General features: G+C 59.7%; 3 protein-coding genes across 14 annotated transcripts; 2 read left to right on the forward strand and 1 right to left on the reverse strand.

The window, feature by feature from the left end:
- Positions 1–1,497: 1,497 nt before the first annotated feature.
- TPRG1L (tumor protein p63 regulated 1 like) lies at positions 1,498–5,924 on the forward strand. 2 transcript variants are annotated; one of them, XM_082613979.1, is made up of 5 exons: positions 1,498–1,858; positions 1,960–2,054; positions 2,131–2,307; positions 3,138–3,291; positions 4,621–5,924. In XM_082613979.1, the coding sequence occupies exons 1-5, from the start codon at positions 1,646–1,648 to the stop codon at positions 4,813–4,815; spliced, it is 834 nt and encodes a 277-aa protein (XP_082470105.1). In that variant the 5' UTR covers positions 1,498–1,645; the 3' UTR covers positions 4,816–5,924. The 2 variants fall into 2 exon arrangements, with proteins under 2 accessions (XP_082470105.1, XP_082470106.1); XM_082613980.1 differs by having other exon boundaries at positions 1,508–1,858; positions 1,963–2,054.
- A 607-nt stretch (positions 5,925–6,531) lies between these two features.
- WRAP73 (WD repeat containing, antisense to TP73) lies at positions 6,532–22,943 on the reverse strand. Of its 5 annotated transcripts, XM_082613003.1 has the most exons (12): positions 22,791–22,918; positions 19,338–19,490; positions 18,726–18,842; positions 12,353–12,425; positions 10,980–11,083; positions 10,163–10,249; positions 9,735–9,869; positions 9,576–9,653; positions 8,422–8,527; positions 7,689–7,814; positions 7,119–7,310; positions 6,532–6,884 (listed from the first exon to the last, which is right to left on the reverse strand). In XM_082613003.1, the coding sequence occupies exons 1-12, from the start codon at positions 22,857–22,859 to the stop codon at positions 6,742–6,744; spliced, it is 1,383 nt and encodes a 460-aa protein (XP_082469129.1). In that variant the 5' UTR covers positions 22,860–22,918; the 3' UTR covers positions 6,532–6,741. The 5 variants fall into 5 exon arrangements, with proteins under 5 accessions (XP_082469129.1, XP_082469133.1, XP_082469132.1 ...); XM_082613007.1 differs by having other exon boundaries at positions 9,576–9,869; positions 22,791–22,943; XM_082613006.1 differs by lacking the exon at positions 19,338–19,490.
- Positions 22,944–25,541: 2,598 nt separating this feature from the next.
- Positions 25,542–93,989, forward strand: TP73 (tumor protein p73). 7 transcript variants are annotated; one of them, XM_082615603.1, is made up of 14 exons: positions 25,542–25,596; positions 47,655–47,752; positions 48,155–48,275; positions 74,376–74,624; positions 86,155–86,341; positions 86,696–86,811; positions 88,323–88,432; positions 88,752–88,894; positions 89,245–89,333; positions 90,121–90,242; positions 90,662–90,810; positions 91,075–91,213; positions 91,581–91,674; positions 92,975–93,989. In XM_082615603.1, exons 2-14 carry the CDS (start codon positions 47,685–47,687, stop codon positions 93,311–93,313), a joined length of 1,926 nt encoding a protein of 641 aa, XP_082471729.1. In that variant the 5' UTR covers positions 25,542–25,596; positions 47,655–47,684; the 3' UTR covers positions 93,314–93,989. The 7 variants fall into 7 exon arrangements, with proteins under 7 accessions (XP_082471729.1, XP_082471728.1, XP_082471733.1 ...); XM_082615602.1 differs by lacking the exon at positions 25,542–25,596 and adding an exon at positions 36,277–36,486; XM_082615604.1 differs by lacking the exon at positions 25,542–25,596 and adding an exon at positions 41,346–41,377.
- Positions 93,990–102,332: the final 8,343 nt, after the last annotated feature.

Genomic DNA, 102,332 nt, shown 5'->3' on the forward strand with positions numbered 1-102,332 from the left:
GGGCGAGGGGGCGGCTGAGGACCTGCTGTGTGCAGAGCTCAGCGCTCTCCCTCGAGGGGCGTCCTGGGAAGGAAGGCCAGCCACCCTGCAATTGTTCACAGACCGGGATGGCATCCAAGTCTGCATAAGCCAGGAGGGCTTTGGCTAATCGGCATGGCCGCGCCAGCTGGCGGCCTCGGGCACCTGGACAGAACTCTCCAGACCTGTTTCTGCAACTGCAGCATGTATACAAGAGAGGATTTACAGCCCTGGCCTCTTGTGAAATTCAAAGAATTAAGAAAGGGGTTATAAACTCCAAAGCGCGGTCATACGCCAGGACCTGGCTTCTCGAAATTGCCTAGCTAAAGGGCACAGAAACACACACACACACACACACAGAGCAGGTTGACCGGCACGCGTGGAGCCGACGATTATTTGAAACAGCAAAGAACTAGCAGTGAGGGTAGTTAACGGCAGTGTCTCCTGGGGAGGGGGCCCTAAACTGATTATTGGAGGATGGACACAGTAGGGGTGAGTCGAGACGCCTTTCTGGTGTGTGTGTGGGGTAATCTGGGGTGTGACTAGAGGCAGTGGAAGGCCAAAGTGACCAACCGGGTGAGGATCACAGGTGCTGACATTTGTAAATTGTCATGGATACAGACCTTGGGTCTCCAAGACAACGGGTCAAGGTGGATGGAGATGAGGTTGCCCTGGAGTCTGTGGGTGCCAAGACCAGGGAGCTGAGGTCCCTGGCAGGGCCTGCAGCTGCCCAGGGTGCTGCTAGCTGCAGGCAAGGTCACTCAGAGCAAGAAAAGATCCAATTCTAGCGCCGGGAGGACAAGAGCAGAGGCAGCAACAAGGAATCCTGGTTCGGCCCTTGATGGAGTGACGAGGCCCCGTGCCTCGGTGTCCCCTTCCGTGGAGCAGGGTCGGGAGCTCTGCTCCCTAGGCGCGGGGAGCACGTCTGCATTTAGCACAGCCCTGGGCCCATGTCCCCGTCGCTCCATCCATGAACCCGCGGTCAGAAAGGCGGAGGCGCTCAGGAAAGAGCTCTGCTCCGCGGGCCGCCGCTCCTCCAGTCCCCGAAGCCCGCGCTGCCCCTGCTGTGCAATGCTGACACTCTGGGGGGAGAGCTAGTCCGGGGGGTGGTCACACCGGGCAGGAGCCGGGGTCCCATCCCGGAGGTCCGCTGCACTTCAGCCGAAGCTGAATACAGCGGCGTGGATGTCGTGCCGGAGGTCGGGGATCCAGGACGTCCCCGGCCGCCCGCCGCACCCTAGGGGGTGTAGGGGGTCGAGCACCCGATTTACCGGGGGAGGAGCGCTCGGCACCTGACTCCCCTCTCCCCGCGGGCCTTCCGCGTAGCCCTGGTAAGCTGCCTGGGCCCCGCCCTTCCCCGGGCGCGTAAACAGGAAGCGGGCGTGCGCGCGGCGTGCTCTTCCGGCGTAGCGAAGGGTGGGAGCGATTGTGAACGGTGGCGGGCAGGACCAATCGCGGAAGACAGCTGGGGACGATCCAATAGCGAGGGCCGGAGGGGGAGGGAGGGGGCGGAGCCTGAGGCGGGGCTGTCGAGGCGGAGCCAATCGCGGCGGATCCGGCGTAGGCGGCGGCGGCGGCGGCGGCCGAGTCGAGTCCGGTCCGGGGTTACGAGGTGGCGGGCGCGGCGATGCTGCAGCTGCGGGACTCGGTGGACTCGGCGGGCACGAGCCCCACGGCGCTGCTGGCGGCTGGCGAGGAAGTCGGGCCGGGCGGCAGCGTCGGTGGCGGCGGCGGCGGGGGGAGGCTGGGGACGGGCACTCCGCTGCGACAGACGCTGTGGCCGCTCAGTGTCCACGACCCCACGCGGCGCGCCCGCGTAAAGGAGTATTTCGTGTTCCGGGTGAGGCTGGGAGCGGGGGCGGGAGAGGGCGTGGGTGGGCGGGGCGGGCGAACGGGCGTGACCTGTGACTTCCGCCCCCGGCCCTCCCCGCACGCTCCCAGCAGCCCGGCACCATCGAGCAGGCGGTGGAGGAGATCCGCGTGGTGGTCCGGCCTGTGGAGGACGGCGACATCCAGGGGGTGTGGCTGCTGACCGAGTAAGGGGGCGCGCGCTGGGGAGGGGCCCGGGCACCTGTGCGCCCCGGGCGCCGAAGTAACCGCTGCCGCCCGCAGGGTCGATCACTGGAACAACGAAAAGGAGCGACTGGTGCTCATCACCGACCAGGCGCTGCTCATCTGCAAATACGACTTCATCAGCCTGCAGTGCCAGCAGGTGGTCAGGGTAGCCTTAAACGCGGTGGACACCATCTCCTACGGAGAATTCCAGTTTCCCCCGAAATCGCTCAACAAGTAAGTGTGTTGAACAGAGAGCCCGCCACCAGGGCCTCCCAGTCAGCCCTTCCGAAACCAGCCTCCAGTGAATGTCTTGCTTTAACAGCAACAGAGTGTAGAGACAGGTGACTTCTGCCCAGCAGGGTGCGTTAGAAGGAATTCTGGCACAAGAGATAGTTATTAGGCTTGTAGTAAAATGAACTCAGGGTACGTTAAAATAGGCCCGACGTGGGTATTTTTCAGATAAGAGCCAAACTCAGCATTTTATTCCCGCCAAGAAAGGATTACACTTATCACGTCAAGCTCTGTTGTGGTTAATTTTTAAAAGAAAAAGGTAGTGTGTCGCTTTGATTTGCAGATACTACTGAAGATTAAATTTGGAAACGTTTAATGGCCAGTTTTCAAGAGCTGATCTTCATCTGTGAGGGAGGTTTCTGAAATATGAGAAACCTGGACATCAGTATACTCAGTTGAATTAAACGGTATATTTTAGAGTTTTGATGTAGAGATTTGGGTAGGGAATTCAGGAAGCTAAGATAAGCTCAGAATTTTGGCCAACAATAAGGTGCTCAGGGAAAAGGATTTAAACTTGCAAAAATGTTACTCGTTTAGTTATAGCACAACTAAGACAGTGCTTTCAGTTTGTCATATTTTATTTGAAGTGCTGAAAGCTGTCGTTATTAGACACGCCATTCCTGTCCAATCCCACGGGTCCTTCACTGTCATGAAATGTCATCAGTCTCATCTTTACCGGTGGAACAGCTTTTTAATCTCACACCCACGACTGAGCAGGTGCTCGGGGGCGCCATGACCTGCTGTGTGAGGTCTGGTCCCTTCCCACTCGGTAGGCGAGAAGGTTTCGGGATTCGCATCCAGTGGGACAAGCAGAGCCGGCCACCCTTCATAAGCAGATGGAACCCCTGGTCCACCAATGTGCCGTACACCACGTTCATAGAGCACCCGATGGCCGGCGTGGACGAGAAGACAGCCTCCCTGTGCCAGGTAAGAACTCAAGACAGCAACGGCAGCGCTGCCCAGTGGGACGGGAATGTTCCAGGCCTGTGCTGCCCGGTACGGTGGCCACATGGGGCTGCTGAGCTCTTGAACAGTGGCTAAACAGAGAAAATAAACTTTTTCCCCCCCATAAATCTATCTCTCTATCTATTTATCTATATTATTTATTTATTTATTTTTGGCTGTATCGCTGTGCGTGGGCTTTCTCTAGTTGCTGCGAGCCGGGGCTACTGTTTTTTTTTTTTTTAGAAGATGTTGGGGGTAGGAGTTTATTAATTAATTAATGTTTGCTGTGTTGGGTCTTAGTTTCTTTTTTTTTTTTTTTTTTTCCTTTTTGCGGTATGCGGGCCTCTCACTGTTGTGGCCTCTCCCGTTGTGGAGCACAGGCCCCGGATGCGCAGGCCCAGCGGCCATGGCTCACGGGCCCAGCCGCTCCGCGGCATATGGGATCCTCCCAGACCGGGGCACGAACCCGTATCCCCTGCATCGGCAGGCGGACTCTCAACCACTGCGCCACCAGGGAGGCCCGGGTCTTAGTTTCTGTGCAAGGGCTTTCTCTAGTTGTGGCAAGCGGGGGCCGCTCTTCATCGCGGTGCGCGGGCCTCTCACTGTCGTGGCCTCTCGTTGCGGAGCACAGGCTGCAGACGCGCAGGCTCAGTAGTTGTGGCTCACGGGCCTAGTTGCTCCGCGGCATGTGGGATCTTCCCGGACCAGGGCTCGAACCCGTGTCCTCTGCAGTGGCAGGTGGATTCTTAACCACTATGCCATTGGGGAAGCCCCAGATAAACTTTTGGTTTTTAAAAGTTTGTTAAATTACGTCTAAATAATCCTGTGCAGTTAGCAGCTGCTGGTCAGTGTAGCTCTATGATGGGGTCTTCTGTGGCTGCGATCATCTTGGAGAAGGGCCCAGAGGGCTTCGGGGTGTGGCAGGTGACCCCAGCCCACGGTAGAGCTGGGCAGTCTGCGTGCTCAGCAGGAGAGGAGGCCTTGGGGTGGTGAGAGCCGGGTCCAGGACCGGCGACAGGCCCCCACTTGCCAGCTGTGCACCTTGGCCTGCTCACCGCCTGGTGGGTGGTGGGGAGTAGGTGGGTCACTACGGCAAAGCCACGTCGACCGGCAGAGTGAGGCCCGTGAGGACTGGCTGTGGTCAGTCACAGGTGAGCGCAGAGGTGAGGCGTGACGCCTGTAGAGTGAGGTGAGGAGATGAGCCCAGGGGCTGCTGGGTGCGTCTGGGCGGCATCTCTCCAGGGTGGGGACGGGCTGACACAGACGCATGGGCGATCATCTGATCAAGCTCCCGGTCTTCTCTCTTTACAGCTGGATGGCTTCAGAGCTCTGTTGATCCAAGCTGTCAAAAAAGCCCAGAAGGAGAGTCCTCTGCTGGGCCAGGCTGGCGGCGTGCTGGTCTTGGAGTGCCCCCTCCTCATCGAGACCTATGTGGGGCTGATGTCCTTCATCAACAACGAGGCTAAGCTGGGCTATTCCATGACCAGAGGCAAAATCGGCTTCTAGGCACCGCACGCGCACACGGGTCTCTTCCCTGGGAGAGCCAGGCCTATGGGACCCTGGGGGTGGCAGGCCTCTGGCCAGCTCCACTACCGCTGGCAGGGTCCGAGCCCCTTACCTGTAGGTGTCTGGGCACGATTAGCATAGTCAGCTGGACCGTATACTTTAGCTGGATACTGGGCATCTGGTCACGTGAGCTCCAGACAAAGCAGAATGCATATCGCTGTCACCGTCCTGGCCGGTATCTGCTTCCTAGAACCTGAGTTTCCATGCCCCGCCGCTGGGGTCTCCATCTGGCTTCCGTGGTCCCTCCCACCCCAGCCCTGGAGCATGTTAATAAACGTTGCGTGATTCCAGTGCAGTATCCCTGTCAGCACCACAGCTACATAGATTGCTACATCCAGGGAGGTACCTGAGACTCAGTGCCTGTGGTTGTTTACAGTTGGTGTCCAAATTTGTATTTGGAGATTTAATCCACTTTCTTAAAGCTGATTTGAAAGAAGCCAGCAGGCACGAGCTCATCAAGAGATGGTCTGCCTTGTCAGCTCCTGAACGGACGGACACTGGCTTTTGTGGAAATATGTGTTCGGCCTAAAGTCACACTTTTTCTAAAATTAATCTATATTGTGTTAATACTGCTTATGGCGTCTTTCCCAGGCCCAAAAAGGTTTACAGAAAATCATTTTAAGACAAGTCATTAGTCTGAGAGTCACAGGGATAAATTCTTTGCACACAATTTTGTCAACTCTGTTAAGTTTGTATTGTCATGTTCATATTTAAAAAGGGAATTGCTTAGTTTGCTTGTGAAGAATGCACTTCTGAAGAGGAACCACGACAGAGTCTCCTGACGCAGCTCCACCCCTAGACACCAGCCCGGGGGATGTCGTCGTTCCCGTCCACAGCTGAGCAGTCTGCCGGGGAGCGTCTGTTGATGATTTAACTGCTAGCCCGCCGGTTCCTCCCCTTATTTCTGACTCTGGCGTAGCTGTGGTCAGCATGGCCGTGATTCGGATGCGGGGGCCTGTCCACATCGAAAGGCTGCCTCACAACTCCGCCTGGGTCCTGAGCCTTTGCTTTCGGTCTTGTAGTAAAGACATTTAAAATCTGAGTTAAAACAGTGGGTGTCATTCCTTTCTTAAAGTTATTAAAATAGGTGTAACAACCAAGAAAGCGCCCTGTTAAATGAGAGAATCTTAGAGCACGAGCTGTTCTCTGTGCTGGTTTTGAGCCCCTTGCTGTGTGCACAGTGAAGGTTTGGTACCACTCGCTCCCCTCATGGCCACCAGGGGGCGGTGTGCACTGTCCAGCCTCTACCTAGGGTGACGAGCCCTCAGTTCCCCCACCAGCCTTCTCAGCCCTGGCCGCCTTCCCGAAGCACCCGCATTTTTCCAGGTGGACAGCCAGAGCAGACGGTCCCTGCGGGGAGCCGACCTTGACCCAGCCGCCTCAGGACCTGCAGCTTCAGCCTCCCTTGGAGGTACAACCCCACCCCGTGGTGCTCAGGGCTCCCTTCCTCTCCGGAACAGGCCCCACGGGACCCACAGGCCGCTCTCCAAAGCGTTCAGTGACAGACTGGAGGCTCTTAGCAGAGCGGGTCTTGTGTGAGGGGGACTGGCCGCTTGGGGCACAGTTACTTTCCCTAAGACAGTGAACCCCAAACTTAAAACTGACCTAGAAAACTTTCCCGTGACCTAAACCTTTGAAGAAAGTAAGCATGAGACATTTTATGAATTAGCAAATATCTATTTTAAGTAACAAAAATTAGTTTTATACCGTACATATTAACAAAAATGCCTTGCCATAGAAAAACAAGCAAAGCGTTTCCTCCGGGCCACCCCAGTGGGAGACCCTGCACCAAGCTCTGCTTTCCCGCGGCCAACACAAGCCGAGGTCTCCCACCTTGAGCCACGTGGGCCTGATCATGCACGGGTCCTATGTGCGGTCACCCCTCTGCCCGAAGGCTGTGCCGACCCCCTGCTCCGTCTCCAGGAAGCACAGGCAGAAGTGGTCCTTGCTGAGGAGGGCCAGGGAGTCCCCGCTCAGGTGCCAGCACAGGGAGAGCACCTGGAAGTCACCTGGAGGAAGCCATGAGGTTAGAGCAGGATAGACCAGCGTTCCAGTGTGACCCAGCTGGAGCCCCAGAGTTCAGTGGGTGGGAAGGCACCCCCTGGCCTGGGATGCTAAAAGCCACGGGCCCAAGTCAAGTGCGCACAGCTGGCGGCCCTGAGATTTATGGGAAGGTGCCTCCCGAGAAGAGCTTTCACCTTCTGCTCGAGGCCGTGTTTGCTCGCGTCCCCACTCGCGCTCACCTTCCCCTGGTACCTGCACTGACACGCAGCCCGCCGGCGACCACAGGTACACCTTGCTGCCCCCCGTGCAGATGGCCAGCCGGGCCTGCCGCGGGTCCCACTGGAAGCAGCGCACGGCGGACAGCTGCTCCAGCACCGCGAACAGCCTCAGCTTCTGGATGTCCCAGATCCAGACGGCGGTGGGGACACTGTCTGAGGAAGGAAGACGTGAACAGGCCCACGGTCACCCCTTGCCCCCCACTGCGTGAGCCCCCGTGCCGCTCACTGCCTGGGGTCTCAGTGGGGGAGGGGAGGGCCCTCCCCGAGGCTGCCTGGCACACACGGGGGTCCTGTCGGCCTGAGCCCTGCTCCTTCCCAAGAGGGACGCAGAGGGAGCGGAGGCCAGGGCCCGAGGTGCAGCGGCTGGGCGGCTGCTGCCCCGATGGGCCCAGTGGCCCGAGACGCCTCTGCAGCAGGACAGGAGGAAGCACATGCGGCAGACCCGCACCCCGATTCTCCTTTCAAGCCATTTGACTGCCCGGCCCTGAGGGAGCGGTGAGGGGACAGCACACACGTGCACGGGCCACTGACCACTCCTCGTTGCCAAGAAGCAGCCGTCGGGACTGAAGGCCAGCGCCCCGACGCCGATCCTGGGGTTGGCTCTGTCGGCAGCAGGCTTCAGAGTCTGTAAGGAGACCGGCACCGAGGCAACCTCGTCTGGGCGTCAAAAGAGAGAGCACCCTGAGCCTCCTCGCGGGGCGAGGGCCTGCGGTCCTGCCCACAACACCCCGCGGGGTGAGGATCAAGGATCTTAGGGAAAACAGGGCTCGGTGGGAACCCGGCCACGGTGCACAAGGCCCGTCCTCGCGCCCTCCCCTGCGAGGCCGTTTCCGGAGCTGCGACGGGCCAGGCGCCACTGCAGGGCCTGGTGGCCGTCCCAGTGGCTCCTCTGACGCCCTAATTACGCCATTTTACAGACGAGTAACGTCCCAGGTCCTCGACACAGCTGCGGCGTCTCCCTGAGCCCTTTGAGGGCCCTGTTCACCCAAGGAAGTCACTGTTCATTAAGAAGTCGCCCTCAGAGGACCAGCCGTCAAATTAGGATTCCCAGGGCTTGTATTCAGTCAACAGAGCCAGTGGCCAGGCGGCCTGCTGGCCCACAGCTAAGAGACGATGGCTACCAGGCGTCGCAGGGAAGGAGAGGATTTAAAAAAAAACAAGGACCGTCTAGAATCGACCTGGACCCAGAGGACTTTTTTTTCATAATAAAAGGAAAGGAAAGGGGAGGAAGAGAAAGGCCCCCACCCCGGGCCCAGCTGCTCACATTTGCTCTCCGCGGAGGACAGGGGCCCAGCCGCTGCTCTGGGCGGAGGGAAGGCCAGGCGGCCCAGCACCAGTGGCGGGCTCTTCTCGGCCTCCTTGTACACCACCTGGAAGACAGACGGCTCGGGCAGGATGTGCAGCCGCGGCCCCGCTTACCGCGCCCTCCTGGGCACTCTCCACGAGGTCTCACCCCCGGGCCAGCACTTCAGTGGGGACAGATGACAGACGGGCCAGGAGCGAGGCGGCATGCATCACCGGAGGCCTGACGGGAAGGGCGAGCGGCCCGACACCTTCAGACCACACCGGCCGCGGGATGGAAGGACCCCCAGCGAACCCTGCGAGGCCTGGGGCAGCCCCACCCGACCCGGCCGCCTTCCAGTCCTGTTCCTGCAGCTCCAGCAGGTCCTCCAGTCCCTGCCGGTGTCAGGACCGCCACCGGCTCACGGGCTGTACAGCAGCCCCACGGCTGCTTCTCTCCCCACCACTCACCCATCTTAGGTCCCTCACCAGCAGACAACTCACTAGGGTGTCTGTCCCCATCCCTGCTGTCCCCCCCGAGGCGGGGTGTCTCTCCGGGTCCCTAAGGTCTCCCAGCACCCAGACTGGCGCCTGCTGAATAAATGGATGCTTGTTTCCACCTCAGGGCCTTTGCACTCCTGTGCCTGTTCCTACTGCCCGAATTGCTCCCCGCCAAACCCTGCGTCACCTCCTCCCTGTCTCTGCCCCAGGACCCCTTGGCAGGCAGCCTTCCTACCCACCCGGGGAAGACACCAGCCCTCCCAGCCCCGGCCCAGACTCCATGGGGCAAGGGTCTGCCTGCTCTTCTCCGACTGGCCCAGAGCACAGTGGGTGGCCCAGCAGATGCTTGGCGCCTGCAGGCAGGGGACCCTGTTCACAGCGCAGAGCAGGAGCTGGTCCCAGAGCGAGCCGCGGGGCTGGGGGCTGGGGAGGGGAAGGACACCACCCTGGACCCCCTGGGAATGTGGCAGGAGAAACAAAGGCCACCGGGCAAGTCTGACGTTTGAAATGTTACAGTATCAGAAGGTTATGGGGATGTAAGTACCTGTAGCACCGTAAATAACAGAAAGTGAAAAAGCAGTTCTCGACCCCCCTTCCTCAAATACTGCTCAAACAGAAACGTGCTTCCAGACTTACTATTTTGGGATTATTAATGGTCGCGGGATGGCTGAATTCCGTGATCATTTTCCAAGTCACGTGGTTAAGAATCCGCACCTGTGGCAGGGGGATGGAAACCACGTGGTCAGAGCCGCTGGGGCACTGGCCGTGGGCTTCACCCCGAGGACGCCCTCCCACCTTTCCGTCGTAGCTCCCGACTGCCAGGAACTGACTGCTGGGGCTCCAGGCCACGGACTTGATGCCCAGGGACCACTCGTAAGCACAGAACGTAGACAGCAGCCGGCCGTCCAGGGAGTGGAGCAGGATCTTGTACTGCCGAGACATTGAAATTGTCACTGAGCCCGGAGCAGGTAAGGCAGCCACTCAGGAGGCAGTGAGACTCGGGGCGGGGACACTGCCCTCCCCGACGGCGGCGGGAAACGGGGACGTGGGACCACGACTAGAGGAGCCAAGCGGTAACGCCGTGGGAAAGGGGAACCGGGCGCTAACAAGCTCCTCGGCTTGACGTCTGAAAGAGGCAGTTAATGCTCTCGGCGTTCGGAGACTGTGAGAGAAATACTGGCATCGGCGCTTAGAGCAGAAAGGGTCCCGAGGGGCCTGTCTACCTCCAGGCAGGAGTCCCAGGCGGCCAGCACGCAGCCGTTGGGGGCCCACTCGATCCCGGCCAGGTCCTGCGTGTCCGTGTCAAAGTGCTTGCCGAGGCGGGCGGGGGCGAGAGATGAAATTGAAAATGTTTTCTTCAACAGATACACGAACGTTTATTTTATAACTGATGTGTTAACACATTCAGTATTTAATTTCCTCATCTAGCCACAGACAGAAACGTGTACAACCGTGTCCTCCTGCTGTGACGTCCGGCCTGAGCGCTGGGGAGGTTCCAGGCCGGGTACACGCGGCCGCGATGTGGCTCAGGCCTCCGTCCACCCCGCGCCTGTACCCCCTTCTTGCCTGGCTGAGTCTTGTGCCTTTAAGACCAGCCCAGGCAAGACCCTCCCAGGACATCCCTGCCCCGTCAAGGAGGCCTCCGTCTGACGGCATCCGGGGGTCCTGCCCGGCCCTGTGCGTCTGTGTCCATGGCCTCCCGCCCCGCGCAGGCACATGCTCAGTGTTAAACTCCGGCTCCCTCTTCCGCCTGATGCAGCCACACGTATGCAAATACCACGGAACCAACAGGAAGGGAGGTGGCACCAACCTGGTGGCCTGTTAACTGTGAACACACCGCAAGCATGCGCCGTCTCACCACGTCCTACGAACGCCTGCCGGTGTGCGCGCCACGTGGTTACAGGCAGCACCGGCCTTTGGGAATGTGGAATCCCATTGCTCCACACCACGCGGAAGATGCCCTGGAACCTCAGACAACGCACTTCTCCCCTCCCCCCACGCCCCAGGGTCACTCCGCTCCCAGGTGGGGACAAGTCTCACCCGCAGAAGCTGCCAGTCGCTGCAGACCAAGATGCTCACGTAGTCTTTGCAGTCCCGTCTCTCGGCCAGCGCCAGGTAGCGGCCGTCCCTGGTAAAGGTTATTCCTGCCGAGAAGAGTGAAAGGTCCCGGGATCGAGCAGCAGATTGCAGCAGTGGTTTTCAAGTTAGAATGAGAAAGAGAAAGCAGAGGTCTGAAGAGGGGGACGTGACACACAGAGCCCGGCGTCTGCGGCAGGGAGCGTGTGTCTACACAGGGCGGGGTCTCCACACCCTTGCTCAGACTTCTGACCTGCAGAGAACCTGCGAGAAATATACAGCGACCTGAGCCCCGATGAGCCCCAAAACATTACTGGGAAGTGCAGTGCCCTACGGAGTGTTGTGTTCTTAGGAAATTAACTGCAGGAAACTCAGCTGGTTCAGAGCAGGCTTGTCATGACATTTCCTATTTTTACTTTTGAATTTAAATTTGGAAGAAGTCAATTCAAGGTTAAGAATCTGGCTGCAACCAGACAGTACTTTCTGGGTCCGTATTAGCGAACTGAGCCCGTGGCCACATTCCATACCTCATGGGTCAAAAGAACACCTAGATGACAGAGCTGTCATTTCCACCAAGAAGGGTGTGTGTCATCTGGAGATACACTGATATTCAAACTATAAAAATAAAAAATAAGTGTACAATTGCACACCATTCAGATGTGAGGTTCAAACTGCTGACGGCAAGAGAAAAAATGGAAAAATCATTCAAACTATGCACCGCTTCCTTCTGTTTCTTAACTGAGAGACCGTCACGTAACTTCAGGTCTCAAGAGAGTGGGGCGCCCGCCTGGCTCTCGGCCCAGCTCAACCCGCGGGGCGGGCTCCCCGCCGGCACAGAGGACACATGCCTCTGGCCCTCCTCAGTGATGTCCAGGTGGGACAGGTCGCCATTTCCCCGCTCCAGGCCTCACACAGTTGAGTCAATGGAGGATTCGGTTCAGAATCCGGTGTGGGAGGTGGGGGTGCGAGGCTGACATGAACTGGAGGGGCCTGAGCACCCGGGCCGGCAGCAGATGTACAGGGTTTACGTGTAAGTCCTTCGTCTCTGACGTCCTAGAGGACAGTACCCTCCTTAGTCACTGACGTCGCGTAAAGGAGAAGCCCTAGAGACACAGGTGGGAATGGTCGCAGACGAAGTACTCACTAGGAGGTCTGGGATGTATGGTTAAAATAATCTGGGGGTTGGGGGGGGCGGGTATAGAGAAAAAACACTGGCTGTGAGCTGACACACGGCTGAGGCAGCTCTTGCCTGTGTTTGAAATTTTCCAGGGTAAAAAGGTCCCCAAGCCCCAAACTACGACAGAGGAATGGCTTCTGAGTACCTCTGACCGACTCACCCTGCTGACAAGCCTTAGGGTATTTGATGTAGGACACGGACTTTGTGCACAAGGACCAGACAGTTATCCGCAGCTGCCAGGGGCAAAGGGAGGGGAAAGAGAAAGGAAACAGCATACATTTAGCATCTTTGGAGAGACCATTCCAAGTCTTAAACCAGATCGTCAGCACCCAAGCAAGAGATTCCCCGCAGAAGTACCCGCATCAGCAGTCCTGTGCTGTTTTCTGTCTGAAGAAGTGTGTCAAACTCACATTTTACGATTGTTAAATTTAAATTTTTTTTTGGCTGCGCCATGCGGCTTGTGGGATCTTAGTTCCCTGACCAGAGATGGAACCCGGGCCACGGCAGTGAGCGCGCCGAGTCCCAACCACCACTGGACTGCCAGGGAATTCCCACGTTCGTTGAATTTAATGCTTCTGGTCCTTGGTTTTCATTTTGTCACAGTATTATCTGAGTGACACAAAGTTAAATGTAAGTGCGTTTTAGTTCAAAGTACAGTCATCCCTCCTTTTCGGCCTAATTTATGTTTTATCACAGGCACGTCTGTATAGGAAACAGCGACATATAGAGGGCTCAGCGCTGTAGGGGTTTCACGCATCCATGGGGTCCTGGAAGGCATCCCCTGCGGATAAGGGTGGGGGATGCTGTAGTCACAGTTTTCACATAGTAATAACCCTAAACAGGCTGCTTAGAGAAACGCGTCTAGGAGGGAGGCCACGCAGGACGCCCCTCCGTCCTCTGAAGCAGATGAAGGGCGAGCGGCTCGGCCTCACCGGGCAGCCCCAGGCCGGCAGGGACGGGAAGTGGCCCGACTCCCCGCACGGAGGCCTCTGCGCAAGATTTCTGGGGGACCCACCGTGGGCACATCGTGCAGGTAGCGACAGCTGTCCAGGCTGTTGCAAAACGGCCGGAAGCAGACGTGTCAGTGAGGGACCGGCGAGTGAGCCAGGGATGGACGCCTGGGCTCGGGGAGCTGCGCTCGGGGTCGGGGGGGGGGCACCCAGAGCCTCCGCACTGTCATCCCGGCCCTGTGAGCAGGCGAGGCCCCCGCACCCAGGCACGGGGAGGGCTGCCGGAGCCGCCCCAGACCCCCTCGGAGCCTCAACATGAACGATCACCCTTGACCGGAGTTTCCAAATGTTTGTTTCGGAAAAGCACGTCCACACCATTCCCATCGGCCATCAGGGAGGGTAAATGGGCACCCTGCCACCTCCAGCTCCCGCAGCCCCCAGGCCAGTGGACACGGACGAAGCTGTGTTTACCAGGCGTGGTTGTGAGGTAAGGAACACGGGCTGGAAAACTGCTTTCATCAAATAAGCATAGCTTTAAAAACTGTGGGACTTCACACAAAGTAAAACGCAGGGCCCCGCATTTCTGTACCAGTGTGATTCCTGCAAGCTAGGCCTTTTTCTTTTTTAGCTTAGGAGGTTTAAAAAATGAATTAACTGCATTTTCTCCACATTGTCTCTTAGGAAAGAAAAGAACCTGATGTCCTGAACTGCCTCTGTGAAAAGCTCACGCGGCATTTAGGGGAGACAAGGGGTGCAGACACAGCTGCAGGGTTGGCGCACTTCTGGGCTGTACTCGAGGTAAAGTGCTTGACCGTCTAAGACAAAGGTGCCAGGGCGTGCAGACGAGGCACGGCCCAGGAGCGAGGCTCACCCTGAGGACAGGCTTGTTCCCTGTAAAACCTCCTGCTCTCGGAGGCTGAGGAGGGTGGAAAGGCACACCCTTCCCAGCCCAGCAGGTCTGGGTGTTAAATCCACCTGGACACGCACAGCCGGCGCCATGTGGCCGGGAGCACCTGTCCTCCAGGTGAGCGAGGGAGAGGAGGGAAGGCCCAGGCGCTCCTGACTGGGGCCCCCCATCCCCTGCCCCGTCCACACTTCTCTGTTAAAGGCAGAAAAGACACTAAGCACCTAAGCCTGATTTTTACCTGCCATCCCCCATCAAAACCATTAAAAGAAACCCAACTGTGTGTAACCTTAACAAATCCAGTGAGAAAGAAAGAGACAGATAAACACCCGCCTCCCCTCCGTAAGCTCGAGGAAGGTGGCAGCACTGCAGGAGGGGAGAGCGCAGGGGGACAGGTCAGAGGTGGCCAAAGGGCAGGCTCCCGGAGGGCCGCCGGCCAGGCCCGCTTCTGTGCCCACCCACACACCCTGCAGCGGGAAAGCGGAGGCCAGGGGGCCTTGACCTGGGATTTCAGGTCAGGTCCCACGGCATCACCGTCACCACCAAGGGTCCTTCCAAGGTGTCGGCCCTTCAGCAGGACCCCCCTCTGGGCTGGGCTGTGCTTTCAGGCGTTGCCACATTTCAGGGTGAACTGGAATGCTAATCTCGCCAGAGAACAGTCACTTTTGAGAAAGAGCTCCTTAGCTCATCTCCTTTTCCACAACACTTTCTAGTTGTCTCGACGTAAAAAATAAGTACATTTTTATTACTTGATCACTGCTGCCGGTGACCTGGAAAATTCCAGTACTTAAGCAAAAATACTTAAAATGACCTTTTCCAACTCAGAGATTGTTTGGAAAATTAACTCAAGAAACACAGCAAGGGGCTTCCCTGGTGGCGCAGTGGTTGAGAGTCCGCTTGCCGATGCAGGGGACACGGGTTCGTGCCCCGGTCCGGGAAGATCCCACATGCCGCGGAGCGGCTGGGCCCGTGAGCCATGGCCGCTGAGCCTGCGCGTCCGGAGCCTGTGCTCCGCAGCGGGAGAGGCCACAACAGTGAGAGGCCCACGTACCACAAAAAAAAAAAAAAAGAAAAAAAAAAAAAACACAGCAAACTGACAGCAGCCCACCAAGTTCTTTATCAGTATGGATGTGCGTGGCTTCCCTCTCTCGTTAGAAGTGGGAATGCATTCAGAGGTCAAATTCCTCCAGGTTTACACATGCACACCTGCGTGAACACGCTTGGCTCTTCCCCTGGACTGAAACAGAGTCAAGAGCTGATACAACAAAATTTAAAACTTTGGAATAAATTTTATAAAGTATGTACAAGATCTATACAATGAAAATATTGCTTAGAAAAAAATTAAAAAGACTTAAAAAAACGAGAAGTATCCTATGTGCATGGATCCAAAGACTCAGTATTGTTAAGATGGCAATTATCCCCAAACTGGTCTACAGATTCAGTGCAATCTCAATTTTAAAATCCTGGCACAATTTTTTTTTTTTTTTTTTAGAAATTGACTAATTTATTCCAAAATCGATACGGAAATACTAAAGACCCAGAATGGCCAAAACGACTTTGAAAAAGGACAAAACTGGAAAACACACTGATGTGAGTTTCCAGACCTACTATTAAGCTTGAGTGACCCGGAGCATGTGGTATTGGCACAAAGACAGACTAAGAGATCAATGGATCAAGACAGAGTCCAGAAACAGACCCACATACCCACAGGCAACTGATCTCTGACAAAGGTGCAAAGTGGGGAAAGGACAGAAATTCACGACAAGGCGCACATCTAAACTCAGGAGCTAACATTACAAAACTTCTAAAAGAAAACAGAAGAAACTCTGTGATCTCGGGTTGGGCAGGGATTTCTTTAGACACAAAGTGCACAAATGATAAAAGAAAAAATTGACCCATTAGACCCCGTCAAAATGAAAGACTGCTCTTTAAAAGAAACTGTTATCAAAATGAAAAAGCAAGCCAGAGACCAGGAGAGAATATTTACTAAACATGTATCTGACAAAGAACTTGTGACCAGAACCTTACAGCTCAACAAAAGGACAAACGGCCTAATAAAGAAACGGACAGACGATATGAACAGACAAGAGTTATAGGATGACGGGCACACAAAAGACGCTTAATATCATTAGTCAAATGGAAATCACCAAGAAAACCTACAATGGGACACCGGTACACATCAGATTGCCTAACGGAAGAGGCTGTGATGAGCAGCACTGGTGAGACCGTGGAACAAACTCCCACACTGCTGGGGGGAGGGCTCAACGGCAGGGCTACTGCGGTAAAGAGTCCGCGGTTTCTTCAGCCGTCAACATACACCTCCCGGCACCCCCCACTCCAGGTTTTTACCCGAGAGAGAGAAAAAAACCCGTGTCCGCAGACAGCCTGTGTGAGGATATTCACGACAGCTCCATCGGCCAGTGGGTGAGACACACACAGGGTGGGGAATCCACACGGGGACACCACTCAGCTCCGAGAAACCGGAGCGGATGCCCACAGACGCGGACGAATTTCAAGAAGAGCATGAGGCCAAGTGATGGGAGCCAAACACACAACTCTGTGAGCCACGTGGCCCCTCTCGCGTGGAATCTGAACCGTAAACCAAGAGCGACAGGAAGCAGAGAGGTGGGCAGCAGGACGACTGGAGGGTGGGAGGTGCCCACTGGGTGGTGTGAGCATGCGCCATCCCCACCGGGGCGGCAGCTACGTGTCCCAGCTCACGGTCCACACGCTTAAAGTGGGTGAATGTTGCTGTTCATAAGTAGTCCCAGTTGGCTTTATTGAGATAGAAGAAAAAGTCTTCCGGTCGGGGTTTATTTGTTTAAGCCAACTACAGGCTATTTACAACATACATACTAAACTTTAAGGATACGGAAAGGCTGAAAGTAAAAGGATGAAAAAGATATACCCTGAAACCCTTAACCACGGAAGGATGGCATTTGATGCCAACATCTGACAAAACACACTGCAGAACAGAAAAAACTATGAGACGTGAAGAACAGTTTATTATGATAAAAGGCTCAATTCACCATGAAACTTGTAACAGTTCTAGTAACAGAGCCTCAAAAACACATGAGAAAACCTGGCAGAGCAGAGGCAGCGAGGAGGGCACAGCCCTGTTACATGTTAACATCCTGTAACACAGGAGTGAAACGGGCCGACGATGGCACAGAATGGAAAATCGGAACCCATCGTGTCGGTGTAAAGAAATTCAGTTCTCGAGACAGGTGGTAAAGACGGACGTCTTAACAAATCCTGTTGGGAACAGATAAAAACGGATTCACTCCTGACACCACCACTATAAACTCCACGTGAACCTGAAACACATATTTAAATTAAGTGTGTGCATGGGTATGTATAAAATAAGATATGGAAACTTGACGTCACCAATACTTAGAGAAATGAAAATGCAAACCACAGCGCAGTACCGCTGCAGGTCTACTGGACTGGCATCCATTTATCATCCTGATCAAACCGCATCTCCTACAACCAGGCGACCTCCCCTCCCCAAACGTCCGAGAGAGAACGCCTGGATACGGGCCAGAGCAGACGCCCACAATCCATTCCCTGCAGCATGGACCGCAACAGCTCCAATGCCCAGCACCAGCAGGGTGGCTGCATAAACCGTGGCACGACTTTCCCTACAAGGACTGAAAGAAGCAGTCAAACCCTCGACATGGATGAATCTCAAAAACGATATCTAGGGGGAAGAAAGAACCACAACAGAACACAGACTATGAATTCATTTAAGCAAACTTTAGACCAATGCACACCATAGTGTATGGTGTCTGCACACACACGCGCACACACAGATGAGACCTTAAGGTAAGTAAGGACATGCTTAAAGCAAAATGCAGCGCAAGGGGCCCCGCGGGCTGAGGTGGGGCCCACAGACACCCTGCAGTCCTGAGCGCTCTGTTCTCAGGCCTCACGGCAGCGCACAGGCTGCCTGTCAGTGAACCTTGTCCAAAGAGCACGGTTTCTCTTTCACACTGGCAGGTGCCCGTCTGGGGGCTGGATTTGGGCCCGAAGAATTATAAGCATGAAGCCTTTTAGATGAGGCTATATGAACAGCTCAAGTTCTCTCCAACAGCCCTGTAAAATGTCAACGTGTGTAACGTGGAGAAACCAGGCCCCCTTCACTTGCTGTCTCCCTCCCCAACGGCCTAAACTGGCAGACATCAAATTCAATATAATGACGAGATGTGTTCACACCACCCCAGCCTTCCCTGATCCCCTAATGGGACACATTGACGAGATGAGTTCACACCACCCGAGCTATCTCTGATTTACTGTCAGATTTCAAATGTTCTTCGCACTCAGAGCTCCTGCCCAGGGCCCCATGTCCCAAGTAAGCCCAAGGCTTGAAGAGGAAATGAATGAAGAGGTTAGAAACACACAGATCAGATGTCCTGAGGGAAAGATGTAAATTTGTTCATATTGAAGTTCATTTTCAATTGTTGAATCGAAGAACCTGTTTAAATCCTTAAAAATATAATTTATCTGTTCTTTTAAAAAAATCTTTTCTTTTCATTAAAACTGGGCAAAAAGATTATATAACAACACTCATGGGCTTATAATGCTCTGACCGCTTACGACGTATACCCTTCCCCCCAAACCACCCACTCTAATGCTCCCAAGCAATTCAGGAGGGGGGGCATTCAGGGCATCCCACTCACGTGGAATTCCGTCGTGTTGAGGATGTGGCGCCCATCGGGGCTCCAGCAGGAGGCCACCAGCCCTGCCGAACCCTCATCTATTTTGCAGTGCCACTCTGGCTGCTCCAAAGACCACACCTACAGTCACAAGAGAGAGACGAGTCAGTGCGCTACGTAGGCTTGAAGACCACCAGCCAGGAGCTGTGTGGAGGCAAACACGGGCGAGCCCTCGGAATCTTCCAGCACGAAGGGCTCGGCCTGGGGTGCGCCACAGAGGTAAGGCACGCTTCTCGGTGATGGCATGTTGTCGCGCTTGGAAGGGTGCACCCCCCTGCTGTCCCTGAGACCTCACTTAGTTAGGTTTGGGGTCTACAAGACACATCTCAGCGCCCCCACACAGGACAAGCGAGTTGCTGGGCTGCCCTCTGAACATTGCCTGTTACTGAATAAACTTGGTTACAGATCAAGGACACTTAAGTGTCTTCTTATCTTAAAAGTACTTAAACTATGAGCGAACTATGCACGGCCTTTGAGCTGTGCTGCCTCTTCTTCCAGACCGGCAGGGCACAGGACGCGGCCCTTCGCGGGGGCTACGCTCCTGTACGGGGGGCGTCCGAGCCTCGGGCCGCAAACCTGCACCAGCCCCCGCTTGTAGAGGGCACACAGGATGAAGAGCGAGTCGGCCGACCACTCGATGTGCTGGATCTGGTCCAGGCACGTGTACAGCCGGTGGATCTGGAGGGTGTTGGCATCCCGGACCACTAACCGGTACTGGACGCAGGAAGCCTGGAAAGGGAGGAGAGAGGCGGGCGGTGTGGGCTCTGGAGGAGGGTGCTCTCGGCGTGGCGTGGCGGCACGGCCCTCCAGCCAGGGGCTGCCTCCTTCTCTCCCTCCACACACGCTTTCTGCCTAGACGGCCTCGTGCTCATCACGTGGACAGCCCTTTCTCAACAAAGATGAGTTAATGGAAGATAAAACTGAAATGTACAAACCAGGTGCCCAAACTGTTAAATCCCCAGAGAAAGTATTATTTTAAAACGCTCCACTGGAGTCATTTTCTACTTTCTTCACTGTATGACTATCACTGAAGCAGGAAACAGCACTAGGGAAAGGCTCGTCTGTAAACAACCAAATCCTCTCTGCTTTTATCACCTGCAGACAGTCTGTAAGGAGTGAGCAGGGAGGCTCAGGGCTGCTGGCGAGAACGACCCCAGAAACGCGGCTCCCTTCTGTTCAATGTCTGACCTGGAGTCTAAGCAACAGAAAGTCAATATACAGGTTTGAAATTCTGCAAGCGTAAGGACGCTTCATAAATGCTCATTTACCTGTGATGAGAGAACAGAAAAGACCTATTGGTCTCTGCCCTCAGGTCCTGACACAGGGCTCCTGAATGAAACCCTTGCAACTTCCTGGGTGACAGGAGCATCTTTTGTTCTAGAGCGGCACCTCTGGGTGGGCTCCCGGACGGGGCTGTCACCCGGAAGACCAAGCCAAGATTAGAAGCTTGGAATTTCAGCCCCACTTCCCTTCCTCTTCGGCGAAAAGGTCTAAAAATGGAGTTAATGATGGCTCAGCCCATGTGATGAAGGCCCCGTAAAATCCCAATAATACGGGGTTCAGAGCTTCCAGGGGGGTGAGCACAACCAGACACAGAGGGTGACGCATCCCAAATTCACAGGGACAGAAGCTCCTGCACTCAGGACCCCCCGGACCTCACCCTGTGTATCTCTTCATCTGGCTGCTCATCTGTGTCCTTTACCATATATCCTTTAATAAACTGGTAAACGTGTTTCTCTGAGTGCTGTGAGCCACTCTAGCAAATCAATGGAACCCAAAGAGGACATCATGGAACCTCTGACCTACAGCCAGTTGGTGAGAAGCACAGGTGACAACCTGAACTTGCAACTGGCGTCTGAAGGGGGAGGAAGCAGTCTTGCGGGACTGAGCCCCTAACCTGTGGGACCTGGCGCTCTCTCTAGGTAGACAGCGTCAGAATTGAGTCAAACTGTAGGACACCCAGCTGGCGTGGTGGACAACTGCTTGGTGTGGGGAAAAAACCCCACACAGGTGGTGACCAGATGTGTCAGAAGTGTTGAGTGTGGCAGTCGTGTGGGACTCATAGGAGGAAGGGCTGGGGGGGTTTCTTACACACACACATTAACTTATTCCTAATCCTGACTCTGAAAAGTTTAAGTGTTAATACAGTTTTCTTAAAGATACAGTTACTTTATGTCCATATTTGTTAATAATACCCAAATCAAAGCAAATAATTTCTATGATTGAGTAAACGTATCTGCTAATAGGAGAGTACCTCACAGTTCAAAAATCAAGAACTGACTTTTAAATGTTAATTGCTTCATTTTTGTATTTATCAAGGTCAAACTGGATTATTGGATTTTTGTTTTATAAACTCCCATTAAAAAAAAGCCACAAGAGGGACTTCCCTGGTGGCGCAGTGGTTAAGAATCCGCCTGCCAATGCAGGGGACATGGGTTCGAGCCCTGGTCTGGGAAGATCCCACATGCCACAGAGCAACTAAGCCCGTGCGCCACAAATACCGAGCTGGCGCTCTAGAGACTGCGAGCCACAACTACTGAAGCCCGTGTGCCACAACTACTGAAGCCCGCACGCCTAGAGCCCGTGCACCGCAACGAAGAGTAGCCCCCGCTTGCTGCAACTAGAGAAAAGCCTGCACGCGGCAACGAAGACCGAACACCGCCAAAAAAAAAAAAAAAAAAAAAAAAAAAAGCCACATGAGTTCTGCATGGGAAAAGGAGAGTGGGGGAGGGCCTGCAGATTAGAAATACTATGTGTCCCGTGTCTATTTTTTCATATTTGTAGCTTTGAAAGCTGTGATCAGTTACAATAAACTCCTTACAAAATGGAATGTTTGTAGCAACACTTGGAAAAGCCATATCAAATCTGTTGCAAGATATTAAAAATGGCAACATGGCCCTACTTTTTCCAGCACCTAGGATAGAGCTTTGAAGAACATGGTTCCAGTAACATTACTGCCTAGTGCTCACGATATTTAAATCAGAAATATCTGATTATTTTGGTGTAAAAACCAAAAAAGTACCAAAATTTAATGAGGAAATATAATCTCTCTCTTTATAATTCACTAGAATTTTCATAAATGACCAAAGGGGGGGAACCCCTAACATATGCGGGAGTATTTTGAATATACCAAGGTTTTTGGGGTGCCATTTAAGCTAAAGACATTTTGTATTTTGGAGCTGAATGCCATATTATGTGATTTAGAAAAAAACCTCCACAAAGAAGGCAAACATGTACATCCATCCTCAAAGAACCAGATGAGGATGAAAGGAATGTTAACAAAGCTCGAACTGAAAAAAGAATCAGGAAGCATCAGTTAATTAGTGAAGCTAAGTACACTTTTTATAAAGCATAATTTTTCTTCTTAATGTCTTTCCAATGCCAATTACCCCTCACCCACCACATGCCCTCACCCTAAGATTCTGAGGGTATACACGGGTCATGCTGGTATATTTCAAAACTTAACTTTCATGTACAAGACAGCTCAGTGATGTCAGAAGCATTCTGCCACCCATGGAATCAGCAGCTCAAATCTCAGGAGTGCGGACAACTCTCTCTATCTGCGCATAGAATGCTAGTTATTTAAATCATTCATCTGGCATGTGGTAGAGACGGGTGAAGAGGGCTGGGAAAGGCGACAACAAGCAGCTGCACCACTGCACCAGTTTACAGCCAACAGGACTATATACCTGCCTTTTGTGACAAACTAATAACAATGATCCGATATCTCCTGTGTCCTCAAATCCGTGAAGGCAGCATTGCTTTTACCGGCCTTTAACAGGTGGAAACCCAGGTGCAGGCAGCAGGCGGCTTCCTGGGTTCCCAGGCTGCAGCATCTTCCCAGGTCCCCTTCCCAGGGTCACCTGTCTGCAGCACCTGCCCGGGGCCCACACCTGCAGACCCTCGAGCTCCCTCCATCCGGGCCCAGCGGCCGCCCCGCTCTCCGCTCCCTGGGTCCCCGCCTCCCGGTGAGGACAGGCGCCTCCCCGCGGAGGGCCCACCCTCGGCCCAGGCCCCGCGGCCGCTCACCAGGTACTTGCCGTCCGGAGAGAACTTGCAGAGCAGGCTGGAGAGCTTGAACACCTCGGAGAAATTCATGGCGGCCGCTGGACCCCACGACCGCGAAACCCAGCCCGCCAAGCCCGCCGCAACCGCCCCTCCGCGGCCGGAAGTGACGGAGGGCGAGCGCCGCAGCCACTCAGGGCTCCGGGCGGACGCGCGGCATTGTGGGGCTTGTAGTTCGCCACCCGGCGCCCCGCGCGCCGCCGCGCCTTAAAGGAGACGCGGCGTTTCGTCCCACCCGGGATTTCCGCCGATGCTCGGGTGTGGGGAGGTCCCCTTAGCTAGGGTTGCCAGATAAAATGCAGAAAGTGCACTTAAACTGAATTTCATATAAACAACGAATCATTTTCTAGGATAAATATGTTCCCAAATACTACATGGCACGTATTTATGCTAAAAAATTACCCCCTTATCTGAAATTCAAATTTAACTGGCGTCCTGTGTGTCTGTGTATTTATATTCATGTATTTATATTTAACGTAAAGACATATTTACATGTAAATGTATTCAAACATAAACATGCGCTTGTGTATAGAATATATAATATAGCGCATAATACGTGTATTATATTTTATACATGGAGTATGAATAAATATTCGTCTTTCTTTGTTTGTCTTTTGGCTAAGTCCGGCAACTATGGCTGCAGCAAGGCCCTCACTTCACGTTCAGGAGCTGCTCTGATCCAGGAGAGAACGAATTTGACGCTTGCTCCGCACGGAGAGCGCGTGGATCCCGCGCACCCGCTTGTCCATCTCACGCGCGCACCTGCGCTCGGACCCGCGAGGAGGAGAAGGACACCCGGGCCCGGACCCGGGGCACCGCCGCACCCGCCCTCCGCACGGACGGGAGCGAGCAGCTGCGTCGGCGCTGGCTCTGGCAACCCTGTTGGCTGCCCCGCGAGGGCCTTGTCCCCTCGCCCTCTAGGGACTCCGGGTCCTCTTCACCCAACAGCAGCCTCCCCCCACACCCCCGCCAGGCCCTGCCGGCGCCTCTGCCGCCCCAAGATGGCACGGACCCTGACACCCAACCCCGCCCCTGCGTTCTGAGAACCGAGACCCGGCCCGGGTCCTCCTCGTACCTCCGCGAGCCGGGCCCGCGTCTTCGCCCTGCGGAAGCCCACCGACTTCCCAGAACGAACGGGTAGGGGATGCGTGCAGGCGTCCTGCTCGGCGGTGCCGGCCTTTTTTTTTTCCCTGGCCAGATCAAACCCTGTGTGTGATTCGTCTTTGGGCCCACCCCCCTTACCCCGCACCTTGCAAACAGTAGGTGAGCCATAAAGGTGTGTGGCAGTCAGCCAGACGGGCCAGGTGAGGTGCGGACGCCGTGCACCAGTCCGGGGCTGCGCACAGTTCCACGGCAACATTGCCGCGTGGGTTCCCCTGGCCTGGGAGCATCGGTCGGAGGGAGATAACGGGTCCCTTGAGCACCAGAAGGCAGCGTACACCACGTGCCCGCCGCCTAGAGCCTTCGAAATTCGCCAGCGTGTCGGGTTCTCCAGCCGAGGCCCTAGGACTAGGTGAGAGCCCCGAAGAGCCCGTCTGCCCTGCGGGGGACGCGGACCATTGAGCCACAGGTGTCGGGGCCTGAGAGAAGTCTTCGCCTGAGGCTGTCTCTGCGCGTAGAAAGCAATCCCCAGTGCACGACCCACGTGTCGCCGTGGACACCCGTGCGTACCTGAGCAACGCGAAACGGAATCCGGCCCCGGGGGCCGGGGGCCGGGCGCGGGGTCGGGGGGCGGCGGCGACCCGGGAGTGTTTGCGTACAGAATTATTATTCCCTGGGGGCCGTGGTCACATCCTCCGCCCAGGAAGAAAGCGGGCTGGGGCCGAGAGAGTCGCGTCCAGAGGGTCCCCGCGGATCCGTAATGCGGGCCGGGGCCGAAGCGAGGCCGTGACCTCCGCTGGGTGAGCGGTGTAGGTGGCGCGCCCTCCGGGGGCGAAGGAGCCCGGCTAGTACCACCCGGAAGCAAGCGGTTCCATTTAACCCCGGATCCTGGGGTCGCGACCTTCACCCCTGTCCCTAGCAGGTCACAGCCAGTGCGGACACTCCGCAGACCTAGGTGGCGGCGTCCCTGCAATGCGCGGCCCTTCCCCTTCCCCTTGGATTCCCATCGCCCGGCGCGCAGAGGTCCCGCGCCAGTGGGGGAGGAGGAGGGAGACCCGGAAGATGCGATGTCTCGGGGAAAGGAAGGCGTCGGGACGCGGAGTATGCATCTCTGCCCCCCACCCCGGCTCCCGCGCGCCCTTGCCCTCGCTCCCCAGCCGGTCGAGGGTCGCCGTCCCATCTCCGCAGCAGCAGGGCCCCGGCGCCCAGCCCGCGATCAGCCCGAGGCAGGCCCCGCCGGGGCCGACAGGGACGACGCGCGCCAAAAGGCGGCGGGAAGGAGGCGGGGCGGAGCGTGCCCCGGGACCCCGACTCGGACGCGGCCAGCTGGGGGGGCGGAGCGCCGGGCGGCAACCTTGACCCCAGCCTGGCCCCGCCGCCCAGCGCTCCTCCTGCCAACGGCTGAGCGGCCCGCGCTGCCTTCCCGCCGGCCGGCTACGGAAGGCGCTAACGCCCGCGGCCACCCCTCCCCGCGGCGCCTCCCCTCCCCGCGCCCATATAACCCGCCTCGGCGGCCCGCGCCCGCCCTGCCTCCCCGCCCGCGCCCGCGCCCGCGCCCGCCCAGCTGCACCCGCCTCTCGGCCCGCGCCTGCCTTGCGCCCCCGAAGGGGTTACGCGGCGAAGCCGGGGCGGGCTAGGGCATAGATTCCTGGGGCTCCGACGGCACCAGGTAGGCAGCGCGGGGACCGGGCGCGAGGGGCTTGGGCGCGGTTGGGCTCCGCCGGCGGGGCCTGAGCTCAGGGCAGCCGGCGCACGGGCTCGCGGCTCCGAAGCTGGGAGGCGGTGAGAGGAGACCGTGTGCACGAACTCGAGAGAGGGTGACATGAGGGCTACCCCGAGTCCGACCAGCTCCTGGGACGGGGCACGTGGGGTGGCGGGGAGCCCGGGTCGGAGTCCAGCCGGCCAGGACATGCGGCGTCCTGCCAGCAGTGCGGCGGCCTTTGGGGCCTGGAGCAGCCTCCCTGGGATTCCCGGAGGGCCTGCCTGGGGTTAACCCCTCTCCACCTCCGCTTCAAGGGGACGTGGAGAATGCGACCTCGGGGAGAGGCTCGTTCGGGGGTGCAGGCACCTGTTGCTGACGAGCCCCTCCCTGCCGGCCCCCACTCCCTCTGTACCTGCGAGGGCTGTTACCGATCCGGAGGCGTTAGCCGCCCCACTCCTCACAAGGCTGAGTGAAACCCAGGTCTTCCCCTGGACCCGGAGAACTGGGCATGACCCCTAAGCTGGTCCCAGGAGCCAGGTTCCAGAGCGGCATCTCTTGGTGGCCCTGAGTTGGCCCGGGTGCCCCACCTGTCTGTCTCCTGAGTCTGTTCCAGCTGGGGAGAGGATGGGTCAGAATGTGGTCCCTGGGCCGCCGGCCTGGCCAGAGATGACACCTCTTTCCTGGATCCCTTCTCTCTGTTCCTCCTTGCCTGGCTCTCACTCTCCTTTTAGGCCTTGGGCTGCGGGGTGCGGGGGTAGTTATTATTACCTTCTTACTCAGCTTGTATTTTTGTCTGGTCCCTAAGTGGATTTGCACAAAGTATGCACGTGTCTGCATGAATACCTGGGTGACAGGTAGACCATTGTCAATCAGCAAGGGGCTGGGGTGGGGGTGGGCGGGGGAAGTGTGCTGTTCATCTCTGACCAGAGGTCATTTGGTCCAAGTATACTGTGGCCTGTTTATTAAATACTGGACATTTGGGAGCCATTAGCTGAGTGGTTTTCTTTTGTTTTGTTTGCTGATGTTGTTGCTGTTTACTTGTTTTAACCTTAGTAATTAGCTTTGGGGGGAAATGCATTGTATACCAAAAATCCAGCACCCATCTTTCGATTTACTCAATAAAAGTGAAAGAAGAATTGTATTGAGAACGTAAAGACAGTATTTAAAAACTTGCAACGAATGAATGTATGGATTATGCATGTGATTTTAAAAATAAGATAAAAAGTTGGGCGGGTAGCAGAAGCTGCCAGGGTGTCAGCAGGAGGCTACCAGAGGAATGGCCACAGAAAGCTCAGCCCTGTCTCGAAGTCCTGGTGAAGGTTCTGGAGAACAGGGTAACTGTCTCCAAATTCCACAGGGCAGCCCCATGGAAGGGCCAGTATGGTGCCGTGGTTAATTGTGTAGGTGTGGAGGTCAGAATGTTAGGGTTCAAATCCCTTCTTTGCCACTTACAAGTCAGGGACCTTGAGCAAGTTACCTAACCACTCCAAGCCTCAGTTTACCCATTTGTAAAAAAGGGCAGTAATAGCCCCTGCCTCAGAAGATTGGGAGAACAGTAACCAAGATGCCATATCTAAAGTGCTTAGAATGATGCCTGGCACCCACAGGTGGGCCCCATAGTGCCGGCTGTTGATGCTGCACCAGAGACTGGAGAACCAGAAGTCCTTGGCGAGGTGGAGGGCATAGTTCCCTAGTAGCCAACAGGTCTCCCCTGGGAGCGGGTGGGGGGGAACGGAACGGCTGGCAGTGAGGCAGGAATCTGCCTGTGGTTTGGGTGGACGCTGATGGCCTCTGTCAGGGGTACTGCAGCAAGGATGCCTCCTTTAGTAGTTATTTATAGGGTATGCCCTACCCACATCCACAAGTGAGATGCAAACGACACAGCCAAGATGGCGAGGAAAAGGAGAGACTGAGAATTTGGGGACAGGACCTGGCGGAGGTCCTGCCTGTAGCCGAGGACGGCATTCACCCCAGGATTCTGACCCCAAAAGGGAAATCATTTCTTTGGTGGCTGAAAGGAAGCTGCATGTTCATCTAACTGGGAGACAGCTTCCGGTCACCAAATTCAAGGGGAATTTATCCTCCAGAGACTTGTATAAAAGATACCACACACACGTTGAACTTTGGGTTTGTGAAAAAAACTCCAAAAAACAAAACCCAGAAACATTCTTCAATTGTGTGTTTCTTCTATCCAGCCCCCATAAAAGGGAAGGGCACATCTTTATTTTCCAATTTGGGCGTTTCTGTGGGAGTGCTGAGTCAACGTTTTAAAACTAGTCATTTTCTGATGATTTAGTTTCACACAGCAAAAAGGAAAAAAGAAACTGAGAGGTGTGGTCCCTTGTCACCCTGACCATGTTTCTGTCTGGATAGTAAAGGCCTAACTACGATGGGGATTTTTGTCCCCAGGGCACTGTGTGACAATTTACCCCTGCAAATTGCTGTCAGGTGATCCCATGTCCTGCCCAGATTTCTAGAACATGGAAAACACATCTGGAACTAGCAGCATCCATTTGTGTGTAACCAGAACATACAATGTCTTTTCTTTTTTTAATTTGCCTTAAGTAGGTTACATAGGACGCCTGGACAATCGTTTCTCTGTGTGGAACGCAGAGGAAAATTGATTCTGTACCAGAAAATCTCCCTCTGCTCGTCGGGGTTCAAGTTAAAGACAGTTTTCACTGAAGCCGGCTCTGAGAGTCTGCACCAGTGGGCATAAACTTTCCATCTGTCCCCACCCTTCGTGTCCGCTCTCTGGCTGGGGTATTCCTTTGCAGACCAGACATTTGCTCCTCAAAAGTGCTTTCTTTTCCTGGAGATGCTCCCCCGAATCAGAGACCCAAAGAGAACAAAACTTCTTCCCAACGGAATCACTGATATTTTCAGTGTGCGTGGTAGCTGCTACTGACATCTCAAAATTTCGTTTGTGCTTGTCACTGAGTTGAAGCGAGTCGCCAGATGTGCCACCTGAAGCCCCATCATCACCATTTCACAAATGTGCTTTTACTTTATTTTTATTTTTATTTTGGCTGAGCCACACGGCTTGTGGAATCTTAGTTCCCCGACCAGGGAACTGCGCCCTCGGCAGTGAAAGTACCGAGTCCTAACCACTGCACCGCCAGGGAATTCCCCCAAATTCGCTTTTAAATATCATCATAACTGTGTTAGTTTCCTGGGGCTGCCATAGCAGATGACCACGAACTAGGGGGATTAAAACAATTTAAAAAAAAACATTCTCTCAGGGTCTGGAGTCCAGAAGCCCCAAATCCAGGTGCGGGCAGGGCTAGTTCCCTCTGGAGGCTCTGAGGTGGAATCCGTCTTCGTCTCACTCCCAGCTTCCTGGGCTTGTAGATGCATCACCCCAATCCCTGCCTCCATGTTCACATGGCCTTCTCTCTATGTCTGTGTCTCCCCTTTTCTGCCTCTGATAAGGACACTTGTCATTGGATTTAGGGCCCACGCTAATCCAGGGTGATCCCATCTTGAGATCTTTATCTTATACATCTGCAAAGGCCCTAATTTCTAAGGCTCTGGGTAGACATATCTTTTGGGGGGGGTTGCCATTCAACCCACAAGCATAACCATAATTCAGTGTAATTGGTTTCCTTTGTAATTTTTTTTTTTGACCTGTGCCGCGTGGCTCGTGGGATCTCAGTTCCCTGGCCAGGGATCGAACCCGGGCCACCCACTAGGCCACCAGGGAACTCCCTGAAATATTCTTCTGAGAAGCAGTCCTAAGCCTTCGGGCTGCCCAGGGGCCAGGACACAAAAGGTGAGGAAGCGTTCTAAGCCACGTCCCTCTTTGCTCAAAGAGGCACAAGGGACACCCCAGTCTGTTCCAAGCACAGCCAAGGGTGCAGGGGCCGCTCCCCGAGCTTACGGGCTCTTCCCATGCCGCCCCTCCCCACACATCTACAGCCCCTGTGCCCTGGAAAGCAGGCTTCAAACCCCAGCACCCCCTCTCCTCGGGGACTGCGTGGGTCACCGCAGCCCCCGGGGTAGGGAGGGAGAACAGACACACACACAGCGGCTTTGGGCCATCGGTGCCAGAGAGGTGCTTAGAGGTGGGCAGGAGGACGGGGGTGGGGGGGGTGGGGATTGGGGAGGCGCCTCGGAGGGAACCGGACCCAGGAGAGAGGTCAAGCGGCCGGGAGGTCTCTGCTAGGCTCGGAGAGAGGAGATGGGGGCCCCGAGGGCAGGTCTCAGGGCCGTGGACGTTTCGGGCGGCACCAGAGGGTCGGTGGCTGGGACACTCTGTGGACCTTGGACTTGGAATCAGGTCTCCCAAAGAGTGAGCCCCGGAACGGACCTGGGAGCTGGAGAGGCGGGGCCCCCGGAAGGAGAACCCTGCTTCAGCCCCGCCCGCCTCTTCTGTTCTCCCGTCCGTGTTTTGGGTCCGAGGATGAGTTATAACCATGACAGTAGACATTCATATGTGCCCCCTCTGATATACATGCATCTGGGTGTTCACCCCACTTGCAGATGTGAAGCTGAAAAGCTCGGATCAAGTGACTAAATCGGATGCAGGGGTTGGTCTGGCCGCCCATCCCCGGCACGCCTGGGACAGAGGGCGCAGCGGGCAGGGCCCTGTGCTGGTAGTCCAGATAGCAGTCCAGAGCAGGCCTGGCTGCTCCACGCCTCCGTCAAGTCCCCAGGCTCTTCACACAGTGGGGTGGGGCACACACCTGCCTGCTCGCTGTAGGAGCCCGAGCCGGGGCTCCCCTGAGCCGCCCGTGGGAACACACCTGATAGCCCAGGAGGGCAGACACAAGGTGCCCAGGGAAGGCTGGTCCAGCCCCTCCGTCCCCAACAGGCAGGCACAGAGCACCTGGGCATCACCCATCCTGCCTCTCACCAGCCTGGGTGCAGGGCCCTGGGCGGCAGGGCTGGGCTGGGTGCCCAGGGGTCCCTCCTTTGTGGTCCTGCTCGGGGTGGCTGCACGTGGGACGGACCTGTCCGTGGTGTGTCCCCGCCCAGCGCCAGCCAGCAGGTCACTCCCTGAGGCCCTGGGTGCCTGTGGGGAGGGGGCGGGGGCTCTAATTGCTCACCTGCTGCTCCGAGGTGCCAGGCCCTGTGGGGCGGGCATCTGGGGAAGCCTCTGGCTAATTGGGCAGGTGGTTTCTCCTGGGGGCAGGGATGCCTAGGTTGGGAGAGGTCCTTCGGAGTGGACAGAGAAGGTCCCTCTCACCCCTCCTGCCTGATTTCCTGTGATTTTAGACGTGGCTTCCTGGGCTGTTTTCTCCGTCAGGGCTGAGACGCGTGAGAAAGACCCTAGGGTTTCTATTTGGCAGCCTCCCGGCCTCCGGGCTCACCTGGGCAGTGCCCATTTGCCAGACGGAGGCCGCTTCCGCATGTGTGGGGGACAGGCCAGCATGGGGACCAGGAGGGCGGCCCGGGGCCCAGTGTGTTGATGTAGGGGCGGGTGGCTTGAAGAGTGTCTGTCGGCCACGGAGAGGGGTCTCTGCAGAGCCTTTGGGCCTACAGGAGGGAAAGCTGTGCTCGCCGTTTTAGAAGCCTGTGTTTCCCAAGCAGGACACAAATAAACAAATCAAATCACCCTCTCTGCAGGAGGCTGCCCCGCACTTAGGGTCCTCGGTCATTCGCATTATGCGCAATGCAAATTTAGCACAATTCCCCACAAGACCGAAGGAGGGCCGCAGGTCATTAGTATGCAGATCAGAGGAGCCCCTAGGTATTTGCTGCGCTGTGATTTGCAAGGCCCTGTAATTAAAGGCCTCTCTCCTTTTACTCTCACCTCCTCTGCTTTCCCGCTCGGTGACAACCAACAAAACCCCCGTAATTAGGAGAGACTCCATCTTTTTTTTTCTTTCGGAGTCAGGCAAGCTGCGACTTGCTCCTGGCTTCTTAGTTTCTGATCAGGGATGCTCCTTGCCTAATTACTTGGCAGTAATGAAGGAGGAGAACACGGGCTGTGAAAGTCTCCCAGAGCCTTTAGAAAGAAGCTGCAAATTAAAAACGAGGTATTGGTAAACAGGACGCTAACTGGATTAATGTGAAAATAATGAATTCTGATAAAAATAGCCAAAGAGACAATTGGAAGTTTGAGGTCAGTGTAATTCCAAGAACACCGCCTAATCGTCATCTGGTCCATGTGATGTTTGAAAGGATGAGAATAATAGGAAGAGTCTACTCTTGACCCTGGAACATGCAGGTTGAAGAAAGTGTAAGCAAGACCCCATGTGAGTAGAGTGTGGGTAGCGCCTGCGATCCTGGCAGGCTGTCTCTTCAGAGTTTGGGGGACTCTCTGGCCAGGGTCCTTCTGAGTGGCCAGCAGAACCTCAGGTTGCCCACTTCCTCTTTCTCTCCTCTGCTGTCATTAAACCTCTTTCCATTCCGTTTCTCTCCTCCTGACGAATCCACTCTCCCTAGAAGGGATGGCAGCTGTGCCTCCAGGGACGGGAGCCGGGTCTGGGACGGACGGAGTGGGAGAGACCGGATTGGCCCTGCCTGGACCTTTTGAAATGTGTGCTACTCAACAGCATTTCATTGACCAAAAAAATCCACAGAGGTAAAAAGTGACAGAAGTCACAGCGAGCGTGGCCGACTTTGGAATCAGCCAGCCCAGATCCGCCACGTGACCCGTCAAAAGTCGGCTTTGGTCGATGAGTGGAAAATACCTTCCCCATAAGGAGAGGATGTGGCCAGCTCAGCACTCAGTGGTCCCAGGGAGGGACCCTTCTCTGGGCGTCTCGGGGTGTAGCTGGGCCCTGGGGCTTATAAAGAATTGATGTGGCCGCCCTACCTTATGGTCCAAATTAACCCTGAGCCCCTGATATTTCAGAATTCAGATTAATTTTTTTCCATTTTAGAAAAGTAACATAGTATCTGAATTGTTTGTTTTATAACACTACAAAGGGATCTGATAGAAGCGCTCCACATCGAGCTCACCCATGTTTCTGCAACGACACACACGGATGTTTACCCTAAATGGCAGCAGAGACCATGAAGAGCCTTGTGTCCGTCCGCCCAGTGGTGTCGGCCCCAGACCTAAGGAAGGGCTTTGGGTTTTCTGAGCTTTTTGGATTTCAAAGTTCAGAAAAAGGATGTGGGGCTTCCCTGGTGGCGCAGTGGTTGAGAGTCCGCCTGCCGATGCAGGGGACACGGGTTCGTGCCCCGGTCCGGGAAGATCCCACATGCCGCGGAGCGGCTGGGCCCGTGAGCCATGGCCGCTGAGCCTGCGCGTCCGGAGCCTGTGCTCCGCAACGGGAGGGGCCGCAACAGTGAGAGGTCCGCGTACCGCAAAAAAAAAAAAAAAAAAAGAAAAGGGATGTGGAGCAGGTGGAAGCAGTATTCTACAGGGGCGTTAACTCTTCATCCATCCATCCATCCATCCATCTATCACTTGTCATTCATTCCTGAGCGCCCACGGCTTACCAGGCTCTGTTCTGGGGTCTAAGAGGCCACAGCCTTGACCCTCAGTGATATCAGCTTAAAACCAAGATGCCTGCTCCTCAGAGGCCAGGCAGCGAAACGGGGAAGCAGGGCGCTGACTGTGCAAATACGCAGGGAGCTTGCTGGAGCCCAAGCCTCCCCCTGCCGAGGCCCCCTGGGAGCAAGCGGTGGCCCAGAGCGTCCTTTGCTCACGGCCACAGGTGGGGACGGGTCTTGACCACTAGGACCAGGATGGGCTGTGCCCGGAGCTGAGATGGCAGGGCCTCTGGGCAGCTTTGGGGCACCAGCTTCTCCAAGCCCGTCCTGCCAGCATTTGGAAACTAACATGGGCGGCGGGGAGAAGGTTGCAGGACACACAGCAGGTGGGTCAGAAGTTTGGTCAGACTGCTCCTGGAGTCTCCTGAGTCTGCGATGGTGGTTCAGTCCTGAAAAACAAGCGCATCCCAGGAAACACAGGAAGTGCGTTGTGCGGGACGCATCTGAAATGGGTAGTTTAGTCAGATGTTTATTTCCTAATGGTTTTTAGGCCCAGCTGTGCTGTGTGACGTTGGATAGGTTCCTCAGCCTCTCTGTGCATCAGTGTCCTCATCTGTAAAACGGAGATGGCAGTTTTTCTCCTGGGTTGACGTGATGGCTAAATGGTTCGTGTTTGTAAAATGCCGTTTCCAGTGCTCCGTGCGCGGGGAGTCACATGTCAGGTGGGGCGGCGAGGATTCACGGAGATCCGGCTACTGTCAACTTTCAGACACGTTTTGGGGAACTTATCCTTGTACGGGGAGGGGCTGCTGGGAAAGGTTGGAGCTGGAGGGAGGTGGGAGGGGTGTGGGGCGGCCTCGAACGCCCCTACCACACAGCCGCCACCCTGCAGGGAGCAGGGATTTCTGCTTAAAGGCGCAGAGCGGTTTTAGGTAACCCCGCACAGCGGGCCCCCAGGATGTGTCTTGGAATGAAAGACATTTACGGAAGGCAGAAGAATGGCCCCCCAAAGGCAGCCACATCCTGATCCCCAGAACCTGTGACTTACTTCACAGGAAAAGGGACAGGATTAAATCCAGGACTGGAGATGGGGGATGACGACCCTGGGGAATCTGGGTGGCCCAGTGTCATCACAAAGCCCCTCTAAGAGGGAGGCCCGGAGGGCTGGAGCCAGAGAGAAGATGCGATGGAGGCCGAGGGTGGAGAGATGCAGTTCAAGATGGGGGGAGGGGCCCGGAGCCGAGGAATGCAGGCGGCTTCTAGAAGCTGAAGAAGCAAAGGACATAGATGTTGTCCTGGAGTCTCCAGAAGGGACAACCCCGCCAGCACCTTGATTTCAGTCTCGTAAGACTCTCTCTTTTTGGACTCCGACTCCTGAGCCACAGAACTGTGCGAGAATAAACAGATGCCGTGTGGTCATCTGTTCTGGCTGCAATAGGGAAGTGAAACAAGCTGGTAGCGGCAAGGCTCCCGCCCTCTCCTCCTCTCCATGGTGATGAGCAGAGGCCTTGCCCTGATGCTCACACCTGGGCTGACAGTGGGTTCCAGCCTCGGCAAGGAGGAGCCTTCTAGTCGTGCCTCATGTTGGGAGAAGGGGTACGAAATACTGGTTGAACTCCTTGTTGAATGCCCCACACAGAACTGATGGCCAGAGGTCCAGCTGGGACCATCACGCGAGGGTCACCCACCCATCTTTGGTCTCTGACATCCTTGTTTCTGCTGAGGAACAGCAGGGTCTGTCACCCGTCCCAGTCCTGAGGGTGGGGCCCCAGCCTCCCGGAACTCAGGACTTTCCTGTCTCCATGGGGGAGGGGGAGGGGGAGGGGGAGGGGGAAGGGTGGGCCAGGAGGTCACCCCCCAGGAGCTCAGGATGGTGAGATGCATCCTTCTCAGCTTGAGAATGGGCAGTGGGGGCTTGGCTTCAACGAAGACCTGCCCACTGTGGCCATCAGCTGGCTGAGGGTGGCCTGACAGAGCCCGGGGTGGGGGCAGGGGGAACCTTGGCACTCCTCTGGCTTCTCTGCCTCTTTTGCCAGGACCAGGAAACACTTGCCTCCCCCCAGTATTCACTCGCTGTGTGGTCATAACGCCTCACGGCTGCATGTGTGTGTGTGACGTCCCGGAAGGGCGAGGGCCTTGGCTCCCGTGCTGGCCGTGTCTTCAGTCACTGCCTTTCTGTCCAGCCCAGGGCTGCTATTCTGCAAAGCGTCTTACACCCCAGGGGCTTCTCCTCAGACTTAATGCGGCACTAATGCCCATTCCAGGGGCCCCGGGAAATGGGGAGATCACTGCAAATGATGCTTCCCAAATTTGTGTTATATGAGACTGTATCCGTTTCCTACGGCTGCTGTAACAAATTGCCACAAACTCAGTGGCTTACAACACCACGGACTTGTTTTCCTACTGTTCTGGAGGCCAGATGGTTGAGATCAGTCTCACTGGACTGAAGTCCGGGTGCGGGCAGGGCTGGTTCCTTCCGGAGGCTCCAGGGGAGAATCTGTTTCTTGCCTTTTCTGGCTTCTAGAGGCGTCCGCGTTCCTTGGCTCGCGGCCCCGTTCTCCCTCTGCAAAGCCACAGCCCAGCACCTTCTCTCCTCCCTACCGTCCTGCCTGCCTCTGTGAGGACCCTTGCTGGTGGCCCTGGGCCCACCCAGATAACCTAGGGGCTGCCATCTCCAGGTCCTCAATCCCACCTGCAGTGTCCCCCTTACCGTGTCCACCCTGGGCTGGACTGAGCTTTCTGTGCTGCTACCCACCGTGGGGGAGGGAAGGGACGGTGTGTATGACATGGATTAGTCTCCCAAACCTGTGTCCTCCAAGTCCTTCTGGCCAGCAGTTAAAAATTGGTCCTGGAAATTCAGAATGTGGCATTGTGGCTGTGTTTTACATTGAGTTATCCGAATTTACTGTGTAGCAATTTCATGGTTGGACCTGATATCGACATAGATGGATCCTTGTCTGTTTGAAGCATCTACTGACGTACCACAGGTGAAATGATGTCATTTGTAGAGTTGGCTGTGGCTGGAGGGCAGAGTGATGTTGGGGCCAGGGGACAGGTCAGTGGATGCACTGCACCAGTCTCTCGACTGAGTGTGTTTCTGAATTGCGACAAAGAGGAGGAGGAGAAAAGCACAGACACGAGTGGAGTCGGCGGCTCCCCTCCCGGCTCCCGGGCCTCCAGCTCTGCCCCCGCCGGGCCGGGTGGGGCTGCTTCTGGGTCACTGTGCAGAGGGCGTGGCATCCCTCCAGAGCAGGGGACACAGGCCGGCCGCTGGCCCCAGGGCTCCTGGCCACGCTCCGCCCCGTCTGCCCCGAGGCTCCAGGCCGGCCACGCTGCTTCCAGGGCTCCAAAGTCATCGCCTAGGCGACAGGGACGCTGCCGCCACCGCCTGCCTAGCCAGCCACTGAGCCGAGGGCCTCCCGGCTGTCCCCCTCCTCACAGACCCTCCAGGGCCCAGGCTCCGCCAAGGTAGGCTTGGCTCGGGCTGGCCCTCCTCTTTCAGGCGCCAGTTGGGGCTCCCTGGGGCCACCCAGGGGTGCAGAGGCCCTTCCCTACTGGCTCCCACCCGGCGCTTGGAAACAGGGTGTCCTGGGGGCAGCGGTGGCAGATGGGCCAGTGCGGGGAAGCCATGCCTGTGGGTCCCCTGCTGGGACTCGGGCAAGCTGGAGAAGCCACTGCTGTGTGGCACTGCGATCTGCCCCCAGGGGGGTGCGGGGCAATTTGCATGGCCCAGGGGTGGGGGTGGGGGGTGGAACAGAAGTCAGTCCGGTGCCGCCGCCCCTTGGACCCACCGGAACTCTCTCCACTTCCTGCCAAAGAGGCCCTGCCCTGGCCGCATGGCCAGGCTTGTCCCGGCTGGAGGCCACCATTCCTCAGCCCAGTGGGGCCAGTCCAGAACGGCTTTCCCCAGCTCGCTCACCCACCGGGGGCCCCGGAGCCCGCCCTGGCCACCCTGGCCCTCACCCGGCTGCCTCCCAGGCATCACCGAGACCTGGGCAACAGGAGACGGCTCCCCGTGCTGCCTGCCGGCCACTGCAGTTCCACCTACGCGGCTGGATGCCCGGGGAGCCTCCAGGGCCACATAGTTGAGCGGAGGGGCTGGAGTGGGGGATTCACCGTGATGAAGGCAGAGTGTGTGCGTGTGCAGGTGTGTATACGTGCGTGTGCCTGCACATGTGCGTGTGCGTTGATGGTGCTGGCAGGGGGTGGGCACCAGTGGCTGGCTCAGGAAGCAGCCTCTGGAGCTTGAATGGAAAGGGGGATGAGGGTTTGACTGACAGACAACCGATAGCAGATTTCCAAACGGCCCCAGAGGTCAGACAGGAGCCGCGTTTGCACCCCAAGACACCCCGGGAATCCTGCTAGATGCTTCTGTGTAGGTCAGCCCTGCATGGTGGGTGTGACTTCCCTATTCTACGGATGAGAAGACAGAGGCCTGAACGTGCACACAGCTGGTGGGTGGCTGAAGGCGCCTGAGTCTGCAGCTGGTTGAGGGCTGAGCTCAAAAGTGCATTAACCCGATGTGGATCGGCTTGGAAGGGGGGTCCTCATCCCTTCCTGCCCCCTCTTGCATCCCTGCGGCCCATGCCCCCCACCGCCTCACCTGGACCCAGCCGAGGCGTGCCTCGCTGACCACCAGCCTCTGGGTTCGCCACGCCCACGATGTGCCCCCCGGGTGACCTTCCTCACCCAAATCCCACCGCATCCCTCTGGGAGCCGGACCCCTCTCTTCGCTCCCCGAGGCCCACAGCTGCAGGTCCAGCGCCCTTCCTGTGGCCAAGGCCTCTGGGCATCCTGTCCCCTCTCCAGCCCACCTGGCTATTCCTGCCTCCCCCTGACCCGAAGGGCCGTCAGGGCCTATCCTTGGCTGAGCTCTGCCGCATTGGTGCCCCTTTTCCGTCAGCTTGTGAAACCGAAAATGACAACTCATGTGGACCTTCATTTACCCTTGGGCTGACCCTGGGCCTCTCCACACCCCTCAGGGTGCCCTTCACACTGTGGGGGGAAAGGCTGGTTCTCTCTTCTGCCTCCCAAGAGCGGCCCCCGGAGGGCGGGGCTGCCTGGTGGGGAGGGGTTAAGTGGATCCTAACCAGAGCTGGGCTCAAATCCAGCCTTGGCCCTTCTGAGCTGAGTGGCTCTGGGCAAGCGGTCCCCTCTCTCTGTGCTTCTGTAAGAACATCTGGAACGCGGGACGCAGCAGTGCCTTTGTCTTGGGGTTACTTTGAAGACTGAAATCAAGGAACACAGAGGACTCCAGGCTGGGGCTGGCACTGCGTGAGCACACGGTAGATGCTGGGTGTTGTTATCGGAAAGAGCCCCAGGCCCAGGGGATGGGATGGGGGCACGTGGGAGATAGGGAGGCAGGGAGGCAGGCGGCACAGAGGTGGCTCTCTGGGACAGATGCTCCTGGAGTGAGTGAGGGATGGATGGACCAATGCCGTGGCAACTTGGATGAAGTCACGTCAGAGGTCAGCTGACTTCAGAACCAGAGAGGAATGGAATTCATGAGTCAAATGGAGCTCTCGGAAAAAAAAACCACGGCCCCGATGGCTGGGGCCGGGGCAGGGAGCTGAGTGGGGATGGGTAGAGAGTTCAGGAAATTAGTGCGTCCTGGGCCCATAGTGAGGACCCCAGGGTAGGAGGCAAGGAGGCTACACAGGGTGGGGACACAGCTGAGTGGGTTCCCTTCAAGGAATGTGGCAGAGTCCGGAGGAGGGTGGCCAGGTGGGGCCGATGGTTTGGGAATGACCGTGCAGGGCATGGTTGAAGGAGCACAGATGCTTGACCGGGGAAGAGAAGGTTCTGGAGGACAGAGCATGGCGCACTGGCATGTAGAGGTGGGACCCTCAAGAGGGGAGGAGGGGAGCCTTGGAGGAGACAGACGGAAACAGCAGGGGTGCCTGGCAGCCGGGTAGGTGAGAGTGTTACCAAAAGTGGGGTCCGGCTGCTCACCGCTCAAAAGCCAAAAAGAGGCCAGGCTGATGGAAAGGAAAGGTTGCTTTATTTTGGAGCAAGGGCTCCACGTCCTCCGAATGCCCCAAGGGCTGACTCCCACCCACCGCCCCCAACTGACAGCCAGGGGGTGAGAGCTTTCGTAGATGGAGGGAGGGGCTCCACGCAGAAGCAGCACAGTCAGCTCTGACGGTCACCTTGAAATTGGTCATGCGGTGGTCTGACCAGCGTCATCCCGATTGTTTTAAGTACAGTTAGTCTTTGGTTCCAGGGTCAGTTCACTCCCATTTCTATGAGGCCAGTTCTGTTTGTTTGTGTTTTTGTCTTGGCCGCACTGCACGGCATGCGGGATCTTAGCTCCCCAAATAGGGATCAAACCTGTGCCCCCTGTAGTGGAATCGCGGAGTCTTAACAACTGGACCGCCATGGAGTTCCCTGAGGCTGGTTCTCAGAATTATGACACCTTATGTCATAGCTACAGTATGTCATTGTGTAGTTGACTTCTTTCACCTGGTAGGGGGCTACAGGGGTGGGGCGTATGACCTCACCTACATCTGGCCACTGTTGGGCCATCCGCTGAGACAGAAGCGGGGAGCCTAGCTGAGAAGCTGCTGCACTTACGGGGGCGAGGGTGGGGGGCTGAGGGGATCTGGGACTAGGGTGGCCTTGTGGGTGGGAGTGCCGGATTCTAGATCCCTGTGGAGGTGGGGTTGGAGGTGGGCAGTGAGACAGAGAAGTCCAGGATGTGCCCAGCCACTCCTCTGTCCAATCCTGGCCACCCTTGGCTCTCACTTGGAACGCGCCATGGCTGAAAGCTCAGACACCTGCTCTACCGTCAAGCGTCTCTTCCTCTGCAGCCTCATGAGGCTCCCAGCCCTGCAGCTACCCGCCTCCTGGGTCCCCTTCCTGCGCCCCACGCTGGTCTGAGCCTCCCTCACCGACACCCTCACTTCTGCTGTCACTCCTCCAGGCAGGCCCCCCCCGCCACAGGTGGCTGGGTGCTGCCGTGGAAGCCTCCCCACATTGTGGCACAGGTGGGATCGCGGCATCTCTAAGCTCAGGGGCACTGTGCCAGCTACCGGCCCCAGTAGGAATCCATTATTTTGCATCTAGCGGGTGGGTTGTCTCTTACCCCTGGGTTTCTGCTGCCATGGAGTGCTGGGTCCCACTCATTCTTCTGCAGGTGCCTCGGTCTCAGAGAGACCACTGATGGGGAGGTCCCTGCAGCTGAACCAGGGACAGACCTGGCCTCTGCCCTCTGCTGCCCCTGGGACCAGGGCAGGTTTATTCTTCTTCCTCCGCTGCTACCCTGATCCTCAGTAACCACTGGTCAATTGCAACTCACTCCGTATCTCAAGCTCCTAGTCTGTGCCTGTATCAGCGCCCTGCTGAGTGCTTTGGCTTTTCCACACATCACAGGAAACAGGCTCAGAATGGGCAAGACACCAGTCCAGGGGTCACACAGCTACAGAGCAGAGTGGCAGAGGTGCAGAGCTGGGCTATGTGGATGGAGGGGGAGAGGGGGGTTGGCCGGGAGTGTGGCAGGCAGGGTGGAGCTGCAGAGCAGAAACCAAGGGACAGTAACCCTGTGTCCAAGTCTGACCTGCACATGTTGTGGGTGGAGACCGGGATGGGAGGAAAGCCATGGGCAGGTCAGCAGAGGACCGGGGGCGGGGGGGCAGGCGGTGGTGGCGGGGGGGCCGGATGTGGGTAGGGCCTCAATGTGTGGGTGAAGAAGGAGGGGTGGACCAGGGACTTCCCAGCAGCGTGTGGGTGAGAACGCAGGCTGGAGAGGGGTTGGGCCTCCTTTGCTCACCTCCTAGAGAGACCAGGTAGAGGGCAAGGTCAAGAACAAGGACGTTAGAACTAGCTGGCGGGTTGGACTCCCTGCTCTGACCAGCTGTGTGCCCTTGGGTGGGTGACCTAACCTCTCTGTGCACGTTTCCACGTCGGTCAGTGAAATGAGCTGCGCGGTGCACTGCCCTGCTGGGACACGGTGAGGCTCAGCCATGCTCCAACGTTTCTTTGTTTGGTTTGGCCGCGTGAGTTCCTCCACCAGGAAGCTGGCCGTGGCAGTGGTGGGGCGTGGGGGGGTGGGGGCATGTGCCACTGGGTCCCCAACCCTTAGCTCGGCCGGGAGCCTCTCCCAGCAAAGGTCTGGGTGACCCTGGAGCCTGGCAGCCCTGGGGGATTTGGTCAGCCATTTCCTTCCAGAAGTACGTGAGGCCCACGTGGTCAGAGGGCCGCCACCCAGCTCCCTGCCTCACGTGGGTGCTAGACCAACCGTCAGATTCAAACAGAAACTGCCGGGCAACCCCACGGTGCTCCAGGCCGGGCCCAGGCGCCGGAGGGAGGCCATCCCCGCCCCTGGCCTGGCTGCGGGACCGGGACCGAGGCTGGCGGCCGGGTAAGAGGCAGCGGGACTGGGGGATTCCCGGGGCCGCTCCCAGGCGCTGCGTCCCCCGCCTCCCCACGGGCCCCGGCCCAGGAGGGAGAGAGGGCGGCTTAATCGGGCACCTCCAGCTGTTTTCATATTTCACAAGCGCACCCTGCCCCAGGGTGGGGAGGCTAAATTTGTCTCTCACCATCAGTGCTGGGCTTCCCCCGAGGGGGCAGCGGGGGAGCAGGGAGCCCCCCCAGGGTGACGTTGGCCTCAGCCATGCCCTCCTCCCAGGCCCCACAGGCCCAGTCTCTCCGCAGGAGGCCCAGGTGCCGCCCTGGCCGAGGGTCCTGTTCTAACCCCACCCCACGCCCTGCAGGGCCAGCGAGGACAGAGGCTGCGCAGGCTTCCGTGGCCACGTGGCTGGACGCGGGCGGGAGGGGCAGGTGAAGATGGCCACTGCCCTTTGCTCCCTGAGGGTGACACGCTCCTGGCCACCATTCCAGGTGGGACTCCTGCCCCGGCCCCACCGGGCGAGGGCTTCCCGTTCCCGGGGTTGGCTGGGGTCACAGAGGCCCCTCAGCTCCAAGGGCCCAGGCGGCTGGGCGCCGGGTGTCCTGCTGGAATTCAGCTGGGCCGCCGCCCGGGGACGGCGCCATGTCACAGCAGGGCCTCCTGCCTCCTGTGACCCTGTGTGATGGCCGCCTGACCCCTCTGCCCAGGTAGGGGGACTTCTGGACGCTGGGACATTCTGCTGTCCCCTCAAGACAAGGCCGCAGGGTATGGGAAGGGGCCCAGGAAGCCCCCTGGGGTCCCTCCTGAGATGGTGTAGGTTTATCTGCCCCTTAGATTTCAATCCGCCTTCGTTTACTGAAATAACCGGGGATGGACCCACCAGAATAGCCAGCATGTGACTGAGGACAATCAAGATGGCTTGTTTTGGGGTGGGTGGCAGGGTGGAGTTCTTTGGGTCTTTCCCCACTCAACTGAATGGGGCCGCACGCCCTCCCCCAAAGCTGGCATCCAGATGGCCGTGGAGGAGGGGCGTGTGCCCCAAGGTGTCCTTCTCTGCACGCAGGCCAAGCGTCCACACTCTGGACCAGGGCTCTTGCAGGTGGGTGGGGGCCCCCCTCTATGGATGGGGTGTCCCTTCTGGGAGGGTCACAAGGACCCCAGTTTACGGGAGCTGGTTTTGGGGCCCTGGGCAGGGGTGGGCCCAGGGGACGGGGAAACCAGAGGCCTCAAAATCCTGCCCAACCACTGAGGCTGCCCGTGGGGGCCACGTCGCGGAAGGGCTGTCTGTACTCTGCCACCTGCCGGGTGATTGGGGGGCAGGATAGGGGGCATCCTGGCCTGGAGTCGGGGAGGACAGTGTCTTCCCGGAGGAAGCCTGGCCTGGCAGGACAAGGCTGGGGTGGGGAGTGGACGGTGGACCAAGGCTGAGCGTGGAGGCCACCCTGGCTGGGGTGCGTGCGGACAGGGCTGGGGGCAGAAGGGGACCTGTGGGAACAGGGCCAGGAGCCCACGGCAGGCTGTAGCTCTCGCCGGGATTCGTGCAGGACGAGGTCAGAGGGTCGAGCAGAGCCGGCCAAGGAACAGCTGCTGCACCCCGGAGCCTCCAGCTCCCACCAGCCTGGGGCAGAGGGGCTGTGCTCGCTTGTGGGGCAAGGCCTCCAGCTGTCTGGGCTGCGGCTCGAGTCCCAGCCGGGACCCTTGGCAGCTTGGGCCTCTGAGCGCCTGCCCCGGGGTGGCGGTTCCTGCCCGACAGGGCGGTGTGAGGGCCTGGGGCCCTGACAGCAGCTGGCCCGCTTCTCCCCTGCGGCACTGGACCTCTGGGCTGGAACCTTCTCTGCCGTGGTGCACGGCAGGATGTGGGACTGCATCTCCTCCCTGGGGGGCTCTCAGAGACCTCGGGGCATCCCCGAGCCACCCAAAGTCAGCGGGGTGTGGGGCTGTGTCTCCCCTCCAGCTTGAGTTGAGGGCTCTGGGCCACACAGCCTCTGCCCCGCCTCTCCAGGGTCACAAATTTTTGCTGGAAATTCCTTGAGGTGAACTGGTTTTGGTGGCCCCAGCCCACGGCGAGCTGGGACAGGTAGGAGGTGCCTGAGCCCCGGCCTAGCTGCTGTGAGGAGGGGCCCCACGTTGCCCTTCTTGGGCTGCCTCTGACTCGGCAGTTCCCTGTGGGCCGGCGTTCAGGGATTCCTTGAGTCCAGCTCCCACCTGCACCGTACCCCACCTTCTCACACCCACGTCTCCCTTGGAGACTGGCCCTGACCAGGACTGGACCCCTCTCGGTGCAACAGAATGCATTTTTTTTTTCCCAGAGCAACTTCATCTTCATGGAAAAGCAAAACTGTCCACGGTGCATGTGCACTTCGTGGCATCATTAACGCCACCTGAAGAGGTATCATTGAAATTCAGTCTCTCCCCCCATACACGCGATTTTTTCAATGATTCGCGTCGTTTGCAAAAGCAGTTTCCATTGTGAGCACATTTCCAAATTTGAAGTGCGTGTCGGGGAAACTGGATTTAATTTGCAGGAAGTGATTTTAGAATTGCTTTCTTTTTCTCACCTCTGCAAACCTTGGCCACCTTGGCCGAAATGCTGCTAGTGAGTAAAGGGAATATACTATCCCTGCCCTAGGGGAGAGAGGGCTGGGCCCATGGAACTCTGGGGGGCTCCAGTTGGGGGGTTAGGCAGCCTGAGGCCGGACTTCAGCTGTGCCTCTTCCTCACGCCCAGCTCCGGCCCAGGTGGCAGGCGCTCCCTGGCGCCTGCAGGGACCAGGTCTGCGGCTCTGTCACTCGTAGCCCAGTGCAGCCTGCTCTTCAGTTTTCCAGGGAAGCTGGAGGTATGGGCGCTGCTTGGCTTCCTGGGTCAAGTCCCCCGGCTCCTCTGAGTAAGGCAGGGCAGGTTTCTGGACCCGTTTTGCCGATGGAGAACCTGCGTGGAAGTCACCGTCAGAGGCTGGTGCCATCCTCGGGTGGACAGCCAAAGGGGCCCCATCAGTGGGTGGGGTGAACCTGTGTGGTGCTCTCCCCGCCCCGCGGCGGGGGTGGGGGAGGGTCTGTCCTAGAGTCACTGTGAGTCCCCGGGGTGTTGGCTAAAAGCAGACACAGAGTCCTCGGTCTGAGGGTGTACTGGGGCAGAAGCAGCAGGATCTGCTGAAGGCAGTGGAGTCTGGTGACCCTGGACCACCCCTTGCATCAGTAAGGCTGAGCAGTCTCCGTCTTCAGTCCTGGTGGTGAGGGCTGGTGGGGTGGGTGTAGGACCCCCCCACCCCCGCCACCGCTTCCGCAGAGGGCCAGGCACCTGCAGGTCTGTCCTTGAGCCAGAGCCAGCCTGTGTGGTGCAGGCGCCTCTGACCCCCGCAGCTTGGGGTGAAGCAGGGGGTGGGGTGAAAATGCTGGGTGTGTCCCCCGGAGTGGGGGCCCTCTGTTCCCCCTCCCGGCTGTTCTGTGGGGAGGGAGGTGTGGGAGCCAGGGAAGGGAGGGGGCCTTGGGGAGATTCCCAGTGCTGACTTGCCTCCCCAGATGTGGGGCAGCAGGGGCTGCTGAGAACTGGGGCTGGGCTTTTGGAGAAACTGTCTTTAACTTCCATGCAGCTTTATTGAGGTGAAATCCACGCAACATAAAGCTAACCCCTTTACAGCAAACCCTCCGGGGCGTTCAGCTCATGCACGGTGTTGTACAACCATCGCCCCATCTTACTCCAGCAGCCTCCCCCCACGCCCCGCCCCCAGCCCCTGCAACCGCCAGCCTGCCTTCCGCCTCTGTGGACTCACCTGTTGCGGACATCTCATAAACGGACTCGTAGAGCACGTGGCCTCTCACTCAGCATGATGTTCTGAGGTTCATAGTGACGTAGCCGGTGTGAGTGATCATTCCTTTTCATGACGGAGCAATATTCCAGCGTGTGGGCCGACCAGCATGTGTTTATTTGTTCACCCGTTGATGCACCTTTGGGCCGTTTCCACCTTTCCACTGTTGTGAGCGGTGCTGCCGTGACCAGGGACAGGATCTTGCCATCCACTTGCTGTGTGATGTTAGTCAAGGCGTTGTCTGTCTCTGGGCTTAGATGGTCCACTAGCAAAATGAAGGGGGTGGGGCCAAATGGCCTTGGGCCAGTTGAGCCTCGTGTTGGTACACCCTGCCCACACCAAGAGGCCACTCTGACTCATCTCTACTCATCCAAAAGGACCAGCCATGGAGAGCGGGTGAGGGTGGGTTTCCGCCCAGCTTCGGGGCGGTGGCCTGCTCCACGCCTGCTCCGGCCGCCGTGTTCTGCTTCCTACCAAGTCCACCCCGTTCTGTGTTACCACATGGCCAGCTCCACGCCTTACTCAGCTCTGCTGGCTTTTGGATAGCTCAGCCCAGGATGGGAGTGATCTCCCCAGCACAGGAGGCATGCAAGTGAGTGCTGACCAGCCCCTTGTTAAAACCCTGTGGATTGTGTGCTGAGGGTTTGAGGTGAAGGGGGGAGGAGACATGACTACGTTAATTTCCAATTCTGAGAAAACCACTTGATTGTCCCTGCACTTACAGCTATGCTGTGTGACCTCGGCATGTCACATAACCTCTCTGAGCCCTGGTCTCCTGAGAGTGGGTGGAGTGGTCTCCGAGCCTGCTGGAGAGTTGGTTTGTGGCCAGCACTTTCCAAGCTCCTAGTCCCGGCCATCCTCACTCGGCCCCGCCCGGGCCCTCCCAGCTCGTGCCACTGCTCCAGGGATGGTGGCCTGGCACGTGGCAGCCCCGGGAGCAGGCCACCGACCTCTCTCAGGGCCCACCGCCTGGAGACAGACAGAGTGACAGATTGCAGGCCGCGCCCTCCCTCCCCCGATGGCCGTGGGCAGGTCCGGGCCTGCCCGCTTGGGCCCTGCCAGGCGGTGGCCAAGCTGATTCCTGTGGCCCCTTGCCAAGAGCCTGGAGGCTGGCCCAGGGGAGACATCACCTTGGCCTGGGTGGGGGCAGTGGGCAGGGTGGGCTCTGGTTTCCCTGCCCCTCCCCCCTACCGTAGGACAAGGGTTCAAGATGTGCCCGGTGTGGTCACCGCCACCTCCTCCTGGGTGGCTGCTTCGGGTGGGCATGGAGGCCCTCAGGAGGGGTGACAGTGGGGACAAAGGCCAGCAAGCACTGAGTTGGGGCGCCCCAAGCCCTGGGCATCTCGTTGAAGGGGGGCCACTCGTGCAGTGACCCCCTCCAGTGACAGAGAAGCTTCTTGGCCTCGGCTGTGGCGGCTGCCTCGTGGGGTTGACACTGCTTTTGTGTCCAGGCCACACTCAAGGATCCCGCATCAGAGATGAAAGGCCGCCCAGCCTGCAGCAATCGGGCACAGCCAGGCTCGTACCAGGGCCTCGGCTCCAGCCTCCGGTGGGCCCTGCACATCCCCTTCCCAGCGGGCACCCGGGATCTAAGCTGTCGCCAGCTGCTGGGGCCTCGGGAGCCCCCAGACCTGGCCTGAGCTACCCCCAGGCCAGACCTAGAGATGCAGGTCATGATAATAATGGCCACGCGCGTTCCAGTGTAATTATGACCCAGGCACAGCAGAGACTTCATTTTTTTGTTTTGTTTTTATTTTTTTAATTTATTTGTTATCGAAGTATAGTTGATCTACAAAGTAGTGTTAATTTCTGCTGTACAGCAAAGTGACTCAGTTTTACACATATATGCATTCTTTTTCATATTCTTTTCCATTACAGTTTATCACAGGATATTGAGTATAATTCCCTGTGCTGTACAGTAGGACCCTGTTGTTCACCTGTTCTATATATAATAGTTTGTATCTGCTAACTCTAAACTCCCAGCCCATCTCTCCCCCACCCCCCTCCCCCTTGGCAACCACAAATCTCTTCTCTATGTGAGTCTGTTTCGGTTTCATACATACGTTCATTTGTGTCGTTTTTTTAGAGTCCACATATGAGTGATTTCACATGGTATTTGTCGTTCTCCTTCCGACTTCTCTCGTAGAGACTTGAAATGCGTGCTCCCAAGGGGCCCTGCAGCAGCCCCACGAGGGGACGCTGCTGGCACCCCCATTTCACGGGTGGCAGCTTTGAGAAGCTCCTGCTGCCCAGGCCCCCAGCCAGGTCTGAAGCCAGGCTGCCCACCCCCAGGCCTCGGTTCCCGCCCCCAGAAAGGGCAGGATGAAGTGAGGGGCTGGGTGAAGGGTGTGCGCCTGGTTAGCACTCCAGGGCGTCCTCGAGTGGTCATCGTCGGCCCCGCCTACCACCTGCGCCCAAGGATGCTGGCTGAGGAGTGCAGAGGATGCCCTCCCAACCCGCACTCTTGTCCTTTCTTCCTGGCAGAGCGAGCTGCCCTCGGCCGGGAGTGGGAAGATGTCGCAGTCCACCCAGTCCACCGCCACCGACGAGGGGGCTACGTTCCAGCACCTCTGGAGCTCTCTGTGAGTACCTCGTCTGAGCCCACTGGACTCGGGGGCTGGGATGGACTCGGGGGCTGGACAGGGAGCTGCCGCCTTGGGCTTTCTCCTGGGGACGCAGGGTCCAATGTCTGGGCTTCTTCCTCTGACCAGCCCTCCAGAGGGCTTGGGTCCAGGGGACAAAGCCTGTGTGTGGCCATGCCAGCCTGGCACTCACACCAGCCCTGGAGAGGCTGGTAGGGTAAGGGGGCCGGAGGCCGCACGGGCTGAGGGTCAGGGAAGGAGCGGAGGAGACAAGGGGCTGAAGGAATCCGTGGCGGTGGGAGAGGGAGGCCCCCCAGGAGCTGCGGGCTGGCCTTGAGCTCCAGGCCTGGGCCATCTGGGCTGATGGCTGTGCTCCCTGTTCTGTTTCCCTCCTCTGTCTAGGGAGCCGGACAGCACCTACTTTGACCTTCCCCATTCTGGCCAGGGGAATGATGAGGTGGTGGGTGGTGCGGAGGCCAGCATGGATGTCTTCCACCTGCAGGGCATGACCACTTCTGTCATGGTGAGTGGGCTGCCCTCTGCGGAGGACTCGGGATAGGGGCAGTAAATGTGGACTGTCCTGTCCTGGGAGCCTGCAGAACCAGGAAACAGGCTCTCAGGTGTACGGCTTCCTCTCTGGGGTTGTCAGCACATTTCAGATGGCAACGTGGAAAATGTATCAGCTCATGTAACTGTCAGTCCAGGTGTAGGAAGGTCTTCAGGCATGGCTGGATCCAGGTGTAGGAAGCCTTTCAGGCATGGCTGGATCTAGGCGTATGAATGAATTCCGGAATGGCTGGATCCAGGTGTTCAAACAGCTGCCTCTCTGTCTCTTGCTCTGCTTCCCCTGTGGTGGCTTTGTTTGGAGAACGACCCCTCTTTGCCCAGAGTCCAGCATGCCTATCTCTGAATGCCTATCGCTGAGCCATCCCTGTGCCTCTGATGGCCTGGGTCCCCTGAAACAGGATCAGGATGGAGTGGAGTGGTGTGGGCTCTGCCCACCACAGGCACTGACTTATGGGGAAGAGCGCCCCGAAGGAAGCTGGAGCTGCTGTTTCCAGAGGAGGGAGGCTGGATGGGGAATGCAGGGGCACCTGAGGCCCTGACAGCCGCCAGCCCTGTGGTGTCTCAGGCCTTGCCACGCTGGAGGAGGGTTGTGATAACCGGGTGGTGGCCATACTCCTGTCTCTCTCCCTGGCCACCCACTGCCAGGCGATGGTGGGCCAGGAGGTGGGGGGCAGGAGAGACACAAGAAGGGTGTATAAGGACCCCTGGCCCTGGGGAGGCCCAACGACGCCTGCCGTCCCCAGCGCCCCCTGTGGTCACCTCCTTGGGACAGCCTCTGCCGGACCCAGGGCTGCTCTGTCCTGCCCACAGGCTTGCTGTACAGCTCCCTCAGACGGGGACTTGTCGTGGGACCTTGGCTAAGTGCGTGAGGGAAGCACCTGGGTCTGCCTCTTGCAGCTCCCCGGATGGCGGCTCCCTGGATGGCGGCTCCCTGGATGGCCGCTGGCCCCCACAGCCCAGCACAGTGGCCTCGGGGCACCACACCAGGCCAGGGCCAGTGTGCAGGAGGGAGACGGAGCTGGGAACTCTGGAGGTGGGGGGGGCTCAGAGTCTGGCCCCCTCTCCCTAAAGCCCCCTTCCAGATCAGAGCCCTCACCCCAACACACACCCGGCCAAGGCATCTGGTGAACAGTGGGGACCATGGGGGCTCCAGTCGTGGGAATGAGCCAGGGTCAAGGGGGTGGGGGATGAGGAAGGGTCCCCACGTCCTACGTCAGTGTCCGTTTCGGATGCTGGGCTGGCCCAGGGCCCGCTGGACCACATGGGGCGAGGAGAAGGCACCTGCTCGGGCAGTCGCAACTGGGGCAGGTGGAGGTCTGGGGGGCGGCGAGCTCCCTGTGACGTCCTTGCTTCTGAGGAGCCCCTCAGAGTGGACCTGAGGAATCTGCCTGCCCAGCCCAGGCCTCCTGCCTCTGCTCAGGACACCATTAGAGCAGAAACATCTGCCTGTTATAGTCCCATTTTACAGGTGAGGAAACCGAGGCAGACGCTGGGCCTGGGCAGGGCCAGGTAGTGCTGCCCTGTCCCTTCGGACCATTTCCTGTCTGCCAACATCTCCCCAGGAGCCAAGGGTCCTGACCTCTCACGGTCCCGGTTGTCCCTTCTGGACATCAGTGTCCTGGCGCCACTGTCTTGGGTGGGTCTCAGCCGGTCAATAGAGGGCTAGGATGCCTGGGGTGTTCACCGGAGCCCTACTATCTGCACTGCGGGGTGGGGTGGGGGGGAGAGAAAGAGAGAGAGAGAAGACCCAGGGCTCTGCCTTTATTGGGGCTGAGGATGGGGTGCCTAGGGTTTGGGGGGTTGATTCGTTATTGGTGAATTTAAAACATAACAGTGGAATTAAACTGTGAAAGGGAGACGTGGGGTCACTCACTCCAGGGTCCATTATCTGGTCAACCAGGGCTTTCTGAAAGGGAGCCTTCAGGGATGAGGCAGCTAGGCTCTTGACCTAGTTGTGTAGCTGTCGAGGTGCATGTCTTTGAAGTGGGTGTCCCACCCATCCAAAGCCTAATGTCAGGCACTTACATTACAATCAAAAAGCAAATTGTCAGGGCTTCCCTGGTGGCGCAGTGGTTGAGAGTCCGCCTGCCGATGCAGGGGACATGGGTTCGTGCCCCGGTCCGGGAAGATCCCACATGCTGCGGAGCGGCTGGGCCCGTGAGCCATGGCCGCTGAGCCTGCGCGTCCGGAGCCTGTGCTCCGCAGTGGGAGAGGCCACAGCAGTGAGAGGCCTGCGTACCGCAAAAAAAAAAAAGCAAATTGTCAGACACTCACCCTACATCCACTCTGGGGAGGGACAGGAGCTGCCCCCAGGCTCCAGGGAGGGAGGGCCCCTGAATGCAGTCTCCTAAGAGGCCTGTCTCTGTAGTTCCAGAAGCCCCCACCTCCCCTCCTCCCAGCTGCCCGGCTCACCCCCTGGAGGGCAGTAGGCCCAGGAGACCCCGACAACCCAGTGTCAGGAGCGGACCAGCTCTGGGTTCCTGTGGGGCGGGACGCCCCCCTCCAGGGAGGATACCTGATGCTGAGCAGGTCCGGGCCAGGGAGGGCAGGACACCCCTCTCACCAGCCGTGGGGTAACCAGAATGGGGCCTCTCACCTCTGCCAACAAGAGGGCCAAGTCAATCAGCTAGCGACACGCCTCTTAGTAAAAGTCCTGCAGGTTCGCAGAGGTGGGGATGCCCAGAACCACGCTGGCCCTGGCTGGGGGCAGGGGTAGGTGGGGGTAGCCGGGCCCCCTCCGAATGCCTCATCCTGACCCCTGCCTGACATCGTGAGAGCAGAGACTGGTCTGGGGCCTGGCGTGTAGCCCAGCCCTCACCCTCATGTATCCCAGCGCAGCCCAGAGGGAAAGGTGAGGCTCAGAGACACAGCTGGACAGCTGGGCAGCTGGCTGCAGAGCCCACTGCCTAGATGCCTTGCAGAAGAGCCTCTGCCTGATGCGTCCAGAGGCCTGGAGCAGGGGCCCACGGAGTCCAGGGTGCAGGCAGGAAGCCCCGCAGAGCTGAACTGCGTGGTGTTGTCTTAAAGTCCAGACTGGCGGCCAAGAAGGCCTGACCTTCTTGCCAGAACACAGCCCCGGCAGACACTGTGCTGCTGAGGACGACCTGGTGATGCTGGGGTGTGGGTGGGGACTCCTGAGTGCCTCACCCCCACCCCCGTGGCTCCATCCCCACCCACCATCAGGTCCCTCGTCAGGGGAAGCCTGGGGCTCAGCGGGGAGGGGGGTAGACCCTCCTCCAGGCTGGTAACAGGTCAAGTGCTCCCCAGGCCAGGCTCCAGGTCAAGAAAGCAGCAGCTGCAGAGTCAAAAGTTTTCTCGCCACCTGTCCTGTAGTCATGATTCAGGCCCTTGTAAAATGCGTGCCCGCACTCGTGCACACACACATACACACACAGGCCCCCATGCCGCTCCCTCTGGCCGCTGTCCTCTGAGGTGATGTGTGCCCGTACCCCAGCCCCAGGCTCTGGGGCCACCACCCCCTCCGGGTCGTGGGGCTCATCCAGCAAAAGGCTGAGGCCAAGGCAGGCACAGTCCTCGTATCGGGGTCACTGGTCCTTGGGGGTGGCACACACTGTGGTCTGGGGGCCTTGGGTCTCCACCCTGCTCGGTTGCCTTGGTGACCAAGCAGATTACTTCCTGCCTGACCTGCAGGTTCCTGAGCAGCACCCCCGACCCTGTCAGGAAACAGACCACTGGAGACCCCCGGGACGCCCTTAACCGCTGCTTCAGTGGCCGGTAGGAACAGGCAGAGTGGGAGGGGCCTCGCCCGAGGAGCCAGTCTGTCCCGGGTTCGAGTCCCCATGTCTCTGAGCCTCGGTGCCCTCACTTGGGGACCTGGGGTGACAGGCCATATGGGGTCCCAGCAGAGGTTCTGCCAGCCCTGTGGGGCCTTGGACCACCCTCCTCCCAAGCCGGGTAGCTGAGGAAGCCGAGTCGGGCAGTTAAAGGAGAAGGAGAAGGGCCCCTATGGGAGCACTTGGCCCCTCGGCCTTGGAGTCCCAGAGCACAGATTCTTGGGGGGGACACTGAGCTCCCTGAGGTCTCTGCAACCAGGGTCCACCACACCACAGGGCTGAGATGGTGCAAAGGGCGTCGGGGGCTCGGAGGTCAGATCCCACCCCCGCCTCTTCTTTGCTTGGAGAGTTATTTGACCCTCTGAGCCTCAGTTTTCTTGTCTGTAGAATGGGCCAGTGAGGATCTAAGCCAGGATTGTGAGGAAGACTGATGGTGCCTGACCTGTAGGAACGCATGACAAACACTAGACGTGATGCTGAGACCAGGGACAAGGACTGAGTTTAAGAGAGCTGTTCCCCCTGGAACCCAGAACAGTGGAACCAAGGAGGGCTCCGGGAGCAGCTGCTTCCAGCCCAGAGCCCGCTGTGCCAGGGAAGGGCCCAGCGCCCCAGGCCCACCTTGGGGCCCTTCGGTGGAGTTCCTGCCCTGTGTGGTGGCCTCCAGTTCTAGCTGTCCCTGTAGACCCCTGGCGGCTCACCCACGACAAGCACCTATAAAATAGGCCCCCACCTCCTACAAGAGGAGAGAGGGGAACACCCGGCCTCCTGTGGGCTCGAAATGAGGGCTGCCCAGAGGACACGAGGTGGGAAGTGACTCCTAGGCCGCTGGCGGGTGCCGTGACAAGGGGAAGCTTGTAGGGTCTCCCCTGGCCCTGGAGGCCCTCACAATCTGAGAGGAGCATGGACAGGATGAAGCCCCCATGGTGAGCGCTCATGGGGTCCCGAGCAGGCAGCGGCCGTATGCATCCCGTGCTGGGTCTGGGCCTGGGCTTTGGGCCATGCAGGCTTTCTGATTCTCAGTGTCCCTCAGGACAAAACGGGGGCAGGGGGACTTCCTTGCCGGTCCAGTGGTTAGGACTTGGCACTTTCACCGCCGAGGAGCCTGGGTTCAATCCCTGATGGGGGCACTGGGATCCCAAAAACCTCCAAGAAAACGGAAGGGGGCAGGGCTCTGGCCAGCTGTGACGATGCACGGAGGAAAGGGGAGCTCGGTTGAGAATGCGGCTGGTTGAGGTTGAGGCTGGCGGGCTCTCCTCCCTGACCATCCCTTCCGGGTCTCCCCCGCCCATCCTCCCGGAGTCTGAGCGCCTCCTGCCACCCTGGCTGCCCATGCCTGCCCCCTCCCTGCATCCCTTCCTGCCTCTTCTGGTGCCTTTCTCCGGTGACAGCTGTTGTGGGCGCCTGGGCCCTAGAGGGGGCTGTGTCTGGGGGCTGATCCACCCTGGAGCCCCGCCGGCCCCTTCCCAGGTGCCCAGTAAGCTACGCAGGGGACAGACACCAGGGTTAGAACCTGCAGCCACTCGGGGCCTTGAGACCCTAGCAGTCACCCAGGACAGGCCTTCCTGGCCTGGGGAGGGGGCGTTTCTCCCCAGGCCTGGCAGCCAGGAGGGCACAGTCCGGTAGTACACTCCCTGGAGCAGGCCTTGTCAGGGAACAGAGCCAGCCCCCAGAGGGGTCCGGTGGGCCGAGGGAGGGCCTGCCGCCCGGAGGACGTAGGGCCGGAGCTCAGGTTCAGTGAGCCCCACCAGCCACCGGGTCACAGAGCCACCTGCCTGTGGGTGTCCGCAGGTGGTGTAAGGAGTTTGACCTGAAGTTGACACATCACTGGTGCCCTTCTGGTGACTCACCCCTTCCTGCGCAGGTGGGCCGTGCAAGAAAATACCCCCCCGCCCCGCTGCCGCGAGCCCTGCGGAAGTAGTCAGTGAGGTGGAGTCCCGGTGAGTTAAACTCAGAAGAGCAGGCGCCGCAGGCCCGGCGGGGTGACTTGGGAGCGCAGCGCTGGCAGCTGAGGACTAAGCCAGGAAGAGTTCCTGGGGGCAGGGGCCCCGGCTCCCCCGTCCCTGTCCCCGGATGGCCAGGATTTTGGATAAATGCACAGGAAGTGGGTGATGCTCTGGGACAGATGCCGGAGCTCCGGCACTTTGAGAGCTGGAAACGGGCTCTCGTTCATGCTGGGAATCCCAGTCTGGCCCAGGCTCACGTTGTGCGGACCATGCTGGTTCTCAGGCCTCAGGTGCCCCCGCAGTGTGGGTGGGGCGTGGCGCCTGTGCCTTCAGAGCTTCCAACAGGGCTCAAGAGAGGAGGTCTTCCCGACCTGACCCTGCCTCCCTGTGGGCAGCCTCCTGTCTGGGCACATGTGTGGCCAGCCCCTCCTGGGCCCTGCCTTGTGCCCTGCAGGCCTGAGCCCTTCGGCCGTGCCAGCCGTCCAAGGTCCCTCGGAGCCCTGGCCTTCTCCTGCCCAAGGTCTTTTCCTGCCTGCTCACTCCCCTGCTGTATGACTCAGCCGTGCTGCGTGACAAATCACCACCAACAGAGGGGCTTAGAGCAGCACCGTTTATTATCTCACGGCTTCTGTGGGTCGGGAGTCCTGCATGTCCCCACTGGGCCCCCTGCTCAGGGTCTCACCAGGCTGTACTCAAAGTATCAGTGAGGACTGCCATCTTGTCTGAGGCCTGGGACCTCTTCCAGGCTCTGGTTGTTGGCAGAGTTCAGTTTCAGGTTCTTGCTGGCTGTTGACCCAGGGCCACTGTTCTCAGCTCCTAGAGGCCGCCCGCCACACCCTGCCACGTGGGCCCTCCACAGCCTGGCAGTTCGCTCCTGAGGCCGTCAGGTGGAAGTCACCCTGATTAGGTCAGGCCCACCCAGATAGCGTCCCTTTTGATCAACTCAAATTTTGCCCAATGTTGCGCAAGGCTCTGCGCTTGACCCCAGGTCCTCCCCCTCCTCTCCTACCTACCTGTGTGTCCCTCCATCCAGTCACCTGCTAAGCCCCCCGGCCCTCTTGGGAGAAGCCCAGGCAACACCCACAGGAATCTCACTGACCGACAGTCTCCCCCCCCCCTCACCCCCACCCCCCCACCCCGCCCTGGCCTTCCCGCCTGCGGGCATCCTGGGCAGGAAGGCTCTCGGCCGCTGCCTCTGGCCAGAACTTGCAGCCTGGGCCCCGCTGCAGACCCCCTTCCTGAGCACCGGTCTGCCCCACAAACCTTGATGTCTCATTGTGAGTGAGGGACACCTGTGCATTGGGAGTAACAGCCATGGCCACACGCAGTCACGGGGCTTCAGGCCGCGTGTGCTGAGTTGTGCTTTTGGCTGCAGCTGCCAAGGCACCCAGAGCCTGAGCCGGGGACTCCCGGCCCAGCCCCTTGGGGAAAGCGCCTGGCTGCGCGTCCCCTGCCTGGGATCCCCCTGTCCCTCAGCCAGAGGAGCTGGGGGGCTGGACACGTCACGGGCTCCTCGGGCTGGCCTCCCTCTGCGTAACCCCACTGCTCCCAGCTCCCCGGGATGTGCCGAGAACAGGCCGGGAGAGAGATGGGGTCTACATGCCGCCTTCTCAGCACCTTGCGGGTTTTTAAGCTCTCCTTGGGGAATGGAAGTAGCTGGGCTCTGGGGGCTTGGAAACTTCACATCCACTTTCACGTGATCTGGGCCCGTTGATCTTCCAGGGATGATCCCGGCCCCTATGCCAACTTTGTGTCAAAGACGGTTAAGTTACAGTGGATGGTCCTCCAGAAAGGGAGTGGCGGTGAGCACTGTGAAGCCGCCGGGGAGGCGGGCCCCCATCTCTGAGCCCCTGGCAGTGCTGAGGGCAGTGCCGTCCATGCACTGCGATGGGCGGGGCTCCAGCGGTCCTCCTTCTGGACCACCTCCCTCTCATTCCGGGGCTTGGCAGCAGTGGGGACATGGCCAGCGGCAGGCCGGGCAGCATCTGGGGCACGGGCTCTGGGCTGCGTTGGGCCACATCCAGATGCTCATTCCGTTACCAGGCTCCCTATGGGGTCCCGCAGGCAGCAAGTCTCCCCGAGTGCGTCTCGTCTCTGCTCAGCCCTTTGGGGCAGCCCCAGAGCACCACCACAGTCCCTAGGCAGGAGTGGGATTCGCTCCACCCTGGGCACAGGGCTGGAGGCACCATCTGTTCCCTGCGGGGTGGCCTGGCTTTGCCTCCCGAGCTCTTGAGGGCCTGGGCTGGCCCCCTGATGCTCTGGGGTGGAGGCCTGTGGCCCCCAGGGCCTCCCGTGGGCAGCATCTCAGAAAGAGCCAGGCGCAGCCTCATTGTGGAGGCGGCCCGCGGCCCCGCAGCCACCCCCTCCCTGCGCAGCCGCCTTGGTGCGGTCCGACCCAGCAGTGGGCAAGCTGAGGCCTGCCCTGGACTTTGATGGATAGTCATGAGGAATAAAGGGGTGGGCCGCCCGTTTTGTTGTTAGATGCAGCTAGTTGACAGGACCAAGGCAGATGGAGAGGGCCAAAGTGCCCATGGCCAGCCCACATGTTCTGGAGCGTCCTGTGCTTCTGCCCGCCTAGCCACGGAGCCTCTCTGCCTGGGTCCACCCTGCCGGGCGGCTGCACCCCTGCCCCCGGCTCCCCGGCCACCCATCCCCATGCCTCGCCCCGCAGCACGCCAGCTCCCCGGCGTGTGCAGACCCCCGTGCGCCCACCATGCTGTACGTCAGTGACCCCGTGCAGCACTTCGCCTCGGTAGGTGCGCTTCGTGCATCCTTCTCAGGGGAACTTGGTGGGGCTTTCGCCGTGGTGGAGGATGCACAGGGCATTCTCTTGTCTGTCGCCCTGCTCGGCACCTGGGACCGGATGGGATGCCACCATGCAGGGTGAGCAGAGGCAGGCAGGAGGCGCCGAGGGGCTGGGGCCGGCCCCGGGCGCGGAGGCAGGTGCCTGCCCATCCTGGAGAAGCTCTAGGGACCAGTGCCCACTGGCTGGGCAGGACCAACAGCCAGGGGGAGGAGGGTGGGTGGGAGTCTGGTCAGCTGGTGGCCCTCCCTAGAGACGTGCGGGTTTCCCTCACTCCCTGGCTTTGGGCTGTCCGAGGCTCAGGGTGGGCCGCCCCACCTGCCCGGCCCTGCCCCCGGCTGCAGGAGCTCAGTGTACCCTGGAGGCTCTCTTTGCTCCCTGGGCTCTGGCTGGCTGTTGGGCTGCCACCACCTGCTCCCAGGACAAGAGCATCCTCACCTGGGAAGCTGCTCGTTTGGCTGCGGGGGCAGGAGTGTTCCCTGCCGGCCAAACTGCAGGTCAGGGGCTCACAGAAAGCTGGCTTCGAGGTGTGCTGTCACCCCTCACGATGGCAGTGGGCCGGGCAGAGGGAGGGAAGGGACCGCAGCTTGTGCCTGGCCCCTGTGGCCTGAGCCCCGGGAACCTGGGCTCATTTCCAGGCGTGCCCAGTCCCGGGGGCCAGCGGGCACCAGGCTGCTGGTTGAGCAGGGGCTCAGCTGTTCCCCACCGGGCCTCTTTCCTGCCCGGGAGGTGGATGGCGTGGGGGCCATGGGTACCACCTGCCCTGCGGGAGACCCAGCAGTGGGCAGAGTGTTGGGATGGACAGTTGGACAGAGTCCAGGTGTCCCCAAGCTCTGCGGGCGGAGGACAGGAGCCATGAGCGCAGAGCCACAAAGAGCTGCGGTCCCTTGGCCCTGTGCACGCCCAAAGGTGTGTTTGTGTGCGTGTGTCTGAGCGTGTGAGTGACAGTGGGTGTGTGTGCTGTTGTTCGCGTTGTGTGTTGGAACAGGTACGTGTGTTTGTGCCTGCAGGGGGGCGTCCCCAGGCAAGGCCATGGGAAGAGTGATGCCGTGTGTGGGGGACCCAGGAGGGGTGAGGGGTGTACGGCCCGTCTACATGGGCTGACCCAGGCACTGGCTCCGTTCACTCACATCTGGAAGCTCCGTGGCCTCTCCCACCCACGGCATGAGCTTTTTATCTGAAACCCAGCCCTGGAAAAGGGTGCAGCCCTGTGCGGGCCACAGCTAGAGTCCTCATGGCTCCCTTCTTTCACTTATTCCATTACTGATCCATTTACCCACTAGCCCCTGTCGCTGGGCTCATACAGTGGCCAGGGGCTCCCCGGGGAGCAGCCTTGTACCCCCAGCCTCTCCATGAAGATGGTGCGTGAGCCGGGAGGGACTGTCTCCCTGCCGCCTGGGGGTCTGTAGTCACACACGGAACCCAAGGCAGAGCCAGAGGCCCGGGGACCTGGAGACCAGTGTCCCTGCCCGGCCAGCTGAGAAGCCCCGCGGACATGGAGGACTCTGGTATAATCTTTCCTCTCGAACGAAACGGGTGTCTCAGTGTAAGTCCGCCGAGGCTGCAGCTCATCGCCTTTCAGGCAGGGGGAGGGGTCAGTGATGGGAGGCACGGCCCCCCGGCTCTGGGCCTTGGAGCGTCGCCTTCCTGCAGGAGCTGTGGGCAGCAGGGGGCTGCTGGCGTCCACCCTGCTGCTGCCGCCGCCCCGCCCTGGGGACCAGCAATGGCCAACCCCACCATCACCCGGCTTCCTGTAGACCCAGGATGACTGTGGCCTGTTCATTGTTTGGTCAACAAGTGCCTAGAGCAGCTCTGATGGTAGGTAGAGGCTGCCGGAGCCCCTTCCGGGCCAGGTGGGCTGGGCTGGGTCGTACGGATTTGTGAAAGTGTCTCCGTTTCCGTTCCAGAGGGAGAGTATTTGTGATCTTACCACTGCATGCAGAGGGGAAGTGGTGTGAACAAAAAGGGTTGAACTTGAGGTCATGTGGTCGCCTTTGTGGTTATTGGGAACCCACTGGGCAGGGAAGGAGGCATGGAGATGCAGGATGCTGTTGGGGCCCCCGCCTGGGTCGCCTGGGGGACCCACCTCTCTTTTTTTTCTTTACTTTTTTTTTTTTTTTTGCGGTACGCGGGCCTCTCACTGTTGTGGCCTCTCCCGTTGCGGAGCACAGGCTCTGGACGCGCAGGCTCAGCGGCCATGGCTCACGGGTCCAGCCGCCTTGCGGCATGTGGGATCCTCCCGGACCGGGGCACGAACCCGTGTCCCCTGCATTGGCAGGTGGGCTCTCAACCACTGTGACACCAGGGAAGCCCTACCTCTTTTTAAAAAAAAATATTTATTTATTTATTTAGCTGCACCGGGACCTTTAGTTGTGGCATGTGGGATCTAGTCACCTGACCAGGGATCGAACCCGGGCCCCCTGCATGGGGAGCACAGAGTCTTAACCGCTGGACCACTAGGGAAGCTCCCAGGGACCCACCATTCTGAGCCCCGGTTCTGACGCTGCTGCCCGTAGCCCACGCTGTGCCAACGGCCCACAGCTTCCCGGTCAGGGCTGCACAACCCCCTGCCGTGGCCCACTTACTGGGGTCCTTCAGCTGGTGCCGGGGTGGGCTTGCTGCTGGTCCAAGCATCTTCTCCCAACTACACAGACCAGCAGCTCACGGGACAGGAGGGAGCCAAGGGGACGCCCCATGGGCCCCTTCTCAGATGGGATGAGCGTGGAGAACACCCAGACTCTCCAACTTTCTCTGCCCACTCCTCTTTCGGGTGGGCGTCCAGGGACCCCACGCAGCCGCCTCCCAGGCTCCTGTTTCACTGTGTATCAGTTTAGGCTTGCACGAGATGAGAAGGGCAGTGCTGGACAGCACTGGCTCACCCATGCCTGCCTCTGTTGACGGGCCCAGGTCCGTCTGGGCTGCAGGGTCATCGAAGGTTTAGTCTCGGGTGACTGGGCCGGGCCCCATGCCACCATCCCATGAGCCAGGCCCACAGTGGGTGTCGTAGGTGTGTGCCCTGAGCTGGGGTAGCACGGGAGGGCATAGCGCTTGGATCTCCCGTGCAACCTGGAGCAGGGTCCCACCTGTCGCTACGGACGGGACAGCTCCTATAGGAGGGGCAGCCTCGGACAGGAGGACCCCAGGAGGGAAAAGTCAATCAGTGCTTTAAGAAATATTTGCTGAGTGCTTGCTACTGCATATGAGGGCACACAGGAGGAGGGCGTGATCCCTCGTGAGTTCTAGAAGCTGCCTGGGCTGCAGTGCTGAGAGCAGACCACAGGAGGGCAGGGCAAGGCTGGGAGCCGGCTGGAGGCCCGGGATGGAGAGGGATGTAGGCACCTTGGACCTGGTGGGAGCAGGGGAGGGGCTGAGAGCCCTGGGCTTCCAGACGGACGGGATCTGCTGATGGGCTGGGGGTTTGGACCCAAGTGACTGGGTGAAGGGAGTGATCACTTATTCAGCTGGGAAACTGAAGAAGTGGGATTTGGGGTGAAAAGTAAGCGTTCTGCTTTGACTGTGCTGTGTGTGAGACGAAAGCAGCAGATGGAGGACGGTGGGAGGTGGGACGGAATAGAGCGTGGAGTTCCTGAAGCCACGGGAGGGAGGGAGGGAGGGGATGTCCAGTGCGGCTCGGGGCAAAGCAGGTCGAGCCCAACAAGGGCCGCCCAGCGGACTGGAGGCGTCAGGGGAGGCGGTGGGAAGTGATCCGGTGAGGAGGCTGTTTGATCTCTGGAATAAGGGCAGGAGAGGACCCAGGAAAATGCCCGGGTTCTGGAGCCTCGCGGATGGGAGGGCGGCGCGGATCCTGGGCCGCACTGGCTGGAGCAGCGGCTTGGACACTTCGGGGCAGGAGTCCTGCGTGCTGGAGGGTGTGGGTGGAGGTGACCACGGGGGAGTCTGGCACAGGTATAGGGCTCACAGTCAGGGCGGGTGGGGCCCCACGCAGGGTGAGGAGCACCGGGCTCCCCAGATCGGAGCCGAGCAGAGGGAGAGACGCCACCAAGCAGACGAGAGGGGCGGCCTGGGAAGCGGGGGGAGGGGGGCACGATGCTGGGGGGTGGGAGGCGACCCGGGCAGGAGGCAGTCCCGTTCCGTGGCTGGGAGAGGACAGAGCTGAACTGGGAGCAGGGCGGCCCTGGGCTGGGGACGGAGCAGCAGCCTCTCCCTACCGTGTGCTGAGAGGGTGCCGGCTCTCGGGGCTGGGGGAGGGACTGACCTTTCCGGAAGGAGATGCCAGAGCCTGATTCAGGGGACGGAGGGGCCACCCCACCAGCCGGGCTCGCTGGCCCGGCCTCCCGACCCTTCGCCAGGTTCTAGGTCTACCCCCGCAGCGCCGGCCCTCTGGCATCCCCACTTCCACGTACACACATCCCCCTCCGCCCCCCATGGGTGACTGTCCCTTCTCGGCAGGCGGAAAATCCACCCTTGCTTCCTTCTTTCACTTGGCCAACACCTGGGAGCTGTTCCCGGGCCCCTCCTGCGGCGCCAGCATCCCGCTCGTTAGGAGCCTGTCAGCCTGACCTGGATCGTGCTGGCCCCATGCAGCTCCCACTCGACTCCGGAGCTAGAGGGTCCCTCCTGCGTTCAGTCCCCCATGGGCTCCCGGAGGGAGGGTTCTGCTCCTCTGAGCCATGTCCTGCCCTCGGCCCTGCGGCTCTCTGGCCCAAAGGCTTCCCCCTCTCAAACATCTGGGTCTAGACCTCCCCAGTACCTGGGCAGCCGGTGGCATCTGCCTCGAGAAGCCCCACTGGCCTGGCCGCCCCCCACTGGTCTGCTTTTGTCTTCTTCCTTTGTCTTCAGCCTGTTCTGAAGCCCCGGTTAGTTGGTTCTCTGCTGTCCTCTCCTCATGTGAGTTAAGCTCTGGAGGGTGCAGGGTACGGGCTGCGTCTCTGTGCCCGCCGCTGTCTCCCAGGGCCTGGGGGGTGCCCGGGAGATGTGTGTTGAAGGGCTGAGCTGCACCCCTTGCCGGGAAGCTGGTCCTGGCTTCAGAGCTGGAGGGAGGGGCTGGGGTCGGCCCTCAGGACTCACCGAGTAAGTCCAGGCAGTCCCCAGTTCTGCGGGCTGCGCCCTCCTCCCCTCTGTGCCATCCCGCAGCCCCCTCCCTGCCCCTTCATTGCACTTGTCACAATTGTCCCCACTCCGTCATGGGGCCTCCCCATGATGGCCCCCTCGGTGTCCTCAGTGTCTGGTGCAGGCGGGGCGTGCTTAGCATCTGCAGGATGGGCAGACAGGCGGACAGAGTGATGGATGGATTAAAGGATGTCAGGGGACACGTGGATCAGGCTCTGGGGGTGCAGGCAGGGGGTGAGAAGGCAGACCGTCCCCCAGTTGTGCTCAGGGAGGAGGGGGAACCCGTACCCCTGCCTGCACCCCTCGAGCTGGCCCTGTGACAGATCACCAAGCTCCCCACTTTCCTTCCAGGCTCTCAGCATGCTGGGAGATGGGGTGTAGGCTGGGCTTGTTTCCTGGTGGTTAAAAAAAATCTCTGCATCCCATGGGTCACCTGCCTGTTCCAAGGCAGCTCCGCAGAGCCTGGCAGGGGCACAGCCTGAGACCCCAGACCCCCTGGGGGGCCCTGTGGAGGCTCTCGGATCCAGGCTGCACCCTCACTGACTCAGCAGCGCCGTCTGCAGGCGGAGGCTCCGGCTGCAGGTCCTGCAGACACAGCCTCCCTGGCAGTCCAGCACAAGGTGTGGAAAGTTCCACATGGCCCTGGCTAGGATTGGGCAGGGCCCCGTGAGAGGAGAGAGCGTATGTGCATATTTTCAGGAGGAGAGGGAGCCTTTCCCCCCAAGCACAAGTCGAATCTTGTTGGCATTTCCATCCGTTTAATCACAGACTCCTGGAGATGCTGTGGGAAATACCAGCGGGATGGAGGTCCTGCTCCGAGTGGGACGGGTTATCTCCCAGCCAGAGCCTAGACGGCCTGTCAGTCACTTACCTCTGGGCGAGGTTGCACCCAAGCCCAGACATGCCTGCCAGCGAAGATCACGGAGTTGGAAGTTTCATTCTCTATTTTTTGAAAGTCTGGTTTTGGTATCCTCTGGGGAGCACGGGGACACTGGGGGTCAGAGCAGACAGAGAACGCCAGAGAAGGGGGCACCTGGCTGACCCTCCCCAGGTAGAGCCTCTGAGATCAGACCCCAGGGCCTCAAACCTGGGGTGACAGTGGTGACAAACAGACACATGTCTGCCCCACTCTAACCCTAACCCTAACCTTTCCCCAGCACAGGAACAGGATGAACTGGGTCACGCAGGGTAGAAGCTTGGGTTAGGAGGTGCTGTACCTGAAGTGGGAGTGATGGGCTGGGGGCCTCACTGCAGGAGGTGACAGTTGAGCAGGAGGGGAACGGGGAGGGGCCACAGGGCAGAGGGCCCGGCAGAGCGTGGGGGACAGGGGCGCTCCACCTGGTGACCTTTGCACCCAGCCCCCTTCCTATTTGGATCCACACTCTGGTCCCCTGACAAAGACGCAGATAACACTACAGTAAGTCCCCTTACATACGAGCCTTCAAGCTGCGAACTTTCAAAGACGTGAACATGCGTTCTTGTGTCCAATCACATAAGTTAGTGCGTGTGTCTGGCGCACATGGTCACGTGCGTGCATCCTCTACAGGTGGTTGTGCTTTCGTGTACTTTACTGTACAGGGCTGAATAGAGTGCAGCAGTACAGTATCTTTATTTCAAGCCCAGGATGTCCGGAAGCAAGCGTAAAAGCAGCGGTGATGTAGCTGGTACTGTTGAGAAGCGCCAAGAAAGACAAGAGGAAGCGTAAAAGCAGCGGTGATGTAGCTGGTACTGTTGAGAAGCGCCAAGAAAGACAAGAGGAAGAAGAAGTCATTGAAGAACCAGAGATTCACGACGCAGGAAGTGGCATGGGGTTTTCTTTATTTGAGGAGGCGTTGTTAGTGTTTGAGGCACAGGACCTGAACGTAGACGGTACATGAAGGTTGCGGCAGCCGTTCAGAATGCAATCCAGTGTTACCAAGTCATCTATGATGAGAAAAAGAGAGCTACTACCCAGACATCACTGCATCCTTTTTTCAGGAGGGTAGATGGAATTGAATCCAGCAAGGAGCCAGAACCTGTGCCATCACCATCAGGCGTGAGTGACATTGCGGCTGGCCCTCCATCTCCTGTTGCTGACGACCCTTCAGCTCTACCATCTCCCACCTCCTCTCCCTCCTCCAGTCAGTAACTCTTCTTGCCTGTTCACTGGACGCCAGCCCCTGGATGCCAGCTGTTGTACTGGACTACTGTACTTTTCAAGGGACTATACTGTAAGATTAAAAATGTTTTCTTTATTTTTTGTGTTTTTTTTTAAAACTTTTTATTGTTTTAAATTAATTAATTTATTTTGTTGCACCGGGTCTTAGTTGTGGCAGGCAGGCTCCTTAGTTGCGGCTCACCAGCTCCTTAGTTGTGGCATGTGAACTCGTAGTGGCGGCATGCATGTGGGATCTAGTTCCCCGACCAGGGATCGAGCGTGGAGTTTTATCCACTGCGCCACCAGGGAAGTCCCTTGTGTTTGTTTTTTTATGTATTATTCGTGTGAAAAGTATTATAAACCTATTATAAGACAGTGCTATATAGCCGATTGTGTTAGTTGGGTATCTAGGCTAACTTTGTTGGACTTAACGAACAAATTGGACTTACGAACGTGCCCTTGGAACGGAACTCGTTTGTTATGTAGGGGACTTACTGTATTTACCAGATTTCCAATTTTTGCAAAGAGGTCCCCTGCTGGACCACACAGCCAGGCCTTGCAGTGGGCCTCGGGCAGCTTGAATACCGGTGCACAGAGGCTGACCTTGGGGGGCAGCCTGGAGCCTGTTCCCTCAGGGCTGTGAGGGCACTCTGCAGGCCCTGGTGCAGCGCTAGATGCATGGTGGGTGCTGCAGGCCGCAGGGGGAGTGGGGTGCAACAGACAGCGCAGGGGTAGGCAGCATGGGCATGTCTGCTGGGACCCAGCAAGCTTTGGAGGGAAGGAGGGAGGGACGGAGTTGGGAGGAACTGCGGAGCCTCAGGCTGGTGGGTCACCACCTTGCACATCTGGGAAGGTCACGGGTAGATTTTGCTTGGAGCTGCATTTGGGCTTCTTGGGGTTTTTTGGAAGCATCCTCACTCCCCGTTGTCAGGGGTCTCAGGGAAAGCATGGAGGACACTGATAGGGCCAACTCGGCAGCCGGGCCTCCCATTCTGGGGTCTCGAGGGTCCCCTGCCTGATCCTTGTGAGCCTGACTGAGGTCACAGAGTGAGAGGAGCCTTAGCGGGGAGCCCAGGCCAGCTGCCGCCAACTTGCTGGCTCCACACAGAGCAGCCAGGGAGACCTGCTTCAGCTTCTAGAAAGAGCTGAGAGTCAAGGGTGTGAGATACTGCACGCGCTTAGCCAGGGTGGCCGTGGAGCGTTTGCTGTGGCTTCACAAAGGCGTGGACAGTTATTTTGGAGGCTTATGGCCAGAGGAAAAGGGATGCCCCCCTCCCCCCAATTAAAAAAGACAAACCTTGATCCTTTAGTTCCTTTCAGTCTGGTGGGACCTTAAATGCTGCTGCTCACAGGACCCTCCTCTGTTCAAAACGCACAGGCTGGGACTTCCCTGGTGGCATGGTGGTTAAGAATCCGCCTGCCAATGCAGGGGACACGGGTTCGAGCCCTGGTCCAGGAAGATCCCACATACCGCAGAGCAACTAAGCCCGTGTGTCACAACTACTGAGGCCGTGCGCTGCAACTACTGAGCCCACGTGCCACAACTACTGAACCCCGCGCACCTAGAGCCCGTGCTCTGCAACAAGAGAAGCCACCACAATGAGAAGCCCGCGCACCGCAACGAAGAGCAGCCCCCGCTCACCGCAACTAGAGAAAAGCCCGCGCACGGCAACAAGGACCCAATGCAGCCAAAAAAACCAAAAACCAAAACCAAAAAAATAACTTCTCCAACCCTTTCATAAGAAAGGGATAAAAAGGCCCAACCCTTTATGGAGTAAAAAAGGTGCAACTTTCATGTATTAAAAAAAAAAATACACACAGGCCCCTCCTAGAAGGAGCAGGGACACAGGTGCAGTCCCGGAAAGTGCCCCCCAGGGACACTCCTGGCTTCTCTAGAATCCGGCAATTCAGCCCCAACCCAGTCCCATGGGCAAACCAGTGGCAGCATGGGCGCCCTGAGACCGAGGGGGCAAGAGTTCTGCTGCTCAGCCGCTGTCTCCAGGACTCCGGGCCTCCTCTCTAGAACAGAGTAGGCAGTGACCAAGCCATGCAGCCAGGCCATTTGGAAAAGGCAGGGCTGGAACAGGCCAATGGTGGCTGGGTGCCCTGGGATGGGCGGGGACCCCAGCACTCCCTGGAGGCAGGACCAGAGCGCTGTCCCACAGGGCGGAACTTCATCCCTGCCTGACAGGGAGGGGAGAGCTCTTTGTCAGACTGTCCCCCTCCAGGCTGCCCTCTGCCAGAAGGGGGGCCATTTTAAAGAGCCAGAGGCAGGTCCTCTCCCCTCACCCCCCACTGCCAGCTAGCTTGGCTCCTGTGGGGACAGGAGTTCCTGGTTAGCGAGCGCTCCGTGCCACTTCTCTCTCCAAGATTCGCCTCACACACTGGCTGTCCTCAAGGCTCTGATAAGGTCTGCAGTCGTGCCGTGGCGCACACTTTGGGCACCATGGACTGGACTGCTGGACAGCTGCCCGTGTGAGCTGCAGGTGTCCTGGAAACTCAGCAGGTTCTTAATGCAGAAATAGGAGCTAGAATAGGAGGAAGGTGTCTGGATGGGTTGTACACTCTGGTGGAGAGAAATTAGCTTAGCAGGAGCCTCTCATCTCTGAGGTCGGGGCTTCTGTGCTGAGGAGAAGTTTCTCTCTCCTGGCCCTGCTCCCTGGATGGTGGGGATTCTGTAATTACGTGTCTCATCCTGGGTCCCTGTTCACGCTGGTTGCCCGTCTGCCCTTGCCGCCGGGCAGCCTCCTTTGCGCTTTCGAGTTGTCCTGTCATTTCTGTCCCTTGCTGAGTCCCTCCTGATCCTTTCTGGGCGTGGAGGGAAGGGTGCACTATGACCTACTGGATCATTCTCTGCTGAACTGAATAGCACTGGGAGGGGGGTCATGGGCCCAAGCTGCAAGAAAAGGTCAAACCTCTCAGGGGGCCCTCTCCGAGGCGGGCCCTCAGGGCCTTGGGTGGGTGCCCTGAGTGACAGTCTTCTGACCACACCTTGAAAGAACATTAAAAGCGTAAAACCTCCATTTCTGCCAGAAATGCAGAAGAATGCAAGATGAGTGAGTTGGCCTTCCCATGGCTTAGAAAAGAAGGAGCCAGAACCGATGTTTCTGCGATAGCCATCCATGTGGTAGCTCCCAGGACCGTGGCCATCCATGCCCACCTTGGGGCAGGTAGTGGGAGAGGGAGCTGGTAGGAACAAGAGCAGACACGTCTGTGCATTCCGTGTGTCGGGCGCCATCCTCGGCTTCTTAGTGAATTAACTGCTGGGCCCTCACAGAAGCCGTTGGTAAAAGGTGGGCATGGATGCGAACCCACATGGGTGTGCATCATCACGTTACTGAACCCAGAGAAGCAGTGGAGGAAGTCCTCGAACACTAGAACAGGTAGAGAGAGCCTGGGTGGCTTCAGGGAGGAGGTGATCCTTGAGAGGTGGTACAGGTAGGAGAGACAGTGTTGGGGGTGGGGTGACTAGCATGAGCAAAGGCCCTGTGGTATGGACCTGCAGTGTCGAAAGGAGGCTGGAAACTGTGGCTTCCTGGGAGCTGTTATCACTGCCCAAAGGCGAGCGAGTCCTGTCTTTCGAATCTTTGTGTCCTTGCGGCCGGGACAGACAGATGCTTCCTGAGTCAGTGTTTGAGCTCTGCATTCCCCAGCTGCCCCCGCTTGGCCTGGCTTTGAGTCCCCTCCACTGGGTGAGGCAGCCTGAAACCGTGAGCCTTTGGGGACATAACCAGAGTCGTTTTAAATTTTACTGACAAGTTTTCCTGTTACCACGTTCACTAAAAAAAATAAGTTTTACTCTGGAGAGCACTTGTGGTACCTAAATGTAAATCTGTGCTGGGTCCCCTGACTGCGCGTCACAGCCCGTCTGTACTGGCCTTGTCTAATCTTGGCATCCTGGAGCCTGGCTGAAGGTGGTCATGGATGCAGGGAGGCTAGAGATTAGGAGGGAATGGGGCCACAGACTGTCACAGACAGTTTATTTCCCAGGTACATCTCCCAAAGTCATTTGAGATGGCTTACAAATTCTACATAAATAATCACATAAAATGGGATACGTATAAACCCACAAAATCCAGCTCACAACGAAAGGGTCGACCTGGTGAAGCGGGAAGAGCCCAGGCCCTGGAGAAGGCTGGCTGGGATGGCCGTCTGTGGGAGTCAGAGGAGGGTGCGGGGAGCCGCCTCCCGGCCCTCACGGGGAGCTGGCCAGCCCCTGGGCACTGGCAGGGGTGCTGGTTGGTGCAGTGTGGTCACTGCCACGAGGGTCTCCTGGAAGGGCTGCCATGGGCTGGAGCTGCCTTGGGCCGCAGAGTGCACCCAGCACAGGAGTGGGTACAGTGGGCCTGTGTGATTTGGGGGGTCTACTTGGGAGTTCCAGGGTCTGGTTCATTCAGCCCGGAGTTTCTGAGCGTCCAGTCTGGGGCTAACCTGTGTGCGGGAAGGCCCGCAGCAGATCTGCAGGGACTGGGCAAGAGGCCCCTGAGGCTGGGGGCTGGGGACATGGTGACGGAGCTGTGGGTGGGTGGGAACTGGGCTGGGATCCCGGCCCCAGGGCAGCCCCCTTTGGACATCTCCCCGCAGCTCCTCGGGAAGCCTCCCCCTTTCCCTGGGACTCCGGAGGCTTTGGCAGAGGCCGAGCAGCTTGTCCATTCAGGGGGCGGGACCCCCTCAGCCCCTCCCCATTTAGCCTCCTCCCTCTGCAGATGGGTGGCCACAACTTGAGGTCTAAGCCCAGTGCCCCATCTCCGCGTGTGTTCTGGGCCCTGTGTGTGAGCACACGTGTGCACATGGCTCCCCAGGAGGGCCCCAAGGTGCACCCTTGCCCGACACGGAGCAAAAATAGGCCACTCTGGATTTCTGCCTGAGAGACGCTGACCCCAGGAGAAAGCCTGGCTGCCCTGCAGAGGCTGGGACATAAACCCAGGCACACGGTGTGGGTTTGCAGACGGCCCGCAACGGGAGAGCAGTCTGACCCCCCTACCCCGGCCCAGCATCTTGCTCTAAGTTGACAGAGTGTCAGAACACATTTGTGGAGCAAATGGATGGACCGTCTTCAAGGGGCTGGAGAGAGGGGCCCCCAGGGCATCGTCCTGCTCCGCCCGAGGCACTGCGATCTGAGAGGGAAGTGCTCTCTGCCTCAAGACCCCCTCCCAGAGCTCCAGCCCAGCCTACTGGGCATAGGGGCCTCTGAGGCTTAGAGGCAGGCCTGGCGCTTCCGGGGATGCTGGGGAGAGGCCACCCGCTGGCTCCCGACTCCCGCTCGCTTGCAGCCCTCCTTGGGTCGGGCCTTGGGTCGGGCCCAGGAGCCCTGCACGCGCATGTAGGCACATGTGGGCCGCCGCGGGCCAGGCGTGCCCCAATCAGCCCACTCTCTTGGGAGTTCTTATTGAAAGCCAAACAAACCAAAAACGTCCTGGTTTTGCCTGAGTTCCTCCCTGTTGCCAAGTGGGTCTCGTCTCATCTTCCGGGGGCCTCTGGTTCTGGAGAACCCCCTACCCCTGCCGGCTTCGGTGCAGCCGCCTTGGGCACGACACTGGCCTCCACGCTGGCCTCCCCTGGGGTCCAGACTCCCCTGTTTAGCAGCTGGGTCTGGGTGGGGGGTGGCCCCAGCAAAGTTCCCTGCCTGGCTGGGAAGGAAATGCCAAGTTCCCTGTGGGTAGGGAAGGCAGGGCCTTTCAAGGTGAGGATGCAACACTTCCTAATCTGCGGGTTCCCAGCTGCGCTCAAGCCTCAGGGAAACCAGGGGGATAAACATCTCTGCTGTCTGTCCATCCCTGCTGGGTGTGGGCAGGGGTGTCCCTGGGGAAGCAGGACGGAGGGAAGGAGCAGCGCTGGTGGTCTGCCCCGACAGCATCCGCCCAGCACAAGGCTAGTGTCATCAGGCTCCCGGAGAGAAGGGGGCTTCCCAGGCCCCCAGACCACAGGAGGCCCCTGAACCTGACACCTTGGAGGGCTGGAGCGAGAGGAGAGGAGATGGGACCCTTGCTGGATGAGGGATGCAGCGGTCCCACATCTCATTAGGACTCCTGTGCCGGGCCAGCCCGCTGGAAGCCTCCAGGCTCCCTCTTGCTTTGTGGCTGCTGGGTGTGGAGATCCTATCAGCCCTGCTCCTCTTGGTTCAGTGACTAATTCCCTGGCACTCGCCTCAGATCTGTAAAGAATGTGGACAAGTTAAAATCTGAACACCGTGTCAGCGTGGGGCTGCCTCCCCCTTCCCCTGAACTGGGAGGCAGGGGCAGCTTGCTCTGCTGGCCTGGGCCATCCTCCTGTTGGGGATGGAGCCGGGGGGGACAGACATGAAACCCCAGGCTGGGCTGTCCTTGCTAGGGATGCGGAAGGCTCCCTGCAGCCCTTGGTGGAGCAAAAGGGAAGACCCTCCAGAGGGGTCATGCTCAGCACCTAGAAGAGAAAGGAGATCTCTGGGGGTTGGGTTGGCAGGCTGGGACCCCTCCCCCCAGGACCCACCAGGTTCTCAGCCTCCAGCAAGTGGGAGAAGCAGGCTCCCATCCCGTCCTCATTCCTGGGCATTTGTATGGTGGGGTGGGGGGCATCCTGCTGCCCCATGCATCTGTCTATCCATCCATCCATCCCCCCCTCCATCCATCCATTCATCCCTCCCCCTCCCTCCCTCCCTCCATCCCCCTCCCTCCAACCGTCCATCCCTCCCCCTCCCTCCCTCCATCCATTCATCCACCCATCCATCCATCATCGATCCATCTATCCATCCATTCATTCATCCATCCATCCCTCCCTCCCCCTCCCCCATCCATCCCTCCCTCCCTCCCTGCATCCATCCCTCCATCCCTCCATCCCCCCTTCCATCCCATCATCCCATCATCCCTCCCTCCCTCCATCCATCCATTCATCCACCCATCCATCCATCTATCCATCCATTCATTCATACATACATCCCTCCCTCCCCCCCTTCCTCCCTCCCTCCCTCCATCCCTCCATCCCTCCATCCCTGTGCCCACTTGCTCTCTCATTCAGCAGCCCTCCTGAGTAACCACTCTGTAATGAGAAACGCACTACAACCCCAAAGGATGTGCTAATAATTAATAATAATAGCAACAACAATAATTAGTTGTGAGTCCCTCACTGGCCACTGATGGAGGACCCTGTCCAGTGCTGGCCATCCAGTAGAAATGGGATGCAAGCCACACATGTAACGTTGCATTTTCTTGTAGCCACATTAAAAATGGTGAAAAGAAACAGCAAAAATAATTCAAGAATTTATTTTGCTTTTCCCAAACTATGCTCATTTCAGCAAGTGATCAGTAAGAAATTGTGAATGAGATATTTTATTCTATTCTTTTCATTGGCACTAAGTCCTTGGAGTCTGTGCCCTTATGTCTGCAGTGCAGCTCAGTTCACACTGGCCATGTTTCCTGTGCCCGTGCGGGGGTACGTTGATGACCCATGGGACAAGGTCTGTCCTTGTTGGGTCTGAAGTCCAGTGGGAAGGCGTAAGACGGGGGGACGCAGAGCAGGGCCCTCCCAGAGCAAGGGGGTGTGAGAGCACGTGGGGCCCCCACCCGGGCCCTCTGGAGGCATTGGCTGTCGCTCCCCTCACTCCCACAATGGCCCGGGCCAGGAGAGGTGAGGACTGGCCGGGTCCCTCAGTTGTTTTTATTGAGTTATAATTGGCATACCACACAATTCACCGACTTGGAGTATACAATTCAGTATTTTTAAAATATACTCACAAAACAGACTCACAGACTTAGAGAACAGACTTAGAGTTGCCAAGTTGGGGAGTGCAGGGTAGGGATGGATTGGGAGTTTGGGGTTAGCAGATGCAAACTATTATTTACAGGATGGACAAAAAACAAAGTCCTACTGTATAGCGCAGGGAACTATATTCAATATCCTGTGACAAACCATGATGGAAAAGAATATGAAAAAGACTATGCATGTATGTGTATAACTGAATCACTTTGCTGTACAGCAGACGCTAACACAGCATTGTAAATCAACTATACTCCAGTTAAAAAAGTTCACAGGTATATGGACCCATCACCACAGTCCATTTGAGAGCATTTTCATGGCCTCAGAAGGGAACCCTGCACCTTAGCTGTCACCCCGAAGCCCCACCCCAGCCCTGGCTGCCCCCCATCTGTGTCTGTCCCTGTGGGTTTGCCATCCCTGGACTTTCATGTAAACGGGAACCGTATGGCGTGTGAGCTTTCGTGTCGGTGCCTTCGTGTGGCGTGTTTTTTGCATTTCCTCTGGGTTGTAGCATCAGTAGTTGGTTTCTTTCTGATGGTGGAGGAATAACATTCCATCGCACAGACTCGGCAGTTTGCCTATCCATCTGCAAGGCAGTGGGCACTGAGCCCCGTTCGTCTTCCAGGTGAAGGCACAGGAAGTTAGGAAGGCCTTTGCGGGGACCACGGAACAGGAAAGGTGGCCTTAGTGGGGCGGGGAAGTGGGGTCTGCCCGGCAGGGGGCCCCCATCCCACTGGTGTTGGGGCCCCAGGTTTACAGGGTGGGGGGAATGACCCTGGAGGTTCAAATAGAAAAGCCTGAGACCCACCCAAGGGATCTGTCAGATGGCAGTTTCGGCCAGGGCCTTGTGCCAACACCCTGACGGCGTCGCCCAGTCTGGCTGTCCCCAACGGGGAGGGCATGGGGTCGGGCCTGGCGGCTGATCCGCACTGGGTGGCAGCTGGCCGTCAGGGCTGGAGCATCCGAGGAAAGCACCTGCCTGGCCTCTGGGAGGCACGGTGGGGCAGGAGGAACGGGTCTGGGGTGGGGGTGGGGCAGTGGCTTTGGTAAGAATCAGCCGCCTGTCATCCATCACCCGTCACCTCCCTCCCCCTAGGTCATCACCTGTGCTGAGCTTCCTCCAGGCTGGGCACACCTCAGGAGAGGGTTTCCCTCCCCAGGTTGGGAGGGGGCCCGGGGGGCTCGGTGATGTGGACACGGGTGTGCCTCCGGGGTGCCGAGCTGCAAGGGGCTCTGGGTTATGGAGCCCGACCCTCCTGATGTGCACGAGGGGGCTGAGCACCGGGGTCGCCCCACGGCCGGGGCTCCCCCACCATCCGAGGAACTCGCTCGCTTGTTTTTCAGGTTGGAGGAGGGGAAGGGGGTGCTGAGCAGAGGGCGCCCTCTCCCGCTGTCCGGTCTGCCTCTCCCCTCCACCCCGCTAGCGGGACTCCAGGCCCTCTGCCCGCCAGATGCAAGTCCCCCCAGTTCACGGACCCCCGGCGTTACCATCCCCACTCCAAGCCTCAGTCTCCTCATCTGCAATTCGGGGGCAGTGGCGCCCTCCCTCTGAGCCTGGCTGGCACAGAGAAGGAGCTGTTTAAACATTTGCGGTCAGAGCCGGTCTGGCCCGTGTCAGCTACTGTGTCACCCTCCTGTTGGCAGCCTCCTGATTGGGAAGGTGGGTCTTTCCTGCCAGCCCTCCAGGGGAGACCTGCTCTGCCCTGGATTCAAGACGCTGAGGCGTGGGCCCCGCCCCCTCCCTTCCTCGCTGGGGCCTCCCTTAAGCTCCTGGCAGGGGCTGCTGGTCCGGACCCCACAGAGGGTGACCCAGGGGACACGCCCACACCATGAGGTTAAGAGTTCCTGTTCCTTCTGTGTGTGGCCCCGGAGGGGGCTAGGCTGCCAGCGCCCTGGGGTGGGCAGAGGGTGTGGACCAGGCAGACCTGCTAGCAGGAGGAACTGGGGGGGCATTCAGATGCGGATGGATGAAGGCGGCCTGTCGTCGTGCAGAGGCCCTTCTCAGGTGGCCTCAGCCACTGTCCTTCAGCCCCCAGCGCTGTCCCACCCCCTACAGGGCTGGACCGAGGGGCCGCATCTGGCCTCCCAAAGCCTCTTGGGCAGACAGCCCCTGCACCGGAGCCCGGGGTGTGCCCACCCTGTGCGCTGGGGCCGCTCTCTGCCCTGCTCCCGGGGGTGGGGTCTCCCGGGCTTGAGCTGGAACGGTGGGACAGCAGGAGGCGTGGCTCCCTTGGCCAGGTGCTGCCCCTGGCGACTGCAGCCAGGCGCCCAGGGTGTCAGTCGGGGCTGGGAGCTGCCCCCCGCAGGCCGGTCCCCTCCAGGTGTGCTCGGTGGAGCCCCAGGAGCCCAAGCACTGGGAGGCTGATGGAGAGGGGAGGGCGAGGTGAATATGTCAGTTTATCCCAACACAAGTAGTGACCTGTCGGGTGGGCCCCCCCCAACCCCCCGAGGAAATATTTGGGATGACTGAGCTGCTGGCCCTTTAAGGCTCCTGTAACAGGACACCTCCCGGACGGGATGGCTTCCACTCTCCAGCCTGACTGTGTGTCTCCCCCCTCCCTCCTCCCCTTCCTGCCAGTCCCAGTTCCATTTGCTGAGCAGCACCATGGACCAGATGAGCAGCCGCGCGGCCTCGGCCAGCCCCTACGCCCCGGAGCACGCCGCTGGCGCTAGCGTGCCCACCCACTCGCCCTACGCGCAGCCCAGCTCCACCTTCGACACCATGTCGCCCGCGCCTGTCATCCCCTCCAACACCGACTACCCCGGCCCCCACCACTTCGAGGTGACCTTCCAGCAGTCGAGCACAGCCAAGTCGGCCACCTGGACGGTGAGTGGCGTCCCGGCTCCGGCGGTCACCTGTGGGGCGCATGGTGGGGAGGGGCTGCCCGCGACCTGGGCACCCAGGGATGGCCACCGTGCACATCTGCACCTGTTCTGGGTTTCCACCCGGCCAGGAGGCAGGTCTCGGGGCCGGACAGTCTGGGCGTGCCCACCCCTCGGACAGACACGTGGCCAGAGTGGGCCAGCCTCCCACAGGGCCCCAGAGGAGATGGACATGCCCCTCCCCCCGGCGAAGACAGAGGCAGACCCTTCTCACGAGGACTGTCCGGCCGCTATCCCTGAGCTCAGTGGGGGCTCTGGCTTGAATCCTGTCCTGGGTGGGCAGCAGGCTCACAGCTCTGACACCTGGAGCCATCTGAGGCTGGCGCCGGGGCCCACGGAGGCCACCTCCTCCAGGCAGTGCAGGGCTGGCCAGAAGTGTCTGTTGTAGGCGGGTTTCGGCTTTGCCCACTCCCTCTCTGGGTTGTCATCTCCAAGCATGGGTGTCAGGGATGGAGCCACAGTGCCGCGGACCCCAGATCCTGCCACTGTGCCCTTGGGAACAATCTGACCCCCGTCGAGATGGTCGAGGTTTTGCCAAGCTTGATAACATCCCACACACCCACTCCCCAAGAGCTGTGACTTGCGATTGCCCTAAGCTCTTTGAGGTTGTGTAAACCCTTGAAACTGCCTGCAGCCACGAGGTAGAATCTACTATTGTCCTGTGTTAGAGTCCGGGACGCCGAGGCACGGAGAGGGGAAGTAGCCTGCTCGGGGTTATGCAGGTGGTAAGTGGGGGCACTGGCATGGGAACCTGGTGGCTGGCTCCTGCGGCTGCGCCCCCAACCACTGAACTGCACTGTCCATACTGCGGCTGGGAGAGGAAGGTGCTGCTTGATGTCCCCGCTAGGGCAGAGTAAAGGGTTAGGGACACCAAGACCCCCAGATACACTGCCGGCTTGCCTTGGAGCCTAGGACATCGGGCAGGAAAGGGTGCGCCAAGGACCCTCCAGGTCTGCTGCCCGCCCCCAGGAGGGGAGAGTGAGCGTGGCTCTGGCGGTCCTGGCCATGGGGCCACGTCACCTCCTCTGGGAACAGCGGCTCCGTGCTCACTCCAGGCCCCTGGGAAAGGACCCTGGAGCAAAGGAGTCCATGCAGGGTGGATGCACTCCCTCCTGCCCCCGAGGGAGTTCCCAACTGGTGACACCGAGGTCCTGCCGCTTTGAGGACCGGTTCCCACTCTCCCCACTGTCCTGCTGGCCAGGCTGTGGCTCTCCCACACTACTCCTGGGGTGGCCAGAGGTGGGGCGGAGCGGCAGGCAGGCTGGACGGCCCCCTGCAGCTAGCTCTGGTTCTTGCTTGAGCCGTGGGCTCCTGCAGCTGCTGACCCATCGCTGAGTCAAGGCTCAGACCGACTCCAGGGCTTCCAGTGGCCAAGAGGGGCAGCTGCTCCCGTCGGTGCCCAGATGTCCTCGTCTGGGAATTTCCACTCCATCGCTCCACTGGTGGAGGTGATAAGGCCTAACCGGGGTGGGCTTAGCGCAGCCGGTGCTGACGCCTTCATTATTTCCTTGGATGATGGGGGTGGGGGTGGGCTGCCACGGAACCTGGTCCTCCTGGACAAGGTTGTTTAGCCAAAGCTGCACCTGCAGGGGCTTCTTTATTGCCTGTGGGGTCCTGCTCCCCACACCCCTGCTTTGAGGTCTGGCCCTCGAGGCATCCCTACATTTGCACATCTCTAGTGACAGGAGGCTCACTACTGCTCCTAGTCCACATTCTGACTCGCTCCCTAAGCCCTTTCTCTCCCTTCTAAGGGTGGGGGGGTCCCGGTCCCTCCTTCACTGACGTTCTGTCATCAGGGCCTGAGTTGCTGGTCTCGTAGGAGTCCTGGTAGGCAGCTTGGGTGGGGGGGTGGTCCTGGCTCCCTTCCTCTCCATTGTTTGAGGATGCTGATGGGGTCTGTAGCATCTGGGGGGCTTTGAGCACCTGGGATGGTCTGAGCTGGTCCTCAGGGAGAGACGGGAGCTGCCCCCTCCTGGTTGCCTCCACCACCCCCTGCCAGGTGTGTGGCCTCAGGGCTGGAGGTGCTCATGGCTCGGCCACAGTTGTGCTGGCCCTAAGTGGCCCCGTGGGGTGGTCTGTTGTCCAGGACGGAGGTAGCCCAGCGGCCACACCAGAGGGCAGGGGAAGGCTCATTTGTCCGAGCAGCTGTGTCTCCAAGCCCCAGCCCCGCTTCCCCCACTGCCCGAGCAGTGGACACCTCCCTCCCAGCCTGGGCACCTCCACCTGCACCCCCGCTGAGGGCTCACGGAGCTGAGCCGAGGAGGGGGGAGCTGCTGCTGGTGCCCACAGACGCCCTCCCCAGCCCTTCCCCATGCGGGGGTGGAGGTGGGACAAACATCCATAATGAGATTCGTGGCACCTCGGCTCTGGGAGCAGACCCCACCCCTGCAGGCTCCCTGCCTTGCCCGGGGAGGGGTGGGGGACAGGCGGCTGGCTCATGCTGAGGACGGGGAGCACTGGGCATCCCGCCTGCTTGCAGCTCTGGGGGCCTGGCTGTGCGGGCGCTGCCCAGACTCGCCGCCCAGGCTTGCCCTCCGGGCCTCCGCGCCGTGCCGTGTGCGGCCCCCCTACGCCAGCCGGCTGGTAACTGATAGCTAATTCGTATTTTTCTCAAGTGCAGTTCCAAACTGACTGCTGCCTTCTCTCCTCTTCCTGCTCAGGAAAATCACCCTCACCAGCCCCCAAGCGACCGCAGCTGTTAATGGGGTCTTTGGCTTCTGCTTGGCCAAGGCCTCCTGGGAGTTCCCCCAGCCCCGGGTGCTTCATCTGCCTTGACCTGTGTCCCTTGACTTCAGCTCTCACGCCTGCATTCTTTGGGGGCAGAGGGGCCTGGAGCCCTCAGCTCACAGGCGTGTGTGCACGTATGCGTGCATGCAACACTCGTACATGCATGCACAAACACGAACACGTGTGCAGACATGCACACACAGGCACACATGCAGACACATGTGCAGACATGCCCACATGCAGACACTGTACACATGTACTTGCTCACACAGGCCTGCAGGCCCCTCCTGCTCGCTGCCCAGGGTTCTGACAGCCCCTCCCCTCCCACAGGAGTCAGGAGGAGGCGGGTAGCAGGTAACTGAGCAGCCAGAGGAGGGACCTGTAGCCAGGAGCAGGGGGCAGGATGAGATGGCACTTTGGCCGGCAGGGTCGCGGTGTCACAGGGGGTTCTGTAACGCCCCGCCAGGGTTCGCTGCTTGTGAGCATCCTGGCTGAGGCTTGTTCCTTTCGGGGCCGTCTGGGCTTTGGAGAGAGACAGATGCCGTGAGAGATCACAGTTGTGAGCAAGGCCCCGGCACCCCTGGGCACTGATGTTCTTTGGGCTGGTGGACGGGTGGAGCCGGGACAGGGATGGCAGTGCCAGGTGCCTGGGTCCCTGTTCCACACCCTCCCTGGGACATGGAGGGGTTGGCCTCTGGCCCCTGATGGCCACTCCCATCCCGGGGGCCCCCGTGGGTTGGCAGTGTGGGGCCTGCTCCCAGCCTGAGCCTCTCCAGGGGAGGGGCTGTCCTTGATGTTCTGGAGGTTTGGGGAGGGGCTCCAAGGTCAGCAGGCAGGCTTGGTGTGGTTGGAGCCCTGGCCCAGCAGGGCATCTGTGGGCGCCTCGGGCAGACTGGGTGGCACTGCTGACGGCCCTCAGGGCAGGCTGCCATGAGGCGAGATGGCGCGGGTACGCACGGGTGCGAGGGCACACAGCTTGTCCCTGGGGGCCTCCAGCCAGCCCCCCAGCCTGATCACAGCCCCCTGAATGACCTCCAGCTGCCCCCGCATCCGACGGGGTGGGTGTCCATCCGTCTGTCCTGGGGGCGAGCTGGCCCACGTGATGTCAATGCCCTCGCGTACCACCCCTGCCCCAGGAAAAAGTGGGAGGGGGCCTGGGAAACGCAAAGGCTCTACGAGGGCTTCCTGGGTAGAATGTGGCTGAGTCAACGCTAATGGATTCGGGAGAAAACTTTCCAGCCCCTCGGAGGTTTGCAAGTAGGAAAATAATAGTGGAGGTGTCCCAACATGATCGCGGTATCAATTGCGTTATCCTAAAAGTTTATGGAATGCATAAGTGGAATTAATACCTTTTACTGGCACCAGAAGCAATTATACGTATTTGAAGCCGAGGGAAGAGTCCTAACAGTGTTCATTGTAGAGATGAGCCTCCGAGTCTTCAGGGAAAACTGGGGAGAATCTTCAGCAAACGCTTGCCCTGTGTGGAGCTCCGCGGCGGGGCGCTCCCTGTGGCTGGTCCTGGGGGGTTAGTGCCCCGGTTCGCGGCCCGAGGTGGGGGTCCCCTCAAGCAGCGGGGGAGCCCTGCGCCTGGAGGTCACAGAACTCAGCCTGGGGGGCCCTGAAAGGGGCCCCGAGTCCCTGCCGCCGAGGGGTCCCAGGGCAGCCCCCCTCTCCCAGCCCTGAGGTTCTTGCAGGGGAGGCGAGGGGAGCCCCCAGGGACAGGCTCCATCTTCCAGGTGCGGGGCTGTGGGCAGGGCATGATGCAATAGATGTTTTACCAAGAGTCCTCTCTTGTCTGGGGCTTGTTTCCAAATTGGACACAGCTCTGTGGATTCTAGGGTGTCTGGTTGGTGCGCGGACAGGGCCCCTGCGTGGGTAGGCCCCCCCCCGAGCACCCCGGTACATGTTGGGCTCTCATGTCCTCCTCAATTTACGGATAAGGAAACCGAGGCTCGGGAGGGCAGGTCGCTGCTCAAGGTCACCCGTCAGCAAAGGGTGGAGTCGGGGTCTGAGCCCCGGCAGCCTGACCCCTGGCTTTCATCATGCAGCTTGTGGGGGGCACAGCCTGTGCCCCTCTGTGGAGCGCGTCAAAGGAGCAGCCTCCTCTCAGCTCCGAGGGGTGGGTCCAGGGACCTCCCCCAGGACCCAGTGGACCAGTGGTGAGGGGGGCTGACCCCTCAGAGGTCCAGGGCCTGCCCTGGTGGGGAGCACCTGGGCCCAGCAAGCCTGCGACTACTGTTTGTCTGAGTGAGTGACAGCTGCCACTGGGTGGGGAAAGTCTGCCCAGTTCACCTTCGCAGCTGGATTTTTATCGACTGATGAAAATTCCTTTATATATATTCCTCTATTATAAAGAACACTTTATAATTACAATGCTCCAGGGCTGACCAGGCTCAGAGGTAAACGCAGCTACAGGCCAGGAGGGCCTGGGACCCGCCCCTCCTCCTCTTCTCGCACCTGAACCTGGCCCCCTGTTCCTGACCCCCCTCCGGTGCCCTTAGCCCCGTCTCTAGCTGGGAAAATGAGGGCCAAAGGGGAGCTCTCGCCCCAGCTTCTCCTAGAGCCACTGCTGCAGCCAGGGGGTCCTGAGTGCCCTGGATCTTGGCCCTGGGGGAGCGAGTTGGAGCTTGGCTTCCAAGCTGGGTGGGTCCGAGTGGTTGGTTGTCAGGGAAATCTGCTTTGGGCTTTTCTCAGATCCCAACCTTGGAAGCCAAGCTCAAGTTCATGGATCCCAGGCCCTGAAATTCCACCGGCCACGATCGGGGCTGTGAGTGCCACAGCTCATTCTAGGGCAGGAAGGTCCTCGTGAAAGGTGCACAGGGCTCAGTGAAGTGGACAGTCAGAGGCTGTTGGGGGAAACACGCAGTGGCCTGAAGGCAGGCTTCCCCAGGATCACAGACCTGCCCAGGGCGAGGCGCCCCCTTCCTCCGTGGGTCCTCGTGTTGTGAGGGGGCAGCCAGTGCCTCCAGGGCCTTGGAGAGGATGAACCAAGGCGGTGCTGATGTGATGGGAGCCGCCATGTGCTGCGGGGTCAGATGTGTAGAAGCCAGCACTCCCTGCCCTAGATGCTTCGCTGGATATTTACAGGTTCCAGGGAAAACTTCGATGGCAGCCAACTGTACTAAAAGCTGAAAAGTGACCACCCCACGTGTCCAGGGCGTGCAGGTCCCCGGGGGCTCCTCTCCTGCTGGCCGGGAGTGGAGTTGATTTAGTGAAGAGATGCACTCACTGCTTCCTGGCTGCAGGGCGTGGCTTTACCTGTGGTCCTGAACTGGGGACTTACCTGCAGCTGCCATGGCAGGAAGGTGAGAGACAGGAGGACCCATCCTCAGGGCTCCCGTCGGGGCTGACACGATGGCCCTCCGGAGAGGCCACCTTGAGTATCTGCTATAGCTGCAGCCACAGCCTGGCCTCCCCTCCCACCATCCCCCCGCCTCCTGCTGCTGTTCCAGCCCCAGGCCATCTGGAAGCTGCAGGGCGCTCGGGGAAGGAATTGCCCACACTGGACAGTGGTCGTGTCCAGAATGGTGGGCCCACAGGCAGAGGCTCCTGGACTATCCTGTGAGCGGAAGGTGCCCACTGACCCTTGCAGTCACCGTGCTCACAAGGCCAGGCCAGCTCAAAAGGCTGCAAGTGGGATGGGGTGAGCGTAGTGGGGACCTCCTTCCCCTGGCCGTCAAGGGGGCCCTCCCGGGGCTGGGCAGAGCTGGGCTGGTGGGCGGCCTCCCCACGCCGCCCCGTGCCGGGCAGTTCTGAGGCCCGACCCACAGCCCTGCTGGCTGCGTTCTTGCCAGAGCGCTCTCTCCATGAGGCCAGCTGGGGGATGCCCCCTGCAGCAGGGACGCCGGTCTTCAGAGGAGGCCAGGACAGGCAGGCTCTCCAGCTGGCAAAGTCAAGCTTGTGGGCAGAGGGGCCATGTTTGGACCTGGTGAGGCTGAGCATGGTGCTTGGGCTATCGATGCTCTTTGTGCCCTGGGAGTGGGAGGGGTGGCCGGTGGCGGGAGTTCTGGGGCTCCCTGCAAACCTGGCCTGTCCCGAGGGCTCAGAACATGTACTGCTCACCCCTTCCTCAGGGTCCGGGGGTGGCCAGATGTTGGGCCTGGGTTACAGAACAAGGACTCGATGGAGGCCCAGGCTCACCTCACCCTGCCCGTGAAGGTGTCACTGAAGCTAAAAGAAGGGCCGGCCTCTGGGCAGCTCCTTCCGCCCTGGGAAGGAGCTTCTGGCTGGGGCCAGAGTGAGGGTGATAACAATGGGACCCCACTGTGTGCAAGACCCCCTCCCCGCACTGTTCATGGCGTGGGGCAGTGGATCGACAAGGCCCTTTGGAGTTGGGACTGAGACTCATCACACAGCATCTTGACAGAAAAGGGGAGGCTGGAGCAGCCTCCTTTATCTGCTGGCCAGGCACCGGCTGTGGCCCCCCCTCAGGAGCCAGGGGGCCCTCGGAGTCTCCAACCACCAGGCCCGCAGCCAAGGTGGGCTGCTGGCCGTGGGTTTCCTTGTGTGTGGACCCTCACTGCCTTCTGAGCATGGGTGCTCTGAAGCATGCTGGGGTGATGGTCACCCCCCAGGCCGGTCACCTCCCTGACACCTGCCAGAGCCCCCCATGCTCCTGGCCACTTTCCGCTGAGTGAAGACACAAGGGCTTTTCTATGGTGAGTGAGAGCCTGTGGTCTTGGGGAGGTCCTCAAAGGGTCCATAACCCAAGAGAGGAGAGAAACGTGGGTGTGAGCTCCCGCACACGCACACACACACGCACGCACAGACAGCAGATAAAAGGGGTCCATAAAAAAAATCAGTAAAAAAAATAAAGCCCCCACTGCAGGCCCCGTCTTCCAGAATCTGTTGTAACAGATTCACCCAAGCTGGTTAACGGTATTTGCGGTTTGCAAGATGCTACACGTCCCTGGAAAATGACAGACAAGTTATTATCACCTCTCCACTCTCCTTCTGCCCAGACCTGCCCGTGCTGGGCACCCAGCTGCAGGGGAGCAGGCGCGAGGAAATTAACAGCCACCACGCCGCGCCCACCACCCTCTGCCCACCACCCCCTGCACCAGCCCTGCCAGGCCCGAGGCTCCCAGCCAGGCTGGGCCGGGCCTATCGTGGACTGGGGTGGGGGTGGGGTGTGTGGATCGGAGGAGGGGAACCGGGTGGAGGCAGGATGGGCATACACCAGCGTCTGGGCAAACCATTTCCTGCAAACACGAAGGAACTCACGCATCCCAGAACAGGCAAGTCCTGACGGCTCTGTGTCAACCGCCGAAGATAAATAAGATTTTATCAGCTCGGAATCTGTTGAAACACATCCATCTAGCGGTTCTAGGGAAGGAGAGGCAGGAGGGAGGGAAGGAGAGGCAGGAGGGAGGGAGGTCCAGAAGAAGCATCTCCGAGTGACCTTTTTTACAAAACAGATGAGGACCCAGGAGCCCTCCTCCTCCCTGCCCCGTGCCCAGGGAGGCCTGAGGCCCCGGAGCTCTGGGAGGAGGGGAAGGAGCTAGGGGAGGGGGTGAGGGGGCTCCTTCATTCCCTCCAGGTCCCACCCTGCCCCCAACCCCAGGTTTGGCTATTCAGGCCTACCCCCTTCCCCTCCCCCTCCCAGGCTTCTCTCCTGCCGTGCAGCCCAGCGGCCGCAGGTGTCACCACCTGATGCTACCAGGGTGGGGAGACCTCAGGCATCCTTCCCTGAAGCTGCCCGACTTGGGCCAGGCTGGGCGTCCATGGGTCCAACCCCTGCTCGGGGGCTGGGGCCTGACCGGGTGTGTGCCCAAGGTCAGCACGAGCAGCCAGCTGAGGGCAGCACTGGGCTGGGGACACCACTACAGGGAGTGGGCCCACCCAAGGCCGTCGGGGGCCTTGCCAGGGACGCAGAGGGAGGGGCCTCCTCTCTCCACGCTCATCGCCAGCCGGGGTGAGGCACCCCAGGCAACTCTGCACTCCCAGCCGAGAGCTGGCTTTCGGCTTTCGGCTTTCGGAGGGGCGGTCAGGCGACCGCTGCCCTCGGTACCAGGGACAGCTCCCAGCAGCTCCTCCCAGGGGCGGGGCGTCCACAGCTCCGGAGGAGGTGGCCAGTGGGTCTGGGGCAGGCAGGCCAGAGGGAAGGGCTGCGCTGGTGGGGGCGGGGGCTCTGAAGCCACGTGGCCACGATCAGGGAGCCTGGGGAGGGGGCCGGGGGCTGGGGGCTGCGGCTTTGCACCTCCCAAGGCTATGCCTGGAGCCTGGCTCCATCCCTGTTGGCTCCATTCCCTCCTTGGGGCTGCCTGAGGTGGTTGGTCGACATCGGAGAGGGGACTGCAGGGCCTGCGTTCAGCTCCATCCCTCCCCAACCATAGCCTTGGACTTGAACCCAATGCCCCTGCTCACACCAGAGGCCAGGAGCCACCTCACCTGGAGATGAGGAAGCACAGGAATGTGTGTGGGTGCTTCCACAGTGGGCGAGGCTCAGGGGTGTTACATGTAGCAGCACATCACAGGCCAACGCTCAAGACGCGGAGAGGTGTCCAGTGGTTTAAGGCATCCCAGCTATCAAACCCAGAGCCAAAACTGCAGCACAGTGGCCAGGCCTCCGACGCCTCTCCCCTTGCTGACCACCCCCAGCCCAGGCCAGCTCTCTGTGGGTCCTCTACACGCGCCCCCAGCCCTGGTCACCTCATTCGCTGGACCCTCCGCAGGCAGGTGGGACAACTGCAGGAGAAGAAACACCCTTTGGAATCCACCGACGCTGCAGGAGGCCCCTGTGAGGCTGCGTGGCATTCAGGCATGAGCCTCCTATTAGTCTAGTTCCTTCTGGGGGCTGAGGGGCTCTGCCCATTTTCCTTAGTGAGCCGAGGGGCTGGCAAACACTAGGCACTCAACAGAGGCCTGCTGAGTGGATGACTGTCGGGACCCCAGCCTCTTCCTCCATGACTGCTTGTGTTCAGGTCCCTGAAGTCCAGCTGAGGCCTGCCATTCCCTGTGGGGCCCTCCGCTTCCAGGAAGTCCCCTAAGTAGGCCCCTGGAGCTCCTCCATGACACTCACCAGGCAATTTCCTCTGGAAACTAACTGCACACTTGTCTCAGGTCAGGGACATGTCCTGAAGCCTCACACATGGTGGACAAGAGAGCTGGGCACTAAACTGGCAACTGGTGTTTGCTTTGGGCTGGGCTACTGCTGCCCTGGGCACGGCCCTCAGGACAGGACGCTCAGCTTATCTCCCAAGCTGGTGCTCTGGGGAGTGCAGGGGCAGCATCTATACTGGTGGGGACCCAGGAGGTCAGCAGTCCCCTCCCTGGGAAGCAGGACTGCCCCCCCATGTGGCCCCAAGCCCACTGAGGGCCCACCTACACCCATGGGGGATGTCCCTTCCTGCCGAAGCGGGGTCGCAGGCACAGGTGGATGGGGCACCCGGGAGGCGACAAGCCCTGTGGGCATCCAGTTCCCTTCCAAGATAAGGGCCTAAGGGGGCTCGTCCTGAAGTCACCGCTGAGGGAGTTGGACAGGGTCCCAATCCCCCAGACACCACTAGGGAGACCCCAGTCGGGCTTGTCCCCGAGCCCCCTAAGACCCCACCCCAGGTCAGCAGTTCCAGCTGGGTTTCAGCTCATCAGAGGAAGGACATCTCGCACTGCTCAGGGCCAAGGGCTCCGAGGTTCTGAGGGTCCATTGTGTCCCTTGATGGGCAGAGGGTCAGGGTGTCAGGCCCCAGCTTCCTCAGCAAATGTGGGACCAGACCTGCTCGTCCTCTGGTCTGCAGCAGCCCTGTCTCCAGCCTCAGTTTCCCTGACGACCATGGTGGGATGCAATGGGGGGCTCTCCAGGACCCTGTGGCTGGAGTAACTCTGTCCCCAGGGGCTTGTGGGGGGTCCAGGGGTGTGGCATGGGGACAGGAAGCATCCTGGGACTCTGAGACCCTGATGTTCCCCACTGTCCCTGGGGGATGGGGCCATGAGGAGCCCTGATGGATCCCCAGGAGCCAGTCATTGGAGGATAGCCAGCTTGGAAACAAGTGGGCACCCCTGTTTCCAAGGGACCCTTCCATCAAGGGTCACTTTGAACTCATGAGAGCCGGCCTGGGTCCTCGGGTGGGCCACCTGGACCTCTGGGCTCTCGCCCTGGAGGTCCCTTCAGGTGGCCCGGGAGTCCTCCGATCCTCCCTGGGTCAAGGTCTTGGGCTGGGGGTCCTGGGGCTTCAAGGTCAAAGCCCCCCACCTGCAGTGGCCAGAAGTAAGCCAAAGGGCTGGCCCCTCAGAGGATGGTCCAGGGAGTCCCTGTGCATGTTTCCTCTGTACAGAGGACAGAAAACCTAACTCCAGGCTTTTAAAACCTGAGACATGAGGCTGTACCCTCCCCCCTTCAAACTACTGCAGTCTGGGGGCTTAAGGTTCACAGGCTTGATGCACTGGACCTGGCTCCCAGCCCCCGCCCCAGCCTTGCTCTCCAGCAGCAACTTCTCACCATCCTGGCCTTTACTGTCCTCATCCATAAAATGGACCTAATGGTACCTACTTCTCCAGCCAGTGAGATCCAGGTGGATAAGCGTCTCAGCCTGGCCGCACGGGGCACTCAGAGCAGCTGCTCTCACTGAGCCCACAGCAGCCAGACACTGATGGGTGGGCGCAGGGGAGAGGCTCTTTGAGGGAAGGAAGCCCGGAGGTGTTCAGCCAGGGGTCAGGCATGCGGTGGCCGGGACTCCTGGTGGGGGGCACAGTGGGCGAGGGTGTGGAGTTGGGACGGCCAGCCTCACCCGGGTCCCCACCCCCTGCAGTACTCTCCTCTGCTAAAGAAGCTTTACTGCCAAATCGCCAAGACATGCCCCATCCAGATCAAGGTGTCCACCCCGCCGCCTCCGGGCACTGTCATCCGCGCCATGCCCATCTACAAGAAGGCGGAGCACGTGACCGAGGTCGTGAAGCGCTGCCCCAACCACGAGCTCGGGCGGGATTTCAACGAAGGTGAGTGTCCCTGCCCCACCCACTCCTGTGCCCAGCGGCAGGCGCCCCAGCCGGGAAGGAGAGGGCTGGCCCGGGGTCTCCTTCCTGGAGGTGGCAGGTCCGATGTGGGGCTGACAGGTGGGCTCAGCTTCCCTCTCCCCAGTTCCGTGTCCTGCCAGCTCTGCCTGGGGCCTTGGGTGCCAGTGCCCGCAGGGGAGCGGGGAGCAGGGCTGCTGGGCCAAGTGCCCCAGGTGCATGAGGGCTGCCGGCGGGTCTGAGTCCCACTGGGAGGCCCGAGTCTGCTGCGATGCACCTGGCACAGGGGCGCAGACCCCGGCTGGCACCTCTCTGAAGTGGCGTCCCCTGTCTCGGCAGGACAGTCCGCCCCCGCCAGCCACCTCATCCGCGTGGAGGGCAACAACCTTTCCCAGTACGTGGACGACCCTGTCACCGGCAGGCAGAGCGTCATGGTGCCCTACGAGCCCCCGCAGGTAGGGGGCAGGGCTTCGGGGCAGAGACCCCTCGGGTCAGTTCCCAAGTGTCCCCGAGCTATGCAGATCCTCCCTCGCCCTCATGTCCATCCCTCCCTTGCCTGTGGGTGGGGCTCTGACCACCTACACTGCCTAGCTGCAGGGGGGGTCCCCTCTGGCCCTCTCTAGGCATCCACATCCCTCGCTTTACAGTGGGGGGTGGGCCTGCTGACCCTTGGGCCTCAGCCCGGCCCTGCATCCCCTCTTCCTGCCTGTCTGTTTCCCACACCCCAGCCTGGGATCTGGGGGCTGGAGGGGCTGAGGTCAGGAGGAGTTAGCCCGGGGAGAGCTGGGGGGCCGCGGGGAGAGGAGAGACCTGCGGTCGGGGGCACAGCACTGCAGGGCCCGGAGGTTGGGGGGAGGTTGGGGGGGGGATTGTTGCAAGAGGTGGGCGGGGGCGGAGAGACCAGGGTCTGACTTTGACCTGAAGGCAGCAGAAGGTTCTGGGGCTGGTGCGCGGGCCGGACTGGGGTAAAAAGCTGGGGTGGAGAGAAGTAGGGGTGGCACCAACCAGTGACGGTGGGATGGGGGTGCCAGGATGGCAGGTGGAGACCGAGTCCCAGCAATGCACCTTGTGGGCCATGCTTCCCAGGGTGGGCGGGTGACGGCGAGCCCTCACCTTTCCTCTACCTGGGTCTGAGACGCACCCCCCCCAAAATAGTACCCAGTCCTCCAGGCACCCCCCTTCCAGGCCCCGTCACTGTACCTGGTCCCTCAGGACCCCCAGGACCCACTGTGGTTCCCTAGGAACAGCCCTTACATTGGCGGGGCCCGGGGAGGGCTTACCACCCTGCCTTCCCTCCCCCGAGCCTCACTGGCACCTACAGGACCAGGAAAGCAGGTCTCTCCCGCCCCCTGGTGGCTGCCACGTGCCAGCAGTTTTGTGAAAGGCCAGGTTTCCTAAGCCGTCATCCTGACCCAGAGAGACCGTGACAACTGCCCATTTTGTGGTACTGGGATGCCCACAGGTCAAGAGTCCCGGGTTCACATCTCACTGTCTCCACAAACTCCCTGGAATAAGTGTGTGTGCTGGGAGCCCACTCAGACGGCTCTGCCAGAGCTATGCCATGCACCCTACTGCCCAGAAGAGCCCACAGTTTGCAAAACACACACCTGTGCCCACAGAGGCCTGTGCATGTGCCTGCTCACACCCAGCCTCCGGGGCCAACCCCCAGCCCGTGCCAGGGGAGGTGGTTGGAGCAACCAGGCCAAGGCTCTCTTGGTTCCAGAGCCCACAGAGCACGTGGCGCTCAGTGTACTGTGTGGCTGTCTGGCTGGATAGGTAGAGGGTTGGGTGGGTGGCGGATGGATGGTGGACGGGTGGATAGACGGCAGAGGACCACAGGGCCCAGCACCCCCTTGCCTACCCAGAGAGGCGAGGGACAGGTGCTTGGAAGCCCAGGAGCCCCCAGCCCTGTGGCCTGGGGCCCACGTGCTGACAGCACAGCTTCTCCCTGCCCCTCCTGTGGCAGGTGGGGACAGAGTTCACCACCATCCTGTACAACTTCATGTGCAACAGCAGCTGCGTCGGGGGCATGAACCGGCGGCCCATCCTCGTCATCATCACCCTGGAGACACGGGAGTGAGTCTGCCGGACACGGGGGTGGGGGAGGCACTGGGGCCTGTGCTGCTGGGGGGCTTGCTGGAGAGACAGGGAGGCCATGAGCAAGGGGAGGTGCAGGCCCTGGATGAGAGTCTGGGGAGGGGCCCTGCAGGCCACGTGCTGGGAGGGGCTGCTGGGGCAGGAGCTGCCTCGGGAGGGACGCAGGGGACCTGGCGTCCCAGAGTCGCTGGGCACTCAGCCCTGAGCCCTCGGCCCATCAAGGCCGGTCCTGTGGGGTCCGAGGTGGGCGGGGACGGTGGGCCCCAAAGCTCACGGTCCCGGCTGTGCCCCTGGACAGCGGACAGGTGCTGGGCCGCCGGTCCTTCGAGGGCCGCATCTGTGCCTGTCCTGGCCGAGACCGCAAAGCGGATGAAGACCACTTCCGCGAGCAGCAGGCCCTGAATGAGAACGCTGCCAAGTGCGGGGCTGCCAGCAAGCGTGGTGAGCGGGGCCGGGGCGGGAGTGCGGGTGGACGGCCACCCTGGAACATCAGAGCCTGGCCACCCTCAGGACGCAGCTGGACCTGTCTCGGGGCTCGGGGGAAGCGCATGAGCCTGTGTCCAGGGGACAGAGCCAGCCCCGCCCACATGGCCGCCCCCGGTCCCCTCCGTCCAGTGTGGGTGGCCGCCCGGGTTTGCTCATCCAAGTGGGTGACCGGTCTCCGAGCCTGTCCACAAGGGGCACCTTGGGAAGGTCGGCTCACGCCAGGTGGCGGGGTCGGCTTGGCTAACCTGCGCGTGGCCCCTCCTCCCTGCCTGCTCACGAAGCTGCCCCACCCCGTCCCCTGCCAGCCTTCAAGCAAAGCCCCCCTGCTATCCCTGCCCTGAGCACCAACGTGAAGAAGAAGCGGCACGGGGATGAGGAAACCTACTACATTCACGTGAGTGTGCCGCGTCTGCGGCCCCCAGGCTGGGGCAGTGGGGAGGGGGGAGGGGACCTGGGGCCCCCAGGGTGGCAGGTGCAGCCTGGCATATCTGAGAGCTGAGACCCCGAGCTCTGCAGGCTGCAGGGCCCAGAAGGGAGAACCAGCCCTCAGAGAGAGAGAGAGAGAGCTGGCCTGACGCAGCTCCCAGCGCAGGAGTCTCGCTGTAGATACAATGATACAGTGTGTGGGGCAGCGCAGGTCTCCCCACCGCCGGGGAGGGCACGCGCCAGGAATCCCACGCTCCCACAGCCTGGCAGGCCCCAGCCACATCACCAAAGTGAGTTTACAGCCTGTGGCGTGATGTGGCCATTCCAGCTCGGATAAAACCCCACCTGCTCTGTTAGGACTGGTCTCCATGACGTGAGCTTATCATTTTTTGAGTCTTTCAAGAATGAGTTTCAAAAAAAAAAAAAAAAAAGGAATGAGTTCCTTGTTCTAAAAGCCCCGTATTTGTCCAGCGCCCCCACATCCCAGCACCCCAAGTGTGCTGAGCTGTGGAAAGGGGAAGGTGTGGCAAAGTCTCAAGGGTAGGAAGGGGTGGGCGTGGTTTGTGCGGACAGGAGACCCACCCACCAGACTCCCCCAGACCTGCTTCCCGGGAGAGGAAAGTAGGGTCGGGGGACTCCCGGCCCGTGGGGGGCTGGGGAGCCCCGAGAAAGGAGAGGCGTTTCACCGCGCGGGGGGCTGGGGCTGGGTGGTGCCCACACGCACCTGGGCAGAGGGTCCACCTCTCTGTGCTCAGGTGCGGGGCCGGGAGAACTTTGAGATCCTGATGAAGGTCAAGGAGAGCCTGGAGTTGATGGAGCTGGTGCCCCAGCAGCTGGTCGAGTCCTACCGGCAGCAGCAGCAGCTCCTGCAGAGGCCGTGAGTGCCGCCCGCCCTGCCCAGCTGCCCGGGGGAGAAGGACGGGGCCCAGCGACCCAGCAGGGACGGTGCCAGCAGCACCAGGCCGCGCTTGGCGTCTCCTCCCCCGGGAGGCCTTCCCTGAACTGCGGCGTCTCAGCCCAAATGTCTCCCGAGTGAAGGCGAGGGGCGGTGGTGGGAGGGACACCGACCCACCAAGAGCAGGGCCGGTTCCAGGGCCCCCCCCACCCCCACCCATTGCCTGGGTCCTGCCTGCCAGCGGGCCTGTGGCGAGTGTGGCCACCGTCCGGCAGGGAGGCTGGGCGAGGAGGCGGGCGCTCTGACACCTCAGCGCAGGGCGGGGGCTCCAGGCCCCTGCAGCAGGGGGGCTTTATATGTGGAGGTGCTTCTTACAGACCCCAGCTGTCCCTTCCGAGCAGGAGCCACCTGCAGCCGCCGTCCTACGGGCCCGTCCTCTCGCCCATGAACAAAGCGCACGGGGCTGTCAACAAGCTGCCCTCCGTCAACCAGCTGGTGGGCCAGCCGCCCCTGCACGGCTCGGCGGCCGGACCCAACCTGGCGCCCATGGGTGAGTGGTGCGGGCAGTGTGGCCGGGATGGGTGGGGAGGCCCAGAGGGCGGGCCTGGCTCCAGACACCCCAGCTCAGGACCACGCGGGGCTCTCGATGGCTGCTCCTTCCAGCAGCTCCCGCCAGGAGCAGGAGGCACGGCCACGGACAGTCTCCTCTGTCCACTCCCGGTCTTGGGGAGGGCCGAGCATTACGAGCCTCCCCTACACAGCCTGGGGCGCCCGGCCCGGCCCCCTCTGACCGTCCCACCTGCCTCCCGCCCAGGCCCCGGGATACTCAACAACCATGGCCACGCCCTGCCGGCCAACGGCGAGATAAACGGCGGCCCCAGCTCCCAGTCCATGGTCTCGGGGTCCCACTGTACCCCGCCACCCCCCTACCACGCCGACCCCAGCCTGGTCAGGTATGTGGGCCGCTGCCGGCCGCTGCTACTAACCCACTAACCTCAGCCCTGGTGGCTCCTGGTCGCCTGGCCCCCAGCCCGGGGGTGGCCTCGCCTGCTGCTCCTCGCAGCCTGTGCTAGAACGCTCTGCTGTCTTGAGAACAGACCGGGGCAGAGGGGTGTCGGGAGTGAGCATCCAGCAGGTGCTCGGAGGGAGAGCAAAAAAGCCAGGGGTTCCTGGAGGCTGTGCCCCGGTGAGCGCGTCCCCGACACCGCGGCTGCCGGTGGGCAGGGGCGACCTGTGGGGTGGCCAGTGCCCACCCAGACGGGCCGCACAGCCAGGTTCTTAGAAGTTAATGCTGCTTTATTTCCCCGATTCTCTCTGCAGTTTTTTAACAGGCTTGGGGTGTCCAAACTGCATCGAGTATTTCACCTCCCAGGGGTTACAGAACATTTACCACCTGCAGAACCTAACGATAGAGGTAACGGCCCCGGCAGGGCAGGTGCAGGGAGCCCACCCCCAGACCAGTGCAGGGCCCTGTCCGCGGGTCAGGGAGCTTTCTCTCCTTGCCGGGGAAGTCCCTCCGTGTCCTGTCCTCCCCGTGTAAGGGAGGGCTGGAGAATTTGGAAAACCTTCCCACCAGCAGCCCGATCTATGTGCTGACATCCGGCTTCATGCGGCTGGACGGGACTCACCCGGGCCCCTCATTTGGACTTGAGTCTTGTCTCCTGTGGCCCGGCTGCCTTTGACTTGGAGGACTGGCTGTCTCCAAGGCACGAAGAAGTGCAGAAGGCGAAGGCCAGAAGGGTCGTGGGGCTGGTCTAGTTCAGTGCCGTTTACACAGGGAGAAACTGAGGCCCAAACTGCTTGCCGTGCATGCACAGCAACTGAATGTCTGGTCCAGGATGTGCGGGGTACGAGTGCCCCACCCTTGGCATCCTGACCCCTGACCTCACAGCCAGGGCTTGTCTTTAGGTTAAACAAGAGTCCCAGCAATGAGCACTCGTAGCCTGGTGTTGCCTTGAGTGTAATGACTATTAGCCAGAACCCGGGAGACACAGCTGTCGGCCGGATCCTGGGGGGCTCCAGCTCAGTGGGCTGGAGCCTCCGCAGCCCCTGCTCTGCAGCCGGCTCCGGGTCAGAGGCCCGTCCAGGCTCGTGCCCAGCCAAGGCCACAGGGCAGAGATGCGGGTTTGCCAGAGGGAGCTGGGGCCAGTGGCTCAGAGGGCTGCCTTGTTGTGTGTCCACTAATGCCCTCCCGACCCATCCCTGGTGGCCCCTACTGAGCTAGCTCAGTGCATGTTAACCGTGCCTCACCAGCTGATGCTCGTGCCTGGCCAGGCGGGGTGGGGAGGGAGCGGGCGACAGGAGCCTGAGGATCTGCTCTGCCCTTGGGAGGGGCCCCGCCTGCCCTCCAGGTCCCGGTGTGCGGGGAGGGGGGAGCTCCATCTGTCACTCTGACTGTGCTCAGGGCCCAGGAGTGGCCTCAGCGCCCCACCCCCGTCCCCACACGTCACTTCTTAGCTCTCCTGCCACCTGTCTGGGGCAGAATTCAGTGCGGCCAGACCACCAGGCACAGGGCGGGCCCAGCATTGCCCCTCCTCGGACCCGCACCGTCCAGTGCCTGGACAGGTGGCCCTTGGGGTGTGGGTTCCTCGCCTCTCTCCTGGTGGCCCCACGATGGCTGTGCAGGGGCGGGCGAAGCCCCTGGAGGGACGGGGAGAGGGCAGAGGCTGCCGCTGAGCCCTCTGACGGGGCGGCCGTGTGCGCTACGCTTGCAGGACCTGGGGGCCCTGAAGATCCCGGACCAGCACCGAATGACCATCTGGAGGGGCCTCCAGGACCTGAAGCAGAGCCACGACTATGGCGCGCAGCAGCTGATCCGCTCCAGCAGCAACGCGGCCAGCATCGCTGTCGGGGGCCCGGGGGAGCTGCAGCGGCAGCGGGTCATGGAGGCCGTGCACTTCCGCGTGCGTCACACCATCACCATCCCCAGCCGCGGGGGCCCGGCTGGGGGCGCGGGGCCCGATGAGTGGGCCGACTTTGGCTTCGACCTCCCGGACTGCAAGTCCCGCAAACAGTCCATCAAAGAGGAGTTCACGGAGAGCGAGGCCAACTGAAGGGGGGCCGGCACGTCCGGGGCCCCCCGACCCGGTGCTACCGACCCAGAGAGCGGAGAGCCCCGGGAGCCGCGCTGGATGTCTGCTTCCTTTTTGTCACCGACTGCCCTGGGAGGCAGGACCTCTGGGCTGTGCCGGGAAGGGGACTTGGGCAGGGGGATGCCCGTGAGGAGGGGCTCCCGGAGCTGCGCTGAGGGTGCGCGCCCAGGACCCATCCTCCCGGGGTCCGGGGGGCCTCCCCCTCCCTGCCTTGCCTTCCTGGGGGCTCTGCTGACCGACTGCCACAAAGTATTTTTCAATGTCTCTGGCTCTGGGTAGCAGCACGGCTTGGTGCTTGTACCTAAACACTCCTGTTTTCGGGTCAAGGCTCCAGACTACATCTCTGCCTGAGGCTGTCCCTCTGCTGGTCTTGAGGGTCGGTCTGCCCTTGCACACCTGACCGCTGGTGCAAAGCCCACTGCAGCCACCTCCCACTTCCTGCCCCAAACAAAAACCAGAGTTTCACTGGAATCGGGGAGGCAAGGAAACTCCTGGTCGGCGGCCTCCAGCCAGCACCCGTGCCAACGCTGCTGGCGGCAGCCCCTCTCCCCAGTGGCCCTCTTAGCATAGACACGGACAGCAGGCGCCCCAGACCACTGGAAAGTGTCAATATTTGATAAAATGATGCCCTTTTCTACATGGTGGGTGAGCCTTCTTTTTTTTATTAACTTTTGTTCTTAACATCTACGCCCGGTCAGCCTAGCGGGATGCCTGTCTTCCCAGGCCTGTGTAAACAAGTTGGGCTAAGGAAGCCGAGGGGCACACCAGGCGGGGTCCACACCAGGCAGGGGTAGGTCACTTGCTTCCATGTGCGGGTTGGGAGGCAGGCATAGGAGGGCAGAGCCCACCGCCTGCAGCCATGGCCCCACTCTGCTCCCTGGGAGGCCGGCTCTGTGCGGGAGAGGCCCTCCTGTCCTCGTGGGGACAGCGCTGAGGCAGGTGGAGGGGGTCCAGGCCTTTATGGGACACCCCAAGGAGTCAGCGGGCTGGGGGGAGACAGTGTCAGCACCCTAGCTAATGGGGCCATTTCCATCTGCAAGAAGCCTTGGGAGCTGCTGTAGCCAGAGAACTTCAGGGCCGGAAACAAGACCACAGAGGGTGGTGGGAGGGGGGATGTTGTTCCAGGCAGGTGGGATGAAGGGACGCCTGACCAATGTGTACGCTGAGACGCCGCCTACTACGTTCGTAGCATCTCTCTGTCCCTCACTCTGCCTGGATCCCTGTGGTTAGTCCTGCGGTCTGGGCCCTCCTGTCCAAGGCCCCCAGGCCAGGAGGCGGTGCAGACGGACCCCTAGTTGCCCTTTGGGGGTTTTCCTGTTGCTATAACCACCCCCTCAAGTCCCTGGCCCGGGGAAGTTAGGAAGCAGCGGACCTCACGCAGGTCCACTCAGAAGCCGAGCTCTCAAGAGTGGGTGTTCAAGTTCCAGTTCCCTTGTTCGGTTCCCAGGCTCTTCAGAGGCAGGCACTGGGCAGAGAGAGGGGTGTCAGCTGTACTAAGTGGCTCAGAGACCAGCCAGCAGGGGACGGAGCCCCAGGGCCAGCTCCGCCCCTGACCCGCTGGCAGGAGGCCTCCAGACCAGGGCTTCATCCTGGATGTCGAGTGTAAACACTGCGCAGCAGCTCTACTTATTTAAAAGAGCATTTGTGCGAAGGCAGGTGCCTGCGTCCAGGGTAGCACCCCCCTCCCCCCACCATGCGCTCCCTGGGGACCCCCTTGGGGGCGGAAGGGGGTGTCCTCAGCGCCCAGGAGGCCCCGCCTGCAGTCAGGCCTGAGAGCCACGGGGAACAGACCAACCGCCCCGGGGTGGGGGGTGGGCTCAGCTCCTGGGGGCCTGCAGTCTCCTGGCAACCCGGACACATGCCCTGGCGGCGCCGGACTGGCCGATGGGCCGTCCCGTTTCCTCTTGACACCCTCACAAGGCCCGGGGTAAGTACACTGTTCCTGAGGTTCCGACAAGGAAAATGAAGAACAGAGGGCTGGGTCTGAGCCCAGCGTCACAGCCGCTGCCGTGGTGTCCGGCTCTCACTCCAGTGACACACGCTGGGCCCCCAAGTCGTGCCCCGTTGGGAGCTGCAGGCCCTTCCCTCAGCTCCCCTGGGGCCCACGAACCTGACGGAGGAGCAGCTGATTCCCCGGGGCGCCCGGCCTGTCCCTCAGGCTCATCCTGTCGGCTGGTGGGGAGGCCACGGGGGCCCCAGGGTGCTCCCAAAGTCCGTGGGCTGCGACGTGCAGGCACGGGCCGGGTGTACCCCCAACCCAGAGGGAGGGGAGATGCATCCTCCCAGAGGGCCCAGCCCAGGCTCCCCGCCCCTTCGGCCCGCGTGATGAGCCCCCGTGGCTCCTGGGCCTTTGTTCCCAGAACTGACAGTGGAGCGGCCGTGAGAACTGAGCCGGTGGGGACTTCCTCGTGGTCTCAGGAACACGCACAGCAACGGGAGCAAAGACGGGCTGCATGAAACTCAAGATCAAAAGAAGATAAACCTGTGAAGAGGCAGGAGGGCAGCGGCCGGGAGAGGGCTGGGCCGGGCCGGGCCCCATGGACGCCGGCCGGGCTGAGCACAGCTGCCCGCTCCCCACCGGCTCCTCCCGGCTGCTGGGGGCGGTCACCCCACCCAGGTTTGGGTGGCTTCTTCAGTGGCCCTGGTCCCCAACATGCAGGGACCAAGAACGCGGTGTCGCTGTCCCCTTGGACATGCCAGCCTTGCAGACACAAACATCTGCTTCTGTTTCATCGGTTAAAGCGCTTTAACGCTTTAAGGTTTAAGAAAACACCACCCCTGTCGTTAACGGAAGGCGATGCTTCTTCAAGGCGATGCTTCTCCAAGCAGTATTAATGGATCTATTCCAACCATATTATTACCTTCTCTTGGGAATGTAATCTTGGGAAAATGTGTTATTTTTTTAGCTGTGTTTTGGTGGGAATTTTTGGGTTTGTAACATAATAAAGCACACGTTCCGATGACTGACACTTATGATTGAATCAGATACAAAGATGAGAGCACACGTGACACAAACACACCCCAACACACACACCCGGCGGGCGCCCCATCTGGGTTTGTCCCGTGTTTTCGGTGACTGTGATGCGCCCCCAGGCACCATCCTCCCCTGCGCCTCAGAGCCGTGTGCCTCGCGGGGACTCGAGTCCAAGGACAACCTGAGGACCGACACCCGGGTCTGTCCGAGCGCCGCCAGCTAAGCTCACGGGACCGGCTGCGGCCCAGCCACCTCAGGCCTCCTAAGGGCAGGGGCTGGGGCCGACTTTAGGAAGTCTTCCGGGCGTCCCTGTAGACAGTCCTCCAGCTGTTTCGAGTTGAAGTTCATGTTCCTCTGCAAGACTCAGGAGCTCAGGCTCCAGGGCACCGGGCCTCGTTCCGTCCCTCCAGGCCTCAGGTTTCTGGATGTCAGACCTGTGAATAAGGGACTGGGGACTTGTTACAGCAAAAGGAGGGCTCTCAAAACCCGTTCAACCGCGAGGTAGGCCAGGGTCTTTCTAGACGTGGGGCTGAAACCTAGCAGGACAAGGTGAGATGGATCCCCGCCCACCTCCCTGGCCCCAGTTTCCTGGGTGGGGCTCTGGGTGCCCCCTTCTCCCCGCACCTCTCAGCCCTTTCCCCAGAGCCGTCAACCTCATGTGACAGTGAGGTGTCCCCGCCCCACTGCGGTGACAGGAATCTGCATCACTGACGCCAGCACCTCAGGACTGGACAGGAAAGAGGACTCGGGAAGGTTAATTAGAAAGAGAGGCTGCCACAAGCATCACAACAGGGTCCTGAAACCAGCCCTTTGAGGCGTGAGCACGGGAGTGCTCGTGTGTTCAGCACAAGGCGATTTTTATATCTTTGTTGAAAAAAACCTTTTTTTTAAGTAGGGTACTTTTCTTTTTTTTTTGCGGTACGCGGGCCTCTCACTGCTGTGGCCTCTCCCGTTGCGGAGCACAGGCTCCGGACGTGCAGGCTCAGCGGCCATGGCTCACGAGCCCAGCCGCTCCGTGGCATGTGGGATCTTCCCGGACCGGGGCACGAACCCGTGTCCCCTGCATTGGCAGGTGGACTCTCAACCACTGAGCCACCAGGGAAGCCCCTAAAAGTAGGGTACTTTTAAAATACACACTTATGTTCAAATATATAAAGACATCTCCCATAGGCTGGCATGTAATTTTTGAAAGATAACCTGGGTTCAGAGCAGATCTGGCACTTTGCAAGGCACTGGGCTCTGGGGACAGTCCCCCGAGTAGCCACCAGGGAGCAGAGGCGGCCACGGGCCCCTCGGGAGGAAACAGCATCATCTCCTCTCCCCATGGGCACCCGAAGAGAAAGGCTATATGTTCAGTCAAGAATTTAAAAAAATGATTCTTTAATATCACATTTCCTAAGAATAGTGCTGCATTATATATTGTGCACAAACTCACAGATGCTTCAAGGAAGTGGTTTGGTTTTTAAAGACGGCTACAACTGCCCCAAGGGCCCACGGGAACCTGCAGCCCCGGGTGCACGGCACACGGTCTCAGATGCTGAACCAGCCTCCGCTCTGCTCACCACACAGAAGAGGAGCTGCTCAGAGCGGGAGCTGCAGCTTCCGGCCCGTTTACGAGGTCCAATTCCTGCCCTGCCTTCTTCCCAGGCCCCCCGCGGAGGAGACCCTGCCAGAAGGCGTCCCTCACTCACCAGGCCCAGGCTCCAAACAGAGCAGCCATGCCAACCTCTGCCTCCTGGCACTGACATCATGCCCTAAGCAATCCTGTTACCCCAGTAACGACAAACACTCGGTCTCCAAAGGATAATGTCACCAAAGGTCCCACCTCTCTCAGCATCGGGTACTTGGGGACGGGCTGTCAGATCTCAGGCAGGGTCCTGGGTTCGAGCCGTGCCGTGGTTCATGGTGCTTCCGTCTTGACCACACGGGCCTCGACTGCTTCATGCCGAAGGTCCATGGCTGACCGGCTCCACCAGGACTGCTGTGAGGCTGCGGCCACCTGAGGTGTCCCGACGAGCTGCTCTCTGGTGACTGCAGGAGCTTCTTTCCTTGCACAGAGTGTGTTTAAACAGAGTTAGGATGAAAACCTAGACCCCAACAAGGGACATGACATTCCTTCTTTGTTTGGGGACATGGGGACATGAAGAGGTCACGGGCCTCCTGGGTTGGTACGCCGGGGAGGCCCACAGACTCTACTTGACACACCCCTCCCCCAGGGTCATCTGATCTCCCTCCCCAGCCACTTTCTTCAAGGACACGTGAAATTCACCCGATCCCAGGAATTTGGAGTAACTATCATGTTACAGGCTTCAGAGCTAAAACATTTTTTATGGCACTTCAGGCAATGGGGTATATTCACATAACCCTACAGGGACACCTACAGGACGGTACCTAAAATACATACAGTGCCAATGATTATTTAAAACAAACAACTTTGGGGACTTCCCTGGTGGTCCAGCAGTAAAGAATCCGCCTTCCAATGCGGGGGAGGCGGGTTTGATCGCTGGTCGGGAACTAAGATCTCACATGCCGCAGGGCAACTAAGCGGCATGAGAGTGGAGGGGGGACGAAGGCCGAGAGCACAGACGACTCAGGGGCTTCACTCCAACAGGACGAGAGACGGGCTATAGCTCAGGGCCAAGCAGAACAGGACTTCTTCTTGAGAACCAGCAGCGCGACACACCACGACAAGCCCCCCCATGCCGGAGCCCCAGCCGTGCTGTCCCAGGCGGGCTCTGGTCTCCCACACGTGCGGCTCCCTCACACCTGCTCGGCCAGCCGGCTGGGGAGCAGACGTCACCTTCAGTCCTGGCCCAAACATGCACACAGGTGAGCCTCGCGGGTGTCACCTACCACGTACGTTTCCAGTGAGGCCTGGAGAGACCAGGCCCCCCGACCACAGCCATGGGCTGCCCCTCCGGCCCCCCTCCCTTCCCCATCTCCTGCGGTTCAGGGTGACACAGCTGAGCCCGGGCCCCCCAGGGCACCTCGCTCTCCGCTGCCTCAGTCCCTGACCGGGTCTTTCTTCCCGCCCTCCCTCCGACGTCTGAGCAGCTCTTACTGTGCGTGTCCGCTGCATTGGTGGCCCCGATGTCCCCACCTCCCCTCGGGAGCCCCCACCTCCCTCGGGACTGCCCGAGGGTACTCACACCCTCAGGCAGTCCCCAGCCCTGGGACCTGCTGCAACCCACAGAACGCCGCGGAAACGGTGCCGTGCCAGCTCAGGGTCCAAGCCTAGAGAGGCCCGGCTGCTTCCACTCTTGTGCCCTTGGGGGCCCTGAGACGCCGTCAGAAATGGGGTCATCCTGCCGGGGAGACCCGAGGAGGGGCTGCCCTGAGACCACACAGAAGAGAACCCACGTGGGGCTTCCCAGGTGGTGCAGTGGTTGAGAGTCCGCCTGCCGATGCAGGGGACGCGGGTTCGTGACCCGGTCCGGGAAGATCCCACGTGCTGCGGAGCGGCTGGGCCCGTGAGCCATGGCCGCTGAGCCTGCGCGTCCGGAGCCTGTGCTCCGCAACGGGAGAGGCCACAGCAGTGAGAGGCCCGCATACCGCCAAAAAAAAAAAAAAAAAAAGAACCCACGTGATTGCAAGACCGTTGCCGGCAGGCCACCAGCCAGCTGACTGCGGTCGCTGGGGAGCCCACCGGGAAGACCAGCAGAAGGGGCCCCGCTCAGGGGCGAGCGGTGCGTATCGCTGCTTCAGAGCATCCCAGGCCCCCGCCCCCGCCTGCCCCGGATGCCGCCCACAGCGCCTCTGCGCGCCCCGCCGGCTGCCCTTTCCCTGGGACACGGGCCTCTGCCCGCTCAGAGGCTGCACACGGCCTGTCTCATGGCGGGGGCCGGAGGAACGTTTACTGAAAGAACGAAATCTCTCAGTTCACAGTTGTGAACTGCTTCTGGCTCGACACCTCTTAACAGAGCCTCTGGGGAGCGGCTGACAAGTTCAGTGAGGTCACCTGGCTCAACCGCGACCCCTCGAAACCGTTTTGATGCATCATGTCCCGCATCACTGTACTCGCTCCTCAAATTGGGGGCCGGAGGCTGTGGCGTCCTGTGCAGGGTCGCCAGCTGGGGCTACAGCCCAGATGCTGGGGGGAGGACCTTGAGAGGAAAGCCGCACTCTCACCTGGGAAGGGGGTGTTCCCCAGGGCAAACATGGATTCTCCAGGCAATGCGCTGGCAATGTCCACGTCAATGTCCACGTCATGCACGGCAACACTGTAGAAAATCCTACCTGAACACAAGGGGGAGCCACCCTCGCGTCCAGAGCGTGGCTACGGGCGCTCCCCACCGTGGGTCCCTGACCTGACGTCCTCAGGAAACCCAGAGAGGCTCCTGGGTACAGACTGCGGACGGTGGTGACCTGATGGACCCTCCCCGGGGCATGGCCATCTCGGACCTTCTCGTGCAGGAACTGGAGAGCCGGGTCAGAGGGCCTGGAAGACAAGGATGGACACCAGGCAGCCCCACCCCCGCTGCCCATCTACCGGAGAAGTGCATCTGGCCAGCTGAGCTCTGGGCCACGTCCCTCAAAACCTTCCCAAACACGTACATTCTGATGGGCTACTAACAGCCCTGTCCGTGGGGTGCAGCGAGGCGGCACGCGGCACGCCAGCCACTGTACTTAAGTCCCAGCCCCATCCTTTTTGCAGCCCGATGTTCCAAACCCTGTGTGGCCTCCGGGATGAGGTACAGGCTGCTGACTTCGGTAGCTGCCCCCATCTCAGATCGTGAGCTCCTGGGGGCAAAGGCCTTTCTGCTTCTCCCCCAGTTACACCAGCACGGCTTCTGGCAATGAGGAAACACGTGCTACACTCTGGTCCAGCAGCAATCAGGTGACCCGAAGTATGTGCATCTTGAGGAAGACAGAATAGGCCCCAGAGGGCAGCCCACAGTCGTAACACAGGGAGCTGGTGAGCCGTGGTTGGACTCCCCCCACCCACCCCCCAGAAGTCTGCTTTTCTCCTGCGTGACACCCTCCTGCTACCGGGTCTCTTTCTTTCTTTCTTTTCTTTCTTTCCTTCCTTCCTTCCTCCCTCCCTCCCCCATCTTTCTTTCTTTCTTTCTTTCTTTCTTCCTTCCTTCCTTCCTTTCTTTCTTCTCCTTCCTCCTTTTCGACTGTGCCATGCAGCACGCGGGATCTTAGTTCCCCAACCAGGGATTCAACCCACAGCCCCTGCAGTGGAAGTGTGGAATCTTAACCACTGGACTGCCAGGGAAGTCCCTACCAGGTCTCTTTAGAACAAGTAATAGCCAAACAAAAAAGTCAATAATTATATCTATCCCTCACTCCTGGAAATGAGAATCTCATTTAGAAATTACAGGTTAGTATTTTTTAAAAAGTACTTTGAGTATTTCACATAATTTTATTTTAAACATTTAAAAATCGCTAGGAGGATGCTCTTATTTGTAAAATACACAGACCAGAGGCCTGCTGCACCTGTCGGCCTCACGGAAGCCGGACCCTGCCCTCTGCCCGTCCAAGCAGGACAGGCTCTCACAGGGCACGCCCTTCTCTGGAGATCGCAAGCAGGAAAGCAGGGGTCACAGCACGGAGAGTGGAAGGCCACAGACTGACACCCCAACCTGCTTTTCTCTACAGCCACAGACCACCCGGGGCCAGGCAGCTGTCATCCAGAGCCTTATTCCTGGTGACAGAAGTCGGGCACACTGCTTTAACAGGACAGGACAAGGCAGGGAAAAAATTACACAGAAGAGAGATGAATTTTTGACGAAAGTACAGAGGCAACTCCGGGGAGAAAGGAGTCACGTCCAGAGCATCCCAGCATCCTGTCGCCAGTTTGCCATCAAGGTGACTATGGTGGCAGAGCCTTCCCAACCAGGTGTCCTGACCCCAGACCACGGGCAGCCTCCTGTTTCTTTGCCGTCCTGGATGCGGTGGAGGTGAGTTCTGAGGTCACTAATCCTTCCAATGATTGCCCTTTATACTAAGTCTCCTGATGCTTAAAATATCTGCTTTCTATACTAACCCCTGAATGACACA

The sequence above is a fragment of the Mesoplodon mirus genome (assembly GCF_964341445.2).
Source record: "Mesoplodon mirus genome assembly, chromosome: 3".
Lineage (NCBI taxonomy): Eukaryota > Metazoa > Chordata > Mammalia > Artiodactyla > Ziphiidae > Mesoplodon > Mesoplodon mirus.

What these genes read in the sequence shown, in the direction of transcription:
- TPRG1L (XM_082613979.1), top strand. Translation starts at nt 1,646, where the DNA reads ATGCTGCAGCTGCGGGACTCGGTGGACTCGGCGGGCACGAGCCCCACG. An exon ending in AGGAGTATTTCGTGTTCCGG is followed by an intron (nt 1,859 to 1,959) that starts GTGAGGCTGGGA and finishes GCACGCTCCCAG; the next exon opens with CAGCCCGGCACCATCGAGCA. An exon ending in GGGGTGTGGCTGCTGACCGA is followed by an intron (nt 2,055 to 2,130) that starts GTAAGGGGGCGC and finishes TGCCGCCCGCAG; the next exon opens with GGTCGATCACTGGAACAACG.
- WRAP73 (XM_082613007.1), bottom strand. Translation starts at nt 22,859, where the DNA reads ATGAATTTCTCCGAGGTGTTCAAGCTCTCCAGCCTGCTCTGCAAGTTC. An exon ending in CTCCGGACGGCAAGTACCTG is followed by an intron (nt 19,491 to 22,790) that starts GTGAGCGGCCGC and finishes CTCCCTTTCCAG; the next exon opens with GCTTCCTGCGTCCAGTACCG. An exon ending in AGTGCAGGTACCAGGGGAAG is followed by an intron (nt 6,885 to 7,118) that starts GTGAGCGCGAGT and finishes GGCTTCCTCCAG; the next exon opens with GTGACTTCCAGGTGCTCTCC.
- TP73 (XM_082615603.1), top strand. Translation starts at nt 47,685, where the DNA reads ATGTCGCAGTCCACCCAGTCCACCGCCACCGACGAGGGGGCTACGTTC. An exon ending in CGGGCGGGATTTCAACGAAG is followed by an intron (nt 86,342 to 86,695) that starts GTGAGTGTCCCT and finishes CTGTCTCGGCAG; the next exon opens with GACAGTCCGCCCCCGCCAGC. An exon ending in TGCAGAACCTAACGATAGAG is followed by an intron (nt 91,675 to 92,974) that starts GTAACGGCCCCG and finishes CTACGCTTGCAG; the next exon opens with GACCTGGGGGCCCTGAAGAT.